We start from the raw sequence: 126,038 nt of genomic DNA on the forward strand, positions 1-126,038 counted from the left end.
AAGCTTAGTGCATCGACCCGATCTTTCTGACTCCCAAATTAGTTAAGTCCACGCGCTACACGTCTTGGTAAACTTCTTAGCCCCTTCTCTCTCCCTTCCCACTCTCTTCTTCTCCATCTCACCTATAACTTCTCCAGTTTTACATATATATATATACCTATAACTTCACCAAAATCATCTAATTCTCTCTGAAATTCAATTTTCTCATCTGGGTCTGTCTTGTTTTTGATCATTCTTGAGTTTTTCTCTTGTGGGTATTCCTTGATTTTGCTCAAAACCGTCAAATTTTGAATCTTTTTGTTGTGGGTCTGTGTCGTTTTGCTCAAAGTTTGAATCTTTCTACTGTGGGTGTCTCTTGAAACCCTTGAAAAATGGTGCGGTGTAGTAACAATTTAGTGGGGATTCTGAATATAGTGACACTTTTGCTGTCGATCCCAATTATAGGAGGAGGGATATGGTTGTCAAAACAAGCAAATACAGAGTGTGAGAGGTTTCTTGAAAAGCCAGTAATAGCAATAGGTGTTTTTATATTGCTTGTTTCATTGGCTGGTATAATTGGATCTTGCTGTAGAGTTACTTGGTTACTTTGGGTTTATCTACTTGTTATGTTTTTGTTGATTTTGTTGCTTTTCTGTTTCACAATCTTTGCTTTTGTGGTGACTAATAAGGGTGCTGGTGAAACAATTTCTGGTAGAGGGTATAAGGAGTATAGGTTTGGGGATTACTCTAATTGGTTGCAGAAAAGAGTTGATAAGCATTGGAATAGAATTCATAGTTGTTTGCAGGATAGTAAGATTTGTGATACTTTGATTCAGGAATCAAATACTAAAGCTGATGATTTCTTCAAGAAACATCTATCTGCTCTTCAGGTATATACATATTTTATTTGAGTTTTTAATGTTTATGCCTCTGTATTGTGTACTTGATTTGACAAAATGTTACTTTTTATGTGTATATAGTAGATGGTGTAGGTAATACATGATGAAAATCCTGTCTCTGTCGCTGGTTTTGTTTTGTATGTGAAAATCATGCTTTAGGGAAGGAATATCATGCTTTATAAATATGGTCAAAATAAGTTTTACGTGTATATAGTAGATGATGAATCTCCTCTATGAAAATCCTGCCTCCGTAGCTGATTTTGTGTTTTGTACATGAAAATCATGAGGGGGACCCCTTCACCGGAATAGTACACCTTATATATAAGGTCAAAATAAGTTTACGTGTATATAGTAGATGATGAAAATCTTACATCCATGGATCCTGATGCCGGAATATCATACTATATAAGTAAGGTCAAAATGTTGTTTTTACGTGTATATTGTCGCTGTTGGTTTCATTTTTTTTTTTTGTTCACGTTGTGTGTGCTTCTCTATGGTATGTGTTATTTTCTAGATCTATATATGTTCTTGAATAAGCTAAGAGGTAACTTTTGGTCTTGCTTTTATGAAATTTAATTATTTGTTTATGAATTTAGGGGGTTTTAGTCAGTCCTTACAAATGGATTTGTTCATATTCTTTTGTTCAAATGTTTGTTGTTTAATTGAATATAAAGGACCTACTTTTGACTATGTTGTTCGGACTCTCCAAAAATTATTGTCACACCATGTTAAACTGTACTAGTTTCGGAGTATTCGACGTCCCGTTGATATTTTTGAAGAGTATGAGCAAAATAGTTTTGGTAGCTGACCTATGCTTGTCATGCAAATAACTACTCAGTAACTTTCCTCTAGTTAGTTATGAATTTTTTTTCGCTTTACTGTATATAAAGTTGAAAAAACTTTAGGACTTTGACTCTATTGGTGATAGTGGTTATAATAGGGCTTTTTGTGTAAAGGGTTACACCTTTACAATCATTTAAATCAGTTTGGTGAAAATGATGATAAACCTTTTTATTTTTTCAGAAAAAAAAAATGGGGCATTATGTATAAAGGTATTCATACCTTTAAATATTCATTTCTAAATGTGGTTGTTGAGTTAAAAGAGTTGATCTCCTTTTTGTTTCCTCAAAGAAAAAGCTTGAAAATATTGTCTTAAAGGTTGAGTCTTTTTGTTAAAAAGGCAAATACTTAAAGCATTCATCTTAATTAGACTGCATTGGTGGAGCCACATGTTGGAAAGTTATACTACGCGAATAGGAAAAGAATATATTTTTGTATGTACATGCATTTTTTTGAATACCTTTGACATTATATGACTACATATTAACCTTTCGAGTCCCCTTGTAGGAATTTCTCTCTTCCACTATCACTCTTTTTGAGTCCCCTAGTTGGGATTTCTTTCTCCGCGACATTTATGTAACTTTTTGAGTCCGCTATTCGGAGTTTCTTTCTTTGCCACCATAAGGTCGTGGTTGTAACATAGGTGAAAAATGCATCATCTTTGAGATGGAATGTAATAGCTATAATTCATTTTTCTAGTGCCTACTAGTAATTGTTGCTTTTAGTATATCAATAATTCTGTTTTCTTACGTTGCGTGATTAAATCTAGTGTACAACTTGCACATGTTTTGTTCTTGCTCCTCTAATGTGACCTCCCATTCTGCGGCGTTTTGTTTTATAAAAAATAAGTTCGCAAGGGAATCATGTATGCTTATGTGTGTGCGTTTTGGGAGTTAACATGCCTCGTTGAATTTGATTCACGTAGTTTTCTTATTATATATCCTTGACACGGTTAACTATCTTGCAGTCTGGTTGCTGCAAGCCATCAAATGACTGTAACTTCCAGTACGTGAGCCCAACAAACTGGACAAGATCATCGACCTCATCCACTACCAATCCAGACTGTGCTACATGGAGCAACGAGTCAAATTTATTGTGCTATGGCTGCCAATCCTGCAAAGCTGGGCTGCTAGACAACATCAAGAGTGACTGGAAGAGGGTAGCTGTGCTCAACATCATTTTCCTCATCTTCCTCATCATCGTCTACTCTATCGGATGTTGTGCTTTCAGGAACAACCGAGAGGACAATGCTTGGAAGCGTTATCCTTAAACACTCTCTGTTGAGTCTCGACTGCTTTATGTTGCGTATCGTATTAGACTATAGATCACTTAGTATGAGTTTATGCTCTTTCTTGTACAGAGTGTATTTCTTCTGCTAGACAATTTACTTGTGGCTTTTGAATATATGTGAATTCCTATTATTGAATTCTTTGTTTAGAATTGTCTTCTTGATTAGATGGAGTCTTTCATATACATTTTTTTCTGTTGAACAAATTTGCTTTAGATTTGTATGGTGGAGAATTTTGCATTTTCTTGATATTTCGTGGGACACACTCGTGTTTGGTATCTGTATTGAGGTTTGATTAAGTTTAGAAAAATTCATATCTGAAAGTAAAGATGTGCACTTCTTTGATTGGATAGAGCCTTTGCATGGTGGGGAGTTTTGCATTTCTTGATAATTTTCTTTTGGTTTTACTCGATGTTTGATACTTGAATAGTGGTCTGACTATGTTTATATTTGCTTCGATTTTTTTTTAACAATTGGAATCAGAGGTGAAATACTTTCGAACAAAGATAACTACGTACTGAATACTAAGAGGGACAAATACATTTATCACTTTGCCACGATTGATTTTAGTTATTTCTTGATTTGATATTGTGGATGAATGGTTGAGCAATAGTTAGAAGATAAATTCTATCCAAAAATTTTTTTCGAAGATATCTTTAATTAAAGATGAAAGAAAATATGACAACTTATTGAGTTGGAAGAAAATACACCAAGCTTGTCATTTCTAATAAAAATGTTTTCTCTTTTTGATCAATTTTATGTGATACGAATTCAAATTATGAGAAAGTAAAACAAATATCAAACACCACCAAATGGCTTAATTACTTGATAAAAATAAATTATATTGAGATTAGTTATTTTAGAATTGTTATATCATCTAATGTGAGATAAAATTGATATTTTACTTTACTTTCGAGATAAATTATTTCACAAATTAATTCCAACTAAACATGAAATAAACTCATTCTGACGTCAGTCATGACATGCCAATGAGTATTCATCACCATAATTATTTTGAATATTGAGAACAAATTTAGGAAAAAACAAAATCCGTCCAAAAATTTCAAAAAAAATTTATGAACTAACACATATCGGAACTCAAATTTCATATATATAAATAAAATTTTATTCAAACACTATAAAATGGACAATTCACTTTTATATGTCTTTCCTTTTTGGTTTTTCTTGAATATTGTTAAGTGATAAATTAATTCTTTTTAGATGAAAAAATAAATTATATAAACAAAATCATATAAAATAATCACGAGGGTTCAATATTTATAGTATGTAATATACGAATAAATAAATAAATTTCTAACTATGATAAATAAGATAACAAAGAGAAACTTTATAATTAAAAGAGAAACAACTATCCAATGAAAAATATAATTCTAAATTTCTAATCATGTAACATATGCATCACTTTTATTAATAGAGAAAAAAATAATAATACAGCAACAAGATTAATTCCTAAAACAATAATACATATGAAGGAATTAAACAATAACTACTTGTAACAATTCTTTTGTCCCAAGAAATAATTCATCGAAATAATAAGTCACTAATCGTATCGATACATTTAAGATCCTAAAATGCTCGAAACTTCCTCTATTTTTAGAATTATTTTTTACACTATTTATCATCTTCATTGTTTGTTGATATTTTAGTCAACAATGGTTCCTCTAAATCTATTTTACAACTTGTAATCAAATCTAAATTAGAATTTTGAATTATAATTGTTGTTTCTTGAATATTGTGTTGCTTTACTGGCTCTTTATCCACAATAATATTTTCCTCTTTTTTATCCTTTGATTTTCCCCATAATACCACATATAGTCCAAAAATCACAGCAAGTGATCCCACCAAGCTGAAATTCAACAAATAATAAAAATCATTAAACAATCTTATCATAATACACAATACATAATATATAATAATTCCGTCATTTAACTTGATCTCAACTGATATTTATAGCTTTCAACTTTGAGATGCACAAGTAGACCGATAAACTTATAAGAAAGTTAAACAATAGACACACACGTCTTACATGACACAATACATGTTGGACACCACGTAGGACGTGAATTGCCATGTAGGACTCTACGTAAGACACATGTGTCTGCTTGTTTAATTTTATACAAGTAAAAATGTATTCTTGTATGTACACACAAAATTAAAGGATATAGACATTCAACAAATAATAAAAATCATTAAACAATCTTATCATAATACATAATATATAATAAATCCGCCATTTAACTTAGTCTCAACTGATATCTATAACTTTTAACTTTGAATATGCACAAGTAGACCGATAAATTTGTAAGAAAGTTGAACAATAGACACACACGTCTTACATGACAAAATACATGTTGGACACCACGTAGGACGTGAATTGCCATGTAGGACTTTATGTAAGAAACATGTGTATGCTTGTTCAATTTTATACAAGTATAACTGTCTACTTATACGTACACACAAAATTGAAGGATATAGATATCAACTAAAGTTAATGGATACATTTAAAAATTACCGATAGATAAATACAAAAATCATCGCTAATTTTTTTTTAATAGTGAACTTTTGATAAAAATATATTATTAGCTACGAGTTATTTAGCGATAGATTTACCTTCCAGTGTACAATTCTTCTTTCATAAATGTTGAGGCAAATATTGTTACTATAACAGTGCATAATGGATTGAACATTGCTGAAAATAATGGACCTCTATGTGAAATACACCAAGCTTGTCCAAAGAAAGAAACTGCTGATGAAAATCCCTATTTATAAAAAAAAAATATATACAAAAATGTTAGAATAATATTTTTCAAATTAATATTTTCGAAAAAAGTCATTTTCTGATATTTAGTTTCCAAACATAATGTTCAACTTTATATAATATTTATATTAATGTCTACGTAGGACGCATATGCATAAGACCAATAGATTGATTAGAATTTATCTTTTACTCACCGAATAAACATCAAAACAGTTTTATACGAAATGACTTTTATCGTACCAAATAAATTAAAAAAATTCAAATAAATAAATAAATAAAAGGTAAAAGAAGAGAATACTTACAGTGTATAAGCAAGAAATTAGCTCTAGAGATGAATTTATTTTCCAGCTATTAATATTAGGTTCAATGAAAATTGTTGCAAATCCAGATTGAATTGCAGCAAATAGACATAACCAAGCTGTTAAACACAAATGATCTGGACAATTTGATGATAATGTCACCTATTCACGAGATTCAAAAGTTATTTTTTAAAATTTTAAATTATACGTCACGTAAAAATAAATAAAAATTGAATTTAAAAGAAGTAATAATTAGCATTGACAATAATAATAACATGCCCAATAAAGATCCATACGTGTGATCTGAAAATGTTGCGTGTATAAGATCTTAACTCTATCTGGAAGGGTTATTTTCAAAAAGATACTCGACTTACGTATCACACGAAAATAAAACGAGCAATGCATAATATTCAATTAATACGTGATATCATAAATTACATTATCAAGTTAAATATAATAAAAAGATATATAAATCAAAGTTTATATTAACGTAATTTAACATGTTATATCAAATGACTTTGTGTTATAATTCTTGAAAATATTTAAGTAGTATTATTTTTGGTAATGAAAAGAAGAATACTTGTTTGAAATAATAAAAAAAGAATATTTAGAGCCTGTTTGGCTCAGCTTAAAAGCTGGTCAAACTGACTTAAAAGCTGGTTTTTGACTTATTTAGCTGTTTGGCAATACTCAAAATAACTTATTTTAAGTTAAAAAAAAACTTATTTTAAGCCAAAAGTTAAAAGCTGTGGTAGGGGTACTTTTTTTTTCCAGCTTATAAGCTGTTTTAAGTTGACCACAGTTTTACCTTTTTGCCCTTAATATTTTTATACAATTTCCAAATTACCCACATAACCCTAACATCTCTTTCTTCTATTTTTCCGTTTTCACGTGTGGATGATAGACAATTACTATTACTAATGAATGAAAATAAAATAAATCTTAAATCTTTCAAGTGATCTATTCAAATTATATATTAATAAAATGTAAAATAAGTTGCACATATAACTTAAATAAAAATTTATATTCCTCTTATAAATAATTTGTGATAATAAAGAAATATGTGAATGATAGACAATTATTATTATCTATGGATGAAACTAAAATAAAATCTTAAATCGTTCTTTAATCTATTCAAATTATATATCTTTAAAATCTATAATAAGTTTATATTCCTCTTATAAATAATTTGTGATGAGAAAGAAATATGTGAATGCTAGCAAAATATAATTATTTATGGCTGTAAAATATAAATTAATTAACTTTTATTATGTTAACAACTTTTAAGGGTATTTCAGACATTTTGATTTAAAAAGCTGTTTATCAGCACTTATTTACCAAACACATCAACAACTTTTTTTTTAACTTCAGCACTTTTATCCAAACGCATAACTACTTATTTTAAAAATAAGTTTCAGCACTTTCAAAAGTACTTTTTTAAAGCTGCTTTTATTAAGCTCATCCAAACGGGCCCTTAGTCATGACGAATATTCTAGTTTGAAATACCTCAGCCTTGACCCCCTTTTTTAATAATAATAAAAAAAAAAAAATATGCTAGTTTAGAAAAAAGGATAATTTTTTTTACTTTAAAATATTTTACTATACTTGTATCGTCAATGAATATAAGTATTTTGTTTTGTTTTATACAATTGGTATTCAAAATTTACTAGCCTCGCTAAATCAAACACGCACAACATAAAATTTATTAAATAAGAAGACGCTTGTTATCAATAATCATATAATAATAACAACAATAATATTAACCCGAGAGAATGAGTTTACACATGCGTTACTCCTATGTCTATGGAATTTCGATCGAGAATACGACACTATCTTATAAAAAAATATAGAAAAAAGTGAAGCACTGATAGATAAAAAAATACCTGCAAAATGAGCCAAAATGACCAGCAAATAGCACTTGCAATGAGCAAAATAACACCAAGCATCCAATTAGAGTCCAAATTATCACTATTTTCTTTGCCAAGAATTAATAATAATAATCCATTTGTGGGAATAAATTGTGAATTTAGCAATTTTGGCCCTTTAATTAATGCCATTGCAACAGCTCCAGCAACACATAAAATTGTTCCAATCACCTTTGCTATACTCCTCAAGCTTTTCATTTGCACTTTCTCTAACCTAATTTTTTTTTTATAAAAAAAAAATACAAATAAATTAAATGAAATATCGATCGATAACACTACTAGAAAATTGCTAATTTTTGATAAAAATTCCATCAAAATTCGGTTTATCGACAAGGAATTTTCAATCGATATACTCTATAGGAAATTATTATTGACGAGACAAATTCTGACGAATTTCATGAGTGATTTTGTCATCTAAATAGTAAAAATGTGAATTGGAATATTCATTGGTATAAAAATACAAGAAAATCACTAATTTCCAATAGATGTCCTATCAGAATTTGACTCATTGATAAGAGATTTTCAATAAATACTCTATCTGAAACGTTACCAATAAGTCAAATTTTATAAAATTAGCGATTTTTTAATAGTGTGAACCATTATTTTGGATAATTTTTTTGAAAATAAAAAATTTGAGGGTTTTTTTTTTTAATACTTACCCCATGACCCATGCCATGAGAAAAGTGAATGCTGGAACAAGATTTCCAGTTGCACTTGCAATTGAAGATGAAGAATAGTACAAACCAGAAAAATATATATTCTGATTTATTGTTACACTGCATAAAAAATAGAGATAATTAAAATTAATAAATCTTGTTATTTATCAAAAAAAAATATATTAAAAAAAAATAATTTTATTTGCTAACATACCCAACGAGAGCAGCCAAGAATATCAACCAAAAACTTTTCCATCCCAAGCAAATACTATTGCCTGTTTTCCTTCTACAATTAAAATTTAAAATACATAAATAATTTGCAATTTTAGTATAATTTAGAACAATAATATAAGTCCCTACAACCACAAAGAGTGTGATGGGTTCCTACATGTTTAACTAGACGTCTCGGGTTAAAAATTTCGGAATGAAACCCCTTAGTAGGGGGACACTTTCCTTTTTAAACAGATCTTAAAGAATATGACTCTGAATTAGTCGAATCAGTGAAACTAATTGGAATACTTAATGGTTTATATCAAAAGTACTAGATCATTAAGAACACAAATTTGAATTAGTCAGATCAGTGAGCCTCAGATAGCACATGATTATACCACAAGTACTATAAACTGTTAGTTCATTCTCTTCGCGACATTCATAACATATTTGGTACGACATAAATCGTTGAAATTCATTGTTCAAAATATAAAATATGATCCAAAATTTGACTAGGGTGGGGTATTTGCCTCTTGTAAAGAGTCTTGTATCGAAAAAAGGAGGACTCGATGATTGTTCAGTTTCCTAAAACAAAAAATTATAATTTTAATAAACTGAAATCCCCTAAAAACTTTTCTCGAGGAATGGATCAGACATGTCGTGTGGGTGGGGCAAGAAAAAAGATAAAATATACGCATACCTTGGCCCGAAAGCAATAGGTGCAATAAGGAGAAATGCTATAGTTTGCCTATAAACAACAAAAACTCTAGCACTCAATCCTTGTACAAGAGTAACTCTAGTACATAAAGTAATAGCAGCATACATAAATTGCAAAGCAATCATAACAATTGTGGGCTTGTAAGTTTCAAACCCCATTTTTCTTGCTATATAAAAATGTTTTAACAAAGACTTATGATGATTTGCTATAAGAATTTTCTTGATTTATAAGCAAACCAATGAGAATAAAACATAGTATTAATTAATTATTTTATTAGTAACTTAGTACAACTGTATATTATATGGCACTACAAAAGCAACTAGTAGGAAAAATGAAAAATTCAAAAGTAACATGATGTGGATCCATGAAGGTTCCTAGCAATAGTTAAAGATGTGATATTTTTGGGTTGTGATTTTACATAATTTTTATATATTTTTGGGAATTTGATGAAAGCTAGCTTTAATAATACACGTGGCGCTACATGAGCATACCGCTCAAGAATGTCTTTGTAACTGTGGCGCCACATCATGCAAAATGTAAGGGAGTTACTATAATTTTTTATTTATTACAAAACTATATTGTTATTGAGTATAATTCATGAACTATTAAATAAAATTGGCGAAAAAAAAACATTATTAAAATAAAATTTATAACAATATTGGATCGATTTATATGTTCAGAATTCATAGTTAGCTCTGAATAATGAATGCAATATTTGTCTCTCAACGATCATATAGTTATTAGTCATTACAACTAATAAGCTATGTATGATGTCTAAGGTTTGACGGGTCCTTTTGATCGATTTCCAAATAATTATCCATATACCCCCAATCCATCGATTGAGTAAGTTTGGATAAAAAAGTTTTAGAAGAATAGACTTTATTTTTAAAAAGAGTTCATAATAATGGTTTCTTGTACACATACCCTAAATATTTTGAATTTGATGCACATATGTAGTAGAATTTCATGCGAGTCAAATTTTAGCGAGTACTTTAATCTATCGCGATCAACCTATCTATTCATGTTCTATATTGTTATAAACTTTCCTCAAGCATTAACTTGTTGATCAAATCTATCCTTTGAGTCCATTGATTATGTTATTAATATTGTTGTACAAGTATAAAAATTTCAATTAAAGCTATTAAATTCTATTGAATTTATATTCTAACTTCGAGCTCCACCCTTGACCATGATCTAACATATGATGACTTTGTTTTTTTTTTTAAAAAAATATAAAATAAATTCAAGCCAATAATTTTTGAGTTGGATACTCAAGTTGTTTCACTTCATACATAAAAGTTTTTTTTTTAAAAATCAATTATATCAAGACTATTTAAATGAAAATGAAAGGTGTCTATGATGAGTAGCTGAGTCAGAAGATTTGGAGTTAGCAATAAAATAATGTCAAAGAGTGCTATTTGGCATGATATAAAAAAAAAAAAAACAATAACAAAAAACATTTATTCTGTCATCTAATATATGATGACTATGTTTCTTCATTTAAAATATTTAATAAAAAGTGATCTATATATCTAAATAATATAATATATACTGTCCCATGTTCAATTTTATCAAAACATTTTCGAAAACATAGAGAGTTCCATGTGGGACTACGTAAGTATGAAGTGCACTAAATATTTATTATAAAACAAATCATAATCATATATGAGATTAATATTATTAATGGTGGAGTTTAAATATTTATTAAAAAAATTAAAATTATATAAAATAATTTTCAATTGAAGAAAATTCAGATGAAATCATATGTATTATAACTTTTTTTTATCGATGCAAAATTTGTTATATCTATTCTCCGGATGAATAAGGTATAAATCTCATTTGTAAGTAGTGAGTAGTGACCAACGAATCACACAAGAAAAATAAAATGTATTAGATAAGTCTTATGCGATAAATTTGACTAAGAGAATATTTAAATGTTTCGATGAAACCCTCCATTTTGAAAGGTTATCTTGCTCAATCAATTACTCGATTTCCTTCGAAAGCTCTTCAAGTTAATATAAATCTCACACACACACACACATATATATATATATATATATATTGTTAATATGAAAAGTTCTATAGTCTATCAGATCATTCTCACGTATTTTTAGCATGTAATTTATTTTAATTTCAATATTACAAATTTCACATTTAAAGAAGATTTGTTAATAATATTGTTGAGCGATTCATTTGTGATTCTTTTTTATATTGATATAACATATAGAACTAATATGTACACATCAAACATTAAATATACACCGCTAATAAATAATTGAAAATAAATTATTTTATGGTTTAAAAAGTCAAGATCGCATTGCGTAAAACCTATAAGAGGAAAAATATTTCCTAGTAACTTTTTTTTTCATCCCCACCTCAGTACTTGAACTCGAGTTCTCTGATTATATACCGTGGAAAAGAATAGTATGGGAGTATGTTAACGAATGACAAAAGTCCCACATCGGTGGTTAATGAGATAGATAGACTCCTTATAAAACTTGGGTAATCCTCCTCTCTTTGAGCTAGCTTTTGGGGTGTGAGTTAGGCCTAAAATCTAATTTCACATGGTATCAGAGCAGGGTTTGTCTCAATGAATGTTGGAAGATGTTGTACTTGTCCAGTGGATAGTTACGCAACACAAGTAACTAAAATAAATTTTTATAATTGTCCTTGATTAGCGAAAATTTCATATATGGCAAACATATTCAAAGAAATAATATTCTATAGCTATAGTGTATCTAATTACGCTTTCTGGATATAATTTAATTTGCTATGCAATATTAAATTTATATATAACGTTTTTTCTGTTTATGATTTATAAAAAATGTGTTTTTTAAATAAATTTCTAAATATGGTAACAACAAATTTACCTAATCTCATGATTCAAGCTAATCGTTTTAAATTAAGATTTTTTTTCATAAAAGAGTTCTATAACGATACAAACACCATAACAATTAATTTCCTCACACTGATGCAAAATTAAACAAAAAAAATTGGTTAATTAATATTCTTGTATATTCAACACCTATTAAGATTTTCTTTCAACGAAACTTCATGTTTTGAACAACAAAAATTAATAGTTTTGATTTGTATAGTATATAATTGAAATTTTTATATACGAATTTTGGTTGTTTTGTATCTATTCAAATTGTTGGTTGAACAAATTAAATGAAATTGTTCGCCTGTTAATCAACTTTTTATTGTTTGTATATGTGGCATAGAAAAGTTTGTGCTTTGTTTTCATTAACATATATAATTTATATTTTGTTAAGATTTGTATATTGTTTACATTATGTATATACATACATATATAATTGTATAAAAGTCCAACAACATAGCTAACACACAATTATAAAAAATATTTTGTTATTATAGTATATTTATTTAAATTTTCCTTTAAAATATACATCTAAAAAGAACCAACACATATTTATTTTTATTTTTGAAAAAGTCCGATAACATAGCTAATGAGTAATAATTTATAAGAGTGGACCCACATTGTGTCTTTCGATTGCTCAAGCACCCATTAAATATATTATGATAAAAAAATATTTACTATTTATAGCAATAACATATTTTTTTCACTTGATCACTTTTAATACATATTATATATATTTTTTTTATTCTCATATAATACAATGAATAATACATTTTAATATGTGGGTTTAACATCATATTACTATAAAAAATAATAAACTAAAAAAATCGTTAAAATCAATAATTATTTATTAAAAGGTATCCATTCATATTTTTTTTTTCCATATATAAATTAAAAAATGAACAAGACGGTTAAGCCTGGATTCATAGTCCAACTAGGATAATGTTTTCTTTTTTCTTTTTCTTTCGAAATTCGTGTCCGTATACGTATAGGAATAGGGATATTTTTTACGTCTATATAAACATATACCTATACTCTTTTTTTCTTTTTAATTCTAATTCAACTTATGGCTATGGCAAAGCTTCCAAATGATGTGATTTCTCACATTGCAAAACGTTTTGAAGATTACATTGCTTTACGTTCTGTTAGTTAAATGAATGTGGGCATTCATATTGTCGGTCCAAATTCAAATGCGAGACATAATTAATATCAGATTGGTCAAAGATTATTTATCTAATTATAGTTTGACCATGAAAAAGGTAATGATAATTAAGTTTCAACTGTATTGATGATTACATGAACTACAATAATATTTTAAGAATGTAATTATATTTTCTCGACCAAAACCTCTCAAAGTACATAAATGAATCATTTCTTTTTAAATTAACAAAAAAATTTAAAAGTGCAAATATTTACTGTAAAAAAGATTGGAACTTTTGATGAAGAGGGTTATTTACATTAGTTCCATAAAACTCCTAAAAGTGTTCTTTTATCAAACATAGCAAACTCCTATTTTCAAAGAAAACCAACATATATATAAAAAAAAAAAACTTCCTTTTTCTTCACCTAACATGCTTATAAAATTTGAAAAAGAATTTGGTTACCTATGTTCAATTTCTTTCCCTTTTGGATATTTTGCTATTACGAGCCGAGGATAATCGGAAATAGTATATTTACCCCATTAGAGATAGGGGTAAGATTTGTATACATCGTAGCTTTTTCAGGCTGATATTTCGCTATTATCTCGGATCAGAAAGCTCCATGACATGTCTGTCATAATCATCATCCATCATCCCAAACATGGTCAAATGATCATGATCACATGACATGACATGTTTAAGACCACAAGATTAAAAAACATATCGGTACACTCTCTATATCTTTAGTTTAAGACTTGCAAATTCAAAAATCATTATTTATTTTCTTAAACTCCATGTCAAGTCAAAACCAGACAAACGAATAGAAACGAAGTAGTAAGACATACACTTGGCTGAAAAGTTTAAATATATATGGTCAAATTTGTTTATAACAATGTCAATTTTTATAATGACAATGATTATATCGAAAAACTTTGTTATCAAAATTTAAAATTTATAGATTCGAAAATTTATTTCTTTTAAATTGTTAAATTCTAAATTAATAATTTGTATATGAATATTTTAAAACTTATACTAAAACAAATTAAAATTACATATTTTTCTTTTACGATCTCATTTTTTGCTTTTTTTTTTTCTCACATGTTAATACTGTTGTTGATGGCCCATAATGTTTGTATGAATTTCATCATAATTTCCAGATAGAATCTACAAAATGACTTAATTAATAATTATATTAGAAATTAGATTTTTTCTTCGAAAATTTTAATAATTCAGTTCATTAATTATTTATATTTTTATTTTATTAATAAGACACAAATTCCCTATCCCGCTACTTCTTATAAATAAAAATGGGATATATTCGTAGAAAAATTGATTATATTTTACAAATTTTATACTGCGAAAAAAAACTATGGAAGAAAAATTCCTATAAATTTTTGTGAAAAAAATTCATGGATTTCACACGAAAGTTAGATATGAGTTTTTGTGAAGTTACTACAAAAAAAACATTTAAAAAAATTCAAGAAGCTTAAACTTGATAAGTCATCTGATTAAGGTTTGTATTCATTTCACAATTGGACTTTAGTTAATAATTACAACAATAATATATCCGATATGATTCTATATGAGTCATTACCTTTTTAATACTCTCAACAGTTGTTTGGAGTTATTTCTGATTAGTCAATAAAGTGTGTTTGAAAATTCTAAACTATTCGATAATTACGATTACTTAATAGATAAATATTTATTAAATAATTTATTTATTTAGTTAATGGTTAATTGCTCAAGTTCAAAATTAATTTACCATCTTATACCTACTTGACCCATGTACTAAATTACATTAAAAAATTGTTTATTAAATTTTGCTCATAACAAAAAAGTAGCATGTCATCGTCATACTAAATAAAATAAAAGTGAAGAATAAGTTGACTACAATAAGAGCCCCTAAACAGAACCACTATTCAACGCAACGACACGAACAACGCCTCAATCTCAACCAAGTTGGGATCGGCAATATAAATAACCATATTTATCTAAGCTTATCGCATATCATCGTCATACTAGACTAAATATAAGTGAAATATAATTTCAAGAATATAATAATAAACCCTGAACAGAACACACTATTCATTTCCTATACACAAAACAGAACACATGATTCAACAATAACAACAACGTCGACTCAATATTAAACAAGTTGTGGTCAACAATATGAATTCCCACTTTCATTTAATTTCCCTGCATATCATCATCATACTAAATAAAATGAAACGAAAAAAATAAGTTAAAATATAACAATACCCTTAATCAGAACACACTATTCATTTCCTTTACACAAAAACAAAACACACTCATCAACGACAACAAAAACAACAACAGCGCCTCAGTCTGGATAAGTTGGGGTCCGCAACATGAATGCCCACATTTATTTAAGTTCATTGCATATCATCGTCATACTAAAAATAACATAAAAGTGAAAGATAAGTTAAAATATTATAATAACCCTAAACAGAACATACTATTCATTTCTTTAGACAAAAAAAAAGATGACGAAAACAATAAAGCCTCTGTCTCAAACAAGTTGGGGTCGACAATATGAATCGCACATGTAGTCAACACATAAACATTGTCAACATGAGAAAACAACAATCAAAGGAAAAAGGGTAAAAAAAAAACAAGAGATAATGGTAAAAACCACACTTTGAAGTATCACGATTTTGCATGTTTTCTACCTAAACTATCATGTGTTCCTTCTTAAACCATCACCAACTATTAATCGAATCACACCTCGACTGTGAGATAGTGGTGACACATGTTTTGACAAATAGCAGTTGATATAATTAGTAGCAAACTCGCAAAAACATGATACTTCATGTCTGTTTTAGACCATTCAACTCTAAAAACATAATCTTGATAATCACACAAAAATGAAAATTTAGAAAGTTCAATACACTTACAGATACTGAAGACTATTAAAAAGACCCAAAGAATCAGGAACATGACCAGAGAAATGGTTATTTGACAGATCCAATGTTTCAAGATTAGGTAGTTTCCCTAACTCTCTTGGAATATGCCTAGAAATATTGTTGTTTTGCAATAAACTACACAATTTTCAACATACAAGAAAAAATTTCTGGTTAGAGTTAGGCACGTATTAGTTATGCAGGATTTAGAGATTACAATACATGAATTATTAAGTATTGAATATTAAACTTGTTGTAAATTATTAATATATATTATTTACAAAATAATAATACATACTAATAAAATGTAAAATATATTGAATAATATATAATGCTAATATTTGATTAGCTTATGTACCGTTAAAAAATATACAATCAATTTCTAATACTTAAAAAAATATTTATATTTGCATAAATCAATCAAAACGGTAAATATATAAAAAGAAATGAAAATAATCTATATATAATAAGAAATAAAAACAACACATGTTAGATAAGAAACAATAAGATTTTTAATTAAAATGGTCTAATTATAAAAAAGAAATAAAAACAATAAACTTATATATAGAAAAACAATAAAGTTTCTAATTAAAAACAATAAAATAAATTAATGGGATAAATATGTAATTTGTCACTTTAATACATGTATAACTAATACTCACAGCATAACTTTATACATAGATTTCCTTATAAGTTATATTGGTATTAGTTATAATATTAAGCCTTTTTGAATTCACTATTTTTTACCAAATAATATAAATTTATGTGAAAAGTTCAGTAAATTTTCAATAAATAATAGATATGAAATTATAACTATAAAATACAATAAATTTAACGCTTAAAAAATTATTAATTAATAATATAAAAATTTAAATTCTGAATTTATCTTCGTTTTTGAAAAACTATTCATGATAGAAAGGACTCACTCACATAGTCACATGGCATTTAAAATTGTTTTAATTATCCAGACTAAAATTGCTGGCATGTCAAAATCTTGAACCCTGGGACTTCAATTAATTGACAACTTGTTTTTTTTTTCTTTTAAAATATTAAAAATAGAATTTATATAAAAAAAAATAAAACATATGGCTATGATTTCTTCATGTCGATTAAGTGATTTTGTGTAGGGACTTACAAAAGTGAAATATTAATACATAAATGTTGGAAGTAGCAACTTGCTTGATAAATGAAATTTATTCACTTATAGAATATTTTTCTAGAATATGTAAACACAAAATAAGGATATTTTAATTACTAAACTAACTCACAAATATATGATATATAAAATGTATCTCAAGAATCGTATTTTTCTCAGTGTCAACAATAATTAAATCATAAATCCGTGTAGGATTGAATTAAGAGATACAAGTATCGACAAACATTACATGCATCGGAGTGATCTCTTTTTTCTAAAATGTAAATAATATTTCAATCGTAAATTCGTGTTGGATTGAACTAATATTCAAATCACGAATTCAATAGTTCCTTTTTTCTAAGCTCAAAAAATGTTTTAATCATGAATCCTTGTTGGATCGAATAACGAAACAAGAGTATTGATATAACATACATCTTAAAGTTTTTCTTTATTTTAAGTATCGATAACATTTAAATCATGAATCTACCTAAGTATAAATAACTAGACAAGAGTACTGATATATCCCTTTCTTCTAAGTCCTTTCTTTACTTATTCATGCATGTGCTAGTAGCAGCAACAACTACTATAGTACTACTAAGGGTCGTTGAAGAGTTTAGATTAAATTTAAGTAGATATTAGTGATACAAGGATTAAATATAAGAAAATTAATATATTAATTATGCAAAATTTTAATTATTCGTGTATTAGTTATGTTACACATTCTATTCTGCACAAATAAAACATAGATTCTGATATAATTTACACGTAACATCATACTAATTTTATACATAAATAACGTATTTTCTAATCCACTATAAAACATGATATTACTTATATCAAATTTAATACATGCATGACTCACTTCCGAATCAGCAACCAAACAACACCTTAGTGTGAGTAGTTTGATATTTATTTTTTCCTTATCCAAGAATCAAATTTTTTACTTTATTTTCCCAAACATTATTCAAGATTTATATCACTAATGAGTAATGATTATTATGTTCAATAATTATTAGTATATGATCATCTTATTTGTACTACCTAACAACAGAAAAAACAGCTGCCATATATATATATAATAAATATGAATAATTGTGTTCAATTATTGTTTGTATATATATCAACTTGTCCAAATTCTAAAAATTAAGTTCCAATAAGAATTTACTTTGATAGTAACAAATTAGCCACATAAAACACAGCTACCACATGTGAAGACTTTTATTACACAACATTGAAAGAGTTGGTTCATGTCCCTTCATGAATTAATTCCTTAGTTGTTATCATTCAGTACACCTATAAGGACAGTAGCAAGTAGTTGTTCTCTTTTTGTTATTAGCTCGATATTCAATTTTCATATTAAGATTTGATTATATATGTTTGGATTGCTTTAAGAAATTTTACATAGACGGTAAAAGTTGATTTAGCAATAGATATACAAATAAAAGTAATAATATAATTGTCATTATATTATATCAGGCGACAATAATAACTATCAATATTTATAACTAATATAGTACTATGTATAAATTAAATTAAAGAGTTTAGTAACTTTGAATGCAATGACAGTAACTTAATTGTCACTTAATATTATTGCAAATATATTGTTACACTAAATGTCTCTTTTGTTGTAGTGAAAATTTATTTGGATGATTGTTACATATTGTGTGTATATATATATATATATATATTGTATCGTACTTTATTATTGTGGTGTTTTTTTGTATTGTCTATATAATAGTTTGATGATATTTGGATTAATTGTATATATCATTTTATGTTATTATATATTGTTGCACATTAACAATCGAAAAATAAACCTACATGAAAAGTTAGATAGAGCTATCATAAAAATGCAAATAAAATGGGGGGTAGGGGGTAACGACTGTGATCACAACAAATCAATCGACATGCAGAAGAGATTTTTCACTCATTACGAAATAATAATTTAACAATGTAATATAATAGTTTGTAAATAAAAATTAAAATAAATATTATTTTTAAATTAATAACACAACATGTAACAACTATCCAAACAACCTATAAAAATGACTCTCCATATCAATAATTTAAACCTAAAACTTATAATTAAAAATGAAAAAATAGTTATCGCTCTCTGAGAATCTTGGTTGGTGATAATTGTAGTAGTAATTTATTATTTAGAAAACAAAATGTAAGAGTCACAATGATTAATAATTAGTTATTGTGAAGTTTAGATATTTTGGTGAACTTTTTGGTACAGCTAGTACGAATTGGAGATATTTTGATCCAATTTAATCAATTTCAAATGTACCTACCTTCAAATTATATATTAACAAGGGTATATATAACTAATTTGATAAGTTTATAGGTAAATTTAATTTTTTTATTTGTTTAATTACGAAAAATAATAATAAAGGATTGTTTTTTCACTTCAAATACTACTTAATAAACATTAAAATGTTATCAATATCTTTTAAGTATTTACAAGTACTAATAATCAAATGAAGGAGTAATAATTACTGTCACAATCTCAAATTATCTGTTGTGATTTCTTACTAAACACCTCTTGTTAAGTTTTTTTGCCTCTCATTCATAGCATTATTCGTAATTGATGTATTTATAGTTTTAAAGAATAATAACCATTGAGGGTGAAATAATACGAAAATAAATTTGTTTTGATCTCCTAAAATGATAAACGATTTGAGATAACTATTGTTAAAAACTATGATAAACAATTTGAGACGAAAGGACGTATTACTAGTAACTAAAACGGAGGATTAATTATTACTATGCCCTTCTTTTCAATTTCTCCCTCCGTCCATCTTAAGTAGTATATTATGCTATTTTGAGATATTCAACAATCGTTTTTCAATTTATAAAACCAATGAATAGTTTATCATGTTGTCTATTTTACTCTTGCTATTAAATATTATTTATTTTTTAATATTTAATTAATAAGGTGATTTGGTAAAATTACTACTGCTTCGTAATCTTTGTGTCTAGTCAATATTCCCTCCCTCTCATTTTATAATTTCAAGATTCAAACAAGTCTATCTTTGACCGTAAATTTTTCATAGATTTTTTAAACATTTTAAATTATCAACTGTTGTGACTCATAGTGCTTTTAACGTAATTCATAAATATATAAATTTTATTTCAAAAAAATTGAAGATTCCATGCGCAAATTTCTAGTCAAACTTAAACCGTTGGATCCTCAAAAGATAAAAGATGTCATATAATTGAAACAGATGGTGTAGTAGACAACTGTTATTAGACAAAGGAAGGATATTGCGGTATTTAACTAGACACGAAGTTTAAAAAAGAAAATAATTTTTTAAAAATTTTATGGACTAACATGGTCAATAAATTCAAATTGACAAGTAAGTGCATCATTAAAAACTTTGGTGAGGGCCTAAAAATTACTATTGCTTTTTAAGATTTTAACCCCTCAAAGTTTGCAATAAATGCATCTTAGCCCTGCCAACTATTTCTTCCCATAAATCATGGTGCCTAGCATGCTCAATTAATATAATGGGCCCAATATTAGGTATAGGACGGTTGGGAAATATTTATAAACTATATACTAAAATAAAATATTCGTTTTATTTCAATTTATTATACAAAATGATATACAGTTTGATTCAATACGTAACATACTTCAATATTATTTGTCAAAACACTTATTTTCTCTCTAGTGAGACATGCTACACATAACGTATCATTATAATAATTCATTTTCTCTTTTTTGAAATTGAATTTTTCATATTATGTTACAAGTATAGCAATGAGAAATTATTCAAACTAAGAGCATTATTATAAAAAAAAAGTTTGATTATATATCTTATTATACATGAAAACTTGAATGGGATAAATATTATTAATGTTGGAGGGAAGTAAATTTGAGCTATGTAATTTGTATTATACCTGAAAATTGGCATAGCATCTAAGCTGACATCAACTGTCCTATAACTATTATTAGGTTTCAAATCAATAAAAATATTAAAATTTGAGGTAAATAATACTCGAATACAAATATTTGAAGTCAAATATCAGGAGACGACAACTTAATTCCTTCATCAGCAACGTTGAAACTTAAGGCGCCCCCTTTTTCGCACACTTAATGTGTTGAGTATTATGAATAATATAACATGGGAGCGCTACGTTAGATAAATTGAAATTATTAACGAATCTGTATGTGATATCACTTAATAAATTAATTCAATACGTGTGAATTGGTCTAGAAACTACATAAAATTAATTATAAGATCACATTTTCATATAGCTTTGACTTTAGCTAGTACTATTTATAGACTATAATATATATATATATATATATATATATATATATATATATATATATACACACACACAAATACTAGAGGACAAATATTGATTAAAAATGATTTTTTTTTTTAAATAGAGAAATATGAGTAAGTGAAGATGTTGTAACTTATTTGGAATAAAGGGTGTATATAATTTTATTTTTTGAAGAATTAATTTATCATAATTTTATTTTGTTCATGTTGATTAAAAGGTGTAAAAAATAGATGGAATTAAAAGCAAACGAGAAGTATGAAAACACATCTAATAATATTTTTACTCCAAGATGTCACTAAAAAATTGTTATACTTACCTAATTAGTAACTAAATTATAAAAATACATTTTACAAAGTCATTAGATAAAATTGGTCAAATAATCAAAGACAAGATATATAAGTGTGACCTTAGTTTTACTCTATCTGTTATGTACGTTTTTTAATTTTAGAAATTCACAAGTAAATATTCAAATCATCATAAAATTGAATAAGTGATACACGTGTCATACATGCATGACAAATCTCACACAATTTATTACGTAGAATGCATATGTCTACTTATCCAATTCTATAATAATTTAAAATTTACTAATTCACAAATAAAATTATTTAATAATGTAAATATCAATCGAAATCAAATTAAATACGTTTCATGTATTATTATGTCAATAATCAACTATACAAATGTATATATATTGATTGCCCATGTCACTAAGCTATGAGCTAACCCTGTGATGTTTTTGTATGCATTTATTAATGGAAATTAAATAGTCCAACAGTAATCTAACACCAAAGTTTGAAATAATTGGAAAACAACAAAAGACCAGGGAAGAACATGCAGCTACTGCTGTATAATTAAAGATCGATCGGCATAGTTTAGTAGTCAATAAAATCAACATAAATTTTAAATAGTTTAAATTTTAATAGATTTTTCATAAAAATAGTTGAGTACACAAGGTGATCTTGACACATGTATATTTGATTATTGATCGAAAATAATAGCTATCCTATTTGGTGACATAATTTAAAATGTACAAGTTAATTTAAACATCTTATATATTGTACGGATAGGAAATAGTATATATCCTATCATAAGAAAATTATATTTTATATATATATACTCTAAGGGTTAAAATTATACGTATAGTAAATGTTGATGAATTCTTATTTTTTAATCCTACCATGAAGAATTTTATTCTATAACTTCCTCTCATAAAATCTTAAGACGTCCGAAATCATCGACAGATTTATATTGATAAAAAATGACAAGTGTCTAATAGAATAATCGAAGAACTTGTAAAATAAACAGAATAATATTACTATGAAATAAGAGGAAATAAAATTAAAACTTATATTTCTCTTTATGAGCTTTACACTAAGTATATTTAAATTTATCTATAATTTCAAAGTGATTATCACATACCGAAATCAAAGTATCCAATCCCCCCTCCCACCCCCACCCCACCCCCAATTTCAAAGTGGTTATCAGATATCAAAATCAAAGTATGTAATTCCCCCCCCCCCCCCCCCCCCAAGTAAGAGCCTGTTTCGCTCAGCTTAAAAGCTGGTCAAACTGACTTAAAAGCTGGTTTTTGACTTATTTAATTGTCTGACAATACTCAAAATAGCTTAACTTATTTTAAGCCAAAAGTTAAAAGCTGGGGTAGGGGTGTTTTTTTTTTTTTTTAACTTATAAGCTGTTTTAAGTTAACCACATTTTTATGTTTTTTCCCTTAATATTTTTATACAATCTCCAAATTACCCATATAACCCTAACATCTCTTTCTTCTATTTTTTCCCTTTTCACGTTTGGCATAACAACTTCAGCATTTTTATCCAAACGTATAACTGCTTATTTTAAAAATAAGTTTCAGCACTTTCAAAAGTACGTTTTTAAAGCTGCTTTTTTTAAGCCCATCCAAACGGGCCCTAAGTAAGACTCGTATTTCCCCTTTTGTAAGCTTTACATGATTCATGTTTGACTGAATCGAGTCTAATAATTATCAAACACGAAATAATTTTTTTTTTAAAAAGTGTAGTGGCCACTCCAAAGTATGCACTCAACCCCATCCCACCCCCACCCCCACCCCCACCCCATATTGCTTTCTCTCTACAATTCCCATCTCTAATAACCACAACACAAATAAAATACTTATATTATATTTCCTCATTTAATTCTCACCATCTCTATACAGCTGTGCTACTTCACTCCTAATTCAATGAAAAAATAAATAAATTTTGACGCGTTGAATTTTATAATCTTTTTTTTTTTTAAAAAAAAAGTCCATTTTTGTTGGAATATAAAGGACTGATAGAGATAGTAAAAGTTACCTTTTCTAACTAGATGTAGAATTTCTAAAAATATTTCTTTCACGTCAAAGCTCGACTAAATTTGATTAGTGTCTAAATTTTTTATAGAAAATAAAACGCTTTTTAACAAAAATAACTTTGTATTAAGGAGAAACTTAAACTCAAGATTTTTAATTAAAAATAAAGAAATACTTTTTACTCTACCATAATTTATATTGATAACATATTTTTATTTTTTAAAACTCTATAATAAATCTAAATCAGATAAATAATTTATTTTTTAAATTTTTATAATAAGTTTAAATCAGATAAATAAATTAAAGCGAAGCTTTTTGGTGTTTTATAAGAGAACATATTTTTATTTTCATCATCTATATAAGTGAGAGTAGCCCAATGGCAACATAGTTCAATTATTTCACTTTCTTGAGAAACTAAAGAAAACCACAAAACAATCTTTTTCTTTATATTAAAGAAAAGAAAAACAAATTCTTTAATTTTCTTATATAGGGATTTGTTGTTCTTCAACATATTTTTGCTCTTTAAAAGGAAGAAGATTTTAAGTACTTTTTCCTTGTTTAACAATGGAATCTTCATTGTCAACATGGCCATGGGATTTCTTGGGAAGATTCAAGGTACTTATTATAATTTCTAATTTTTATTTTTGATCTTTTAATCATATTGTTTTACTATTAAAAATACGCGTTTTTTACATAGATTTTTCATCAAAATTCCATCGAATATGTATTCTTCAAAATTGTTTTTGACAATCTCATCGAAGATCATTTCAATTTATCGATGAAACTTTTATAAAGACGTCTATTAAAAAAACTCGTGTTTCTAGTAGATTTTCCCCCTCAATATTTTAATAAATAGCCATTTTTGAACTCTTATAATAGTTAAAAAAAAATAGTGATTATTCTGGATTTTCAACTTAATAATTGCTTTTCAACTCTTATTAACATTAAAAATAGTGATTGTTCTGGAGTTTCAACTTTTACGAGTGAAAATACATAATATTTAATTAATTGTTATGGAATTTCACTTGTAGAACTTAAACCTTCAGAATGATGATTATTTTTCAATTACACGATTGAAAAATGACTAGTCCGCGCTACTTATTACTAGTATAATAAGGTGTGCTTACTCTTTTTTTTTTTTTTGGTTATTTTTTGGAACAGTATTTACTATATGGACCTTTCATTGCAAAATGGTTTTACTCAAGATCTCAAGAAGAAAACAACATGAAGGAAGCAACATGGTGTTTACATATTCTCATCATATGTTTACTTAGATGCACTATGCATAGTGTATGGAATACTTTCAGTAACATGTTATTCTTAACTAGAAATAGAAGAATAATCAAAGAAGGTGTTGATTTCAAGCAAGTTGACAATGAATGGGATTGGTAATTATCTTGAATTAATTTAATCTTTATTTCAATTTATTTGCAAATCTTGAACTTCAGCAGAATCGGTCATTGATGTTTGTGTCATCAACGTACGTATATAGTTTATGTTTATAATTATTTGGGGTATATGATCTTTTTTGAACTCTATATAATCGTTGGATACAATACTATTTATTCATATTAAGTGATTTTTTTAATATAAATACAGAATCCCCCCCCCCCCCCCCCCCTTTTCTCTTTTTTTAACTTGAACTTTATTTATGTAAATTCCTTTAAACAAATGATAAAATTATCTAATCATTTATTTTATGTTATTATTAATTCATGCAAATTTTTACTTGACAAAAGAATTTATTTGTTTTTTTTTTCAGGGATAATTTCATAATACTTCAAGCTATGATTGGTGCATTAGGTTTCTACATGCTTCAAGATAAAATAAATCTTCCTTTATGGGATTTTAGAGGATTTTTGGCTATTATAATTCTCCATATAACAATTTCAGAGCCACTTTATTATTTCTTGCATAAAAGCTTTCATGGAAACTATTTATTCAAGAATTATCATTCACTTCATCATTCTTCACCAGTACCCCAACCATTTACAGGTAATTAATTTTATTCGGTATAAAGAATTTTTACACTATTAATATATTTTAATTTATCACTAACAGAAAATATTATTTATCTTTTTTAGATTATTAATTTCATTTATTATGATTCAATTATTATTTACAGTAATTTGACCATAGTTTAAATGTTATAAATCACTTAAAAAATAACTACACATCTCATATTAAATGGAATTAGCAACATGGAAAACAAGATATGTATTTATAGTCAACGGTGAATTCAGAAATTAAAACATGATTTTAAAAAATACAATAATTAATGTTATACCTAAGATTTTTAACTGATGATCTAAAGTAACTTTTGACCTCCTTTTATTATATTATATAATTTTTGTATATAGAAGGGGTTTATCAATTTATGTATAAATAAAAAAAAATTAAATCACTTATGCTTGATCTGTATAATATAATTCTTTATTTGCTACAATAAAAATTAAAACTATTTTTATTTTATCACTATATATAATATAAATGCATACTTATTTATTTATAATTATTTTTTATATTTTAATAACTCTTTTTTATTTTTGGATGGAAATTTCAGCTGGTCATGCTACACTTTTTGAGCACATTATATTAAGTGGAATTATTGGAATTCCAATTCTTGGATGTTGTTTATTGGGATATGGATCATTAACTATGATTTATGGTTATGTGATGATATTTGATATGCTAAGATGTTTGGGACATTGCAATTTTGAGTTTATTTCTCATAAATTATTTGAAGCAATTCCTTTTCTCAAGTATTTGATCTACACTCCAACGTAAGTAAATTTTCGTGCGATTTATAGATTTCAGATTTAATTTATCAAATAATTATTTAGAATAAATTATTTATACTACACCTTTTAAAATGTAATTTTATCATTAAATACTATTAACGTGAAATACTTTCTGCATCAATTCTTTTTTTTCCTTAAAAAAAATATTTATGTGTAAATTATTGTCAAACATGTTGTAACAATCTGATTTAGTTATTGCTTTGAGTAGAAAACGAGATAAACTTTTCAGTAATTTGTGTAGAAAGTTTCATGTTCATTGGTTTTGTGGCCAATATAATTTTTAATTTTTTATAAAATCAAATCTTAATATATATATATATATATATATATATATATATATATATATATATATATATATATATATATATCACTTTTTAAAAGTTGATTATTTGTATTATATTGCTTTAATTAGTGAATTGTTTAAGAGAGAGAGAGATATCTTTTTAAGATTAAAGTTGGTAAATATTTTCCTTCAAAAATGTGCAATAATGGATATGTAATATTTTACCTTGAGAAATTGTAAATTGAATTTAAATGTCCCTATTTCCTTAGGAATTAAATTTCAACAATATTGATTTTGCATATTGACAAAAACATTAAATACACTTTTCAAGAAATTAAATGGTTGAAAAAAGTTGGTGTACCTCTGTCATAGGCAACAAAGAAATTTAATGCCATAATGTAAAAATTATCTTTTAAATAAAAAAAAAGTGCCTTTATTTTATTCATTTATTTCTTTTAATTATTTTTTCTAATAACCAATTTATTGTTTCTCAAATTTTTTTGGCTATAAATTTGACAGGTACCACAGTCTACACCATACAGAAAAGGAGACCAATTATTGCCTCTTTATGCCAATTTTTGATGTGTTAGGTGACACACTTAACCCAAAATCATGGGAAATGCACACTAAATTAAGTATTGAATCAGGTAAATATTTTATTTCGATGATCGATATTTACATTAATGATAAATTAGATTTAGATTTACATTAATTGCTAATAAGAAGCATACGATTTTCACATTATTTTTTTAAAAAAAGTTGAATATATTGAAAAAGGATAAACAAGGAAGAGGATTATAAAGTGAAGAATTGTACCCTAATCAATACCGCAGAAGTTCAGATAAACAACCATATGAAATGTTAATATTTTCCAATACCAACGATTTTATATCGTGAAATTGAATTCATACCCTCTAATCAAGAATGAAGAAGTACTACTTATCATATATAGTACATATCTTAATATAATTTTACAATATCGAATATAACTAATTATATAAACGATGTATTAGTAGTATAATAATATATATTTTTAAAAATGTTGTAGTTAAAAGTATATGTTAGTGTAAATTGTTTTGTCAATGTTGTAGTTAAAAGTATATATCAATATGGAAAAAGGGAAAGTGTTAATTTATTACAAGAAAGAGAACTGTGAACATCATTAAATGTTTATTGAAAATGAGAGAGATACTATTTAATAGAGAAAAAACAAGTTGAATAATTTTAAACTTTATATATTGGTAAAATATTCATATTAATTGTCAAAAAATAAGTTGTGGGTTACAAGAAAAAAACCATAAGTGTACCCACTAGGTGTATCAAATATATCTCAAAATAAATATTATCTGTATTTAATAATTTCTCTAATATAAACATTTTTTTTTCTAACATAACATTTATTTTAAAACGATAAAAATATATAACATGTGCTTTTCAAGTAACTTCTATCACAATTTATTAATTAAAATTTTTAACTCCATCTCTCTACTACTAAATTCGCATAAATCCTAATACAATTATTTTTCTATCCATATTTTATTTGAAAATATAAATTTTTGATAATATCTTTCGAGTTTTTAATCTCGAACTTCTATAGTCATACATATCATAAGAAAAATATACAAGTATCCCTAGATTAGACTCTGGTCGAAATTTTAGAGATATGCCTCAACTTAATTATGTTATATTACTCACCTGAACTTTTTTTTTTAAATTTGTTACACCTTTTGTCTTACGTGACACACTACGTGACTTCACGAAATTAAGATTCTTAACTATTTTTTTTTCCAGGTAAAAATGGAAGGGTACCAGATTTTGTATTTTTGGCACATGTAGTAGATATGACTTCTGCAATGCATGCACCATTTTTATTCAGATCATTTGCTTCAACACCATTTTGCACAAGACTATTTTTGCTTCCATTTTTGCCATTAGTTTTTGTGTTCATGTTTGTCATGTGGGCATACTCCAAGGTCTTTTTAGCTACTTTTTATAACTTGAGGGGTCGATTGCATCAAACTTGGGTTGTTCCTCGCTTTGGATTTCAGGTTTGTTAATATTATCCTTTTACCCCCTCTAGTTTTCTTTATTTATACTTTTAACCCCTTAACTTTTTTTTCATGAGATAAGCACGTGGAATTTTTTTTTAAATATAATGTGCGATAGGAATGTTTAAATCAATTCAATGATTTATGTATTAACAAATATTTTACTATTTTACTGTGAACTTAATTATTATTGTATATTAATCTTATATTATCATAGGAATTTATAAATTTTAAATCTAAGAGGTGTTTTTTTTAGAGAGATTATTATATTTTGAAGTGTTATTTAATTCTGATGATTTATTTTTTGTGGCAGTATTTTTTGCCATTTGCAGCTGATGGAATTAATAACCAAATAGAGCAAGCAATTCTTAGAGCTGATAAATTGGGAGTCAAAGTTATTAGCCTTGCTGCATTAAATAAGGTACTTATTTATACAATTTTTCGAGGCTCGATTATTTTAAATTTTGTATTTATATGTTAACGTACTGCTTAATAAAAATATTGTAAAAATAAAAATTTTAAAATTTTTAGTTAAGAATAAAGAAACACGGATCTTATCACATGGTGATCAAATATATATATATATGATATAAAAAATGTAGCAACGTGCCATTTGTACAAAGTTAAGTTCTAACACATCTATCGATGGAAGGTTGCGTAACTGATAAGAGATGACATATATTTTATAAAATTAGTCCTAATATTAAAAATTGATTCGAAAATTATGATCATAAGAAAAAAAATGTCTATATTTAAAGTGTAATTAATTTATTTGCATGTGATGTTCACTTAGGTTGGTTGAAACTTTTAAAATTTGGTAGGCAAATGGATCTTTCATTCATTAATGCTACAATAAAACTAGTGAAGGTACATAGCTGTATAATAATTATTTAAATCTTATTATTATTATTAAAGTGGTGACATTTTTTATCAACAGGTAATAATGACTTTTAATAAATTAGAAAACTATAGTATTTATAACTTTTCAAAAATAAATAGTTATGTAACTGACTTGATTATGTAAATATTTTTTTTTTTTACATAAAAATACATCAAACTTAATTTATTTATTTTTATATGTTTTCAGAATGAGGCATTAAATGGAGGTGGAACATTATTTGTGAACAAACATCCTAATCTTAAAGTTAGAGTTGTTCATGGAAATACATTAACAGCAGCAGTAATTCTTAAAGAAATTCCACAAAATGTTAGTGAAGTTTTTTTAACTGGAGCTACTTCTAAACTTGGTAGAGTTATTGCTCTTTACCTATGTAGAAGACAAGTTCGAGTTCTTGTAAGTATCTCACAATCTCTGTTCTGTTCGTTTCAATTTATATGATGCATTTTTATTTACGAATGATAAAATTAGGTCAATCATGATTTTACGTATATATGTAAGTGTAGAAAAGTTAATTAAGTACGTATTGATTCGTTCATTTATTAGCTTAGTGTAAGTCATTTTAATTTAGTGGGAGGGGTGGGGGTGGGGGTGGGGCTATAGTTTTATACTGTAATAAATGAGAAAAGTTTTTATTTTGTGATTAAATAAATTATAAGTAAATTAAATAATGAGATTAAAACTTGATAAGAGTTGGACGGATGATAAATAACATTTAAATAAATTAATAATTCATTCATTTATTAATTGAGTATATTGTATAGGGGATGTAAATTGTATAAATATTTTTTTTCTTTTATTTTGAAAGTTACTAATTTTCATCTATAATTATTTTTTAATGCAAAATTACAGATGTTAACTATGTCTACTGAAAGATTTCAAAAAATTCAAAAGGAAGCTCCAGTTGAATATCAAAAATATTTAGTTCAGGTGACAAAGTATGAAGCTGCCAAAAATTGCAAGGTAAATATCTATTATTTATTTAACAATTTACAGACTTTTCAAATTATTTTATCGTAATTTTTTTTATCTGTATTTTTCTAATATCTGTTTTGAAATGTTTTATTTGAGCTGAAAAGTTATCGAAGATAGTCTTTTTTTCATTCATTTGAATCCCCTTTTCTTGGTTTTAGCTCTGGCCCAACATATATGCCGCAGTTATCTGTTAGATAACCTGATAAACTAGAATATAAAAATTATTATATCGTATAGAAATAATACTCAACCGGTATTTAGGACAAAATAAAAAAAAAGTGTTATTATTATTTGTTGTTGCGCTTGTTCTTTTATGTTAGGAAGATATTATAGGGACGTAGTTATCTGTTAGGTGACTAGATCGAGTAAAAAAAAATTAGTATGTAAACACTATGCTCAATTAAAATTAGAATAAAGTGAAAAATATTTTTATTTATTATTTTCAATTTAATTTTTTTTTGTTTATTTATTTTGTGATATTTATAGACATGGATTGTTGGAAAATGGATTACACCAAGAGAACAAAGTTATGCACCTAAAGGAACTCATTTTCACCAATTTGTGGTTCCTCCAATTTTGGCATTTAGAAGAGATTGTACTTATGGTGATCTTGCAGCTATGAGATTACCAGAAGATGTTCAAGGAGTTTCTACTTGTGAGGTATGTCTTAAAATACTATTTTGTCGATTTATATTATCTGTCTTTTCAGATCTTCATATACATCTTTTTTTTTCTAAAAACGACGTCTAGTGTAAGATTACTTGTCTAAACTACACTTTTATCTCTCCTTAAACTTCTTATTTTTGTTTCAATTTGTGTGACCTAATTCCCTTTGTTTTAAAAGAATGATCTATATCTAATTTTGGAAAAGATTTTACTTAAAATTCTCGTTTTATCCTTAACGACGATCTCTTGTTGCCAAACATTTATTATTATGTCATATTTAATATCATAAATTTCAAAAGTTGTCATTTTTTATTTAAAAAAATCATGCCTAGTCAAATAGGTTCTTTTAGAACTGGAGGAAGTGTATGCTTTCGACGAAATGGTTAAAAACACTACTCACTCTGTTTCAACTTGTTTGATAGTGTTTTTTTACTGTCATTTAACTTTAAACATCTCATTTTTCCTTAACAGTAAACTTTACAACCACACGAATATTACAAACATGTTAAAGCCCACTTGTTTTAAAAATCTTATAGCTACACAAATATTACAACATGTTTAAGATCACAAGATCTAAAAAATTACAGTCTCCACACAAATGTTATAATATGTTTGAATCCACAAATTTTCAAAATCATTATTTCTTTCTGAAAACTTATACTAATCAAAACAAAAAGTTACACATTTGATCACTCAGACAAAAATATTTTACTTACAACTACTAGCCAATATACATATACTATATATACACTAATTATACAATTGTCGATTTATCTTTTTGGGTGAACGACTATTTAAGTTAATTTCTATATTTCATTTTTTTCATTCAAGATTAATTTTTTTTTAATTATTTTTACAGTATACAATGGAGAGAGGGGTAGTCCATGCATGCCATGCAGGAGGGGTGGTTCATTCATTAGAAGGATGGACACATCATGAAGTTGGGGCTATTGATGTAAACAGAATTGACTTAGTTTGGGATGCAGCTATGAAACATGGTTTAAAACCAGTTTCATTTCTCAAAAAGACAGATTAATTAAATTAATTAATTAATTTGTGAAGTCAATGATGAAAAGGCCAAGAAAAAAAAAGAGGATTGGCTTGGAGTTCACTAATTGATTCAATTCAAATAGAGAATTTTTATGATTTTATAAAATACATATATAGATTGTTATTATATTCCAATGACTATATACATTAGATACTAAATCTTTGAATTCCATTTTTTTTAAAACATGTCTCTAGTATATTGTGTGTTTGTTCAATTTTTTTTCTCAATTCAAGATACCATCATAGAGAAAAAAAATCTATAGTTGTTGTATATAGAAGGAAATGTTTCTACTTGTTGATTAAATATATTTTGATCGTTATAGCTAAATGTTGAAAAATCAATTTCGGAAAAGCTTGATATCTATAGTGAAATATTTTTAACAAGAATGATTGTTATATAGAGAAGTTTGATTTTACTTATCAGCGTTAGATATGAATTCAAGATGTGAAGTTTATGATTTAATATAATTCTTTTGTATATCATCAAACTCTGTTTGAAGTTTATTATACGTAGATATTCAATAAAATTGGCTTAGTTTGGGAAGCAAACTATGGAAATCTCTATTTTATTCGATGCGAACCTGAATTAATTGTGTCAGGAATATCATGTGATTATATTATTTTTTAAAAAAAAAAATCAAAATTATTAGACAAAAAAGGATGTTGCATCAATGGCCCAATTTGTTCCTTTTACTTTAGGCCCATTAATGACTATCCAAATAGTAATTCATTGGGCTATAAACAGTTTATTTTGAAGACCCAAGATAATTAAGATGAAACATAGAAATAATAGAGCACAAGAAAATAAAAGTTTGTTAACTAATACTCATTTCTTCTGATTTTAAGAGTCGCTTTAACTTTTTTCACGCTCCTTAAAAACAAGAAGAGAGTCATATTGTATAATATTTATTCGAAAATAAAATAGGGGTTCAAATGAATAAATTGGACCGAGACCATACATGAGACAATCAGTGGCTGAGCTAAAACTTTCAGTAAGACACTACAAAAGAATAACAAATATACACATCAAGAGCATCCAATTTATGCTAAATGACTCTAAATGTCAAAATATGTCATGATCATGGCGAGGCTATACATATTGCTCCCTAACTTATTACAGAGGGTCAGATAAAGTTTTCTCAAGAAAATTGCTTAGAATCATATAACCAAAATATTTTATGGATTGATACACACAAAGAATTGAGAAAATCGCCTAATTTATGTTTTAATGACCCCTAAATTCTAAACATATGGTTGGTTCATGGTGAGGCTAAGCATACTACTTTCTAACTCATTAGGAGGGTCGCATGAAGTTTTTTCATAAAATCTTGTGGAAGCCATATAATCAAATTATTCTTACGCTAATACACATGAAAGATTTGAGAAAATCGTCTAATTCGTATTAAATGACTCCCAAATGCCCAAAAATGTTGTGGTTAATGGTGATGATACACATACTTCTACCCCAAACTCAGTATAGAGAGTCCCGTAAAGTTTTTAAGAAAATCTTCCCACAGTCATCTGATCAAAATATTCATGGGCTAACATAGATAAAAAACTAAAAAAGTCACTAAATTCTTTCTAAATGGATCCTAAAATGCTTTAAAATGTCGCGAAAAATGGTACTGAGGCTACACGTAGAGCTTCCAACTCATTACAGTGGATCCCATAAAGTTTTTCCAAGAAAATTGTCTGGAAACCTTATCAACATAGGCTCACACACAAAAAACTGAAAAATTACCTAATTCTTGTTTAATAGCTCCTAAATGGACCAAAAAAATTGTGAACAATGATGAGGCTACACGTACTATTCTCCCAACTCATTACGGATATACGTGTAAAAATATTTCAAAACAATCGCCCAAGAGCTTTCTCACCATACATTGGATGGGCTAATACATTTGAAAAAGAGATAAAAATTGCCTAATTTCTTTTAAATTACCCCTAAATGCCAAAAATATTTCGTGGAACATGATGAGACTATATACGTACAACTCCCTGACTAATTACGCAGGATCCTGTATGTTTTTTTTTTCAAAAAAATTGTCTAAAAATCATAAATATTTATGAAATAACACAATTTTTTTTTGTTGAGGAAATCACATCATTTCTGTTAAATAAAATTTATGTATTTAGACATTATACGAGTAAAAAATATCAAAATTATAATAGTCAATAATATAAAATATTTTTTAAAAATAATTATAAAAAATCATTTCAACTATTTATTAATTTGACCACTTACCTGTTTTTGTTCCAGCCACATAATTAGAATTAACATCTGAGGTCCATATGTTGTCTAGGCATAAATGCTATTTGTAGGTTTTAGGAAAAGAAAATTGAGTACACCCTAGTTAGGAATATTTTAGTTTCCAACTATTTGGATCTAGTTCGATTTAATTAGTTGAGAATGAGTGTGATCGTATTTTATATTTCAAAAGTTTTTACTTATAAAAAGAGAAGAATTTTTCAAAATCGTTGTTATATATCTTTATAAATTCGTCAAAAATCATTAAATTTCTGACAAAACAAATATCCGTTTAAAATATAGGCAAATTTTGGTGAAATACTCAATCAGAAATTTTCATTTTTAGTACTAGTATTTATTTGTGTATATATATGTTTATATAATACATAATTTGTGCCGAAACAATGTTAAAGATCTTGGATTTTAAACATAAAAGAATAAAGTTTAACAAAAACATTTTTTAATAAGCAAATTTTTTATGGATTCTATCAAAAGTTTTAGAATGTCTAATGAAATTTTATATACATAATTTGAGTTAAAAAATAATGATTTCGATTAGATCTACTTCATCCCTCACATACACAATCTATGCGATACATATCCATTATATATACATAATTCACTTCAACCCCTCCAAAATTGTTTGAACATCAAAATCAAATTGATGAGATACATATATATATATAAATGTATATACTTAATTCGAATCGATCTTATTTCAATTGAATTTACATAATTTATTCTAAATCCGCCTTTTTCAGACGAAGCCACCCATCCCTCTCGACTCCCCACCCCCACCCAACCCAATGAACATCAAAATCAAATTAATGAGACACACGTGCATTAGCTTCTTGGTGATAAGTCATGGGCATGTAGGTTGTGTTCCTCTCTTGTTTGAGTTTAAATAATATGTCTCTTTCTTTAAGTTCATATATTAATTTATATATATATATATATCCACATCACACGTGCATGTATTTATGAGACTTGCATGGGCACTATTCTTTAATTTGACATAATATGTGTAGCTTAATTTTTCTTTTTAAATAATTTATATTCGTGTTGGAATTTAATACTGATATTTTATGATTTTTAAATATTTTTTTAGAAAAATTTAGCGATGATTCAAAATACATTCATTTTAGAATTAGAAACACGAATATTTTTCATCTAAGCAATTCTCACTATGTCTTGTGAGGCTTAGGCTGGTGGATCACTTGTATATAAAATATGTTACATGAATAGTGTAAAAACAAGATAAGCAAATAATTAGATTACTTAAATAAAATAAAATAGTAATGGAGTTATCAAAATATAAAAAAAAAATTATATATGAAAAAGTCGAGGAGATTTTGATATTATTGACATATTTATTGAAGACCTAGTTGGATGCAAGCTTCGCTGAAAAAATAAATTGTATATACAACGATAGAATTATTATTTTTGCTTTTACATAGAGATATCAAAATTTCTTAATTTCTTTATATATTTGCTTTTTAATATATTTTAAATTTTCTCAATAAAGTTTTTGACTCGTATATATCTTTGAGATTAAACTACTCAAATACTTTACAAATTTCATGAAAATTATTGGTGAATTAGTCTAATGAAATTTTGTTTATAAAAAATAAATTAATAAATTATTGAGGGGGGGGGAGGGGGGAGGGGGTTATAATTAAATATAAGGGCATCAATTAATTTTTGGTCAAATTTTCTTTGCTAATAAGTCATTATCAATAGGCTATATATGGTACTACCTATAATATTGAATTTTGTGCATGTGGTATCACTTCATATAATTAAGAAATAATGCACAAGCACTTCTTAATTTATATTTGAAATTTTAGAGACATCATTTATACTATACTATGGTTCTATTACTCTTTTAATTTATTTTATTAATAATTTTTTACCCTTTCAGCTTACGTGACACTATCTTATGAGTCCAATATTGACTGATTTTTTTTCAAGCCAGTGTCACGTAAGCCGAAAAGGGATAGAAAATTACTTATAAAATAAGTTTAGGGGGTAATAAGACCTTAATATAGTATAAGTGTGTCTTTGAGATTTCGAGCATAGGTTGAAGGGGTACCCGTGCATTTTCCCTATAATTAATGAGAAAGTTTATACTTTTCAATGTGATTTTTTTAACACAAAATTTAAATTTAAATTTAATTAAACTCTAATAAATATATTCGACATCAAATAAATAAATAAATTGAAAAAGAGAGATTACTATTTTTAGCTTAAATAAGGGTTTTGTATTATTTTGTATCCACGAAAGAGAGATTATTTGATATTCTTTATTGTAGTGGAATAAATAGTATATTAATTAAAAAATATATTTGAATTCTTGTTAGTTATTACCACAATATTTTAATATATTACAATCATATTTTTAGAAATCGATCTTTTATATTATGTTTGATTATACTATTTAATCATGGTTTATTGATATGTATTCTAACTTTAAATTTAGGTTCGAAGGTTAAATTATTTAATAATGAATAAAAACTCCCCATACACAGATATATACCTATATATATGGACATTTAAGCACAATAATTGATCACTTTTTTTCTTCTCATACAATTGTTAGTATTTCAAAAAGAATATTTATGAGTGTTTGATATCTGCATTACGATTGAACTAATTTAAATTCATGTTACGTAAGATTTATTTTAAAAAATACTTTTTATTAAAAAAAAATTTCTCGAAACGCAAAATCGAGACATCTTATAACTATTGATGAAAACCCTCTAATCACGGACATATGTAATTAGGTATAAGCTACTTCTTTTAAATGATGAACCGTTGATTGTGGAGTTTTAATAAATAGACTATGAATTATTTATTTTAAATTATTCTTTAAACTTATTTAAAATAAATATAAATTACTTATTACTCGATAATTTTGCCCTTCTTCATATTAAAATTATGACATACACATGTTCTTTTTTACCAAACAACTATACATATTTCTTCATATTGATTAAATTTTTAAGTTTTTATTACATAAAATATTTTTGAATAATATTAATAAACTAATATATAGAAGGATAAATTTTTATGAAATCATAATTAATTTATATTTATTATAGATAAGTTCACAGAATTGTTAAAAAAAATTAAAATAAAAATGACATATGTTCGTAAATCACAAGGAAGACGAGTATTGTAAAGCAAAACCTTGAGTGAGATCTATGAAATTATCCCTTTTTAAGTTTTAAATGTATCGGAATACACATATCACATGTATAAATAAATGTATATTGGCACATATACAATAATTTTTTTTTGTAGAAAAATAACACTATCAAGACATAAAATTATAATCAACAAAAGCAAAGGTTTAAATTATATACGTCAATGTAAATAACTTTTTACACCATTAAATCACCCAAACGCTATCACTAATGACAATAAGTAAGTTTCTTAAAATAAAACAAAAAATTATAATTTTTATAATAAGACAAGTTATCATCCTTTAAATATACAACAAATTCAAATAATATAACAGTATAAAAATTTCTTATGAATAGTGACATATATCAAATCCAATCAAAACTAAAGTTATAACTAACTTTCGATCCCAAATATCATACTACAAGCAAATTAGAAAGAACAATAATATTAAATTTCTTATCGAAAAGTATATATCAGTATGTATAACTTAAATCGTTTTTTTTTATGTTACACCAAAGAGCTACATTTTGAACCATAGGAATTTAGGGGTGGGGGTGGGTTGGGGTGGGTAATACCCCCTAATATAATGATTAAATGTGTAGGACTTTTAACTTTGTTTTAGTACAAATATAATATAATGGCCCCATCCATGTGTGCACATGCAATTTTATTCACTTCTTTTCTCTTTGATACGACCATTCCATTTCCATAATTGATAATAATACGTTAAATATATAACTAGCTATGTTTTGTATATGTTATATGTATGTAAGAATGCTCACTCATTTTTTTTTAATATTCGATATTTATATAGAAATTGTATATATATACATTATATAAGATTCTTCGTTAAGAAAAGAAAGACATGTATCTGTTTTGATGGAATGTATGATGTTAATGGTCTGAAATAAATGGTCTCATTTCGTATTACCGATTCTTATTTCTTGATTTTAATCTTGAAATTTTTCAACTAACCTAGCATCATGGGATCAAGAAATAATTTAGTCATAGTGTAGTCTTCTATTTGAAATTAATTTATTAAGATTCATTCATGATCTATATGTAAAAAATTAATTCGAAATATTTAGTTAAGAATAATTTTTTTTCTATTTTGGCAAATAAAAAAGAAATTAAATTTAAAATATTTAATTAAAAATAAAAGATTTTATCTATTCAATAAAACAAAAAAAAAACTCTTCTTAATTTACTTCCATCACAACTTACAAGTCCACTCCCTCTATTTATTGCTAGGACAAATAGCATGGGCCATTATATATTTAATTTATTTTATTCCCTTCTAATTAATTAAATTAAAGAAATAGCTTTGTTTTTTATATTTGTGGAAAAGACAGTTTTGATTCTAACGATTCAATTGTGAATTTCTTGATTGTTTTAATTATGTTCATGACTAATTTTTTTATAAAATACAAAATTATTATAATGTTATTTTTATGTTGAATTTGGATTTACTTGAATCTTTGTGGATTTATCTAATTATTTCCTTAATCCAATCATATCAAATCTAGCTGTAGTACCTAGCTAATCTAAGGAATCAAATAAAGTCTTTATTTGAATTTCCAGGTTGCTTAAATTCATGTTCAATGAAAATTATTTCTTTGAGAAAAATACAAACTTATAATGTTATTTTTATATTGGGCTTTGCAAATTGCACTTATTTTCATGATCGATTCCCTCTATCAAACATTGATTCCGATCGTATCGTTTGTACAATCGAAATTAAAGACATGAATACCCTTCAGTCGCGGGTCATGACACTCGTCTGTTAAACCTACAAGATAAGTCGGACCTTCTTATTACACACGGACACGCATACGCGCGCATAGACACACACGCGCACGCACACACGAATTCAGTTCGTCTTTCGGAAAAAAACAGGCGCATTTTTAAGTTCAAACGAGCCCCAAAGCAGGTAAACACAGAATTTCATGATTTTCGTAGGCTATAGCCCATAATTTTTTGTGATCTGGATTTTCGAAAACGAAATGACCGAAATTTTTCATGGACGTCCGTTAAGACGTTGGCAATGTATCATGTTCGGCCCACGGGAAAAATGGATGCATTTTAAAGTACAAACGAGCCAAAAGCAGGTAAACGTAGATTTTGCTAATTTTCGTGTGCTATAATTCATGAAATTTTTGTGACCCAGAATTCCTAAAACGAAATGACCCAAATTTTTCATGGACGTGCATTAAGACGTTGGCAATAATCCCAGTTTGTTTCGCCAGAAAAACGGATGCATTTTCAAGTTCAAACGAGCCCAAAAGCAGGTAAATGTAGATTTTATCGATTTTTGTGTGCTATAGTCCATGGAACTTTTGTGATCCGAAATTCCTGAAACGAAATGGCCAAAAATTTTCATGGAGGTCCGTTAATACGTTGGCAATGTATTACGTTCGACCCGCAGGGAAAACTGGAGTAGTTTCAAGTTCCAACGAGTCCTAAAGTAGGTAAACACAAATTTTGTCGATTTTCATGTGCTATAGTCAGTGAAATTTTTATGAAAACTGGCGCATTTTTAAGTTCAAACGAGCCCTAAAGTAGGTAAATACAGATTTTTTTGATTTTCATGTGTTATAGTTCATGAAATTTTTATGATTCGGAATTTCCGAAATGGAATGGCCAAAATTTTTCAATGACATCCGTTCAGATGTTGGCAATGTATTCCATTCGTAAAATCGGTGGTTACCCACTTTGGGGCGTGTTTGAACTTGAAAAAGCGTCCGTTTCTGCCGCAGGATGAACTGGATACATTGGCAACATTTTCACGGACATTTATAAAAATTTCAGCAATTTCATCCAGTTCATCCTGCGGCAGAAACGGACGCTTTTTCAAGTTCAAACACGCCCCAAAGTGGGTAACCACCGATTTTACGAATGAAATACATTGCCAGCATCTGAACGGATGTCATTGAAAAATTTTGGCCATTCCATTTCGGAAATTTCGGATCACAAAAATTTCATGCACTATAACACACGAAAATCAGCAAAATCTGTATTTACCTACTTTCTGCTTGTTTGAACCTTGAAAATGTACCTGTTTTCCTCGTAGGACGAACTAGATACAATGTCAATGTCTTAACGAAGTTCTTGAAAAAATTTGGCCATTTCATTTCTGGAATAAATGATCATAAAATTTTCATGGACTATTGTAGACGAAAATCCATAAAATCTATGTTTATTTACTTTGGAGCTCGTTTGAATTTGAAAATGTGCCCGTCTTTCCCGCGGAACGAACTGGATACATTGTCAACATCTTAACCGACGTCCATAAAAAATTATGCGTTTACCTGCTTTTTGCTCGTTTGAACTTAAAAATGCGCTCGATTTCTTCAAGGGACGAACTAGATAAATTGACAACGTCTTAACAGGTGTTCATGAAAATTTTTGGCCATTTCGTTTGGAGAATTCTAGACCATGAAAATTTCATGAACTATAGCACACGAAAATTAGAAAAAAATTGCATTTACTTGCTTTGGGATCGTTTGAACTTGAAAATAAGTCTGTTTTTTTCATGGGATGAATTGAATACATTGCCAACGTCTTAACGAATGTCCATGAAAAATTTTGGCCATTTCATTTTGAAAAATCTAGATCACAAAAATTCCATGGATTATAACACACGAAAATTAGAAAAATCAGCATTTACCTACTTTGGGGCTCGTTTGAACGTCTAAACGGGCTTCTACAAAAAATTTCGGTCATTTCATTTTGGGAATTTCAGATCACCAAAATTCCATAGACTATAGCACACAAAATTGACAAAACCTATGTTTACCCACTTTGGGGATCATTTGATCTTGAAAATGCACTCATTTTTTCCTGCGGGATGACTTGGATATATCCTCAGCGTCAAAATGAACGTTCATGAAAAAAATTTCCCATTTCATTTCAGAAATTCCAGATCACAAAAGTTCATGGATTATGCACACAATAATTCGATAAATCTGCGTTTACCTGCTTTGGGCTCATTTAAACTTGAAAAATGCACCCGTTTTCCTGGCAAGACAAATTGAATTTATTAACAATGTATTAACAGACGTCCATGAAATATATATGTCATTTTATTTTGAGAATTTCGGATCACAAAAATTTCATAGACTATAGGATACAAAAATAGATAAAATCTGCATTTACGTGCTTTGGATCTCGTTTGAACTTGAAAATACTCTCATTTTTCTCAAGAATTAACTGGATAAATACCAACATCTTAACGGACAAACATAAATAAGTTTCGGCCATTTCATTTTTGGAATGCTGGATTACAAAAATTTCATGGACTATAGCACATGAAAATCGGCAAATATCTGTATTTACCTACTTTAGGACTTGTTTGAGCTTGAAAATATGTCTGTATTTCTCGCAGGATGAACTAGATTCATTGTCAACGTCTTAACAGACGTCCATAAAAGATTTTTGTCATTTCATTTCGAGAATTTCGGATCACAAAAATTACATTGACTATAGGATACGAAAATTTGCTAAATCTGAGTTTACTTTTTTGAAGCACGTTTGAACTTGAAAATGTGTGTGTTTTATCCACGAGACGAATTGGATAAATTGCCAACGTCTTGACAGACGTCCATGAAAAATTTAAACCATTTCATTTTGGGAATTTCGAATTACAAAAATTTCATGGATTATAGAACATGAAAATCGGTCATATCTGCATTTACCTGCTTTGTGGCTCATTTGAACTTGAAAATAGACTCATTTATCCCGCGGGATGAACTGGATACATAGTCAATATCTTAACGGACGTCCATGAAAAATTTAGACTACTTCATTTTGAATAACGCTGAATTACAAAAAATTCATGGACTATAGCACACGAAAATCGGTCATATCTGCATTTACCTTCTTTGTGGCTCGTTTGAACTTGAAAATAGACTCATTTTTCCTGCGGGGCGAAGGGGATACATAACCAACGTCTTAACGGACGTCCATGAAAAATTTTGACCATTTTCTTTTGGAAATTTCGGATCACACTATAGCACATGAAAATCAGCAAAATCTGCATTTACCTACTTTCTACTCGTTTGAACTTGAAAATGTACTTGTTTTCCCCGTGGGACGAACTAGACACAATGCCAAAGTCTTAACGGACGTTCATGAAAAAATTAGGTCATTTCATTTTGGGGATTCATGATCATAAAATATTCATTGATTATAGCACATAAAAATCGATAAAATCTATGTTTATCTTCTTAGGAGCTCATTTGAATTTGAAAATACACCCATTTTTCTCGCGGGACGAAGTGGATACATTGCCAACGTCTTAACAAACGTCCACAAAAATTTTTGACATTTTTTCATTAATTCTGGATCCCAAAAATTTCCACGAACTAAGCCACACAAAAATTAAAAAATCTGCGTGTCCCTACTTTGTGCTCGTATGAACCTGAAAATGCACTTATTTTTCTAGCGGGATGAACTGGATACATCACACACGTCTTAACAGACGCCAATAAAAATTTCAATCATTTCGTTTTGGAAATTCTGGATCACAAAAATTTCATGGACTATAGCACACGAAAATCAAAAAAATCTTCATTTACCTCCTTTGGGGCTCGTTGGAACTTGAAAATGCACCTGTTTTTCCCGCGGGACGAACTAGATCTATTGTCAACGTCTTAACATCTATCAAAAATTTCGGCCATTTTATTTTGGAATTTCTGGATCACAAAAATTTCATGGACTATAGCACATGAAAATCAAAAAATCTAGGTTTACCAACTTTGGAGCTCCTTTAAACTTGAAATTGCACCCATTTTTTCCGAAGGATGAACTTGATATATTGAGAACATCTTAACAAGTGTCCATGAATTTTTTTGACCATTTCGTTTGGAGAATTCTAGACGAAGAAAAGTCCATGAACTATAGCACACGAGAATCGAAAAAAATCTGCATTTATCTGCTTTGGAATCGTTTGAACGTGAAAATAAGTCTATTTTCCCCATGGGATGAATTAGATACATTGTCAACATCTTAACGGATATGTCCATGAAAAAGTTCAGTCATTTCTTTTCAAAAATTCTGGATCACAAAAATTCCATAGACTATTAGCATATGAAAATTGGCAAATTCCGCATTTATCTGCTTTGGGGTTTGTTTGAACTTTAAAATGTGCCTATTTTCCTCGAGGGATGAACTAGATACATTGCCAATGTCTTGATGGATGTTTATGAAAAATTTCAGCCAGTTTTTTTTGGAATTCCGGTTCACAAAAATTTCATAGAGTATAACAAATGAAAATCGATGAAATTTGCGTTTACCCGCTTTGGGGCTCGTTTCAACTTAAAAATGCGCTCGTTTTTTCTTGCAGGATGAACTGGATACATTGCCAACGTCTTAGCGGACGTCCATGAAAAAATTCAGCCATTTCTTTTCGGGAATTCTAGATCGCAAAAATTTCATAGACTATATAGCACACAAAAATTGACAAAATCTGCGATTACTTGCTTTGGAGCTCGTTTGAACTTGAAAATGTTCTTATTTTCCTTGAGGGACGAACTTGATACATTGTCAACTTCTTGACGGACGTCTATAAAAGTTCCGACCATTTTTTTTAGAATTCTTGTTCACAAAAAAATTATAGACTATAGCACACAAAAATCAATAAAATTTGCGTTTACTTGCTTTGGGGCTCGTTTTGACTTAAAATGCGCTAGTTTCCCCTGCAAGATGAAATGGATACATTGTCAACGTCTTAACAGATGTCCATTAAAAATTTAAAACAGTTCGTTTTGGGAATCCGAATCACAAAAATTTCATAGATTATAGCACACAAAAATCAGAAAAATCTGCGTTTACCTCCTTTGAGACTCATTTAAACTTGAAAATTTGCTTGTTTTTTCTGCGGGATGTACTAGATACATTGCACACGTCTTAATATACGTTCATTAAAAACGTTTTGAAAATTCTGGATCACAAAATTTTCATTGACTATAGCACATGAAAATAGGCAAAATTTGCGTTTACCTTTTTTTGCTCGTTTGAACTTGAAAATGAGTCCGATTTTCCCGCATGACGAACTTAATATAATTATAATGTTTCAATAGACGTCCATGAAAAAATTAGGCCATTTCATTTTGGGAATTTTGAATCACAAATATTCCATGGAGTATAGCACACCAAAATCGATAAAATTTGCGTTTACCTACTTTCGGGTTCGTTATAACTTAAATGCTTCCGTTTTCTCCCGCAGGATGAACTGTATACATTGTCAACGTCTGTGCGAACCTCCATATAAAATTTCGATCAATTCTTTTTCGAAATTCTAGATCACAAAATTTTCATAAGCTAATAGCACAAGAAAACTGACAAAATCTGGTTTACTTGCTTTGGGGCTCGTTTAAACTTGGAAAGTGTGCCTATTTTCCTTGAGGAACGAACTGGTTTGCCAACGTCTTGATGGACTTCCATGAAAATTTCAGCCATTATTTTTTAGAATTCTGGTTCACAAAAATTTTATAGACTATAGCACACAAAAATCAATGAAATTTGTGTTACCCTCTTTGGTACACGTTTCAACTTAATAATGCGTTTTCCCCCCCACCAGGATCTGTATACATTACCAACTATTTAACAGACGTCCAAGAAAAATTTAGACCATTTCGTTTGGAAATTCGAATTACAAAATTTTCATGGATTATAGCACACGAAAATCAGCAAAATCTGTGTTTACCTCCTTTGGGCTCATTTGAACTTGAAAATCTACTTGTTTTTCCCGCGATATGTACTAGATACATTGCACACATCTTAATATACGTCCATGAAAAATTTTATTCATTTCATTTCGGGAATTTCGAATCACAAAAATTTTATGGACTGTAGCACACAAAAATAGGAAAAATATGCATTTACCTGCTTTTTGCTCGTTTGAACTTGAATATGCGCCTGATTTTCTCGCGGGACGAACTGGATACAATTTTAACGTTTCAATGGACGTCCATGAGAAATTTCAATCATTTCATTTCGTGAAATTCATATCACAAAAATCTCATAGACTATAGCACATGAAAATCGATAAAATTCGTATTTACCTACTTTGTGCTTGTTTGAACTTGAAAATGCATTTGTTTTTCTCATGGGGTGAATTGGATACATTGTCAATGTCTTAACGGACGTCCATGAAAAAATTAGGTCATTTCATTTCAAAAATTTGGAATCACTAGACTTCCATGTAATATAGCACATGAAAATCGATAAAAATATGCGTTTACCAACTTTGAGACTTGTTTGAACTTGAAATGCACCTGTTTTTCCTGCAGGATGAACTGGATACATTGTGAACGTCTTAACAGACGTTCATGTAAAAAATTTTCCATTTCATTTTGAGAATTTCAGATCATAAAAGTTCCATAGATTATAGCACACGAAAATCACCTAAATCTGCATTTACCTGTTTTTGGGCTTGTTTGAACTTGAAAATGCGCCCGTTGTCCCCGCGGGATGAACTGTATACATTGTCAACATCTTAACGGACGTCCTTGAAAATTTTGGAATTTCATTTCGAAATTATGAATCACAAAAATTTCATGGACTGTAGCACATGAAAATCGGTAAAATCCGCGTTTATCCTATTTGGGACTCGTTTGAACTTGAAAATCTATCCGCTTTCCTCGCGGAACAAACTAAATACATTTCCAACGTCTTAACGGACGTCCATGAAAAAGTTTGGTCATTTCATTTTGGGAATCCTGGATTACAAATATTTCATGGGCTATATATCATTTGAAAATCGGTCAAATCTGTGTTTACCTGCTTTGGGCTTGTTTGAGCTTGAAAATGGGATCGTTTTTACCGTGGGACGAACTTGATACATTGTCAACATTTTAACGGATGTCCATAAAAAATTTCAGCCATTTCGTTTCTGAAATTTTGGATCACAAAAATTCTATGGACTTGCATTTACCTGCTTTGGGGCTCATTTGAACTTGAAAATACACCCTTTTTTCTGCGGAATGAACTGGATACATTGCCAACGTTGTAACGGACGTCCATAAAAATTTTGATCATTTCTTTTCGTGAAATCCGGATCACAAAAATTTAATGGATTATAGCACATAAAAATTGACAAAATCTACGTTTACATGCTTTAGGCTCGTTTGAACTTAAAAATCCACCTATTTTTTCCTTGAGACGAATTGTATATATGTAAGGTATTTTCTAAGCGAATATATTATTATCAATTGCATAATTAACACGCATGCAAAATATTATTATTTTCATTGTTAAAGACGACTCCCTTCTCCCTCTCAACTACCAATTGCCCAAAACATTCCCAAACCACAATTAGTTAGGTAGTTTTAAAAAATAAATAAATGAACTTGATCGTTACACCTCTAATTAATAATTTTTAGGAGGTGTATCAAATCTAAGAAGAGTCAAATAAGAATTTGAAGTATATGTAATTTGACTATTAAAAAACGGAACATGATTAATATTTTAAGATGATTTTTTTAAAAAAAAATTGGAGGTAAGGTAATGGAAAGTGAAAACGGAGAGGATATTATGAGGTGACAAATAGAACTATTGTCAACAAAGTGAAAGTTTATGTATCTAACAACATCGTATGGTTATAGACTTCTTTTCTTTCTTTTTTTCTTTTTTTGAGTTGAACTCCAAAAAATACATGTGATCATAAAATTTTAAAATTCGACTCAACATTTTCAGAAATTTAAAAAACACAAAAAAATATTTTTCACTTTGTTTAACTCAATTTTCACTTAAAATCAAAAACAATTTTTCTTTTCATAATAAAATATGATCAAATGATTAGATTTTATTTTTAAATGAAATTAATATTATCTTAATTATATCAATATAAAAACCCATCAACTTTATAATTTAAATCCGTTTCTAACATATCATAAAATATTTAGAGAACATAACGATATGTGCATTAAAGTTAACGAATCTTAAAATTTGAAAATTTTATGCGTAAATATAATTAAATTGTTTAATTTTAAAAAACTATTTTAGAGAAAATAAGACTTAAAAGGGGTTCATGTGAGGATAGCCGCAAATCACGGGGGCTCTTTAATTCCTTTTCTTTCTTGTGTTGGACCCCATTATTGTCTCACCATGTGGGAGTTTGAGATATAATTTGTGTTACGTATTAATTTATTTATCTGATTTTGATGTCCTATTAAATTTAAAAAAAAAGATTAAATATTATAAATTTAGGTGAAAGATATGTAGAATATATTAAAATATTATTTAATTTAATAATTTTAAATATATTATATGAAAAATTAGAACTAAAGTTCAAATTAAAAGAAGAGGGTTATGGCTTTGAGTTCCTGAAAATATAGTTGTCTTTGATAGAGAGGAGAGATGAACTTATAACCTATTTTACGGTGCATGTGAACCAAGAGCGAATTTAGTATAAAAATTGTGGCGCGCGTGAATCTATAGTTTCTTCGTTAATTATTTATTTACTTTCATGTTCCAAAATGGTTGAAGAGTGCACTCGATTAAATGTTGAGTAACTTATCCAAATTGAATTGGGATCAATTTCAAAATTTTGAGACTAGACTTTGATATGAATTCATGATCTTTCCTCTAAATTAGATTAGATGTTTTATTTATGTGTTTTATAGAATTGTTTCGATATTGTTTTTTGATATTTATATTCTCAAGAGGTTAAATAATGCACTTAGTTGTATATTGAGTTATTTATACATAGATCCGATTGCCTAATAATTTTTACTTTTTTCTCTTTTATTAGTGCATTCATATAATATGATCGTATGAATTATAGATCTACCTCTGATAGAAAGTATTTTATCTCTAAAATAGATTTTTTTCAAAAATAAAATTCGAAGATAAATTCATAAATAGTTACCTTTTTAGCTCGCGTGATTGGTGAATAGTCACCATTTATAAATTTTCAAATTTCACCTGTAAATATTAAGTATCTTAGAATTTTATTTTGAAATTTGAAACTCTGATACAATGCTTTCTTTTTGCCTGAACCAAAAAATAATAATTATTTATCGTTATTTCCGCTGAAGTCGAATTAATTTGACTCCAAATCAAATAGTATTTGATAATAAATTTTTAAAAAATAATAAAATGAATAAGATTATATTTGGACATTACCTTATTCTAGTCAAATTTTCAAATTCGTTGACTTAGACTTATCTACATTGTTCAATTCAAATTCAAAAGTCCATAAACCTAAATACGTTTTTGTTTTTGTTACTTTCTTTTAATTTCTTTATGTAATTTTTTTCATAAAATTAAAATTGGCATTATTGTACACTTTTCTTTGATTATGATAACATTTTATGCTAAAGAGAAATATTAAACCAAATTGCCAAACCAAAATTTTTATTAAATTATCTTGTTTCTTATCATAAGTTTTTAAACAATAGTTTAATGCGTCCATGACTTTTTTCTTTTTAATAATAGAGAGATCTTCGATGGTCAAATGCATGATACACAATTTATCGTGGTGAAATTAGGAATTTATTTTCATCGATTTAAATATGGATAAATAAAGTTTTTATATTTACATTATTTTTGTGGCGAAGTTAGAACTTTCTTTAAGGATATTAAACTGCAAAATCGTGATCTTTTTGTTAATCAAGAGAATTGTTGAGACTTATTTTCTATACTTATTTTTTCTTTTATTGAGATTCTTAACTATTTTAAAAAATAATTTAGAAATAATCAAAAGAATAAAAGTGGAAGTGACCATTAAGTTTTTCTTTATATGTAATTTCTAAGTACTATTAATTCGAGGCTAGAAATAGAAAGACAACTATTTTTGTTCCTTTACTTTTTTTATAAAAAAAAAAATTGTGAACTGCTTCGAGAATCAAACTTGAGACCTCAAACACTCAATCGAGCGAGCTTATTGATGGACAAACGCCATTCATTGTGTTCATTCATCTATATATTCAAATAGTAAAGAATAATTTGCCTATACACATTGTAAAACAGCTGACCACTTTTATTGAGCTTTAGTTTCGCTCCTGCAATAATAGAAGATAATAATTATTATAACAGATACACAACAAAGTAATTCAGATGCATGAAAACTGATATGAAATTAATGATACACACAATCTTATAATTATGAATAACCTTTGTTCCAAATCTTACTATTATGTTATATTATTATTAATTAGGAAAATAATTTTTGTTGATTTATGCCAAGCATGAAACATGTCTAATCATTGAAGAAGATTTTGTACTAAAAATTAAAAAAAAAATAGATAAAAAGACCCTCACATTCTCTTATCTCTCATCACAAGACCATACTTTAAAATCCCCCATGTGGAGACCATGTGAGTGATTTTCTCCTTTCTTCCCAAAGCCAAAACCTATGCCTCTCTTTAAGAATTTTCTTTTCATTGCAATGGGACCCACTATCCACCCCACCCCCAACTTCACCATGTTTTGTGGATCATGCCAAGTTTTCCTTCTTGTGATTATCCATATTGTATATATAAATATATAAAAAAATATTAACGACAGATAAATTTTATAGTGAAATAACAAATTTTATCGCTTTAATTTTATTTAGAGATAAATTATTTAAGAAATTATGTTAGTTATGAATAATTTAATAGTTAATTAATGATAAAATTTATCACTAAGTTTGATTATTATTTTTTAAAATACAATTTGATACTAAAGCTATATTTAAGGCTCTTTGACTTAATATTTAACTACATATTCCTCAAATCAATCATGTGTATCTATTTTCTATGGATTAATAGTGTTGATTGAATTTATTACTCACATAGGATGACTTGGAGTAGAATATGTAACATGTGATTTTTTTTTTTTTGAAAAGTAGTATAAGTATTAAGAATTAGATATAAACTCATATTTTGATTATATTGTAAACTTTGAACTCATTAAATTTAATTTATAAATATATATTAAATACTATTATTTTTTATTTCAAGATTTTTGTAGTACTTTCTTAGAGCTTCTCATTGCATATATAGTTATTATTATTATTATTTCATTCTTTTTATTTTTTATATGTTTTTTTTAAATTATATTGATAGTTAAATAGTTTATAATTGTTGCTAAACTAATTGTGTTCATGAAAATGTACATGCACTAAAAAATATTGATATAGGACATTTTTGTGAAACACATTTATTAATAGTTAGACTTATACTCCCTTGTTTCCATTTTTCTTTATTTATATTTAAGATTATTTGACTTTTTCTCTAACTACATATAACCCCCAAATCAATCATTTGTATCTAATTTCTAAAAACTACCATATTAGATGATATTTAATTAAAATTATTTATCCCATATTACTAGATGGTTTACTAAATTAAGATAAAATTAATTAATTTTTCTTATTTTACGTCTATAATTAAAAATGACTTTTGAAAGTTTAAACAAATTATATGAAGTTTCAAAATTTTCTTTCAGAATGTTAATTAACATGAACAAAGAGCAAAATAGTAAAGTTAATTAATTTATACCGTATATAATAAAAAATGCATATCTAACACGAGACATAGAGAGAAATAGTGTTTGGATGTTGCATTTAATATCAAAGGCATACTTCGAATATTGGGAACGAATTTAACAGAGATTTCTGATTCGAGCTTTTGAAAATGAAATAAATTATATTGAAAGTATCACCTTAGAAATAAATTATACGACACACGAACTTATATTTAATCGAACTTTAATATAAATATCAAATAAATGATAAAAGAATCAAAAAATAATTGAAGATAAAAATACAAATACTAATTTTAATTGGTTAAAACTTATTTGCTTTTAATATTTATATCAATCTAATAAATACATGACACGTGTCTTCAAATATATTGTTATAACTAAATTATAATTAATTAACACATATTTCACCTTAATTTATTGCTTTTATCTGGTAAATTATTATTAAAACACCACCCCACGCCCACCCCCACCCCCACCCTCTCCTCATAGACTGAATAAATAAAGTAAAAATAGGTTATTTACAAATTAATTCACTATTTTACAATGAATATAATATCATCGAAAATCAGATATATGAAATTCATATTTAATTTGCTTCACAAAAAAATGGTTGGTTAGCAATAATTTTCATATGCATTAGAACTTTTACATTATAAGGTCAATATGAAACATTTATTTTTTTTCCAATTTGATTACTTATTAATATTCACAAATTTTCAGAATTAACAACCATTTAAATATTTAATTACAATTGACATAAATCTAATTAATAACATATTGACTACACAAAATGATCAAAAACATACATTTTAATTATATCTATAATCGAGGGATCAAAATGCAATTCTCCCTAAAATAAAGAAACATGGGAAGAGAGAAAAAATAAATAAATATAGTTGACCGCTAATGACGCTTATGTTTCTCTTTACCCCACATTAGCCCCTAATCATGTTTTAAAAGTTTTTTTATAGTGTCCCTATATTATATATTATGTATTTGTAATTTTATATAGAAACAAACATGAATATAATTTAAAAAAGAATTTAGATTAGATTGTGCTGAATCATTTGTTTCTTTAGTCAAATTGGATGACAAAATTAAAAGCAAAAGAACAAACAATTCATCAACATGGTTTAATTTACTTAAAAATAAAATTTCTTCACTTTTAATTTCTTTGTATATATTGTAGCACTTATCTCCTCACTTTCTATCCACTAAGTCTTCAATTATAGATATTGTTTTCGATCAGACGGATATGATTTCTCCACCTTTAACGAAAAGATTCTGTTGAGACTCGAAAATTCCAAGTGAAAATCACAAAATAAGGACTTTCGATCCTTGAACTGAAAAATAGTAAAAGCTAAAAATTAAAACTCTTACTGGGTCGTTCGTTTATGTTGAAAATTTATATTAGTCATGTCAATAAATTTTAAAATGAAATATTAAAAGGAAAAAAACTTTAATTAGATAATCTTTTCACACTTAAATAGGAGAAAAATCATAGGAAGGAGATTAAGTATAGATATTAATTTATGTTGGAAATTTTATTTGTTGCTATATAGAATAATATTAGATTGAAGAAATTATTCAAAATAAACAAAGAGAGAAGAGAAAAAGTAATTTTTGTTTTTGGTTAAACTTTTTTCTCTTCCCTTGATGGAGCAATATAATTATGTGGGGATTTATGTTAATGTCCTTTTGTAGTCCAATTAAGTTACAAATGTTAGGTTTTGCATGGCATTTAGGGAACCTTTTTATTGTGTCTTAAACCAAGATTTTTGGATAATAATTATTATTCTCACTCTCTTTTCTAGGGTTTTATTTGCTTAGTGGGCCATGGGCCTCCATGTGAGAGCATGTGCTATGTCCTTCTCTCATTGGCCCACCATCCCACCACCCCATGTTACCCCCCCCCACCCCCACCACCCCCACCCCAATAAATTAGCTTTTTTATCACTTAACTTCTCCTTCAAATTCCCATTCTTCACATTTCTTCTTTGATTTTTTGTTCCTCCAATATTAGTTTCTTTGAAAATTTTGTTTGAAAAATAGAAGAAAAGTCACCAAGGTATGTCATTTTTGTCTATCAAATTTTCATTACACATTATAATATATAGTCATAATATATTGTTCATATTTACTATTTTTCTTCTTGCATGTTCTTATCATATGTAGATAGCTTATAGACATTACTTTCTATTTCATCTTTCTTGTTCTAACATCAAAATATAATAAGAACATGTAAATCAAACTAGAGAGACTTTATATCACTACTATGAAAATTCACAATAAAATTCCTCGTTAATCCTGTTCAACGATGAATAATTGAAAAATTCTAGTAGCTACAATCTATTTAACGACAAATTGTCAATGAAGTTCCTAGCTAATTTCAATTTTTTTTCTTACTTTAAGAATTACTTGATATTGTTAATCCTATTCAGCGATGAATTATCAAAAAAATCTAGTAGCTATGAGTTATTTAACGACAGATTAACAACAAAGTAGTTTTTTGTAGTCATTTTTTTTCCTTGCTTGAAGAATATCTTTATAATTCTAACTCATTTCATTCTTCTTTTTTATTGGTTTTTTTTATAGTTATAAACCTAACATGTCTTAATTTTATTTTTTTTTGTAGTTTGAAGAAATGAGGAATCCTAATTCACTCAAGCAAGAATTTCTCAAGAAATGGATAAAAGGTCTTCAAATATGTAATGCTACAAAGAAAAATATGAGTATAATGGAAAGAAAAAAAGCTATAAAATTATCAGCAGATATAGCAATGGCTTCAACAAGAAAATCAACAATTTATTGGAGCCATGCCCTCATGAAAAATGCTTTAAAAGATGATACAAACAAAATCATCATGAAAAATATTCTTGGATCAAATGATGATAACAATAATAATAATAATAATTTGAAGAAAACTTCAATGGGAATTAATTCTATGTCTCAAAATGGAATTATTAGAAGCAAGAAGATTATTAAAAAGAGTTGCAAAATTTCAAGAAGAGCAAGAAAAATTATTTCTCCAAATATTATTGCAAAAAAAATGGTGAAAAAAAGAACAAAAGTTCTTAAAAGTCTTGTTCCTGGTGGAGAATACATGGATGATGCTTCTTTAATTAAAGAAACCCTAGATTATATTATTTCATTAAGAGTTCAAGTTGATGTTATGAGGCATCTAGCTAATAATGCTAGTTATGAGATTAATGATCCCAAAACAAGGTTGTAGTTTTTTTCTTAAAAAAAAAATAATCATAAAAGTGATCAATTCCTTATTTTATTTCTTTGTTTTTTTTACTCATGTGGAGTTTTTTTTTTATACATATATAATTATTATATAGTACAAAGAAGATGTAACAATGTACATATGAGCCATGATTTTTATGTTCTCTTAAAATTATTTTTCTTTCTCTTAGTTTAATTTGTTCTTGTATATATGAGTTTTTGATTATCTTTTAAAAATATTGTGACATTTTAATAATTAATATCTTTTGTTTATATGTTATTCATCATAGAATGGTGTAACTTATTTTTTTTTCTTTTTTAAAAAATAAAAATAAATAACAAATGCATGGCCATAATAATTAAGCATGAAATTCAGCAACTCTTTGGGAGTGTAAAAGTATTTTTTTTCCCCTTTTGCTAGGGAGTGGTTTAATTCTTTAATTAAAAAAAAATATCATTCTATTATAAACGCATGTATTTTTCTACAAAATGTTAAACAAAATTTGTTTAAATTGTAATTCAATAAAAAGTGTGTTTCTAGCTAAAACAACAATAACAATAATACTATAATTTTACGAGTGAAGTTTGCAGTATATTTTAGAGTTGATTATTATAAAAGTTGTTTGAAATGTGCGGTATTTTTAATAAAATATGTATATTCCTACGTTATGAGGTAGAGAAATGTTGATATAGCTCAAACTCAAACACGAATCACACATTAACACTCAAAGGACTCAAATGATCCAATCCAACACATGTTTCTAGCAAAAACTATAATATTCCTAATTAGTTGTTTTGATTTTTTGAGAAAATATTTTTAAAATTGTTACCATATTGATGTTGAAAATGAGAACACAACCTGCAACAAAATAAAAAAAGGAAAAATAAAGTACTTTTAAAAAAAAGGTGCATGTTATTTAGTGAAAAATTAAAGAAAAAAGGAGAGAAGAAAATAGTGGTTGTAATAACTTTATTAATTACAAGTCAAAAAAATAAATTGTTTCTCTTATATTCCATTTATTTAATTATTAGATTAAAGTTTCATGATATCATGTCAAAGATTTTATGGAACACCCGTGAAGAGACTTGTAAACATTAAATGATTATTTGAGACTTTAAAACAAGTAATAATTACTATCAAACTCACAAAATTATTAAAAAAAAATTATTAAGAGGACGGTCTTTAGAAATAACTGATTAGAAAAAATAAGAAAATGTGAAAATACTTATTATATATGTGTCTCGTTGTCAAAAGAAAAATGTTAATCAAAATTTGAGGAAACTAGCTAGGAATGTGCTAAATTAATTCTTTTTTCTTCGAGTTAAAATCTTTCGGTAATTATTATTGTACAATTAACGATAATTATACCTGTGGTGGTACTTACTACAATGATTAACATGTTATTAAACAACATCGAAAAAAAAGGGGTCGAAGATTTTGGGTATGTAGTTTTTCCAAGTATAATTGCAATTCCATCACACGTTATTGAGGTTTCTTTAATTAAATATCTAAGGTTATATACAACAAATATTAAACGTGTTAATTATTAGACAACATCGAAGCATTCTAAAATAGAACTTTATTGGCAAATTAGTTGATGTAGATAATATCAAAACTCTAACATGTTCTATAGTACCAAATTATGAAAATTAATGTATAAAAGAAAAAAAATTTTGTTCCTATTTATGATTATAACCAAAGTAAAATTAGATTTTCCTCAACTTTTACCTAAGTAGGATTACAGTAAAATATACTCTTATTTCTTTACCACATGAAAAATAAAATATAAATACATTTAATTATTATTTTTCAACGATCAGTATTTAAAATAAATTGCCTCGATTTATTTAGTATTGTACAACGCAAGGTTCATTGAGGAAGCAAGCCCTATTACTAACGGGATAATATTCACAAATAGTCTGTTCTTACTCTATGTAACTAAAAAATAGCTATTATCGTAAAGTTTTAAATTTCAAATCGTTTCGTTCGTAAAATTTGATACTCCATGAAAGTTTCAAATTTCAGAGCTTATCGTACAAGTCTGTTTGAAGCCCACCATTGTAATGGGCCAAAACTTTTTTCACAAGTCTGCTTGAAGCCCATTATTGCAATGGGCCTGACAAATTTTATACCTAAACAACCAAATTCGTCCCTAATCTTATTCAGTTTCAAACTATAAGTTTATAAGGTAAACAACACAAATCTCATTAGTTTAGAAGTCAATTACTTGTTTTCTCCCGAGTTTTTGATATTATCACTCGTATCATATTTTGATCCTCAGATATATGTATTCGGCGTGTCCAGATACATGTATATCAGACACATCTAATTATGTTTAGTTTAGTAGCCAATTACTTGTTTTTCACCCAATTTTTTGATATTATCATTCGTATCATATTTTGATCCTCAGATATATGTATTCGGTGTGTCCAAATACATGTATATCAGCTACATCTAATTATGTATATCTAAATATGAAATGTAAATGAAACACATCAAATATAGAAGCAAATCATTTCGTGGACGTCCGTCAAGACCTTGTCTATGCATAGGTTCGGCCATCACGGCTTGTACGACCCATTTGGAAGGTCAAACGAGCCCCGAAGCGAGCATACCCCTCATTTCGACGATTTTCGTGTGCTATAGCACACCATTTTTTGAGTGATCCGGATTCCGACGTCAAAAATGCCAAATTTTTTCGTGGAAGTCCGTCAAGACTTTGTCTATGCATACGGTTGGCCATCACGGCTTGTACGACCCATTTGGAAGGTCAAATGAGCCCCGAAGCGAGCATACCCCTCATTTTGACGATTTTCGTGTGCTATAGCACACCATTTTTTGGGTGATCCGGATTCCGACGTAAAAAATGCCAAATTTTTTCGTGGAAGTCCGTCAAGACCTTGTCTATGCATACGGTTGGACATCACGGCTTGTACGACCCATTTGGAAGGTCAAACGAGCCACGAAGCAAGCATACCCCTCATTTCGACGATTTTCGTGTGCTATAGCATACAATTTTTTGGGTGATCCGGATTCCGACGTCAAAAATGCCAAATTTTTTCGTGGACGTCCGTCAAGACCTTGTCTATGCATAGGTTCGGCCATCACGGCTTGTACGACCCATTTGGAAGGTCAAACGAGCCCCGAAGCGAGCATACCCCTCATTTCGACGATTTTCGTGTGCTATAGCACACCATTTTTTGAGTGATCCGGATTCCGACGTCAAAAATGCCAAATTTTTTCGTGGACGTCCGTCAAGACCTTGTCTATGCATACGGTTGGCCATCACGGCTTGTACGACCCATTTGGAAGGTCAAACGAGCCCCGAAGCGAGCATACCCCTCATTTCGACGATTTTCGTGTGCTATAGCACACCATTTTTTGGGTGATCCAGATTCCGACGTCAAAAATGCCAAATTTTTTCGTGGACGTCCGTCAAGACTTTGTCTATGCATACGGTTGGCCATCACGGCTTGTACGACCCATTTGGAAGGTCAAATGAGCCCCGAAGCGAGCATACCCCTCATTTTGACGATTTTCGTGTGCTATAGCACACCATTTTTTGGGTGATCCGGATTCCGACGTCAAAAATGCCAAATTTTTTCGTGGACGTCCGTCAAGACCTTGTCTATGCATACGGTTGGACATCACGGCTTGTACGACCCATTTGGAAGGTCAAATGAGCCACGAAGCGAGCATACCCCTCATTTCGACGATTTTCGTGTGCTATAGCACACCATTTTTTGGGTGATCCGAATTCCGACGTCAAAAATGCCAAATTTTTTCGTGGACGTCCGTCAAGACCTTGTCTATGCATACGGTTGGCCATCACGGCTTGTACGACTCATTTGCAAGGTCAAACGAGCCCCGAAGCGAGCATACCCCTCATTTCGATGATTTTCGTGTGCTATAGCACACCATTTTTTGAGTGATCCGGATTCCGACGCAAAAATGCCAAATTTTTTCGTGGACGTCCATCAAGATCTTGTCTATGCATACGGTTAGCCATCACGGCTTGTACGACCCATTTGGAAGGTCCAACGAGCCCCGAAGCGAGCATTCCCCTCATTTCGATGATTTTCGTGTGCTATAGTACACCATTTTTAGGGTGATCCAGATTCCGACGTCAAAAATGCCAAATTTTTTCGTGGACGTCTGTCAAGACCTTGTCTATGCATACGGTTGGCCATCACGGCTTGTATAACCTATTTGGAAGGTCAAACGAGCCCCGAAGCGAGCATACCCCTCATTTCGACGATTTTCGTGTGCTATAGCACACCATTTTTTGGGTGATCCGGATTCCGATGTCAAAAATGTCAAATTTTTTCGTGGACGTCCGTCAAGACCTTGTCTATGCACACGGTTGGCCATCACGTCTTGTATGACCCATTTGGAAGGTCAAACGAGCCCCGAAGCGAACATACCCCTCATTTCGACGATTTTCGTGTGCTATAGCACACCATTTTTTGGGTGATCCGAATTCCGACATCAAAAATGCCAAATTTTTTCGTGGGCGTCCGTCAAGACCTTGTCTATGTATACGGCTGTCCATAACGGCTTGTACGACCCATTTGGAAGGTCAAACGAGCCCCGAAGCGAGTATACCCCTTATTTCGATGATTTTCGTGTGCTATAGTACACCATTTTTTGGGTGATCCGGATTCCGACGTCAAAAATGCCAAATCTTTTCGTGGATGTCCATCAAGACCTTGTCTATGCATACGGTTGGCAATCACGGCATGTACGACCCATTTGGAAGGTCAAACGAGCCCCGAAGCGAGCATACCCCTCATTTTGACGATTTTCGTGTGCTATAGCACACCATTTTTTGGGTGATCCGGATTCCTACGTCAAAAATGCCAAATATTTTCGTGGACGTCCGTCAAGACCTTGTCTATGCTTACGGTTGGCCATCACGGCTTGTACGACCCATTTGGAAGGTCAAACGAGCCCCGAAGCGAGCATACCCCTCATTTCGACGATTTTCGTGTGCTATAGCACACGATTTTTTGGGTGATCCGGATTCAGACGTCAAAAATGCCAAATTTTTTCATGGACGTCCGTCAAGACCTTGTCTATGCATACGGTTGGCTATCACGGCTTGTCCGACCCATTTGGAAGGTCAAACGAGCCCCGAAGCGATCATACCCCTCATTTCGACGATTTTCGTGTGCTATAGCACACCATTTTTTGGGTGATCCGGATTCCGACGTCAAAAATGTCAAATTTTTTCGTGGACGTCCGTCAAGACCTTGTCTATGCATACGGTTGGCCATCACGGCTTGTACGACCCATTTGGAAGGTCAAACGAGCCCCGAAGCGAGCATACCCCTCATATCGACGATTTTCGTGTACTATAGCACACCATGTTTTGGGTGATCCGGATTCCGACGTCAAAAATGCCAAATTTTTTCGTGGACGTCCGTCAAGACCTTGTCTATGCATACGGTTGGCCATCATGGCTTGTACGACCCATTTGGAAGGTCAAACGAGTCCCGAAGCGAGCATACCCCTCATTTCGACGATTTTCGTGTGCTATAGCACACTATTTTTTGGGTGATCCGGATTCCGACGTCAAAAATGCCAAATTTTTTCGTGGACATCCGTCAAGACCTTGTCTATGCATACGGTTGGCCATCACGGCTTGTACGACTTATTTGGAAGGTCGTTATTATCTGTATTTCTTCTAAAAAAAATTACGAAAAAAACAATTATATTTCATTTTGCATTTGTTCCTCTTATTTTTTTTTTAAATAGTTGGTCCTTGTCAATATTGAAAGACAAATGAACAAACATATGTCCTTTTGTTGTTTTTGCTTGTCCTTTCATGATAAATTGAATCAAAATCTAAAAATTCAATGTTCACTATCAATAATTCAAATTTGAATGAACATTCTTGCTCCCTAACTCTCCTTTTGTTTAAAAATACATTAATCATCGATTCAATATTTATATTTTTTTTATCGTCTTTAAAGAAATAAAATACGTATCGAACATAGTCATCAAACACATGTGATTATGTTTAGTTGATGTGACATAGTAGATATTGTTAGATGCAATATTGTTATTATTATGTATTACATTAACAAAACCACATAGGTCAATATTTAGGTTTTTTGCTTCTTCTTTTTATTTGTTTTACTTTTAATCATTCGATATTATAATATACTGATCTGACTAATTTAGATTCTCATTATGTATGTAGGTTGATTTATACAAATATTTCTTTCTTATGCAATTATTTGAAGTTTTCCATTTAAAAAAAAAAAGTTTTACAAACATGAAAGAATTTCAATCATCTCATCTCTTAACAATAATAACAGTCTGACACTTGTAATAAATTTCAACTATTTCGTCTCTTAGATATTCGTATTTTTATTTCCACAAAAGTAAATATTTTGAATTAATTTCTTTTTTTCACTTGGTGTTTAATATTTATATTAAAATCTGACTAAATTTTAGATATTTGCAAATTGTAAGATCCATTTCTAAAGGCGACTTTAGGCTTAAATTCATTTATTCATACTCATACTTGAGTATAATGGGGAAGTGATAATTTTCTTTTTTAACGTGCATTTTAATCTTCATTGTTATATATGATTAAAATTCAAACTCATTAATATATGCTATATACTTTTATTTTACGTTATAGCTACTCCACTCCTTACATTTTTTCTTTTAGAAAATTATATAGAAATAATTACTAGTATTATTAATCATGATTGAGAAATTTCCTAAAAACCTTCATTCTAGAGATATCTTAAATCTTAATCCTTGCTTTCTACTAATCATTTCCAATTAAGTAAAATTTAGAATTCATAAAGAAAAAGATTCCTTCTCTTAATATTAGTTAATCATCATAATTTATTGCTAATTTATGTTACATTAATTAATTAATGGGGGACAAAAAGATTAGTGGTATGAGGGAACATTCATGCATGGCTACAAATATGATTAAATTTTTTTTTTCACTAAGTGGACCTTTTAATCACATAAATTAGCATTAGCTAACTAATAAATATTCTTCCTATCACATGAGCTCTAATGATCACACTTTATAATTAAACCCCACAAATCCAAAAAATATACTTTAAACAATTTTATATCACAAAGAGAAAATATGGTCGAATATATCGATAAACTCTTAAATTTGCTAGTAAATTTCATTCAAAAACTCAGATTTTGATTTATTCTAATTGGATATCTAAACAAATGACAAAGTGCTCATATCTTAGAGAGAAAAAGTTGTTCGTGCTAGCTCATAAACATCAATTAGAACATGTATGGAGTTTTACAACTAATTAAAATTATTGTGTATAATTAAATGACGTGACATATTAAACGGTTAATTCTAGCGCTTAAATCTTTTTTTAAAATTTGAATAAAAAATATTTAATAATGAACACTTTATCGTACGTTCAGATATTCAAACAAAACAAAGCATAGTTTAAGTGTTTAAATAAAATTAATTTACTGACAAGTTTAAAAAAGCTAAAAGAAATTAGAGATCCATTATTTCACAAAAGGCATATATAGTGTACCACAATATACAATTTTAAAAGTATAAAATTAGTTGCATAAACCTTCTTTATGATCTAAAAAGCTAATCTTGTTCTTTAAAAGTCATTTTCTTGAATAATTATTATATTATATAATAACATAAAAGTATCCTAAAATATATACTTATACATATAAATGTACTAATATAACCTAAAGTTGGCCCTGCGCATGCTTGGTTAATTATGTTTTAGAACATGATTAGTACTAGCTTTCATAAATCCTACACAAAAAGGTTATTTTCACACTTGTACTCTCAAAAAAAAAAGTTACATTTATTCTTAGTTATATTTATTTGATATATTTGTCCTTGTTATTCGTAATTTAATTAAATTTGAAGTACAATCTTGATCATTAATTTTCATTAAAATTAAAATGTATGAATCTTAATAAGTATTTGCTCAGTAATTGGCTATAATTATTGTACAATAAGACTAGTGGCGGAGGTGGTGAGTGGTGGAGGTCAATAATCGTGAAAATGGTTGGTGGTGATAATGGTTGATAGTGATTATATTACAATAAGACCATCAATAATGAAGATGGCTAGTGACGGTAATCGTTGACGATAATTAATTATTCTAGAATAATACTAGTGGACGTTTACAATAATAAAGATGGTTGTTGATGATAGTGATTGTTGGTCACGGTCATTGTGTAGCGGAAGACTAGTGGTTGAGATGTTGATGGCGGTGACCGATTGTAGAAGGAGCTAGCGATGAATAGTGGTTAAAAATAGAGGTGGTCGATGATAGTGATTGAGACTAGTGTTGATCATATAGTAATGATAAAATATCGTATCGAATTATCAACAGAATCTTTAAGTAAACCTCAATCAAAACTATAAAAATCGAGCTATCATAAAAATAAAAAAAATAGATACACTTGCTGAATCGAGATCTGAATAATTTAGATTCATACATTCTTAACGAAAATAAAAACAAATAACTAACTTCTAGCCCATCCAACAACATAATTCCAACACACACAAAATAAAAACCCTAGAACATGATGGCCCCAAAGACAACTCTAACCTTGTGATCTTGTTATCTAGAAAGTAATTGATCTTAGCTTGAACACATGGTACAAATTTAAAGTTATAAAAACATTAGGGACCTAATAAAAGCTTCTCTTTAGTATTTTCATTATCCAACAAGTTTTCATGCTTGTATAGTGGCTAGCATGTGTTAGAATCCTCTAAAATGGAAAAATATTTTGGATATTTCTTAAAGAACATGTATTTGATTTGCAAAAATTTCTTTTGGGTCCCTTTTCTTCTACAACCATCATTTTAACAATTAAATATCATGAGGGGTTTTAGCTTTTCATAATCTTTCCATCTGTACTAACATCTCATCAAGGCAATTCTTCAAATTACTTGAGTAGCCTTTGTTGAGGGGACACAAAGAAGTCGTATCGTATCGTGTGATCTAACTGTTAATGAAGTGGGTAAAACTAAAATTAAAATCATAAGAAAAAGAAACGTCATGGTGCACGAAGTAAGTGCGGGTATGGGGGGGACGGGCCGCACCTCAAGGGAGTGATATAAGCAGTCTATCCTGAAGCAAGCATTAATAGTTGATTCCATGACTCGAACATCTAATCTATAAGTCCCACGGAGACAACTTTACCATTGCTTCAAGGTTCCCCTTCATCAAGGTTCACATCTCAATGGACAAAAATTGCTTGATAAGTTCTTCCCATCTTCCTAGGAATTGGTGGGCAGAGTTACTTGTTACCTATAAAGGTGGTGGTAGGTATCCGGTGGAATAATCGAGGTACGCACGAGCTATCTCAGATGTCATGTTTTCAAAAATATAAAGAAAAAAAAACTTGGCATTTTTCAAGAACTCATATTTCTCACACATGCAACAACAATAATATATGTGGTGTAATTCCACCTATGGCATCTGGGGAGGGTAGAGTATACGCAAACATTAGCCCTACCTCATAGAAATAGAGAGGTTGTTTCTGATAGACTCTCGGTTCATCTTCACACATGCATTTTTGGAATTAGATACTAAAATAAGCTTTTACAAACTGTTATCGTAAAGTAAAAGGTGGATTAATGATTCATGGAGGCTGGCTTGGCTTTGTATTCATAATAAAGCTATGAATTGCCACTTTATAGATGTTAAATGGACCCTATGATGATAAACCAACAAAATAGCTCAAAATAAGAGGTGATTTAACACTTTTTAAGCTTTCTATCTAATTTATACCTATTTATATATCTCTTAAGTGAATTTAACATTCTATCAAAACTTCACTTACCTTATAACAACTGTAGAGCAACTGTCCAGTCTTGGTTTAAGAAAAAGATGGATCTTGATTCAAATCCAACAATCTCACAAGCACATCCTGAGACGATGGACTTCCTTTCGCGCACTTGGTGCAACTTTGCAGTTCAAGCGTTCCAGCCGGAGATGCAAGATCAAGCTCTCATTCTACATGAAACTTCAATCAAGAGTTTAAGCATTGATAATAAACCTCCTCTTCCTGTAAGTAATCGTTGTGAAATCATGTCTAACATAATAAAAAAATATTGAGGTTTCGTATTAATGTATCACAGAAAATGGATAAGAGCATGAAGATGGATGATGCAGATAATTCAATTCCGCCATGGAAATCCAACGATGTCAAGGTAAGAAATAGAATACAAACCCCTGTGCATTATCACCACAGATTCTTCACAGAGAAGACTCATTGTGACATACTTTCATTTGTTTCGTTAGTCGTGGATATGGATGCAGCAAGCCATGCATCCAGAGGTGAACTACAACAGCTATTTCCAGAAAAAATGGGTAAGTTGAGAATTATCCAATCATCAAGAAATTTTCACTCGTTATCCCTTTTTGAGACAGTTGTTTAGTAAATGACCTTTTTCTTGTATACTCTTGCAACTTATGGACCTTACCACGATGTAAAGATCCCTTACGAGCCAACTGTATGAGAAAAAAGTTAGAACACGGTCTAGAAATTTGTAAATAACTGCAAAACATTTGATGATAGTCGAATGTGTTGTCTGTAAGGTTGAGGAATATATAAGCAAACATTAGACCCAAGTCTAGCGTATTCTGGAAAAGTAATTTTCCAAAAGCTATATTTGCACAACTTTGAAAATCTAAATGCTGGCCTAAATAAGGGAAATTGGCATAAATCAACTCATCAGAGCTAATTATTGGTTTAATTAAAGCATGGTGAAAATAAACTCAGTGCGGAGAGCTTGTTTCATGCAGATGCCGTGGAACATAGGACCACTAAAGAATGTGTCAATCAAGAAATGGATCAAAGAAATTAAGCAGAAGAGGAAAGAAGAAAAGAGATTACAGAAGGCTGAAGTACATGCAGCGATATCAGTGGCAGGTGTTGCAGCTGCCTTAGCTGCCATCGCTGCTGAAAACATGAACCATGATCAGTCAGGGCGTACCAAGGAGTCAGCTGTGGCCAGCGCAGCGGCACTAGTTGCAGCACAATGTGCACAAGTGGCAGAAGCTATGGGGGCAAAACGGGACCAAATCAGCAGTGTGATTGGCTCAGCAATGACCGGCACAAGTGCAAGCGACATTCTGACGCTTACAGCTGCAGCTACAACTTGTAATGACTTCTCTCCACCTCTTGAAATACATAGTTTTTACAAATATGACTCAGTTGTTAGAAAACTTAAACTTACCAGCAGCTACACATAAAGACGACTGCGTTTTGGGCATGAATCTTTCATTTTACGCGAGATGCAAGTAATAAGAAGATTTAAACAGTTCGCATTCACTTCTACTAGTACAGAAACAATAACAACATACACCTAGTGTAATCTCATAAGTGAGGTCTAGGGAGGATAGAGTATACACAGACCTTACTCATCTCATAAAGACAGAGAGATTATTTCTGATAGACCCTTAGCTTAAATAAAGCAGATAGAATCTAACTTCTACTAGTACTCTTTAATAATTCAGATCTAGAATCTAACTGCAGCTAACAAAATCAAATTACTAAAGCTTCCTTAGCATAAAGTAAAACTTAAGCTGCTACTAGAAAAAATAAAGTCAAGTCAAATTTTTTGTATATCATTTGTTCAGAAACTAGAAAGAACTAAACTTTATAATAGAATTATATGTGATTCAACTGAGCAAGCTTGAGGAGTTCAAAGAATGAAATGTTTTATCATCCAACTGGATTTGACTCTGCTGAAAGGACCACAATGTGGTATCATGAAACCAATACCCAACATGGGTGTGTTCGCCATGACTTGGGTTAAAAAAGACCAAAAAAAGAAGAACTGTATGCTGACAAGGAAGTAAATAAACATAACTGTGTCATTTGGAACTGAACTCAGCCTCTGTTAGTCTCATCTTAAATTGTAAGTAAAACTCATCTATTTGGACTTGCACCGGTACTGTCTCAGCACTCAGAGGAGCAGAAACACTCAAAGCAAGATCTGGCTACAAGAATATTTTGAATGGAAGCACACCAGTTCTCCCAATTGAAGATAGCAACGACTACAACTTTAACTACGAGAAATGCAGATCAATTCTCTCCAAGGGGGCAGACCTCTATATTGAAAAATCAGAAGGTATGTCTAATTGTCGATTTCTCTATAACTAATAATTTTACCATGCATGTCCTTTAATATCTGTTACAGTCCGTTGTTTCTTGTACTTCCATTACGATCAGCTGATGCTTTTTTTGTATTTTGCTATGTGGAACAGGAAGATCCAAGCTAAGGTCGGTGTCCATTATCTTAAATAGTGAAGCCAAGGTGTGAACATTAATATCTCTTCAGCTGATAATCATGTATTACCTACTGTATACATTTGCTCCAACAACATAGCAGCGTCATAATTCAAGGAGAATGACGACGATTTCTATAGGAAAACTAAACCGTCGTCCTCTTCTTTGTTTTGTTTTAAAAGTTAATGGTCAAACACACCCGAAGTATCATGTTTTTGCGTGTTTCATACCTGAACTATTATCATCGGCTATTTATCAAAACATGCCTCAACCACAACCAAAAGTCATGGACAAGATCTCAGTATGATGTTTTAAATACGAAATTTAAAGTTCTAATTTTTATGTTACAGGTTATCCTAAGAACAAGGAAGCCAACTATGTTGAAGACCTTCTCAAGTCAAGCGGAAAGTATGTCCTTGTATTCAATACTGTCTCTTTACCTTAGTATTTCTTGCACTTCTCATATTAAATTTGTAACAATTTTTTCTGATATGCTAATTAGATAGTTAACAAATTTATGAACACCTCCACATCTGATTGTAGGTGTCGTATTAGACCTACATGCCGAGCTGTATAAGGATTCAAATGGAGCGGAAACTGATAGTTGCTATCTTATTGTGCTAACAACAAACAGGGGAGTCATCAAGCTAGACATGATGGATGATTACCAGCGATACAAAATGTGGTCAATGACTATTAACCAAATGCTGACGCTGTCTACTTCATTTACAAAATATGAGCTCCAATATTACAAAAGCTAATCTTCATAAAGATTTGTGGCATCAGCATATTTTTCACATGAGTTTTTTGTCATGTATAGGTTATAGTACTTAGCAACTTCGAAGTTGTCAGATCTGTTAATAGTTACATATCATGTTCTTGTTTTTCCAATAAGTTACATGTTTGTTGATCATATTGTTTGCTTAAATCTTTATGATTTTTCATTTCTCACCTTGTTCACTTGGATATCCGTTTCCTGAGTCAATTATAATTATTCTATTTGATGAATTAATTCTTCTGATTACAAGAATTCACCTAAAGCTCCTCAACAACAACATACCCAGTGCAATCCCACGAGTTGGGTCTAAGTAGATAGAATGTATGCAGTCCTTACCTCTACCTTTGCGGGTAGAGAGGTTTCTGATAGACCTTCGGCTCAAAAGAAATGTAATTGATGCAGGACAGGAAGAAAGAAAAAGAGACAACAAAATACCAGATGAAGAAAACAAGTGTAACAACAGATTTCAATACACATTGGGGTAAAGGGAAATACATGATACCTAAATCATACTACTAGAAGTACCACAACACTCGGCCTCCATACCTACTTTCCTATCTAACCTTCATACCTAAAGCTCCTCAAGTAATGTGGAAACCACCTTTGCATTCTCATAAAGCAACACCAAAACATGGTCCTGTCAGGAACTGCGGTTAATTACAGATGTTCAAAGTTACTACAAACCAAACCAGGGAAGAAGTTCTAGCCACTGTAGTTCACATGAACTCATGCATGCATCACATTACAAATTAAAAACATATATTTTTTCCCTTTCAAGTTATGCAACATAGTTTGACTGGGCAGGGAGTTTAAGAAATGAAGGAGATCTTTTGAAATTGGTGGTCTTAAATCTACCATAACGATTGTGTGGCTATAAAAGCTTGTCATCATCAACAACATACCTAGTGTAATCCTACAAGTGGGGCCTGGGAAGCATAGTGAGCACATAGACCTTACCCCCACCTTAAAAAGGTTGAAGGGTTGTTTTTGATAGACCCTCGGCTTAAAACAGACAGCAACAAGAAAATACAATAATTAAGGTTAAAGAACCAACCAATAGAAATAGAAATCTAAGGATACGAATATACAAGTCTAATACTAATACTCCAATAATGGGAAAGCAAAGCACTCGAATACCTACTAACCTTCTATCATAATCTTTGATCTCCACACCCTCCTATGAAGGATCACATCCTCAGCTATAAAAGCTTATCATCAAGGTAAAAGGGGAAGTTCAAGTTAAATTGTTTCCAAATTTAGAAATATTGTGATATTTTTGGGAGGGCTTGTAAAAGAAATACTATCATTCTTTTTGGAAAAGAGGAAGTAGATTGTATGCATATCATAATCACAACATAAGTATCTTGATATGATACACAGTCGATATATGAGACAGGTATTAAAGGAAATTAAAACATGGACGTAGAGGCAAGAAAAGTAGGTGAGTCAAAATTATAATCTTTTCTTCTTTCCAAGTATTTCCTGCTTTTTTCCTTTGGTGTTTCTTAAGAACTGTATTTAATCAAACCATGTTTACAAAATTTCAAAATTTCCGCTATATAGCTGAAACTCCTATCCATTCTCTTCAGGAACAAAAGAAAATAGAATGGAAACATAAATCAAAAGGTAAAAGATACTAGAAAAAATTTACACCTAGAATAGTTAAAAGAAATTCTAGATTAGTTTGCTCATCAAGGACAGAATCACTGGCCTTTCAGTGTATACACAGCAACAGATGCCTGAAGTTCTCGATCCACCTTGAAGTGAGCATGGAAGAACCGTTTTATCTGTCAATCACAGGGACATACTTGAATGAGCACATTGCACTCCATTTTTCCACACACACAAAAAAAGAGAGAAAATACATTGTTATAGAAATGGATCAAGACGAAAGAAAGCAACCAACCTCTTCGAAATTATGCAAAGCTAGAAAGTCATTCAGTAGTTTTTCCTGAAAGTCAAAGAGCACAATGTGACTAGGTATAGACCAGTTCTTAGCAAATTCTGTTGCAAAACCAGCTGGATCCACCAGAAACTGATCAGACTCGTCTAGAGCTCCTTTCACGTCACTGTATAAATGAATAAACGAAGGTTCATTTCTGTTGAAACGAAAGAAAAACAGTACCGCCAGAGACGGTTAGACATTCACAGTACATTGGCAGATATAGTACATACCTTGGTGTGCAATCTAAGAAACGCATAGGAAGGTTACGGTGAAGAGTTGAGTAGTAAGGTGTGGCATGGCACGGTGTAAAGAATAGGACACTTTTCACTTTCCCACTGTTCGCCTCTACGGAGAGGTAGTTCATTACATCCTCTGTCCCTCTCTGTAGACAGAGGTTACAGATAGGATAATAAGTTCCACAGAAATTTAAAGTTTTGATGCTATAACAAGAGCAAAAGAAAAAGGAAAGAGAACTAGGCATCGAGATTTTGCAAGAAAATATTGCTTTTGCAGAAGGTGAGAAGAAAGTCAGATGTCGAGATACCTGATGAACCATACTCATGTAAAATGCCATCGGAATATTACTAACTGCTAGGAACAGAACGGCCAGTTGCAATTTTCCTGAGCACCTATCATGGCTGCTTGGAGATCTTTTAGCACGGCCGGTAGACTTATCAGGCCCTCCAATTGTTGCCAACCAGTACCCAGAGAACATTAAAGCTATTGGAAGCACAGGGAGGACAAACCTGTTTTTCGGACAGTTTAGAGAACATCAATCAACTATTCATTCAACTACACGTCTGACATGGAAATTATTACAGAACATAAAGCTTAAAGACTATTATCATCTTTAAAGGGAAGCCTTGGCGCAACTAATAACATTGCTGTCATGTAATCAAGAGGCTATGGAGACAACCTCTTGCAGAAATGCAGGAAAGCGCCATACAATAGACCCTTGTGGTCCGGCCCTTCCCCGGACCCGCGCATAGAGGGAGCTTAGTGCACTGGGTTGCCTTTCTTTAATAATCATCTTTGACAGAAAGACATTAATAATCTGAACAAGTACCTGAACTCTTTGTGACCCAACAAGCTATAAATTGCCAAACACCAAGCAATTAGACCAGATAGTTTCCACTGCTTAGATTTGAAAATGCCAGCAAGTGAAAACGGCAAGAATGTGAAGACCATAACTGTAAAACCCTGAGTGAAGTACCAATGCCACACATGAGTTCCATAATAGTCTCCACCAGCAGAGAGAAAATTGAACTTCAGAAAGTTCAAAGGCACGAGGACCCAAGTGCCATACATCCAGCGATCCACCAGAAATGTAAGTCCCAGAATTAATGTCCTGACTCCAAGTGTTAGAAGAGGAAAGAGGTTTTGTGAGTATGTAATTTTTATAGTTTGAAGAAGAATAGATCAACTGAAAACACAAATAGGAGTTCTATGAGTTCTCCCAAATCAGAAAAATTCATAGATGAGAGCAAAGCGCTGAAGACAATGTGTGGGTTTACAGGTGTTCCTTTTCTACATTCATGTCTACATCATCTCTTTCAAAACAAGAGAAACCATGAAAGTTTCAAGTACGATAGGATACAGATGTGGAAGTCGGAAAAAAACAAAAAAGAAAATGAATAAGCCTTTTCCAATTAGCTTGGATAAGTTTCAAGGGATAGTGAAACTTCACTTGAAATTGAATGGATACAAATTTATATCACCAAATCCTTAATATCCAGTTTACTCTTATATAGAAGGGATTCAGCTAGCAATGGTATATGACCTTAGATCCTGTTATGGCGTTCGGTTAGACCCTCAGCTTACCAAGTTAATAAAATGCAATTCATATCTTAACAATAGCATGACGTAGTCGTGAGAAGTAATGATACTTACCCAATAGGAATCACCTCAAGAAGAACAAATTTCAGTTTATCACGTGTCAGGCACAGCTCTAGGAGGCCAATATAGATCCATGTAATGGCACTTGTAGGTCGGATTGCACATGCTAATGCAGCTGTAGCTAAGCCCCATTTTCTAGAGCCCCGAGAAATTTTACTAGCAGATGGTCTAATGCAAGGCCAGTAGTATAGGCTCACAACAGTAAGAACAGTCTCCAGACTATTGGATAAAGTACGTGTGATACAGAAAAACATGAACCAGTTTGTCAACTGGGCAAAAAGCTGCAGATAGATCAAGTACTTCAGCATCAATGATATTGGAGTGAAACATCAGCAATTAAATGTACAGACACTAAAAGGAGCAGGACCACTTGTGGATCTTCAAGTAACAAAAAGAAAATAACAAAAAGGCAGGATCAAGAAAGTGGTATGTGTTACAAAGGAAAAGGATACCGTAAATTTTGCAACACTGTCACCAAATATCTCTTGAGAGAGCCTAAACAAATACAAGTCCCCAAAAGCTGAAAATATTGACTGCAGCAGTCGTGGAGTCCTTATCTGGGAAGAATGGAGACTTTGTTAAGCACCATGGGAAAGAACATCTAATGTGTACGCGTATAATAGAAAATATTAATAACGAAACTAAACATGCAAAAATGCAAACAGACAAAAGAAAAAATCTCCATCAAAAAGATGCATATACCAAATCGTACTTTTAGTTGCACTGTTATGCATTTGAAGTACATCAAATGGATAGTTCGGTAATAGAGATAAGATGTCTACAATGTGTACTCCAAAGTATAGCCAAGGAAATTACAGGTAAATGTCTGGTAAAATTGGTACTCCCTACTTCACACATATTAAGAGCCCGAAGAAGTGTCTAAGGATATCTTCACCGTAGTACGATAACTGAAGTATTGAATAATGTATGAAAAATGTATCTTTCTTAAGAAATTACACTAAAACTGTGGATAATCCAAAACAGGAAGTACAATAATCAGACTTGAAAGGAGGAGTAATATCAATAACCAATATCATCATCTCCTTTCACTTCCTAAAATTTCTAGTTTCATAAAGCCTATTAGATTCACATATGCTTCTGCATTCCCAAACACCTAAAATATGTGAGAACATCTGCACAATTTTCTTTTATGAAATTCACTCACGAAACGAGCTGATAAACTAAGGACAGAGGAGAACTATTAGAATTAGCCGTTTCCTTTAAATGAGCTAGAACAAAAATAAAGAAAGATACATTAAGGTTCTATGTTGCTCAGACGCTCCAAAAATAATGCCGCACTCATGTTAGATCCTCCAAAATGCACTTACTTTGAAGGATCTGACACACACCTGGTAGCATCTTTGAATCATCAAAACAAGCAACATATCCATTTACATTGTCACATTATGAGACAACATAAAAATACAATGAAGTTCAATTCTTGCAGAATTACACGATCAAGTATCAATATTTCCATATTCAATTCACATTAATCAACCCAAACAAAGCTGAAAAAAATCAAAAAAACAAACAAACTCATAATTACCATGAACCAAGGTTTGTCAAGATGAAAAAAGGCAAGAACTTTATACAATCCAGCAAATATCACTGGATGAAGATAACTCCTTATACCCTTTTCCCATTCCCACGTCAAATGTCCATATCTGCCAACCAAAACAAAACCCCAAATCAGTAATCAAAAAAATTAACAAAAAAAACCCAAGAATTTAGAAAAAACACAAACCCAAATGAGATTCGATGAGCAACTTCAAGAGCTTGCCAATGTTCATCTGGATTGAAATATGTTTGGACCAAAAAAGCATTAACAAATCTAACGACCAAACACAAGAAAAAAACTTTTTTCAATAAAGGGTGTGTGAATTTGTTGTTTTTGGAAGATTTGGGTATGTTGGTTTTGCTATCAGTAGATGAAACATCAAGATTCTTCCTTTGTCTCATGGTGGAAAAAAATGGAGGATTTGATTTGAGTTTTCAAGATTTAGAAATTTTTTTAAAAGAGGAGGGACATATAATTTTCAATATTTAGATTAGTTTATAACTAAACAATTTAAATTAAAAAAAAAAGAATTAGAAAACATTATAAATTTAATAACATAAAATCATATTTGATAAAAGAAAATGAAACATTTAATGTTTGTTAAATGAAATGATGGCGAGATGGTTTGTAGTGATAGTTGTGATGACGAAGGTGGTTGGTGTTGTAGTGACTGATATGATGATGATAGTGATTGTGATGGTAAACTTCGTTGATATTAGTAACTAGCGATGTTGATGGTGATGGGTAATGGCTAAAGCGATGTTGATGGGTAATGGCTAAAGAATGTGTAGTAATGAAAAATATATTAGTTATAGTACTAGTTACGAGGATGGAGGTGATTAGTAGTAGATATTGACCGCAATACTAATAGTGGCTGACACCGAGGATGAAAGTGGCAATGGCGATGATAGTGATGGCGGCGCCAGTGGTGACAACAAATATAATTATAATGACGAAAGTAATAGGTGTACTAAAAGCTACTGACTTTATTGGTTAACAGTATCAACGGTGTTTAGGATGCCAGTAGTAATGGCTAGTGATTGGTGACGGTAATAATGGTTGACAATGACAGTGACGATTTTGATGACAGAGGTGGTTAATGATGGTCAATATTATCAACATAAAACCTCTCAATGATATTTAAGACTTTATTCAAAAGTTATAATACAAAATACAATAAGTTACATGGAATACATTTTCTTCATGTCTGTAAAAAGATGGACACAATGATATACATTAAGAATCTACAAGAAAATGATACAATGTGAGGTTTCTTGGAGGGCCTTTCTCCTTTTCTTGAGTGAATTTTGTGTACATTTTACATTGAAACATCAGAAGAATTGGAGAGATCTGTCCACAATAGAAGTCTTCGAGGTCGATCTAAGAACCTCGCTTGCCACGCAGGTTCCTCGTTCTCTTGTACAAAGCCACACTTTATGTACAACTTTTTTGCTGGCTCGTTGTCGATGGCAACATGGACGTATAGATCACTTATTCCTGTAAAAAAAAATGCGAAAAGAATAGCTTAGTGCTGTGATAACGATTTGGTGAGATGATGACACGAGTTGAGCTTAAATGAACAGTTAAGATTCCTATAGTTGACCCGAACTTGTTTGGGACTGACGGATAGTTATTGTTGTAGTACACCTATACAAGGTAAAGCAAGCTCACACATTATATATGGTAAGGCTGAGGAATATCTAAAGAAGAGCAAGTACCCATGTCTTTAGCAACCGTCTTTGCTTTACAAATAAGAGCGTAGCCGAGGCCATTTCTTTGCAATTCTCCAGCAACGCATACATTACTCAAGTATCCCCTAGCAAAATCAGCTCCTATTCCCTGTTTAGATGCAGTAGAATGATATAATTACTTATACAAAGAGATACGTTTATCGACATATGCAAGCAATAAGCACTGCAAATCTTGCATCAACGACAAATGCATTGGAAGAAAAGCGAATACACAAAATAAACAAGAAGGTATCTAATGATACCTTTGGTTTCATTCCTGTGATTTCATCCGGTAGTCTGATGCACTGGTTAACGTCCAGGGTCCCGACAACAACTAGATCCGCGTTATCATGAGAAAACTGCAAGTAATGGAAACTAAAAAAATTTAATAGTATTGCATAAAAGTACAGATTGGACTTGACTCTTGATAAAGATGAAAGCAATAATGGTGTGGAGAGTACGTGATCGAAATCAAAGATGATTTCCCAAGGACGGAAAATGTAAAGAAGGAAAAAAACCAAAGTGTAAAGATTCTCACCTTACAAGAAGTACTCAAATCATATGCAACATTTGAGACTTCTGAAAATGGAAGGGTGGCATTGATGCAAGAAACTCTTCCAAAGCCGACCCTTTTCCCAGCAATACGTTCTGTCAGTGCTTCAAACTCACGTTCAGTCAGGTACTTTGTATGATCCTAATAGAACTTGATAAGGAGGATATAACAATCAGTATATACTTTAAACGAGAGTGGAAAATATTAGCAGATTTACGCATAACTTGAAAATGATGAAAGCCAGCAAATCAAACAAAGATCAATTAACATGCTAGTCGAACAAAGATCACATTTTTCTTTAATCGGAACAGACATTGCCACAAAAATAACCATAAAGGAAGGAAAAATAAGAATTTTTGGATTAGAAAAAAGAAGAAGAAACCTAATAATCCTGAAAAGATCACATCAATTACAATAAAACTCAACACAACAACATATCCGGTGTAATCCCACAAGTGAGTTATGAGAAGGGTAGGATGTACGCAAACCTTACCCCTAACTTAATGGGGTAGGGAGGTTGTTTCCAAGACCCTCGGCTCAAAAGAGAAGTTATCAAAAGAGGGTTGAAAGAATATATGACAGCAAAATAGCAAGATATTAGGCAAATGAACCAACAAATAATAATACACATTGAGAGAATAAGTTACTACGCGACTACTAAATGCAAAAAGGAGCTTTTTTTACTTTTCCCTTCTCTTTAGGATGAAAACTATATAGGTTGATTTCAGCTAGTCTTCTAAAGACAAATTCACAAGCTCTCACATAAATTACAACAAAATCCAAATACTGACAATAAAGATCCTAACTTTAACATTTCTTTGATAAAGAAGACACAAGAAACACCCATAAACTGAACTAGGAATGGCCATTTTGTTGAGTCCAAAAGTAGATAATGGAACAATCTTTTGCAGCCAAATCCACAAACTCTTACAGCAATCACAATAAAATTCGACATCATTAAGCAGAATCAGAAGAAACTATATAAATATAGTTTCTTTACAGTTTAAACACTAAAGTATCCCAATTTTTCGAGATACACACATGAACTATTATGTAGCAACTACCAACAATTTATTAAAACACACCTCAATAATCAATTGTTTCTTTTTCCTACTTGAAATATCATCATAGTTCAGCTAGTAAAAGGAAACAGTTGATACTTGAGGTGTGTTTTGATAAATAGTTGGTGATAATACAAATAACAAACTCTGAAACTTGAAAAATCGAAATAATTTAGATGTGTTTTCAATCCTTCACTAGTAAAGATATTAAACTTTAAAGTCCAATAATGTTGTGCAACTAAAACCCACCAATTCTTACATCAATTACACTGAAATTTAACACTACATTAACAAAAAAGTAAATAAATTTAGCTATGGAGAAAGGGGCAAAAAAATAAAATGGACTAAGAGACTAATATAAACATGCTAGTCAAACAAAGATAACATTTTTTTCACCACCAAAGTATGTGGTGCAATGGATGGGCCAGCTCCTCCCTAAACCAAAGGTCTCGGTTATGGGAGCCTCGTCACCACTAATAATGACCCCTACCCAACACGAATCTGGATTAATCAAGCTCTACCGAATGGATAGGAAACCAAATATTAACAGATACTAACTTCAAAGTCCAATAATATTGTGCAGCTAAAATCCACAAATTCTTACATCAATTATCACACTGAAATTCAACTCTACATTAACAATAAGTAAGAAAAAAAACTAAAGAGACTACAATTAACAAGCTAGTCAAACAAAGATAACATTTTTTCACTATCAAATGATGTGGTGCAGTGGATGGGTTGCCCTTCCCATACGCAAAGGTCTCGATTAGTCAGGCTCAAATACAAATACCAAACACAGGATAGACAATCAAATATCAACAATAAAGATAGTAACTTTAAAGTCAAATAATGCTAAAATCCACAAATTCTTACATCAATTACACTGAAAAGTGAAATCCAACACTACATTAACAAAAAGTAGACAAATTTAACTATAAATGAAAAACTAAAAAGGGGGGCAAAATAGATCAACAAACTCACTTCTATGTTAAGAATTTCATGGTGAAAGCCATAGAAAGTCCTAACACGAAGACAAGAAGCAGCCCACAACTCATTTTCAGATTTAGCTTCAGATACACATAAAAAAGATTTATCAATCAAGATTGGTGATGGGGTTTGTGAACAAATTTGGGGTTGTTGAGAAATTTGAGAAGAACAGAGAACAGAAGAATGAAAAGGGTATCTGTTACTGAAATTATAGGTATAGCCATTGATGGCGGAGAAATTGGTGTTGAGTTTTTTGGGGAAGAAAGAGTATGAAAATGGTGTAAAGAGAATTGCCATTTTTTCTTTTCTTTTCTTGGTTTCCTTTGTTATGGTCCAAGCTTTTTCTAGCTTGTTTGATTTTTTTTATTTATTTTTTTGTCTTATTAGTTGGATTATGTTTTCATTTGATATTTCGATTCGGGCTAATTTAAATTCGTATCGTATGAGATTTGTTTGAAACAAGTATTTTCACACCGAGGATTATGTTCTCAGTGATTCAAACTAGAAATTTTAAAATTAGCGTGTGTTTTTTTCTCCTATTTTTTTTTTGTGATTGATGATAATGATAGTTAATAGTGATGGTTATGTGCGTTGATTAAAGATAATAAATTTTGTGAGTGATGGTTAATTGTGATATAGTTGGTAAAAATTGATGATGATAGTTATAGCTAACTGTTGTAATCAATGATGATCGATAATAATCATTATTGAGTTGTATCAGCTTCTGTTTATTATTGAGACTGCAGTCCATGTTGTTCTAGAGTTATTATTGAGTTGTGAAATTTCTAGATTGATGAGAGTAGTTGTGTGGGTGAGGATTGTAAAAGGAAGCGAGTTTGATTTCGTGGAGAGTAGTTAGAACGATTTGAGTGAACTATTGAGTTAAGATACTAGAGTTAGTCCTTTAGATTATCGAGTTATAATCTTAAAACATTTCTCTTGCAATGTTAGTGGAAATTTTTCGCTAAAAGCCTACATATCGTAGGGCGTGATTTTTCACTTCTTTTCCATGATAAATTCGTGTCTTGTTAATTCTGTTCATCACGATTAATACGTTTTTAAAAATCAGATTCTAACTAAGGATAACGGAGTAAAAGTAATTTTTTTACAAAATACACTCTATTCTTCTCGAACGCATTTAACCAAGTGACTCACAAGAAATATTCTAAAAACAAAACTAAGAACTAATTGGGCTTTTTTGGGTATGGTTTTGTAGCCCAGCCCATTAGCTCGAGGCTGGCATTGTATCTCCGAAATCGGCCCAACAGGCCCAAAACCAAAGTTTTGTTGAATTTATAATCGAGAAAATTTCATAAATGGGGATATAACTATCCATCCTTTACGAAAAATAAAAATAGTGAGATTTTACTATATTTCAAAGTAAAGTATGGTATTTAAAACCTGATAGAATATATGTATTTAAGCGTAATAATATCTTTTTTTAATTGAAAATCGTGTAAAATATAATATATAATTACAACTTAATATGTAGCTAACTGCAAATGTTTCTTATTACTCTCGTATAAAATGCGATAATAGTCAATTATGTGTTGAGATTCTATCATTATTTTCTTCTTATTTGAACAATATTTTAACGATTTTAAAGTAAATCATACTCTATCAAATTACGACTTCTTAGTATTTAAAATTAAAAATATTCAATTGATAACTACTGTTGGGTCTTATCGAAGATCATACCTTTTTCTTTTTAACAGGTTTTATTGGAATAATTATTTTTTTTCTTCTTATTTTTCAATTAGTTCCAATTTCCAATTTCCTACACCTATTAATCCTAAAAAAAATTATCAGGCTGACAATTTAAATGCGATAAAATGTGGCAGTATAATATAATTAAGATATTTTTTGAAATTAAAATTATGATTTTTATTATACTAGTATGTGTAAATTAAGATTATCAATTTATCATATCGATAATAAATTAATTTAGTATTCTTTCTATTTTCATATAAATGAATTGTTGATATCTTTTTATGATATAAGATGGATGAATTTTGCAAAATTTAAAAATATTTTTATTTTTATCATTTTTTAAAAGGAATTTTCTACTATCTTTTGTATCCCAAATAATGACTATCTCTCTACATTTAAGAAGAGTTTAGGAAGAATTAAAAGGCAATATTAACATATTAGTCTTTGATTAATATTTTAAAAATCTTTTTAAGGGTGTGTCATACGTCAATAATTTGTTTACATTAAACTACAAAGAGTATGCTGGTGATATATTACTCAATCTGTTTTAGTTTACGTGATACATTTTTTTAGTCGGTCATTAAAAATGACAAAATTTTTATATTTAATAATAATTTAATTGAAAAAGATTTAATTTTTCTTTGATGGAATGATTTACAGTTACCTACGTATCTACAACTTGTTTTACACTATAATCTTTTTTAAAAAAAATTATTTTTCTCAAATTCTAAATCAAATTAAATAACATTAAATAAATCAAAACAAATCGAGTAATATTTTAAGAAATTAAAATTCAAAATTATGAAATTAAAGTTAAAATTTTATACCGTATTGTATCATACTACGTTCATTAATTTATCAGCTAATCTAGTGGAATAATTGTTTTCTTCTTCAATTTTTCCAATTTCCAATTTCCTACTTTTGATTAATCTACGAAAATAAAGAGTAAGCTAGTGATATATTACTGAATCTGTTTTAGTTTACGTGATACATTTTTTTAATTGGTCATTAAAAATGATAAAATTTTTATATTTAATAATAATTTAATTGAAAAAGATTTAATTTTTCTTTGATGAGATGATTCTACAACTTGTTTTACACTATCATTTTTTTAAAAAAATCATTTTTTCTCAAATTCTAGGTCAAACTAAATTACATTAAATAAATCAAAAGAAATCAAGTAATATTTTAAGAAATTAAAATTCAAAATTATGAAATTAAAATTAAAATTTTATACCCCGTATCGTATCATACCACGTTCATTAATTTATCAGCTAGTCTAGTGGAATAATTGTTTTCTTCTTCAATTTTTCCAATTTCCAATTTCCTACTTTTAATTAAATCTACAAAAATAATGTCAGGCTATAAACTGATTTATACATGTTTCCCAATGTAAAAATTCTGAAAAAGAAATAACAAGACATGCTTTTTTTTTCTTTTTGGATTGAAAACTCACTTACACCCTTATTTGATAGTATATTTTTAAATAATTAATATATTTAATAGTGTACTGCTTGTTAGCAACAAAAAATTAAAATAAAATCAGCTTTTTATATAAAGCTGTTTTATGTTTTACATAACACAAAATCTTCTTAATTGGTAGTGTAGATTCATTTGTTCCTTGGATATTGTGTTAAAATTAATGGTGTAAAAGGAAATAAATGTCTGATATTATTTGATCATTTTACTAAAAATAATTATTTTATATTATTAAATTAAAAAATATTACTTAAATTTTTTATGTATATATTACCATTACAATTAATTCTTTTTAAAACAGTTCACATTTATTTATAAAATTTTCCAAAAAAAATTAGGAAATGATCTAGTTAAATTATTATAATATTAATAATATAGGAGTATATCTTAATTTATTGTCCTTCATTTATATGAGGGTTGTTTGTGTATATATATATATATATATATATATATATGAAGCAAAGTATTAATCAATCAAAAACTTTTATGATCAGAACATGTAAAATTGAGAGAATAAAAATATCGAGATAGATTTACGAGTATATATATATATTAGAAACTAGAAAAAATAAAATCAATGATAAAATTATTCGAAACAAAGTAAAATTAAATAGTCTTTGCACAAAAGCTTTAAAAATAAGGTGTAAGAGGATATAGTGGATTGTTGATACGTAGAGGTAGACATATGATTATGCGATTAGACAAAACATGATATTATTTTAATTAATCGAAAACATGATCTTAGATAGCATAATACAATATAAAAATTGTAACTTAGATAGAACCTCAGTAAGTAATTGAGCTTAATTTATCTCACTTTTTGACGAGATATTTGTCGCCATTTATGTGTCCATAGTGTTCTGATTACTACATTTATATTATTTTGTAGTTATTAGTGAGTTTTTTTGTACTATTTTTCTTATTAATTATTAATTAACTAACATATATTTTTTCAGTATCGTATTTCATTTTTTAATAGCTACTAAGTTGATATAATTTTTTATAATTTTTAGAATAATCTTTCCACGTCTTCTTTGTATAACGACTTTGAATGTGGTATATGTAATATTCATAATATTATTATTTTAATAGTCAAAGGGCTACTGAAAATGACTACACAAGCATTAAATATTTCTGTGCACTGGATTTTTTCTAATACTATTTTTTTTCACACAAAAAAAAAAAAAATTAATTGCTCTTTATATATATATATATATATATATATATATATATATATATTACTAAGATAAAACTTATGATAGTATTATTCGCTTTAATTCAATAAAATAATTTATGTCAATCTTAACATTAAGTTGTTTTTTTATAAAATAAAAAAATCATAAACTCAAACTCTTAACTTTGTTTTTAATTAAGGGATAATTATATATAATAGCAAACTAATAACCTAAAATAAATGGAGTAGCTACGGTTTGATTTGATTGTGCTCCATAGCAAATGTTAGCCAAAGTTTGTTAGTCGCCTCTCTCCCAAAAATCTCGCTCGCCACTCTCTTATTCTCGCTCGCCACTCTCCCTCTGCTCGCCTCTCTCGCTTTATACACAAAAGTGTGTAAATTGTGTTTCTGTTTTGTATAAAGCGAGAGAAAATTGAATATACACATGCAAAAACATATATCTTCGTGCTATACACTTAATCATACAATTTACAAACATTTTACTTTAATTCAATTGTAGACAAATGTAAATTTTATACAAATATTGCAGCAAAAAAGGTCAACGAATTATACAATTGTGAATTATACAATTGCAGTGAAATACAATTTTCTCTCGCTTTATACAATAGAAGTGTATATATTGTGTTTCTATTTTTGTATAAAGCGAGAGAAAAACATATACATTCTTCCTACACACTTATAATTATGCAATATACATACATTTTACTTCGATTCAATTGTATGCAAAACAAATTTTATTCAAATATTGCAGTGACATAGGCAGCGATATATACAATTGCAGTGAAATAGGATAGCGAATTATACAGTTGCAGCGAAATAGACCAGCGAATTATACAATTGTATATATATATAGCGAATTATACAGTTTTATGTTTGCTATGGAACACAATTATGCAAACTTTGCTATAACATACAAATATAAATTTTTTATTTGCTATATGTGAAAATTGCCCAATTAAATCCATTTCTCAAAATATACAATTACATACTTAATGTATACAGTATTATAAATATAATTCGAGAAAAATAACCTCTACATAAATTTTATTCCTATTTCCTAAACATTGAGAAATTGTTTCCAATATTTTAAATAATAGAACACATGTGAGAACTTGTCCAATACATAATAACAAACATTCTAATCTCACTTTTGATTAAATTTCGATTTTTTCAAAATGTATAACAACAACATATTTAATATACGTAATTTTATAGATAAAGGTTTGAGAAGAGCAACATATAAAAAGAATTGTTTATTTTTATTTTATAAAGATTAAAAAGAAAATCGATGTATATTTTGATTTATCATTATACATGCGAGAACTATCCAATATATCAAAAATATTCTGACTTCACTTCTGCTTAAATTTTTCGTTTTCCAAATGATACAGCAATAACAATAATAACGTCTTCAAAGTACGTAATATGTAACGTGCACACAAATTTTAATTTTATCTTATATAAAGATCAAAATATTAATTAACAACCATAACGTACACAAAATACGTAATCTTATAAATTAAATTTGTAATAAATAACATATTCGAAATAGAAAAACTATTTCTCAAATATTTTAATGAATTACAAACACAAGTGAGAACTTAGTCCAATACATGACAAATACACACAAACAAACTAATTTCATAAAAGGACAGAATCATAATATTTATGAGAACTCACATATCACTTCACATTTCACAAATTGGAAAAATTACTTGGAATACACATAAATAAATTAAGAAAAAGACATGCATACATGCAGAATAATTTTTCTTTTTTAGACAATTCAATGGAGTTTGCGTATAAAAGATAGTCAACAGTAATAATATATATAGTAATAATTAATTAATTAATTAATTAATAAGTACTACTTTTACTATTTTGAGATACTGCTACAAACCTATAGTACTCTTATTCATAAATCCCATCATGGATCCTTCATAAATGAATTTGAATTTTATTTTATTTTATTTTTGGAGAAAATAATAAATATTTTCCTTTAGGATAGATTCAAAATTTCAATTAGATATATTAATAATTCATTAGATTTAATAGGAATTATGAAAAATATTTGTTGATATATATATATAGAATCTTCAATTTATTAGCTCAAGAGTATGAAACTAAAATATTATACTAGTAAAGAGCATTTTTTATGTGAAGTTTTAATGAAAAATTAGATGGGATAATCATTTTTTTGAATTGACAATATTAAAGTTTATTCATGGCTTCAAATGTAAATGAAAAGTAACTACCTTTTTTTTTTGAAGTAGGATTTATCGTGAAGTTAAATACTTTTCAGTTTAAATTTTACGTGGACATCTGTTGAAGTATCGAATTTCATGAATAATTCATAGAGTTCAAATCTTAATCAGTTTAAATTCTAGGAATGATTCATAATAAATAACTATCACAAAATGAAAAATTATTTAATAAAAAATACTTTTTTGTTAATCAGTTATAATGTGTGAACCTGAATTAATCGTAACAGTCTAATCGCGAAAAAAATAAACACTAATACTAACCTAGTATTTTTTTTTATCAGATAATTAACAGAAAAAAATGTGAGTCCCCATGCATGAATTCTTATTCTCTATTCATATATTTAGCGTAAGTTAGAGGGTAAAAGATGTATTCACTGTAAAAATTGCTGCCTTGTTATGTCACTTTTTGTTTACTTTCTTTTTTTATTTGTTTTTTGATATTTTTTTTAGTTGTTATATTAAAATATTGTTATTATAAATAAAAAGTGTATAATATAAAATAATATGCTAGAGCATCACAAAAGAAAAAATTGATTATAGTGAAATATATAGAAAATAATTATTATAGTCAACAGTAGTATATTTAATATCGTATTATTATAATCTAACAATAGAACAAAACTTGTAACTAATTTGCTATCACATGATAAGTCGTATTAATAACATAATTCTTTTTGTTATGTTAAAATATTTCTAAATTTAACTTTAGAATGTTTTTCTCTTATTTGACATGTGTTATTTGGATCGAATTTTTTTTAGAAATAAATTTTCTATCTTCACGTGATAAAAATTACAATGTGTATATTTTATCCTTCAAGATTTCACATGTAAAATTGATTTTAATAAATATATATTTTTCTAACAAATATAACTGTATCAAAAGACTCACACCAACCGAAATATCTGATTAAAGATAAAAGAATACTCACTTACTATGTTGTTGTTGTTGAAAGCATTTAATAACATTACCAAAATAAAATGCCTATAAATTGTAGTAACTAATTAATTTTTTAATAGTTGCATGCATGTAACATGCCTAGTGTGTATATATATATATATATATATATATATATATATATGAAGAAAGGGATTATCAGAATCTCATTTATTACTCATCAGTCTTTTCATTTTAAAATAAATTAAATAACCTATAAAAAAATAATTTATCATATATTTATTTCCATTTTTTCCATCTCTATATAAACACCAATCCATCTTTTCATATTTCTATCAATCCTATTTCATTCACCTTCTTTCACTTCACATAAATACTAAAATTTACTTATATTTTGTCTTTTCAAAAAATAAAATAAAATCATGTATTATAATTTTCTATTATCTTACACATTTCTAGTAAATATTATTATTTATCCACTTTCTTATAATTACGAACGAGACAAGTATTCATGTAATTTGTTGACGAGTTGCAAGAAGAATGGTTTTTCGAGGATTGAACGATTGTAGGTCACTGTTGGTGCTATCCTAATTGAGCTTGTAATTTTCTTTTTTTCTTTTTCCATACTTCCTTTTTGCTCTTTTTCTTGACCTTGCAAGGCTTTTCTCAAGTTATTGCTCGAGTCTTCTTCTGTTCCGTACTTTTTACGCAGTTCAAATCTCCCACCTTCTCTTTCTTTAGCTATTCCTTCTGAGCTTAAACCTAAAAGTGTTTCGTTATCTCTTGTGATGATCGTGAAAGAAAATAATTTTACGAGTTTTTTAAATGTTGTACAAATATTAGAAAAATGATCACACAAGAGATTATATAAAGTATGTTGGTTCATTATTTTGTAATTTTTTTAAACTTATAGTTTGGGTAGTATATATATTATTGTATCAAGAACTTCTTGTCAATGTATATTATATAATATTAATGTTGTAAATTTGAGCTGTTAATTAATATTGTGATTGATGCATACATTGAAGTGATATACATATAATTCAACATTAATGTTATCTTTACACTGACAATATTGATGTAAAATTATTTTTATATCTGAAAATTAGAGAAATAAATCTATAATATAACCTAACTATTAGACTAAATTATGACACAAATAATGAAAAATTACATCTCCTGCCTTTATTTTTACTTACAATTATTGGACTTATATATATATGGTATGAAATTTATTTTCATTTTCATTTGAATTCTTTAGGTAAAATGAAAAATAATATATTTTTAAGTAATTTCACTAGTGGATTTTGAGTCTTAAGAGAATCATGTGTACCTATTGTTATAGGATAGAAAAACTATTTATGTAGAATATCAAAATTTAGCTCAAATCAATAACATCGTTGTTATAGATATATAGATATTTTAATAAATTTTTAACCGATTCTATCGAAAACTTCCTTTTTTGGTAGTAGTGTGATTTTTCACTTTTGTGGGTAAATTCCAAAAAACACAAGTTTCAACATTTTACCAATGCTCACAAGTACAACCAATTAGTCCTTTTTTTTCTTTCTAAATAGTAAAACCTAGAAAATTTCACTATATGTTTCATTTCTATTCTACTATTTGGAGTAATTTGGTTGAACATGATGTTATGCAAGTTGAACGTTTACGAAAAATATTGTATCATAGTTATACTTGCTAATTAGGTTTCAGGTCTGCATATACGCTACCTTCTCGAGATTCGTGAATATGTTGTTGTATGTGTATTAGAGCTATCAAAATGGGTTGGGTCCAACCTTAACGGGCTAGAGAGTTAAATGAGTTGGGGCGGGTTGAACCTTCAACAAAAAAAATGAACAATATTACTCTCTTAGAAGGAGTATCTCAGAGAATCGAATGTTGACGTTTATGAACATGACATCAATACATACAAATTTTCATTTATGAATCTCACACTTCAGTGAATGCTCACCAAAACATAATAGTCAACGTAAGATTTAGCGTAAAAATATCGATCATTCAACCATTCCTTCCACAAAAAGCTAGTTTAAAAGAGTTGATTTTATTACGTTTTTAACATATTTTTTGATAAAACATTTACAAATAACACTACTAAATATATATATATATAATATTTTTAAATATTCATAGTCCACAGGCTAGCCTCTGAGACTTGCGAGTTGGGCTGACGAGGCTAGCGGATCAAGTAAGGCTGAGCTAAAAAGCCTCACTTAGTTCAAGGATTGGGTTAGACCGACCTCGCGGGTCAAGCCCAATTTGACGGCTCTAATGTGAACAGAACAGAGAACTCAATAAATACAAGGCCAGGATTTTATTTTTTTCCATTTCACTTATATAACACATGAAACTTTTTTATTATATACAGGCCAAACTTCATATTGATGAAATATTTCAATTACATTTTTAGTGGATAAGACTTAAAAGAGATATACAAACAAAAGTTCTTTTTGAATAAATGGGAACCAAAAATATTTTAAAAAAGAACAAAATAAAGAGGAAAACCTGTAGGATTTCACTGTAAATTAATAGTTGAAATAGGCATAGGGACCTAATTCAGAAACTGCTTCCAGTTTCTACAGAATGACTGAAGGAACACAACCATCTTCTAGCTTCGACGTTTGACGTTGATCGCCTAAAGCTAGGTCGTGAGCATCGAGTCAGATGTTCTCGTTCACCAGTTCTCGGAACTAAGGATGGACTCGTGTCTGGCGTTCCCATACAAAGGCCTGGGCTGAATCTCAATGCTGGGAACTTTTGGCAGCTTAACGAGCGGAAGGAAGAACCTAGAGGGGAGAGTCGGGAGCAATATAAATCGGGCTTGCATAAAGGTGTTTCTAATGTAGTTGGTTCTTGTCCATCAGCTGTACAGGAACAAAAAGGCAACGACAGACTCGTTCGCGCTGCTTCCTTGATGATTGGTGTCGTATCCGCTAGCTTAATGAATGAAACAATGCCGTGTCGACATAAAGGGCAAGGAATCGAACCTGGAGGGCCGTGGGCTGCGGTTGAGGTGTTACTGGTGGAACACAGGTACAATGCACAGCGCGTGCAGAACTCATGAAAACAACCTGCAGAACAGGACAAGCATTCAACGAGACTGGCATATCGGGTAGCAATACCATCACATAAGCTTTCATAGATTGAATATACCATAAAATAATAAACAAACCAAAAAAAAACGATAACTCCAGCTAGCACCAAAAAGCTCAAAGATGAACAGTAATCAATCATGTTGTCTATATCAATCAATTCACATGTAAATGTGCAGATTTATGTATATGACAACGGCATCGTTAAAAAAGAACTTCCATCTTTGAGCATATTATATATCACGATACTGAAATTTCAAGAACTTCCGGAGTTTTAGTGCCATGTGAAGAAGGAAAACTCTATCCAGCGACGAGTATGTATTCTTGAGCTGGAGAACATCTTTCCTTAGTTTTAAATTTTGTGGAGTTATATGGTCTCAACTCGAGAATATCTCAATAGAGATTAGAGGCTCATCACTCATCATAGGAAATTCGTCAATATACCATTACCATTAGAAAATAGAGTTTGATCTCATTAGACGTCAATTAGAAGTAAAAGAACAAAACAAAAAGTACTATATAAATCTTTATAGTAAATTATGAACAATTTCATGTAGTTTCAGAAGGACATACCTTCTGCAGCAACTGTACACTTCCTTTCTAGACAAACAACACAAGGGTCTAAACAAGTTGACATAGGGGAATCAATTGTTCTCCATCCACATTCTCTGCAGAAAATGACAACTTATTTTCAGAATTCTCATCCCTGAGCCTTATCACTGTGTTACTTGCACACGACATACTGAAAGAGAACGATACTGCTTAGTCGCACTTGAATTTAAAGCTTGCGGGACAGCCATCAGCATATTCCAAATACTTTCATCAAAAGGAAGATGCATACCATAAAAGCCAAAGGAAATACACATTTTCCCCCACTTTTTAATATGCCATGAATATTTAGTACCTTCATGAGATGTAAAAGGGTGGTGCTACACAACACAAAGGTTTCGGTAAAGATGCAAGAATTAACAGTCTGGTCACCCTTGGGTTTGGGCCTAGCTCGGACTCTTCATAAATGTCAATAGGTGCATGTTGGATCTTTCAAAAGTAGTGCATCTTTTGAGGATCCGACACGGGGATGAGAACATTTTTAGAGAGTCCGAGTAACATAGGTTTGTGGCAAATTCGTCACAATAATTTAATTTTTTTTCTTTATTCTACCTCGCACCCCACCCCGATAAAAACGAAAAGAATTTCAAGAAAAACAGCATACATAACAGAACTCCTGGACACAGATAGTCTAAATATCACAATGGTAACGGGATGTAAAGACAAGATATTTTGCTCTGAATGTAGAGTCTTCAGATTGGATACCAATTGCCGATGGTCAATTGACATGAATCTACTTCCGTATCGTCACCAGTACATAAACCCTTAAGATGAAATGTCATTATAATGCTGAATCGATGAATGAGCATCAACTAGACCAATATTTGCTGAACTGGACTCACCTAGCAATCTTCACTATACTCATAAGAGGGAGGCATAAGAATGGTGAAGGAAGGGGACGTGGTTGTTTTTCTGGACGAGTACTTAAAATCTCCTCCAGCCCATCTCTATGCCATGATCGAGCAACCATCAAAGATGTCCACCTTAAAACAATCACGTAAAGAATATGTAAGTTAGAAGATTTATCTAAAGCCATGATAGAACTACCAGCAGAGTTACTGTACGAGAATAAGACAATATTTATTTGTTTCAATAATTCAACACCGTAAATATTCTATATCATCTCTTTAATTCTTACATACGACATGGAATAGCATGATTAGCAGTTAGGTATACTACTTTTAACTCTCCATGGTTGTTCCCTTTTCCTACCTGAAACATCACCATCATTTAGGTAGGAACAAGGAACAATTGATAGTTTAAGTATGTTTTGATAAATAGTTGGTGATAGTTCACATATAGAACTCGAAAAAATGGGATACATTAGGTGTGTTTTTGACCCTCTACTCTACTAATAATAATATTGACAAGGGAAACAAGACCACACACTTTAGTACATGTTGAAGATGTTAAAGCATGTAAAATATCATACCCATTCACATTTTCTGCATTCAGACTGGCACCCCTGGCAATTAAAAGCTGAAAGATAGGATATAAAATGATGACTTCAGAACTTGCACCGACTATACCAGAAAAATCAGAAAGAAAAGCAAACAGAAGAGGAACAACACCTGGCAACACTGAGCATTCCCACCACATGCAGCATAATGAAGTGGTGTACTTCCTGCACCTGCAAGCAAAGAATTTACCTTTTAGAAGAAAAAAAGAAGAAGACAATATAAACTCTCTTCCTTGATTCATGGCATGAAGCCTCTAAATTCTAGGTGCCACATATCAAGGACTTTTTGAACTGATGCTTAATAGAAGTGGAAACGAAACCTAATCTGCCACCGAACAAGAGTTTCAGGTGGTATCAAGTTCCTATTTGTTATCTTCCTAAAGGGAAGCCCGGTGCATTAAGATGCCACTCTGTCTGGGGTTCGGAGAAGGGCCGGACCCCAAGGGTGCGATAAGTGTCGGTCATCTCATATCTGCCTCTTTAATACGTCTTTCTGGAAGATATCGAGTAATACGTGAATCTGATGAGCAAGGTCTCTCTCTCTCAAATACAAGAGACATATCTTCCTTAAGTATGAAATACATCACTCATGATTTACACTAGCTAAAGTGTCAAACAAAAAGCACAACCTTGCAAGGAAATGTCATAAAGGTAATTACAGCACATCATCAAAACTCAGGGCATGACAACCGTGCAACTTCTTCTTTACATACCAGAAACTCCATGAACTAGAGTAAACTAATTTACAAGGTTGTGGGTATTCACATATTTTATCAGGTCGACAGAGTTCGCGTATGCTTTTGAAAATGGAAACATGTTTTACCCTTCTGGTAAAAGACTCTACTCAATAAATGATTGCTATAGCTAATTTTGCTTTGAATGGAGTAACATGGTCAGTGAGAAATTCATAAAGACGACCGGAACTTGTTGGGACTAAGGCAAAGTTGCTGTTCGATAATTCTGCTTCTCCTTCTTTTTTAAAAGCACACCGAAGAATATCAATATATCATTTTCCATCGGAAATTGATATTGCCTGTTAAAAACTATAATTATTCAGATCTTCCAAAATGGGGACTGTTAATTGTAGCATTATCAGTAAATGTGTAACTTTTAGGACAATTCTCTCATAAAGACCACGAGAAACGCATTAAAACAGTCAATCATACATCTCATAGTTTCCCTCAGAAGGAATAAAGTTACAACATGATATGTAAAAGATGGCAGATAGGCATTAACAAATTGAGGGAACAGATAATAAGAAACAATTTAGCAATTATCAGCATTTACACAATCTTTAAAAAAATAATTGTGGGGGTGGAGAGGGGAAGGGAATATGCACAAGGAAAGAAGGCATTCAAGAGATCAAATGTGATATAAGAGTTGCATACTAGGAAGAACTTGAAAAGTTGTCTCACCTATCAAATCAATTGTAGTCCCATCCTCCACAGTAACCTTGGTGACCGAAGCCCCCAAATCCAAGAGTAGTTGCAGACTTTCCACATGGCCATTCAGCGCTGCCATATGAAGGGCGGTAATGCCACCATCAGCAGGTCTATTGATCACCTCATGTAGTGCACTACCGCAAGCACAAAAGAACTTCACGTTAATACAGTTTGGTAGCAGAGGGAGATGACCAAAAATCAAATGCAAAGCTTGAAAAAAGAGATTTACAAGTCATCGAATTCTTGGATAGAGTCTTCGTTTTTTGATCTCTTTCTCATGACATTGCAGAAATTAGGGATGCTGGGAATATAATCAGCAAGGAGAAGCCGTATACATCGAGAATGTCCATTTAGAGCAGCTAAATGAAGTGCTGTACCCCCGTTGAGATAATCAGCCTTATGAATCTACAATATAATGCAACTGTAAGTAGAGCTTGTGACCAATCTTAACACTCTCCAACTACTCTAGAAAACCAGGACAGTTGAAATTTTACAAGGTAAGAACACTCTTAGTAGTTATAAGTAATCAAATTGAATATACCGCAGTAAAAAACTGTCATACATTGGCCATGAAAAGAATGAGAATCTGAACGACTTCCCAGTGACCATACTGACATGCTTGCATCAAAGCAGTCTGTTAACCATAAGACAAAATACTAGTTTCAATCAACTAAGAAGAATTACGAATAACATAAAGAATTGTGCTTGAGATTAAAAAAATAAAACCAAAAAGAAGGTAATGAGAAAAAAATCTACCTGTCCACGGTAGTTTCTGAGATTGATGTCAACTCCAGACTCAAGCAAGAGACTAACAATCTGATAAGCAAAAGAACAGTCAAATGATCATACAAAATCCACTAAGTGCTGAATTTAACTATGTCATAATTAAGTTTATCTTCATATCCATCACGAATAATCATTAAACTCTAAATATACCTCATGATGTCCTTGGGCAGCAGAGTAATGGAGGGGTGAATTTCGAACACCAAAAGTCGAATACCTCACTAACCGGGGATTATAATCCAGTAAAGCCTTAGCTTCCTGGATATCTCCATCTCTAGCTGCAGAAACTAACCGCTCGCCTGACGCAGAGCATCCAAATGAATTTCCCACAAGGCTCAAAAATCTCATAGTTTTCGGATATCGTTCTGGCATGATGTTTAGCAGAAGATAAGGAACACAATGATCCTTAACCTTAAACTATCCCCTTCTGCACACAAATTTCCTTCTTTTCTAACAAACTAATAACAACAACCCCACAACTAAACCTTCCTTACACATAATTCTCAAAGTCAAATTGATTTTTAACAAATCCAAGAACCCCTTTCAACACCTCAAAACCAATATACTTTCTGACTTGATCAATCAATCAATCAATCAATTAACAAATCAAATAGACAAATTTCTCTATATACAAATATATGATATGTACTATGTTGATGGTGACCAATATCTAAAAAAACATAAAGGGGAAAAGGACTTTGTCAACTTGAGGTAAAATAAAATTACCTGAGCTTATGAAAAACCCATAAAAATCAAATCTTTGATCACTTTTTCACCTTTTCTTGATTGTAAATGTCACAAATCCTCCAACTATTTCAAGATTCCTCAATAACCCCACCAAATTTTCCCAGAAAAATATCAAATATCACCAAATATTTCCAGGAAAATTTATCAAAGAATGAAACTTTCCACCCCCAATACACAAAATATGCTAATACAACCAAATGGGAAGATAAAAAACCTCAATTTCCTTGATGGGGTTCACTAAAAAAACATTTTTTTTTTAAATCCTCAAGAACCCCACAAAAAATCAAGATTAGCAAATACCCACATCCAAATTTTCTCAGAAAACAACAAAAAATAATCTCCCAGAAAAAAAACCCACAGAGACTCTCAAAATTTCCAGGAATTTGCAACAATTTGGGAGACAAAAACCAATTGGGAAAGTTGAGAGCCTCACGTAAATGAAAAATTAATTTTTTTTAATTTTATTCACAAATACCAAGAAGGACAATGATCTGCCAAGAATCTCTCTTTTTTCTTTAATTAAAAACTTAATTTAATTCCTTTTTTTTGCATAAATAAATTCTTTAACACCCAATGTGCTGAAATGTAGGTAGATATAGTTATTCATAAAAAAAATATGAGATAATGGTAAAAAAATAAAATAATAAATCTAACGTATTTACTACCTTTCTATCTAAATTATAAGATCGAACTGTCACCAATTATTTATAATTATACAATTCGATTAGTATATGATGCTGTGTCGTATACTTTCTACTTATTAAATAACATTTCACGTAGATAATTAAGAAATTAGTAAAAAAATTAGAAAATAATCAAAACTTCGCGAGAATTCTACTAGAGATATCATCTATTTGTATTTTTTTTTAAATGTAAATTATCATCACCTATTTTTAAAAACATGTGTCAAAATTAATGAATAAGTTGTTATATAGACGAAGTTTTACGTGCATATTAAAACTTGTCTCACGTTTTTCGATGAACGTGTTCAAATACTTGATCTGATCAATATTTCGAAGTGTATATTGATAAACAGTTGGTAATAATTCAGATAAAAAATACCCAACACCTTGATGGAGTAATTTAGATGTGAAATTTGAAAGAAAAAAAATATAATACTTTAAATGATATATTTGATTATTAGATCATATAGCAAAGTGCTTCTTCAATGACTTTACGTAACATTAATACATATATCAAATATCGAGTAAAAAATAGAAAGAAAAAAACATGATAAAAAAGTGAGACAACTATTTTGGGCGGACGTATAAAAAAAAAAACATGCCTACAACAAAGGTGTGTATTTCATCATTGGGTTGTTTGGACTAATAATGCCAAGTCAATATTTTGCTAGTTATTTTGTCTTTTTCTTTTTGTCAAACTATTTTTTTATTATAGAAATATATAAAATGATATAATTGGTGACTATATGCTATTTATTATATATGGTAAGTTGATAATGATTTTAATTATAATTTGTCTGAGTGATTTTTATTTTTTTTATTCAGCCTTTTTATTTATATTGAAGTTCAATTTTTTTAGATTTTTCGGATCTTTATCACGTAAGATTCTATTTGAAGAAGATCGTTTTTTACTAAAAAAATTTGTCATATCTAAGATTCAAACCTGAAATCTCTAATAAATGAAGCATTATATTGTGTTAATTCCTTGCTAAACCCCAAAAAGATATAATCAACAGTAGAAAGAAAAGTTTTTTCAAATGTTTTGTCAAGACATGATCATGTTGATTTAGTATATGCGACTTTTGATATGTTTTTTCTTTTTTTAGTCGAGAACTTTTTGGAACGATTTTTCTATCTGACAAAATAAAATAAGAATTTTGTATACTTTATCCTTTACAAACGTCACTCGTTAAATCACAGTAATATATATTGTTAATGTTGTTATTTAGAAAGAAAAGATTCAATTAAACAATGGGAAGAATTAATCAACCCTTGTATATTCTATAAAATTATAATTTTACCCCATTAATTAATGTAACTAAACTTTCACCTACACAGAATCATCTAATGAAGAAGAATTTAATTTAGTATTCATAAATAATTTATCTAACATTAATAAAGAGAATTCTGTTTTTTTAATCGAAGATCAAATGAAAATAATACTTTTTATTCTATAAAAATAATAATAACATATGCATATATCCTATTCTTCGTATTTTCCAATCTCTGAATTCACAATGAATATGTTATTATTACCGTAAAAATTTTTTTTATCGAAACATATATAGAAATCAATATTAAACTTTTTTTTTTTTTTACTATTTATAGGCTAAACAAATGGATTAAGCCCAAATACAAAACAAAGAAAAACTGAAATAATTAGGTGGGATATGTGGTCCAAGTGTGATTATGGTTTAGTCCACAAGTGATTTGATCGTGTTGAAAATAATGTTTTGGCAAGTCAACCTCTTGGTTAAATTTGGTCATGTTTCGATTATCTCGAGGCGCGAAGGAGATATATATACGAGTAGTTAAAAGAGTTGATATTGAAAATCGAGCTATATATTGTATTATGTCAGGAAAAAAAAAGAACATTTTTAACTTGTTGATTAGTTAAATAAATTTTAACTTACGATCAATTGATTAACAATAGATCATTTTATCACTTTGTTATTGATGAATTAAGAGACTCAATCTCCTTTTTTTTCTTTTTTGTTTTTTCATCAATGTGTGACACAGGCTGACTAACTTTGGAATCACGTTCGAAAGTTCAATATTAGAGCAAAATGCTTTTTAACAAAGGTAATTTCTTATGCGTGAGTTGAATTAAAAACATATAGCTAAGAATAAAAAATTATTTACCATTCCAGTATAACTCACGTGGATTCGTTTGGTCAATGTTGATCAACTCTTAAGTTTAATTTATTCTATAGATGATTATAGTTTAATTTGAAAAAATAAGATAATTGATAATTATAAAATTCACACAAAACAATAGAATAACTAATAATTAAAGTGAATATGAAAATTGCGGAAAAATAATAAATTAAAATATGGTCATGACTCATGAGCTAATATGGTATTTCTTGATTATTTATTTCTTTATGATTATGATGTTATCTATAGTTATTATAAAACTGTTAATTTAATACTTAGGATTTAATTATACACTTATTGAATAATTTATGGTATCTTCACCATCATGCTTTGCTGACTTTATTTAGGTAGCAATAAATGATAAGTCTAATTAGTTATTCGAAAAGGACTCAAAAGAGGGAATAACACTATATCGTGAGTTAAAAAAGTGTGTAAAATTATTTTTAAAAAATAAATTTGAAGAGGTAATAGGACTGTAATAAAATTATAGTGTATAAAGACTTCCTGCAAAAATGTGCACAAAATCTTTCGCTCTTTATCAATGTTCTCGAGTTGAAGCTCTAAAAATAGAAAAACCTTCGATAAGAAGAGTTCTCCCCCAAGGTAATGATTTAAAACTAGCGAAGAGTGTCATAATCGAGTAAGAGAAAATTTTAGAATTAAACATGTCTCTGCTATCTTGGTCAAATCAATAATATTGGGCAATATCCTCATACTCAAGTAAAGTTTCAATGCAAAATCATTAAGTTTTTTTCTTTTAATATCCTCAATGTCACGTCCATATCGACTAATTTATTGAGTAATGAATACACGTCACTTCCTGTCAACACAAATTCAAAATAAAATTGCTTACAAGTACTTAGAATGATGTGAAGAAATTATCTATATTACTCTGTTGAAAATCGGACGATGATCTGTCGTAATTTTTGTCTCATTTCATTAATCACTAGGCCAAATACTTCGATGCAAGCTTAAGATTTTGAGAACAATTCACTCTTTTTTCTTTATTTGAAAATAATTCATTTAATAAGAAGTTAAAAATGGAGTTTACTCAAAAGGAATCCATAATTAAACTAATGGGCTTTAGCCCATGTTAATGGGCCGGGACATGTTTGTACTTGGGCCCATAAATTAAGTCTTAATTATTCCAAGTAATCAAGTCATTAATTTGAGTTTTATTGGGCCTTAATATATTTCCAAGCTTTCTAAGGAACTAGGGGTAAAATTCACAAATAGTCATTTTTCAGCTATATTTGAATCGAGGGTCTGTCGAATATCATTTCTCTATACAAAGCTAAGGATAACGTCTATGTACATCCACCCTCCCCGGACTCCATTATGGGATTATGTTGGGTATGTTATTGCAGTCATTTTTCAAATACTGTAATATATAATAGTTAATACTATGGAGTTTCGAGTTTCACGAGTTTTACAAGTGAAACTCTAATATGATAACCTGCAGTTTCACGAAATAATAAGAAAGTTCACTTGCAGTTACGCATAACCCTCGTATGTATAAATAAATAAATTATATTTACTAATTACTAATAATTATTTCAAATATTTAGTTTTAATTATCTTTAATAGTGTCAATGTGTGTACAAAACAAACCCTACATATATATATAGTAATAAGTAAACAACATTGGAAAATCAATCCAAAATGACTAATGTAGGGTCACTAATTTCCTAATCCATCAAATAACCAATTTGATTAAGTCAATTAATTAGCTAGTTTGATGGAAAATTGAAGTATTTGACTTATTATTACATCAAGTCAATTAATGTAGAAACAATTAGGTGACCATTATATGTCATTAACTCTATTTTACTAAAATTGACTATAGAAAATTGTTTTTTTTATTTGTTTGAAATCCTAACAATGTGGAAAAATCATTGGAAAATCTATGACAGGTGCACTATTTAGAAAGTATTTAGTTTTTGGCTAATTAGTTCTAAACCTAATTGGATTAGGTTTAAATTTTTAGCAGAGAGTCATTTGTCTCTAAAAAACGAATTTAGGATATGAAATTTATCGATTTTGCATTTAAATCTAGCTATTTCTTTTGAGTTACATGATTCTAAATTAATAATTTATCATATTAAACGAACTATTTGAGACAAAAGCACAAGATTATTTCAATCAAAGCTATTATTAAGATATGTCCGCCTTATCCATTCGCGCGCTGGTAGGTAGGAGCTTATCTATGTGATTCGCTATGCTTACCTGCGCCTATCGGCTATTGCATGTTGATTAGCGAAACTTTTTCGATAGTACGAATTGCTACGCTTCGCCTCTTTCTATATGATAATATGCATCTTGATTGTTGCGCTTTCTGCGGGTAATAACAAGAGAATAAATAACGAATGTCTTATCGAGGATACCTCTTGCTACTCCAATTAAAATTTTGAGTTAGGATTTTTAATTTATGAATTTTAAATCATAACTGTTTTACTTACAAGGTTTTGAATAAATTATTTGTATATATACTAAACAAATTTTTATAACATAAAAAATAGTTAAACTTGTCAAGATTGCCACCCTCTAAATCAAAGATGAGTTGTTTTAATGTAGGGACAATTATAACTAATTAAGAGATTAATTAATTAATTAAATCAACACCTCTGCATGCATATTGCACATGGGAAATTAAAGCAAGGAGTGACTTTGGGTATTAATTTTCTTAGTTTATTAATTCACATCTAATATTAGATTAAGTTACTTTTATGTGTTTTAGTATATTTTATTAGGTTAGGTAGTGATAATAATTTTCAAAATTAAAACTTTTGAAAAATATAAGCACTTAAGACAAAAGAGTTTGTTAAATGGCAGGTGAAATTGCATTAAAATGAGGTTATAAAATCCTTTAATCGAAAAATTATTTTATATATACGGCGGAAATAAATTCAATTACCTCATTATTTAAAAACTCACTTTTGTCATTGTTTGGACTTTCTTGGATGGAAAAATAATTTTTATTTTATCATATCTTCGATATTTATATTGAAATCTCGATTAATCTGAATTCACGTGATGATATGAAGAAAAGTTAACGAAGTTAAATTAAAAACATAAGTTTGAAATTTATTTAGACAATGTCTTACTTCTCTCCATGCATATATGATCACGTAGTTGTTTTAATTTATATTTATTTGATGAAATTAAATTTGAGTTAGTAGATTAATGAAGAATAACTATTTTTTTGTTGAATGAGCAAAATGAAAATGACTTGTTAAGGTTGATTAGTATTTTTCCTTTAATTATCATTCATTACTAGAAAATTAAATTCTTTTACCAACTTAATGAATTTTGAGACTAAAGAAAGTCCAACTTAAAAGTAGACAGAAAGAGACAATTAATATACTAATTAAAGAAATATTCATTTAATCTTAGTAATAAAGAATGTAATAATTCATAAAAGAGGAATCAAAAGAGCAAGTATTATTTATAGAAAAAATTATCTAAATACGTAACTTGTTTTACTATATATTTAAAAAAAATTATCATTTAAAAAATTTATAAAATCCCTACTTTATGTGATATATTAATTGGATACATCACTTTATGTAATGTATCGATCGGATACATCACTTTATACAATGTATCACCTGGATATATCACTTGCGATGCATCAAGATGTTACTTTACGTGATGTATCAGTTGGATACATTATTTTATATGATGTATCGGTCAGAGACATCGCTTCACACGGTGAATCAGTACGTACTTGATGCATCGAGACGTGGACTGATGTATCTGAAATCGAGACTACATATATTTAGATGTTGAGTGATGTATCTGAAATCGAGACTACATATTTCTAGACGTTGAGGGATGTATCATAAATTGAAACAAATATATCAAAACGTTTTAAGATATATCCAGATTCCACCAAATTTAAGGAATATTTGTAATTTGAAAAGAGTAGAGATAGGAGGTGATTAACTCTTAACACTATGAAATTCGTGTAAAATCTACTTCTTCTTTTTTTTTTACATTTGTACCAAAAAAAAATTCATCAAACATTAAAATAAAGAAGAGAAGTATTGAAAATACTGTTGAATTGGTATGAATTATTAATTTCATTTTTGAATTTATGACAACTTTAAAACACTCATTTACTTGAGTAACTGATTAAATATATCCTCGATCTAGCAACATGAGTAAAATACATCCTAAACTCTCGTCAAGTTTAAGAGTAATTTCAATTTATTTCTCAACGTTTTATTAAGAGTGTTTCATGCTCTAAAAATAATTTTAAATCATTTTCTATGCCATGTGACTGATCAAAGATGTAACTAAATTTAATTAATTATATAAAAAATATTTTTAAGACTGTTAATAATTTTGGACAAGACTAATAATTTCCGCTCTTAAAAAGCAAAAACAAAAAAGAAGAAGATGAAATAAAACTTAGCACCACATCATGGTGATATTATTTAATTTATGAAAGGGAACAAAAATTTACTTTTTTGATTAGTAAAGAAGTATATATTAGTCCTTTTCCCCTAGGTCAATTTTTAAAATAAATCAATGGCCCCAAAAATAGCCAAATATCATTATAATTTGTGACAATAGTGACCAAATAGAGTCACGATGTCATGGAAATTAAAAAAGGGGACAATGAAATCATAAACTTCATAATCCTAAGATAAAAAAATATCATAATAAAAAAAATGCCAAATTTTATAAGAAAAAACTAAATACTGTCTTAGAAATAAATATTTTCAATCAAGTGGAATTATGTTAGATATATAATGTTCTTTTTTTACAATCAAGTGGAATTATGCCAAATTTTAATTTAGTCGATCACCAATGAAAAAACAAAAAAATACACAAAATAAAAATAAGAACATACTCGATGTGATTTCATAAATAGAATTATCCGAGAGCGATTATAATTGGAGTTCGAAGCCTAAAGGGTATAAAATATTAATAAAAATTTCAAAACAGTATATAAAATTTTATATTAATCAAAACGGTAAAATCGCTGGAACACCAGCGATTTCCTCCATCGGAAAAAGCAAAATCGCTACTACTTAAATTTTTATATACCGTTTTAAAATTTTTGTTAATATTTTATACTTTTTAGGCTCCGGACTCATTATAATTGTAAAAAGACATTATCTCTATTTTAAAAGATGAATTGACTATTTCTAATTGTCCCTCGATTTTTCTTTTTTTTTTAAAAAAAAAAAAAGCATAACATATAGAAACAAAAAGATTCATTAAAAATGAGAATATATATATATATATATATATATAGACTAGCTGCTTAAATCAGGGATAGAGACTTCTATTCATATTGAGCATTGTGCCAAAAAATACATGCACGAACATTTTTTTGTCAAAAAGATTCATAATATATTAATTTGTTTTCTCCATTATAAAATAGTCAAACAAAAAGTCAATTGATTGATTTTTTTTATATTTAAATCTTTTAGCGACTAAAAGCTAGTTGTGCATGTGGATCTTCAATTTTAACAGAAATTTTGTATATAATTTAAAAAAAAAAAATTAGAAACAAACAAAATGGAAAAGACAAAAACAAATTTCAAAATGTTCACAGAAATCCCTCTATGTGTTAGTGTGTTTGTCATCTCCATGATCAATTAGTGGATCAAGAATTTCTCCTCTTATATATAAGTTATTATAGTATAATTATATTGTATATAATACATACTTTTGAAGCTAAATACGTCTCCGTCGATATATCTGCTTTAGTAAAGATATTTTTAGATTTTTTTTAAAAAAATGTTATAATTTAATTAGTACACAAACTTTTGAAATTATGTTACTCGTTTTAACTGTGATATTTAGTTTTAAATCACATATTTCAGTTATATCTTTATTATTTTGAATATCAGTTAAATCAACGATCGATGATAAAAAATGTTTTACTTATAGATAGCTTAATAGACCTTTTCATGTTAGATTTGCGGAAAAAAAAGATGATTTACTACCACAGTACCACATAGATATAGTATAATTTATTTTAGAGCAAGAAATTATAATCGTTTAATCAATAATTGCTTAAATTTATCAATATTAATAATATTTATCAACAATTTTTTATAGTTAATGAGATAATTTAATGTTAAAAGTAGTAAAATTTATGAATAAATTGAACTCGAACATCACCCTAGTAAGATTGAAATCATCATTTTACTTGATTCATTGAACTTAAATAAATCTCGATCTTGCAATATGAGTGAAATAATATATCTCTAAATTTTTTCCAAGTTAAAAGGGATTTTCAATACTTTTCTCGGTCGTTTATTAGTAAACTCATGTTACTACAAGAGATTGATTCACTTGCTTTGTTATATCAAAAATCTAAATTGTATTTGAGTTTAGTTAGACAAATAAAAATATTTTAATATTGTCAATTATTAAGAGAAAAAACTAATAATTTGAATTAATCGTCAAAAATATTTGATGAGCATGACATTCTTCTTTTTTTAAATTCACCTCTTTAAAGCATTTTCTTATATGTATTTATTTTCACTATTTGCTTTGATTATCGTATTATATGTTATTAGCTTGTTTTTATTATTCTTCTTTTTCAATTTTCATAAATTTTTATATTATTTTTTCCTACTATATTTTTTAGCATTTTGATCATATTAATTTTATTATGATTTACTTAAATCAAGGGTTCATCTGACATAAATTTTATATTTATATAAGGTAAGATTATAAATAGAATTTATACTCCATTTTAATATCTCACTCGTAAGATTATAATAGATTTGTCATTCTTATTGATTGAGTTATCACTACTAAATAAATCTGAGGTCCACCAAAATAAATTTCAAGAAATATATTGTTCTACCTTTGTTGAAAATTAATTAGATTGAATTTTAAGCTAGCTGTAAACTATAATAAATTCTGATAGAGCCAACTTGGCCCATAGTTAGGGTTTCATCACATGCCACAATTATAGCAAACATTCAATATCACCTTATTTCAATCTACCCCACCCCCACCCCCAACGGATATTTGATCGAAAATCTATTAAAAGCTAGCTCGATTATAGTATTTTTGATGAACTTATAATAATTTTGATCAAAATTTTATTGGGACTTAACTTGATTCTACTATTTTTGATGAATTTATATTAAAATTTAGTTCGATTATAGTATTTTCGATGAATTTATAACAACTTTCTGACTGCCTCCACTAAAAACGTCAATTAGAAATTCTATTTTTTAATAATCTTAAAGTTTATGTCAAATTAATTTGTATGAGTCTTTAACATTCACATCTATCATTTTAATTATGATCAAGTAAATTATATATTTTAATATCAAATTTTTAGTACTGACTAATTAAGGGCAAATTATTTAATTTCATGTAAGCATGGAGTACGAGTAAGAATTTACTCTATTTATTATATATTTTGATTATTGATTCATTGCAAACATCTATTAAGGTAACAATAAATGTTAAGGTAAAAATTTGAATTATGATGTACCGTTGTTACAAGTAATTATATTTTTTGTGTCTTTTTAATATGGTAATCAATACTTTTTTGAAGTTCGATCAATTATATTCGTGTCGAAAAGTTCTATTTAGGGGTAACAATACATTCCCTAGCAAAGATGTTTTTATGTCTTGAGCCTGAACTCGAGAATTCTGATTATGAATAAAAAAATACTTATCATTTCACCATCATCCTCGATCATATTATAATGTGTAGTTATTCGTAATCTGAATTGTTACTTTTATTATTTGATTGGACATCAAATTTTAGAAACAATAATAAATTTTTTTTTGACTTATAAACTAAATATGCATAAGCTACCAAAATATTTTATGTTTCTTTTTGGCATATAATGGATGACCAAATATGAAACTATAGATTAAATAGTTTCTCAATATAATAGTGTCACAATATTTTCGACGTATTAAAAGGAAAGTGTGTGAAATTAATTGAAAATTCTTCATACATAGATTTATATGAAAATAGGATTAATTAATTATAACTATATATTTTTGGGAAAACCAGCTAACAATATTTTAAATATAAAATTTATTTTGTCACAAAAATAATAAATGCTCATTAATTAGGAGTAACATAATAATAGCCTTTACATTTTAGAGTAAAGTTGGTCTAATCTTGAATTAGGTGCAAATTTTGGATAATCAAAATCGAGGGCTACGAAAATTAAGGTCACACACAAAAAACAAGAAAATTAATTGAGTTAGAATTTGTTCTTTGATTAATTTTTCAAAAATTAAATCAGGTTAGATTAATTTGATATTTAAATTATATAATTTATATATTCAAAAATCATATAAAAGATATTATATTTTACTTCCATATTAACATGGTAATAAAATATCTTAAAACGTTGATAAAATTTTATTCAATTTTAAATAATCTTAGTCAGATATATTATACGACGAAAAAATGCTTTTATCCCAAGTTAATTTACATAACATTTCGATTAGTTAAATATTTAATACTATATCTTTTTCAAGATCATTGAATCCCAAAAAGAAATAATTAACAAAAAATAAATAAATTATCAATCTCAATGACATTGTTTTAAAATATTTTCTACCTTGAGCTAACTTATCCTTATTTTTTGCTGTCTTTTTTGACTTTAAAATTGGTCATTCTCATGAATATTTTAATTATATAATTTATAGTATTTTTTTAGAAACTTTTTTTTGGCTACCATCATCAATTTTTTTTATGTACTTCATATGATTTCATTTTTCCTATAAAACAATGTGCATTACGTACTACATTGTACTATAGTTAATAGAGTATATAATAATGTGTTTATTAATTAGTATGAAGCTATTATTTTCATAATGAATATTCCTCGTGAGTTATTTCTGAACGTAATACTGATTTTTCAAATTCGATATCTTTAATTAAAGGCAAAGAGATTCTTTCGAATAAATTTAGTATTATGAATACAATACTTACTATATAAATTGGTGATGCAAGCAATAATTGCACCAATTATAAGTTCATTTTGTATAATTAAAAGTTTGATTAGCACTAACAATACTATAAATTAGGGGACATAAAAAGTAGAAGATCCGTGTTATATGTAAGCTAATTAATTTAATTCCATTAGTCTAAACTTTTTTTTTTATATATAAACAAAAAGATAATATACTATTTGACATTATTATTATTTAATTACTTCCAAGACTATTGGGGTCCATTGACTACCACTTCTTTCAATTTTTAATATTAGTCCCTCTAATATCTAATTAAATTAAATATATTTAGTTAGTATTTAAACATAGATTCTAGTTTTTCAAATATTTATTTGGTTGTGACTTGAATTTTTTTTTTAAAAATCCGGTCTTCAAATATTTTAAATACTTGGCTCCAGCCCATATTTGAATTTTTGGATCTAATTAAATACATTTAATTACTATTTCATCATTCATTCTGAGATTAGATATTAAAAAATTATAATTAAATATGTTTTTTACCATGAAATTTGGTCGGATTTTGAATATTCAATTTAAAATATTTTTAAAAACTTGGCTCCAACTTGTTTTTTAATATCTAATTAAACACATCATACATTTTGAGATTAGATTTTAAAATTTTATTATTAAATATTTTTTACCATGAAATTGATCGGATTTTGAATATTCAATTTTCAAATATTTTTAAAAACTTGGCTCCAAATTGTTTTTTTATATCTAATTAAATACATTTAATTAGTAGTTGACCATAGATTTTAAGAAATTTATTTATAAATATTTGTGCCACAATGAAATTGGTCATATTTCAAGAATCTAATCCTCAAATATTTTTGAAAACATGGCTCCAACTCATTTTTGAACTTTTGGCACTTTTATTAATAAAAAAATATTTTTTTCTAAATAAAATCCTGTCTAAATACAATTTCACAAATTCAAAATTTTCAAATTTCAACTATAAAATATATAAATATATTTTAGGGAATTATATAATAAGGGACAATAAATCAATATCAAGATCGAAAAAGATTGTTAATGAAGCATCTTACCAAAAATAAAGAGTTACGACATTTGAAAATCATTTTCATCCTTGAAATTCTTTATTGTTAGAATGACGAATATTGAATAAATAGACAATTTAAAAGTATTCATACGAGGAAAGCATAACGAGAAAACATTACACAATTGTATTTTTTAAAATAATACCTAAAATTATCTAAAATATAATATATTTTCTATGTAAAACCAATTAAAGAACAAATATTTTATTGATTAAAGTTTAATTATATTGAGTCATACATTATAAAGATCAAAATCACAATTCACTAATAATTGAGATATCAAAAATACTATTTTTTCTAAAATGAATTTATTTTAAATCATAGTTCCACGTGGGAACAAGATTGTTTGACTTTCTGATTTTATTTATTTATTTGATTTATTTATTTTTGCTTTTTTGTTTTGTCTTTACCCACAAATTGACTTTGATGGAATCAAATATAGAAGTAGAATAGAAGCTCTGAAAATAGAATGTTAATCAAAAGTGGTAAAAAGTTTAGTAAGACAAAATCATGAAAAAATAAAACTATATAAGAATGGTAAATTATGGTCCCATCCCATAATTATTATTTTTTATATTTGAATAAAGTTAAAAGTTTTTGCTTACTTTGAATAATATTTTTTTTAAGAGAAAAAAATTTAGAAAGCTAGACTATGATAATAAGTGGACAACTTATTGAAGGATTATAAAAAAAAAAAAAATTCACATAAATAATATAACATCATTTCAATAACATTTAATTGTTATTTACTATTTAATATTTTGTTCTCTTGATAGGGATCTTGACTAATTAAATTGGTATTAAAAAGTGTTCCACTTTAAAAATAAAGTATTTTCATCCTAAACAATACAACACTATTCAATATCTTTTTATTGTTGTTTTGTATTAAATATTCAATATTTGGTAAGAATTTGGACTAATTTAAATTCTTATTAAATGGTGTTCCACTTTAAAAATAAAATATTTTTTTTATTAAGTGCAATTTAATAACACTAAGTAGTGATCTAGACCAAATTAAATTCAAGAAACAAAGTGGGAAAATGACCATTTTTGGATTTACAGTGGAATTCATAATTCTTTTTATTACTTACCTTATTCACTTTTACTTGTTATGATTCATTTTATTTGAATTAATTTAACTAATTTTTGGAGCTAAATTAAATTAAGTTAGTTTAATATTTTTTAAATTAAAATAAATGTTATATAAAAATTATTATAAATTGTAACTTTTTTTTATATTAGTCTAATATAAAAATATATTTAAATATCACTTAAAATTTATAAATATGACAAATAAAAGTGAATTTGAAAAAAAAAAGGAAACTGTTTCCTTTATTTATTTCTTAATTATTGCTAATTGTGAGACTTAAATGTACATTGATTTTGCTGCTATTGTTTACTCCAAAGTCAACCAAAAGAAGCCTTGCATTTGGTGAAAGATCATAAAGAAATCACCTGCCCCTAATTAATCTCATTTTATTTTATTTTATTTTCAAATTCTTTATTAATCTCATGAATCATGAAAGAGAAATGGTTGTCATTTATTTATAAAAAAATAAAAATAAAAATAAAATCTTACAGATCAGAGCTTAGATCATCAACAATAATGTTTCTAATAAAAAAAATTAATTCCTTAAACATTTTTAATTGTTTTCTTTCAACAATTATCAAAAACAAACATAAATATTTGCAAACTTTCTATCTGAATTATATTTCTATTCAAAGTAAAATAAATAAATAATTGAGATACGTTTTGATAAATAGTCGATAATAATATAAATAAGAAAAATGAACATATATATATATATTATACAAATCTTTTTTTTTTAATATATAGTTTTAATTCATTTTTGTATGCATATCATTTACTCTTCTCAACTAGCACTTCCCAAATTTTCCTTTTGGTAAATTTGACCTTGCAGGTTCCTTTTTCTAGTAAATTTCATTAAATGCATCTTTTATTACAAATCCCATTGCTTAAATCTCTTCTTCCTCTCTAACAATTCTTTCACATTTTCTTCACTAGAAACCTCTCAAAGACTCAACCTTTTTCACTCTGTCTTATCATAAAGTTTGAATCTTTTTGAGTTTTTCTTGTTGTTTTCTTGAAAACATGAATTGGGTTGTTGTTGAAATTCATGAAAGTTGTAATCTTTTACATGAATAACACTTGAAACACTGAATCTTTTGTTCATTTTCTCTTGTCACAAATCAGAAAGTTTGAATCTTTTTGAGTTTTTCTTCAAGATATCAAATGGGGTCTTGTTAAAATTCATCAAAGTTTTGTTTTTTTCACATTTCATCAATCTTTTGAGTCTGTTTTCCATTAATGTTCTTCATTTCCTACTGTCATAAAGTCAAAAAAAGTTGAATCTTGCTGAGTTTTTTCTTGAAGATATCAAATGGGGTTTTGTTAGAATTCATCAAAACCTCATAAAGATTGAATCTTTTGTTCATCCAAAGTAAAAAAAATTGAATCTTGCTGAGTTTTTTTCTTGAAGATATCAAATGGGGTTTTGTTAGAATTCATTAAAACCTCATAAAGATTGAAACTTTTGTTCATCCAAAGAAAAAAAAATTTCAATCTTGGTTGAGTTTGTCTTCTTGAAAACATGAATCAGCAATTATCCCTTCTTCAACCACCTCCACCCCCATTTTCTACTCATGATTCTAGTGGTGGTGGTATTTTCAATTTGAATAACAAGGTTAGTCCAAGTATACTTCTAGTCATCATTATTCTTGCTATTATCTTTTTTATATCTGGTTTGCTTCATTTAGCTGTAAGATGTCTTTTAAGGCCATCAAATAGAGATCCAGATGATTTAGATAATGTAACAGCCCTTCAAGGGCAATTACAACAGCTATTTAACCTTCATGATGCTGGTGTAGATCAATCATTCATAGACACACTCCCTGTGTTTAATTACAAGTCCATCATAGGTGTGAAGGATCCCTTTGATTGTGCTGTTTGTTTGTGTGAATTTGAGTCTGATGACAAACTTAGATGGTTACCAAAATGTAGTCATGCTTTTCATATGGAGTGTATTGATACTTGGCTTTTGTCACATTCAACTTGTCCACTTTGTAGAGCTAGTTTATTGCCTGATTTCTCTTCACCATCACATAACAATCATACTTGTTCCCCTGTTGTGTTTGTTCTTGAATCTGATAGTGGAAGTTCAAGAGAAAACAGCAACACTAATATTGTTCCTAATAGTCATGAATTGGTTGGTTCATTGAGGAGGAACAATTCAATTTCAAGATTGAGTTTGAGTAGTTCAATCTTTGATGACAACATTAGTGTTTCTGATATCGCGAAATCTTGTGATGAAATCCAACTAAAAGAAGGGGAGATTGTTGAAAAAGTTGTGCAAGTCAAACTAGGGAAATTCAAGAATGTGGATCCACAAGAACAACATCATGTAGGTAGTGTTGATGAACATGAAGGGAGTAGCAATGATATTGATTCAAGAAGGTGTTTTTCGATGGGATCATTTGCTTATGTATTAGATGAGACCACAGCTTTACATGTTCCGGTAAGGAAATCACCGTCAAAGAAGCAAGCAATCAAGAAGCTAAATCATAGACAAGCAATGTCTGAATGTGGTGGATGTGATTCAACAAGGGAGTTCAATGGATTTGAGGGATTCAAATTTGCTGAAAAACCAATGAAAAGCAACAAGATTCTTGAACAAGGGAAATGCAAAAGAGAGAGCTTTTCAATATCCAAGATTTGGTTAAGGGGAAAAAATGATGAGAATACTAATCCAAGAAGGGCATCTTCATTCCGGTTCCCGGCCAACCACAACATTCCAGTCGCGGCACAGCCAGATGACTCTGGCTCTGCCGCGACCAAGAATGGTTGTAGGAGGACAGTCTCAGAGATTAATCTTGGTACATGGGAAAACAATGTAGGATGTGATGAAGAAAATCAATGTTCCAATAGATTGGAATATCAACCAAAGACACCATCTTTTGCAAGAAGAACACTTTCTTGGCTTATGGGGAGACAAAACAAAGTTGTGCACTCTTCTTACTCATCAAATCTCTAGTTTTTTTTGAAGTATCTCAATACACAAAACATTTAGTATATTGTGTATCAAATTGATGGATTAGTATAGTATAGATGAACAATTCTTTTATCAAGATGTCATGCTTAGTGGATTTTTGGTATACTATACTAAATTTTCAAGTTTTTTTTTCCAATTAATTTTTACAGTTGTTCTTTTGTCAATGTGTATTTATGAGGCAGTTTTGGTAGTAAATGTTATAAAGGCTATTAAAGATGATATGTAAAGTGGTAGTTGTGGTTACTTCTTGAATTCAAGAAGGGTTAGGTTAGGTTAAAATTTGAAATTGTAACAAATGCTTGTTGAATTTAAATTTAAGAGTACTTCAAGAATCAAGAAACATAAATATTAGCGTGTTTGGATATGCATTTTATTTAAAAAAAAAAAGTGATTTTTCATGAGTGAAAGTGAATTTTTCCCAAAAACTGGTCTTGACTAAATTTTGAAACATGATTTTATTTAAAGACATATTTTTATTATATGATTCAAAATCTATAGTAAAACGATTATTCAAAGTTGTATTTTCAAAATATGATTCAAAATTTATGGTCAAATGGCGTTTGATTGTATTGCCAATTTTTTGTCCAAGTTCTCTCTAGTAATTAATTTTAATTACTATAAATATATGGGTGGACTCAAAACAACTAAATTTTCTCAAACAGACAACAATAATACATTATCATTTCATGAGTTAGCTTTCGAAATTTGATTCAAAATTCAATTTCTTAACATGATATCGAGCTAGAATATTGATCTCCCAATATTTGAATCAACTTTACGTTAGACTGTTCATGCGCCAGATGCTAACCCCTAGTGCATGAGAGGGTATTAAGTGGTCACATAGATTGAGAAAATAATTGATTATTTTCTTTATACGATCTTAAATAATTTTTACTTTATAAGATACATTTGAAATTGAATTTAAAGTGGCATCAACACATATTGCAAAAAAAATATATCCTAAAATAAAAAATAACTAACCAAATATAAAAGAAATATTTAATCATATTCAGCATTCATTGACTTGAAATAAATATCGAATTCATAAATCTTGATTTCAATAAGAGAGGAAGAGCCCTAGAAATACTAAATTAGTTACAAAGTGTGCGTAGAACATGCCCCTTCATGGGTAAGTGTGTGTAGAACATGTACTTTCATTTATTTATCCATTATAAATATTAAAGTCATAAAATTATTTTTATCAAATTTAAATAATTGACCTTATTATCTAATATAGAACTAATTCAAAACATTTAAATAATATTTTATTAATTAATTCTGCCATGAGACTTTTCCCACTTTTATTTAATTGTTCAACCTTTGAAAGTTTAGTCCTTATAGTAGTTGCAATATTGACTTAATACTTCTCATTACAAATGAAACATAAGAAACCTTGACTCATGAAAATCTTGACTTATGACTATGGTTAGGTATTTAATTGGTTAAAATATTTTCTAGAAGTAAATTTGAGACGAAGATTATATTCAGAAAAATATATTAAAATTTTACTTGATTATTAAGTACGATAATGTGAATATATTATTTTTACATATATTATAATAATAGTAAAATATATTATATTCACATATATAAAATATCAATATATACAAACTTAAAAAATAAAGTAATCTCGACCATTTTAGTATACACCTAGATGGAGAATATATATGCTTAGATATGATTTTCAATATCTTTAGTATAAAGTAGAAGAGATTAATTTTGGAACACGGATTTATTTTCTTTAGGAAAAAAAAATGTTTGGTATATATAATTTAACCCTTTAGGCATATTAATACAATCAACTTTATTAATTCTTTCATATATATATATATATATATATTTGAATATAAAAATAGTTCAAAATGATAAAAAGAGATCAAATTCTTATCACGTAATTAATGTGGGACAAGTTAAGAGTCCTTTTGTTTCCGCATGGCCTAATTTCTTCTACGTAACTATTTATATCGCAAAATTAATTGACGCCGACTATATTAGTTGAAAAATAGGGGCAAACCAAAATTCCTTAATTAAAATAAAATAATCATGTATCCATAATTTCTAACCAAAATTGAATAAGTCGATTTTGAAATATCGATAAAATTGATTGATTGAGAATGAACGATGTCATAATTTTTTAAAAAATAATTATTCAGAATTATATAAAGAGACTTATATCACACCCCACAACTAAGGACAACTTCTAAGAATTAATAATATCTACTCAATTATGCAACACAAAACTAGAAAAAAAGAATAAAATGCTTTATATTGCATTTAATGGAATGTCATTTTTATTTTTTATTTTTATAAATGAGTATTGAAAAGAAAAAAATAACAAAAAAACATTAATGGCTGATGTGATTATTTGTCACAGGTACAATTAATAGCTACTATCTTGTTGGTATGTGTATCTGGTCTTGCTCTAATATTTTTGACACCTCATTATATTTGGTCCCATATAATAATTACTATATTTAGACCATTGATATTTAATACAATAATTAAATATTTTGAAAAAAATAAACTAGATTTTATTTTTAGATAAAATAAATTGAAAACAAGTGTTTCTATTGTTGTTTTTCTCAACATTTTTGACAAGATTCCTTTTTTTAATATTATAATTAAGTTGATCGAATCAGATTATAAGTGAATAAAAAGTATACGTAGCTAAATAAAATATTTGAAATAATTCGATCATAACAGTTTCCACCTATAACATTATGAATAATTAACTTTTTAAGATACCAACACACAATTAAACTATTTCACTTGAATTATTCAATTAAATATATGGAATTTGGGCTTCACTTTCATTTTATGAAATATTTTGTAACGAAAATTAGTTGAAACTTATTCAGATTTTTTTTTTTTTGAAAATTTTATAAGAAGAATGGGACAAAAGAAAAAAAAAAGAAACTTGTTAGGTCAAAGCTAGTGTCATTTTGTGGATTAATTAGTTTGTTTTCTAGTTATAGAAAATCTTTTTTTTTTTTTTGGAGTTTTTGATTTATCGTTTGTTTGAAGTAATTTAAATTTGTCCTTTCTATTATTGTATTTGAACAAACAGCTATGTCAAAAAAGGACACATGAGTAATATGAATAGTGGGGAATTAAATCTCAATTTTATTCCCTTTATAATTAAGATTCTGGTGAAGCGATAAGTATTCTTTTATCCAGTTTTATAGAAACTTGTTTGGATAATTAATAGACATTATTTCAGAATATATTGTGGTTTATTGAAAGTACAGTGTTTAAATGAATTGTATCGTTTAATAATAAGTAAGGTCAAGATATGGAAACAAAGTTAATAGTATGACTACACCAAATTAATAGTTACGTGCACTAAATGACATTTTCATCGTTACATAAAATGTATATGATAAAATTAAATGACAATTGAAACAAACATCATATTTAAAGTAACAATACAATACTTTGCTCAACAAACTCATTATCTATGAATTTTCGAGCAATTCTCAATCAACGCGATACAAGCTCATTTGGGCTTACATAAGAACATCAAACTGAGCCCATTTACTGATAATGTGTTCAAGGCCCAAGGTCTTATTAGTTTTATAATAAAGTAAATTGCATAAATATCCATTTTTTTTTAGTTATTTTAATTAATAAATAGTCACATAATTTCAAATTCCACATGTAAAACTTCGAGATATAATTTCATGGCACCCAGAGATGAGAAAAGACGTAGTAATCAATGATTCAGTTAGGAAGTAAAAAAAATACAAAGAAGCATAAATCAGGAGATTTTCGAATAGGGCGTTGGTTGATATGCAAGATAATACAGTACCATTATATATATAATTAGGTTAAATACATAAATACAACTTTACATCTAAGTAGAGATCTTTGATTCTACTTTACTACAAAGTGCTTCAACCTAACTTCGTCACTATTATCTCGAGAGAAGCAATCGGCTTAGAATGATATCATTGGTTCTTTTCTTCTCTTTCCTTCTCGGGAGCTTCCTTTCAGAGTCGACATGCTTCCTTATTCACGAGGTTTCTATGGGGAACCTTGAAATTCAATGAAGCCCAAAGCTCTAGCTAGTTTTAAGAACAAGAAACATGAGTATATAGCTAAAAGCCCAACTCCAAAGAACTTATCAAGCCTCATATCTCTCTTGGGCAAGATTACCAAGGCCCAAAGTAAGCCCAATAGTAAAAACCCAATGGTCTCATAAATAGTTGAATCTATTGGCACAATATAACTTGAAGGAAATGCTTTCCAAGTTGTGAAAATGAGTGATGAGCCCAAGCCCACTAAGGTGTTGAATATAGGCCCAGCATAGCATCCACATAAAGCCACTTGGGCTCCTATAGGCCCACCTGTTTTTGCAAGTGTTACATTAGCTACCAAGTCTCCTAATGAGTTACCCCAAGCAAGGACAGTTAGGCCCAAAATTGATGGGCTTATCCCAAAGATTAGGCCCATTGAGACCAACAAAGAAATAAGTTCTTCAGCCAAGATGTAAGTCCATGTAATGCTCATTAAAAAACCAAGCCCAAGCCATAAAAAGTTGAACTTCTTTGGTGGATGAAGCCCATCACTAGTGAAAAACACAAGAACCCCACAACAAAGCCCAATAACACCACTAATTCCACAGGCCCAAATACTTGATTTAGGCCCAAAAAAATCCCAAATGAGAACCAATAACAAAGGAGCTAAAGTGATTGACACAATCCCAAATGATTTTGACCATTTCTCTTGTGAAACATTTGGAATTGTCAACTTCCTTGGCAAATCAAGTGGTAATTCAAGAACATACCCAACTTTTCTCAACACACAAACTCTTTTTCCACTTGAAACCTCATCCACCAACAAAGGCACCTTCAATTCACATGCCAATTCTTGACCTTTTTTCATATCACAAACCATTGGCAAATCAAATGAATCATCATCATTTGTCCCAATCTCTTCTTGTTTAACATACATTTCTGAGGCAAATATGAAGCAAACATAGACCAAATACAACAAAAAGAAACCTAAACCACCCCACAAGTGAATCTTCCCAATAATGATCACAACAAGGAGACACACAACACAAAGAGTCAAGAACATGACATTCCCTATAAAACTTGACTTCTTGATCTTCCTTTCATGTTGACTAATTGATATACTTGTAACTCCAGCCACAACACTTGAAACAAAGAAAGCACCACCAATTATACTATTGAGTCCAATATCATTTGTATCATCATTCATAAAAGATACAATACTAGAGAAAAAATCAGGTGCACCATTACCAAGTGAAAGAAGTGTAACACCAGCAATGATAGGTGAAAGTTTCAAGCTTTTTGATAATCCATCAAGTGAAGAACAAAAATAAGTACTAGCAGTATCACCTAATAAATAGAAAAGTAAAATTAACCAAAGTGCTAGTAAAATATAACCAAGAATAGGGCTAAAAGTGCAATAGAAAAGTTGTAGATAAAAAATATATCCATTAGGTTTACACCCTTCATGGGATTTAACATAAGTGCACTTCTCATCACTAGTAACAAATTTTTCAATACCTTTACAACCAATATCATTGCTTTTCAAGAAATTAGTTTTTTGGGGAATTGTGAAAGTGTTGTTTGGATAGAAATTGGAATTTGATGAATAGAAATGAAATGTGAGACAAGAAATTATAACAAGGAAGATGATATTGAAGAATAAAGATAGAATCTTGGTTCTATACTTGGAGAGAATATGAAAATTAGACATTTTTTTTAATAATAATAGTGAGAGAGATGATTTTGAAATATGAAAAATAGTTGGTATGTATAATGGAGTTTTTGTAAAATTTGGATTTGTGGGGACAATGAGACATAAAGATTCCTTAGTACTATAATGTTTAAAGCAAATCTCTTGGAGAAACAAATAAAACAGGCTGTTAATAATAAAAAAAAGAAAATAGGAAAAATAAAAAAAGAGTTCAAGATTGCAAACCACTTATTTGCTTATCAACTAAGAAATTATTATGTAAATGTCTAGCTAAAACTGATACCATTAATTTAAATTTATGCTAGAAAAATTTATTAGAGAATATATAATTTATTGATCGAATGACTATTTCGCTTTGAAAAATTTCTATCGTAGTAAAATTATTTTATTTATTTTGTCATGAGAATAAATATATTTTTCCATAGTTGTTTCACGCAAAAAATTATTCTTATAATTAATTTTATTGTTTTTAGAAAACCTAGCCTTGACTTGACAAGGATATCCTTAATACGGATTTCATTAATTTCAACGTGAAATATAATTAGATCCGATCAGAATGACTTTGTATATTGTACATCCTACCCTCACATCTGTAAATTCTTAAGGAGTCGTTTGATTAACAGTATGAAATATATAAGAACGTCTGATGCGATAAGATATCTCATATTTTATAGAGTTAGTTTCACATATAATAATTACATAAATCATGAGATTGTTTCATATAAAATAATTTCGTAAATCATGAGATTGTTATCTCTTATGTTGTAACCAAACAACCCCTAAAGTACATTAATAGTATCCACAAGTTTGGAGTAAAGTTGAAATTTCTTTTCAATTTTGGAAATTACTAATTAAGTCAATGTGAACTATCATATATTCTAAATAAAAAATTGTATTATTGAAAATTCACAAAATCAGTCATAACGAAAATGACATTATGTGACAATAAAAAGATAACGTATTATTAGAAATAAAGATTTTTTTATCGTAAATTAGTAGAAAATTTGTATTAAGAATGAAAATGACATTATGTGACACTAAAAAGAAAACACAACGTTCCCACATAAGTCTAATTTTTCTCAAGATATTCAAAAAATTCAATTTCATGTTTTTAAAACCTGACTTAAAAAAGAAGACAAAATCGAACTGAACGAAATTTCACTTTTAACGATCGAGCTTAATTTTTATGTTAATTGAAATTAAACGAATTTAAATCCTACTTAGAGCTAACTTTCACTTTCATATTAGAAACGTATTCAAATATTATACATTTGCTTGTGTATGTGAATGTGATTAGTTAAATATTGATTTATATAAAAAAAATAATAATATATTTTTTGTGATATGAATATGACTAGGCAAAAACCAAAAAAAAAAAAGAGTCCAAATACGAAAATCCTCTAGAAGTTACAAATGTATTAGAATCTGTGTGCACATGTGCCTTTAGCCATTACACCTATTTGATCTCTTTGATGATCTAATCAAATCAACTAAACTATTATTAAAATCAAAAGAATCCTTAATGAGTGGAAGATTTTGTTTTGGTATAATATAATGCTCGTATCAGTTTACGCGTATTTCGATTAATTGATAAAGAATGATAAAATATAATATGATGTAGTACTATTGAGGCAGTGGCAAAGACACCTCGTCCTCAGGGATTTTATCCGAATTTTCTTCGTTGAAGAATTAATACTATTTATACATGGTTGAAATAATTTTTTAGTTATTTATAGTAGATATGGAACTTCCTTCGATTATTGAACATTATTATTGAAAAATCTGGTTCTGCCACTGTATCGAGGATATGCTCATAAATAGAAGAATGCAGACGACAGGTATTAGGGTAGAAGATAATGTAATATCGTTTTATTTACGGTGCTGATGTTGGCGATGGTATCAATTGTATTATTATAATTTTATCATTATTTTTTATTAATATATCTTAATATGTATATGGTATTTTCGATTATCGCCTAATTTTATTATTATTTTGGCTCCTCTCTAATAGAAGTCTACATTGTTTCCTTGTTTATTTACATTTTTATTTCAATTCTTTCAAAATCATGTCCTCAATTTCACCTATATAATAATGTTTATTTTTTGAAAGACAACTAAAATGTGACTAATCGACATTGTTTTTACATTTTGTGTTCATATTTGTGAGAAAATTTCAAGAATAGAGTAAAATAGTGATTGATAAATATAATTGTCCATTTTCATTACTCTTTATCTTTTAAGATCTTATAATGAGGAAAATGATAGAACTTCAACTAAAATACAAAACAAAAAATGCTAAAAAAAAATTGGTATAGGTAGGAATGGGACAATGGCTGCTATAGTGATAATTAATATATATATAATATAAAACACAAGTCATAATCTTATACCCCACACCCTTCAAATTGGGAACTAAACTCAACCTTCCCCAGTTGGATACATATAATAACAAACACTCAACATTATTATTTTTGTCCAAATTCAAAAAAAAATAAAAATGTATATATATATATATATATAAAATTAACAGAATTCGACATCTACGATATAATATCGAAGCAATACCTACCATAGTGTTTGTGCTCTAATGGCTTGGACTATGCAACACAAAAAGACATGTAATTCTTTCGATGAGCGGATTAGATTTAGAAATTTCATTAAGAATATTTAAATTATAAAAAATCAAACACATAAAGAAATTGAAAGGGTTCAGTATTTATAATACGTCTTTTGATTCAATTTTTTTTGTTTCAATTTATGCGATACTTTTTTTCAAATTTTGATATTCAAATAAGTTTTTCTTTTGACTGATTTCTTTTTATATACCTTTTAAATATGAAATTATCAAGTACTGTAATTTATTATACTTTTTACGTAGTATGGATCAATATACAAAATTTATTTCAAAAAGTTTAAAATATACCCCAATTAAGGATCAAGACTAAATACTTTAATTCTTAAAAATTGAACGATGTCATATAAATTCAGACAAACGAAATATTTAAGATAATCTTATTTTTTTGTGAAAGTGTGTCAAATAAAAAAGACAGGAGGAAGTAAAATGTAATTTGATTGCCGTGAAATAATGAAAGACTCTTTAGATCCTTACAAAAATAATAATAATGCATATATAAGTCCAAAACTTCTAAGAATGTGCATGAGATTGACATGACTTTACATTTGTTATAAAAACAAAAATTATTAGTTGTATTTATAAGAATAGTTGTTTGATAAAATAGTAGGGTAAAGGAAGAATCTTTATATCTATCAATATCATGATCATAACAAGAAGCATGTCTGAGATGATTTGCATGTGTATGATAAAGAAATGGCAAACCTAATATATAATTTATGATTTAGAAAATTTGAGGTTTTAATTTTAAATAATATAAGCAACGTGTTGAAGTGAAATTGTCAAAATCGAGGCTCGAATCTGGTATTTTGTGTGATAAGAATTTTTCTTTTTTTTTAATTATCAAATCTTAATGTAAGTTTTATGAAGTGGTGGCCGATTAGACCAGATATGTTGTATGAGTCAAAGTGTTGGTCAGTCAAGAACTTACACGTCCAGAAGATAAAAGTAGCATAAATGAGGATGTTGAGATAAATATGTGATCATATTATGACTGATAGTACTAAGAGTAAAGGTATATGAGACAAGGTGAAAATTACCTCTGTAATGGTGAGATTGAGATGATTCGTATGGTGAAGCGGAGATGCGCAACAATTTCGATAAGAAAGTTTGAGAAGTTGGCTATAGTAGGTAGAAAGAGAGAAAGAAATATGCCGAAAAAATATTGGCGAAAGGTGATTGAATCGAGAACATAAAAATTTACAGATCAATAATTTGAATAAAAAATTAGTAGATAATCAAGCTATGTCGAGTTTCGTTCTCACAACTACTTTTATTACTCTCCCAATAGTTTATTGTTGGATTCTTCATGATTACCTTAAACATATCCATAATATTCTTTTTGAATTTAAATATAAAAGTTTCTAAATAAAGAAAAAGAATAATTTTTTTAGATAAATTAAAATAATTACAATATAAAATAAAATAGTGGTGAGTAGAAATTAGAGCACAAGAAAAGCAAGTCTAATACGTAATGTCTTATAATTAGGATGTCTCTTTCAAATTAAGTGACAGATGCAAAGAATTGAATAAGGTCTATCACTTTATTATTTTGTCACCTAATTTAATTATTTTTTTTCTCTTTTTGCTTTTTATAACTATTATTATACTTTCAATTATTATTTGGATTGTTTGATCATGTCAAAGTCATCTAGTGTTAGACAATTAATTACTTTCTCCCATTTGTTTAATTTTAATTTGATATATTGTTTTAATTTTTCTTTTATTTGTAAATATTATAGTTCAAAATTTAAAAAAATATATAAAATATACTCTAATATTCTTTAATTTTATAATCTCTACACTATTAGAAAATCTCGTTGAAAATTATTGAGTGACTATATCAATAGACCCAAGTAATGAAATATATTTTCCACCGTTTTCATGATTTAATAAAAATGAAACTGAGAAATCATATTTTATAACATAATTTTTTGTAATAATTAATACAGAAAAAAATTATATATTTAGATACTTTCTCCGATCCGCTTTTATTTGTCATGATTTTCTTTTATAAAATCAAATGATAAAAACTTTGACTAACATTTCATGATGTATTTTTTAAATCATATTGATATAAAAGAAATTGCAATTTATAGTACTCTTTGTTTAGTTTATGAATATCTAAATATTTTATTTAAAATATCAACTTGATATAATCTAATTTAACTTTAAAAATTAATCAAAATAACTTTCGAAAAACATAATATAATATAATAAATAAAATATAAATATATAATTTTTTTTTTTTCAAAACTATTCTCCTAGTTCTTCGTGGGTAAGCTATCGAACAATCTACTTACCATCCCTCTGACGGTTAGCCAAGTACAAGTTAAAATTTATACAAGATAAAGACTAGTCAAAAGTGTTTTAATAATGACGTTTGCTTATCTTAGTCATACATCTTAGAAATATGTGATTTTTTAATTTATCGATTTGACGAGAAATTGATATAATTATATAAATTAAAATTTTAAAAAATTGTAATTTGCAATTGTAACTATTCAATATTACGTGATGTACCATCAAAATTGAACAAGAACACAATATCACATCAAAGTTAATTAAAGGTGATTAATTTTATCAACTTAAATATTATTAAAGGTTATATAATTAATCATATAGAGTGATGTCAAATATTTTGAAACATCTAAAAATTTACACATAATTCAGAATTTTTATCATTATAACTCCGATCTTATTAACTCATTGACTTGCAATACTCTTTTAAGACAAAATTAAGAGATCTTAAAAGATATCTCATATAAATAATACGATCAATTAAATTATATCGTATAAATTAAAATAATTTTTCGAACCGTCTCTATTAAATGTTACATGATGGTTTACGTGGCAATTTTTATTGTGCAGAGATGATGCTGACCAGACAATATAAAGTCCATAGCAAAATTGATGTTGTACTAAACATGTGGAAAAAAAATTAAAAAATATGCAAGTTGATATTATCATATTGGGTCACTTGGTGGACATAATCTTTTTACGTTATCTGAATTCATAATTTTCGATATGGAATATAAAATAAAATAACTTTTTTCTATAATATATTATTTATCTGAATATTTTGATTGTAATTATAAAATATTGTTATACAAAATATTAAATATTTTAGTGAAATGTTAATATAAACAATATTTATTATAAAAAGATATGACTATATATGTAAGAATCTACAAATTTTTTTTGGTAAATATTAAATTCAGACTCATAATAATTTCATTAGTCTTATAATTAATTCTTGTTTAAGCGTGTAACTTGTTTAGTGATAAGAATATAAAATAAAATTTCAAAGATGTGTATTAGGGTATATATATAATTTGAAGAAAGTTTTTTTTTATTGGATTTATGGTTTAATAATAGAGAAATTGGGTAAGGTAGATTTGGTTTCATTAGAAGTGATTTAACCTCTTTTTATTTATTAATAAGTTGATTGTGAGTTTCTTTAAAGTGAGACTTTTCATTATGGTTTGATGAATAGTTGATAGAAAATATAATAAGAATGATAAAAACTTAGTTATTAATTTAATGTCATCGTGAAATACAGTAAAATCAATAAAATTGCTCTAATATTAATTTGAGATCTCGATCATATTCAAGTTTAGGGATGTAAGAACTTAATCTAGGGACCTCCCTTTTAAATGAGCCATATATATGCGATATAAATTAAGATTAGTCAGGCAATGAATTTCAAACATCGAAAAAAGAAAAAAAATAGAACTTGGACAACATGGCCTTGTAACATTATAAACTCAAATAGTATATGTTAAATTTGTTAAAACAAAATGGGCCAATTTGAAACTCAAAGGCCCAACCTTGTTAAAACAAAATGGGCCAATTTGAAACTCAAAGGCCCAATCTAATATTTATTTTCATAGGCCTTATTCAAATTTATTTGTTTATTTGTTGGCCCACTAAAATTTGAACTTTTTTAGGTCTTACTCTTATTTCACTACCTATAAATAACCTCCATTGTGTTATTTGTTTATTCACAAATTTAAATTACAATCTTTCTTATTATTATAAGAAAAAAAAATTTCCAATAATTTTTTCACCCATTAATATCTATGGTTTGTCTTCATCGTTTATTCCTCTAAAACATCATAATTAAAAAAATATGTAACTAAGTAAGCATCGACAAACCGTTTTAATAAAGCCTAATTATTGTGAATCGATACATGCTTTAAAGTTCCATTTTTCTTACAAATTTACTATTAGACAGTGTCTAGTGTCCTTTTACTGAACATAAAAAAATATCAATAGAGATAAGTACAATCAAGGGAGGCTAAGCGTTATCTTATTAATCTTAACGAAGTACCTAACGTCTACTACCTAACAAGCATGAAAAAAAAAACTAGAAAGAATTCAATATTTTCTGATCACCATAGAGTTTGGAATAATTCATCGTCTTCGTCACATAATATTATTTCTTTTGGGAATAACATTCCATCAATTTATATAGAAGAAAAAGGATGAATATAATATTGAAAATAGGACTATTAATTGCAATGACAAAATTGCCCTCAATATAATGAATTTATAACCTAAAGTACATATTGATACCCTCACCCTTCTAAAATAGTGACAATGAATGTGAAAAAAAAAAACTCCAAAAGAATTTATTAAAAAGATGTTTAAAACGTGTCTAAAAAATAAATAAAAATAAAGTACTACCAACATGTGACTGTCATTGTGGCATTAAATAAGATTGTACATGTTATAAATTACTCCAACAAAATTTATCATAATTTATAGAGTAGGTAAGATTAATAAAGGAAATCAAGTACTACTAACATGTGATAAGGTAGTACCCTTTTAAGACCATTAGGATATGCATGAAGAAATTAGGCAGTATCGTCTTTTATCCCTAGGTCACTAAAGTTATCGCTTGAGATTTTATATTTTTTAGAATCTTTATTTTTATAAAATAATAATTTAAAAAAAATTATATATATTATGAGTGCTATGATTTCTATGACTTCTTAGATATAAAATAATAATTTAAAAAAAATTATATATATTATGAGTGCTATGATTTCTATGACTTCTACTAAGAAATTGCATATGACATGAATATAAATTTGATTTTCGTAAGAAACAATTTGATGAAAATATGAATGACGAAATCACTAAGTCTGTTAAAGAATCTTTGGAGTTGATTACTAGATCAAACTATTTTTTCACTTCAAAATAGATTTCAACCAATTGAAGTATGTAAAGTATTTTTGATTTCTTATTTAGTGATAAAATATTGAGATTACTAGATAATGATTTTTTATTAAAAAAATATTGTCTTAACCTTAAACTTTTTTTAACACATAATAATTATTCTGATATTGATGGTTTAAATTTATTTTTTGAATTAAATATCAGTAGAAGATAATGATGTAATGAAAGTATGTCACGACCCCAAACGGGTCGCGAGTGGCACCCACACTTATCCTACTATGTGAGCGAACCAACCAATCCAATTCCCAACGTTTCAACCATAAATAACAAAATATAATGCGGAAGACTTAAAACTCATTAATGAAAATCGATTAAATAACTTATAAAAACTCAATACTTATTATTCCCAAAACCTGGAAGTCATCACCACAAGAACATCTATCCTCAAATTACTAATCTAAGAGTATCTAAGAAGCTAAAATAAGTAAAAAGCTAGTCCATGCCGGAATCTCAAGGCATCAAGACATGACGAGGAAGATCCAGTCCAAGTTAGAAGCAATAGCTCACCCTGAAATCTGGCTTGATGAAGACTGGCTAGAGTTGTGGCTGAGTTGAAGACGATGGTACGTTTGCTGCACTCCACAAATGACAAAGAGAGAAACATACAAGTAGGAGTCAGTACAAAACACAAGTACTGAGTAGGTATCATCGGCCAACTCAAAATAGAAAACAGTATATATCAGATAATATCATAAATCAACTACAATACTCAACATGTAGCAACAACAAGTTCTATAATCATTAATAAGCACCGTCAAGTTCACCCATGAGGACTCAAGCCTCAATACCATACCCATTTGGGAATTAGGTTCATTAGATTGAGTATATTAACATCTCTCAAGATTCATTATCTTTATTTCTCTCGTGCCGATACGTGACACTCCGCTCCATATACTATCCTGGCGTCGGAACGTGACACTTCGATCCCCTAATTCTACGTGTCGGTTCGTGACACCCGATCCCCTAATTCTACGTGTCGGTTCGTGACACCCGATCCACCGATCCCCTAATTCTACATGTCGGTTCGTGACACCCGATCCCCTAATTCTACGTGTCGGTTCGTGACACCCGCTCCACTACTCTCATCACTTTAGTTCATCAAGCCTTCTTTTATACCAAGGCATCATCAATCTCATTAACAAAGTAGATTAGGGTTTTTCAAGATTTAGGATTCAATAGCTTCATCATGCTTATTTTATCACAATTATATAATCACATTCATACAAGCATACAATTAAGCATATAGAAGGGTTTACAATACTACCCAATACATATCATTCGCTATTAAGAGTTTACTACGAATAGCATAAACCATAACCTACCTCCACCGAAGAATCGCGATCAAACAATCTACTTTCCCAAAGCTGCGTTCTTCTTCGTTTTCTCTCTCTCTTGATCGTTCGTTTCTCCCTCTCTTTGTTCTTTCTATTTTTCTTATTCAAACCCTCTTTCTTTTACCCTAATTAGCATATAATTAAGTATAAAAGATGATAAAATACCCCACTATTTGTTTCAAGGTTATCTCTTTTAGCCCCCAAGTAATTGAATTATTAACATTAAACCACTAACTTTATAATTATAAGCAGGAATAGTCCAAAACGCCCCTTAAAATATTTAACAGAAATCCGACCCAGTCAGGGTCACGCAGCCTGTGACGGTCCGTCACAACTGTGACGGTCCGTCCTGCATGGCCGTCACAAAGTTCAGAGAGTTAATTTCTGTGGAAGATGTGTGACGGTCCGTCGTGCCCACGACGGTCCGTCCTGTCATTCCGTTACGAAGTTCAGAGAGTCGATTTCAGTACCCAAATTTCAGAATTCTAAGTGTTTTGGAACGAGACCCCCACGACGGTCCGTCGTGCCCATGACGGTTCGT

The 126,038-nt window shown here is 28.8% G+C and overlaps 10 protein-coding genes across 13 annotated transcripts in view; 5 read left to right on the plus strand and 5 right to left on the minus strand.

The window, feature by feature from the left end:
* The window catches only part of LOC101258870 (tetraspanin-8-like protein), a 3,267-nt gene extending 18 nt beyond the window's left edge, over positions 1 to 3,249 (plus strand). Inside the window, 2 exon segments of the mRNA NM_001348445.1 lie at positions 1 to 869; positions 2,686 to 3,249. The exon segment at positions 1 to 869 is cut by the window's left edge and continues 18 nt beyond it. Coding sequence (NP_001335374.1) covers positions 372 to 869; positions 2,686 to 2,988 — 801 coding nt within the window. The 5' untranslated portion in view covers positions 1 to 371 and the 3' untranslated portion in view covers positions 2,989 to 3,249.
* A 1,153-nt stretch (positions 3,250 to 4,402) lies between these two features.
* LOC101249934 (WAT1-related protein At4g30420) lies at positions 4,403 to 9,811 on the minus strand. 2 transcript variants are annotated; one of them, XM_010324927.4, is made up of 7 exons: positions 9,576 to 9,811; positions 8,880 to 8,948; positions 8,669 to 8,785; positions 7,968 to 8,223; positions 6,088 to 6,246; positions 5,638 to 5,786; positions 4,403 to 4,873 (listed from the first exon to the last, which is right to left on the minus strand). In XM_010324927.4, the coding sequence occupies exons 1-7, from the start codon at positions 9,749 to 9,751 to the stop codon at positions 4,639 to 4,641; spliced, it is 1,161 nt and encodes a 386-aa protein (XP_010323229.2). In that variant the 5' UTR covers positions 9,752 to 9,811; the 3' UTR covers positions 4,403 to 4,638. The 2 variants fall into 2 exon arrangements, with proteins under 2 accessions (XP_010323229.2, XP_004242999.2); XM_004242951.5 differs by having other exon boundaries at positions 8,880 to 8,951.
* Positions 9,812 to 24,608: 14,797 nt separating this feature from the next.
* LOC101259165 (very-long-chain aldehyde decarbonylase CER3) lies at positions 24,609 to 33,193 on the plus strand. Its single transcript, XM_004242599.5, has 11 exons — positions 24,609 to 24,903; positions 25,450 to 25,676; positions 26,051 to 26,283; positions 26,852 to 27,071; positions 27,892 to 28,019; positions 29,164 to 29,420; positions 29,734 to 29,841; positions 30,508 to 30,714; positions 31,171 to 31,281; positions 31,780 to 31,953; positions 32,819 to 33,193. The coding sequence occupies exons 1-11, from the start codon at positions 24,853 to 24,855 to the stop codon at positions 32,993 to 32,995; spliced, it is 1,893 nt and encodes a 630-aa protein (XP_004242647.2). The 5' UTR covers positions 24,609 to 24,852; the 3' UTR covers positions 32,996 to 33,193.
* A 20,690-nt stretch (positions 33,194 to 53,883) lies between these two features.
* Positions 53,884 to 55,334, plus strand: LOC101259451 (transcription factor IBH1-like 1). The gene is made up of 2 exons (XM_004242600.5): positions 53,884 to 53,984; positions 54,552 to 55,334. Exon 2 carries the CDS (start codon positions 54,561 to 54,563, stop codon positions 55,146 to 55,148), a length of 588 nt encoding a protein of 195 aa, XP_004242648.1. The 5' UTR covers positions 53,884 to 53,984; positions 54,552 to 54,560; the 3' UTR covers positions 55,149 to 55,334.
* Positions 55,335 to 64,773: 9,439 nt separating this feature from the next.
* On the plus strand, positions 64,774 to 68,340 carry LOC101259759 (VAN3-binding protein). Of its 2 annotated transcripts, XM_010324929.4 has the most exons (9): positions 64,774 to 64,882; positions 64,990 to 65,200; positions 65,272 to 65,343; positions 65,435 to 65,503; positions 65,939 to 66,296; positions 67,102 to 67,269; positions 67,406 to 67,455; positions 67,778 to 67,835; positions 67,971 to 68,340. In XM_010324929.4, the coding sequence occupies exons 2-9, from the start codon at positions 65,021 to 65,023 to the stop codon at positions 68,186 to 68,188; spliced, it is 1,173 nt and encodes a 390-aa protein (XP_010323231.2). In that variant the 5' UTR covers positions 64,774 to 64,882; positions 64,990 to 65,020; the 3' UTR covers positions 68,189 to 68,340. The 2 variants fall into 2 exon arrangements, with proteins under 2 accessions (XP_010323231.2, XP_069143022.1); XM_069286921.1 differs by lacking the exon at positions 64,774 to 64,882 and having other exon boundaries at positions 64,893 to 65,200.
* A 1,303-nt stretch (positions 68,341 to 69,643) lies between these two features.
* Positions 69,644 to 74,248, minus strand: LOC101250230 (mannosyltransferase APTG1). The gene is made up of 9 exons (XM_004242952.5): positions 73,791 to 74,248; positions 73,593 to 73,710; positions 72,499 to 72,603; positions 72,041 to 72,327; positions 71,217 to 71,498; positions 70,695 to 70,896; positions 70,381 to 70,532; positions 70,112 to 70,274; positions 69,644 to 69,992 (listed from the first exon to the last, which is right to left on the minus strand). The coding sequence occupies exons 1-9, from the start codon at positions 74,003 to 74,005 to the stop codon at positions 69,909 to 69,911; spliced, it is 1,608 nt and encodes a 535-aa protein (XP_004243000.2). The 5' UTR covers positions 74,006 to 74,248; the 3' UTR covers positions 69,644 to 69,908.
* Positions 74,249 to 74,716: 468 nt separating this feature from the next.
* LOC101260060 (GCN5-related N-acetyltransferase 7, chloroplastic) lies at positions 74,717 to 78,311 on the minus strand. Its single transcript, XM_004242602.5, has 5 exons — positions 77,930 to 78,311; positions 75,873 to 76,028; positions 75,598 to 75,693; positions 75,323 to 75,443; positions 74,717 to 75,101 (listed from the first exon to the last, which is right to left on the minus strand). Exons 1-5 carry the CDS (start codon positions 78,230 to 78,232, stop codon positions 74,923 to 74,925), a joined length of 855 nt encoding a protein of 284 aa, XP_004242650.1. The 5' UTR covers positions 78,233 to 78,311; the 3' UTR covers positions 74,717 to 74,922.
* Positions 78,312 to 87,808: 9,497 nt separating this feature from the next.
* Positions 87,809 to 94,205, minus strand: LOC101260355 (probable E3 ubiquitin-protein ligase XBOS32). Of its 2 annotated transcripts, XM_004242604.5 has the most exons (11): positions 93,608 to 94,201; positions 93,035 to 93,246; positions 92,855 to 92,914; positions 92,661 to 92,732; positions 92,328 to 92,503; positions 92,072 to 92,232; positions 90,769 to 90,827; positions 90,630 to 90,676; positions 90,040 to 90,180; positions 89,162 to 89,256; positions 87,809 to 88,567 (listed from the first exon to the last, which is right to left on the minus strand). In XM_004242604.5, exons 2-11 carry the CDS (start codon positions 93,227 to 93,229, stop codon positions 88,053 to 88,055), a joined length of 1,521 nt encoding a protein of 506 aa, XP_004242652.2. In that variant the 5' UTR covers positions 93,230 to 93,246; positions 93,608 to 94,201; the 3' UTR covers positions 87,809 to 88,052. The 2 variants fall into 2 exon arrangements, with proteins under 2 accessions (XP_004242652.2, XP_004242651.2); XM_004242603.5 differs by having other exon boundaries at positions 93,035 to 94,205.
* Positions 94,206 to 108,354: 14,149 nt separating this feature from the next.
* On the plus strand, positions 108,355 to 116,315 carry LOC101260833 (RING-H2 finger protein ATL13). The gene has a single exon (XM_069286922.1). It carries the CDS (start codon positions 109,103 to 109,105, stop codon positions 110,540 to 110,542), a length of 1,440 nt encoding a protein of 479 aa, XP_069143023.1. The 5' UTR covers positions 108,355 to 109,102; the 3' UTR covers positions 110,543 to 116,315.
* On the minus strand, positions 114,345 to 117,662 carry LOC101250521 (cation/calcium exchanger 1-like). Its single transcript, XM_010324930.4, has one exon. It carries the CDS (start codon positions 116,285 to 116,287, stop codon positions 114,584 to 114,586), a length of 1,704 nt encoding a protein of 567 aa, XP_010323232.1. The 5' UTR covers positions 116,288 to 117,662; the 3' UTR covers positions 114,345 to 114,583.
* Positions 117,663 to 126,038: the final 8,376 nt, after the last annotated feature.

The sequence above is a fragment of the Solanum lycopersicum genome, chromosome 7, assembly GCF_036512215.1.
Source record: "Solanum lycopersicum chromosome 7, SLM_r2.1".
Lineage (NCBI taxonomy): Eukaryota > Viridiplantae > Streptophyta > Magnoliopsida > Solanales > Solanaceae > Solanum > Solanum lycopersicum.

Coding starts and splice junctions, on each gene's coding strand:
- LOC101249934 (XM_004242951.5), bottom strand. CDS start 9,751: ATGGGGTTTGAAACTTACAAGCCCACAATTGTTATGATTGCTTTGCAA. Junction 8,952..9,575: donor CCTATTGCTTTCGGGCCAAG/GTATGCGTATAT, acceptor TTTTAATTGTAG/AAGGAAAACAGGCAATAGTA. Junction 8,786..8,879: donor TTCTTGGCTGCTCTCGTTGG/GTATGTTAGCAA, acceptor TTTTTTATGCAG/TGTAACAATAAATCAGAATA.
- LOC101259165 (XM_004242599.5), top strand. CDS start 24,853: ATGGAATCTTCATTGTCAACATGGCCATGGGATTTCTTGGGAAGATTC. Junction 28,020..29,163: donor TAAATTAAGTATTGAATCAG/GTAAATATTTTA, acceptor TTTTTTTTCCAG/GTAAAAATGGAAGGGTACCA. Junction 31,954..32,818: donor AAGGAGTTTCTACTTGTGAG/GTATGTCTTAAA, acceptor TTATTTTTACAG/TATACAATGGAGAGAGGGGT.
- LOC101259451 (XM_004242600.5), top strand. CDS start 54,561: ATGAGGAATCCTAATTCACTCAAGCAAGAATTTCTCAAGAAATGGATA.
- LOC101259759 (XM_010324929.4), top strand. CDS start 65,021: ATGGATCTTGATTCAAATCCAACAATCTCACAAGCACATCCTGAGACG. Junction 65,504..65,938: donor GCTATTTCCAGAAAAAATGG/GTAAGTTGAGAA, acceptor TGTTTCATGCAG/ATGCCGTGGAACATAGGACC. Junction 66,297..67,101: donor TACAGCTGCAGCTACAACTT/GTAATGACTTCT, acceptor GTACTGTCTCAG/CACTCAGAGGAGCAGAAACA.
- LOC101250230 (XM_004242952.5), bottom strand. CDS start 74,005: ATGAGACAAAGGAAGAATCTTGATGTTTCATCTACTGATAGCAAAACC. Junction 72,604..73,592: donor TTGACAAACCTTGGTTCATG/GTAATTATGAGT, acceptor CATTCTTCCCAG/ATAAGGACTCCACGACTGCT. Junction 70,533..70,694: donor ACATGAGTATGGTTCATCAG/GTATCTCGACAT, acceptor CTCTGTCTACAG/AGAGGGACAGAGGATGTAAT.
- LOC101260060 (XM_004242602.5), bottom strand. CDS start 78,232: ATGGCAATTCTCTTTACACCATTTTCATACTCTTTCTTCCCCAAAAAA. Junction 75,694..75,872: donor ATTTGAGTACTTCTTGTAAG/GTGAGAATCTTT, acceptor CATTACTTGCAG/TTTTCTCATGATAACGCGGA. Junction 75,102..75,322: donor GACGGTTGCTAAAGACATGG/GTACTTGCTCTT, acceptor TTTTTTTTACAG/GAATAAGTGATCTATACGTC.
- LOC101260355 (XM_004242603.5), bottom strand. CDS start 93,253: ATGCCAGAACGATATCCGAAAACTATGAGATTTTTGAGCCTTGTGGGA. Junction 92,915..93,034: donor CTGCCCAAGGACATCATGAG/GTATATTTAGAG, acceptor TTTGCTTATCAG/ATTGTTAGTCTCTTGCTTGA. Junction 90,677..90,768: donor GGAATGCTCAGTGTTGCCAG/GTGTTGTTCCTC, acceptor CCTATCTTTCAG/CTTTTAATTGCCAGGGGTGC.
- LOC101260833 (XM_069286922.1), top strand. CDS start 109,103: ATGAATCAGCAATTATCCCTTCTTCAACCACCTCCACCCCCATTTTCT.
- LOC101250521 (XM_010324930.4), bottom strand. CDS start 116,287: ATGTCTAATTTTCATATTCTCTCCAAGTATAGAACCAAGATTCTATCT.